General features: G+C 41.4%; 3 protein-coding genes across 4 annotated transcripts; 1 reads left to right on the top strand and 2 right to left on the bottom strand.

The window, feature by feature from the left end:
- The first annotated feature begins 48,772 nt into the window (after positions 1-48,772).
- On the top strand, positions 48,773-94,039 carry dnah9l (dynein, axonemal, heavy polypeptide 9 like). The gene is made up of 91 exons (XM_080907839.1): positions 48,773-48,874; positions 49,267-49,410; positions 49,579-49,769; positions 50,619-50,814; positions 51,617-51,716; positions 52,082-52,293; positions 52,391-52,624; positions 52,793-52,960; positions 53,414-53,530; positions 53,712-53,849; positions 56,577-56,701; positions 57,210-57,405; positions 57,942-58,046; positions 58,153-58,344; positions 58,733-58,933; positions 59,060-59,395; positions 59,497-59,574; positions 59,660-59,715; positions 59,793-59,913; positions 60,017-60,186; positions 60,298-60,520; positions 60,607-60,723; positions 60,902-60,988; positions 61,113-61,271; positions 62,446-62,529; positions 62,648-62,811; positions 63,261-63,378; positions 63,644-63,766; positions 64,019-64,243; positions 64,355-64,573; positions 64,867-65,034; positions 65,162-65,287; positions 65,380-65,487; positions 65,580-65,711; positions 65,793-65,953; positions 66,396-66,552; positions 66,670-66,815; positions 66,894-67,049; positions 67,139-67,277; positions 67,653-67,745; positions 67,882-68,076; positions 68,881-68,958; positions 69,106-69,238; positions 69,567-69,694; positions 69,859-70,007; positions 70,116-70,266; positions 70,378-70,509; positions 70,596-70,769; positions 70,885-71,089; positions 71,478-71,643; positions 71,793-71,895; positions 72,856-72,993; positions 73,101-73,202; positions 73,506-73,667; positions 73,822-73,905; positions 74,255-74,364; positions 74,471-74,633; positions 74,750-74,873; positions 75,121-75,263; positions 75,357-75,518; positions 75,754-75,813; positions 75,909-76,082; positions 76,162-76,308; positions 76,537-76,650; positions 76,811-76,954; positions 77,661-77,843; positions 78,097-78,198; positions 78,318-78,452; positions 79,566-79,739; positions 79,875-80,007; positions 80,127-80,229; positions 80,361-80,483; positions 81,312-81,516; positions 81,877-82,041; positions 82,144-82,284; positions 82,428-82,598; positions 82,669-82,791; positions 82,883-83,076; positions 83,208-83,356; positions 83,523-83,650; positions 83,780-83,917; positions 84,104-84,193; positions 84,282-84,473; positions 84,633-84,752; positions 85,110-85,169; positions 85,333-85,515; positions 85,773-85,955; positions 86,282-86,397; positions 86,631-86,743; positions 86,835-86,975; positions 93,758-94,039. Exons 2-91 carry the CDS (start codon positions 49,381-49,383, stop codon positions 94,003-94,005), a joined length of 13,125 nt encoding a protein of 4,374 aa, XP_080763965.1. The 5' UTR covers positions 48,773-48,874; positions 49,267-49,380; the 3' UTR covers positions 94,006-94,039.
- Positions 94,040-94,100: 61 nt separating this feature from the next.
- LOC308412534 (uncharacterized protein) lies at positions 94,101-108,310 on the bottom strand. Its single transcript, XM_080906963.1, has 11 exons — positions 107,807-108,310; positions 106,507-106,594; positions 104,359-104,460; positions 103,897-103,962; positions 103,727-103,755; positions 103,490-103,627; positions 101,195-101,281; positions 98,854-98,928; positions 98,631-98,737; positions 95,714-95,894; positions 94,101-95,619 (listed from the first exon to the last, which is right to left on the bottom strand). Exons 1-11 carry the CDS (start codon positions 107,963-107,965, stop codon positions 94,645-94,647), a joined length of 2,007 nt encoding a protein of 668 aa, XP_080763089.1. The 5' UTR covers positions 107,966-108,310; the 3' UTR covers positions 94,101-94,644.
- A 1,554-nt stretch (positions 108,311-109,864) lies between these two features.
- Positions 109,865-138,850, bottom strand: LOC308383803 (rap guanine nucleotide exchange factor 4-like). 2 transcript variants are annotated; one of them, XM_080861925.1, is made up of 30 exons: positions 138,712-138,850; positions 130,792-130,934; positions 128,373-128,461; positions 127,394-127,540; positions 122,842-122,914; positions 122,439-122,494; positions 119,985-120,091; positions 119,694-119,815; positions 119,035-119,218; positions 118,657-118,741; positions 118,134-118,194; positions 117,084-117,160; positions 116,492-116,638; positions 116,033-116,127; positions 115,819-115,904; positions 115,362-115,440; positions 114,705-114,855; positions 114,532-114,620; positions 114,419-114,446; positions 114,243-114,318; positions 113,560-113,706; positions 113,314-113,411; positions 112,986-113,111; positions 112,639-112,817; positions 112,419-112,509; positions 112,255-112,305; positions 111,530-111,617; positions 111,373-111,437; positions 111,196-111,250; positions 109,865-111,073 (listed from the first exon to the last, which is right to left on the bottom strand). In XM_080861925.1, exons 1-30 carry the CDS (start codon positions 138,777-138,779, stop codon positions 110,946-110,948), a joined length of 2,991 nt encoding a protein of 996 aa, XP_080718051.1. In that variant the 5' UTR covers positions 138,780-138,850; the 3' UTR covers positions 109,865-110,945. The 2 variants fall into 2 exon arrangements, with proteins under 2 accessions (XP_080718051.1, XP_080718050.1); XM_080861924.1 differs by lacking the exon at positions 138,712-138,850 and adding an exon at positions 133,128-133,949.
- Positions 138,851-144,179: the final 5,329 nt, after the last annotated feature.

Here is a 144,179-nt window from a genome sequence, read left to right as displayed (position 1 = left end):
CTCCGGCCACCGACAGGCCACCGCCGTGGCCTGGAAAGCCTCGATGAAAACCAGCGGGTCCTCCCCATCCCGCATCCGGTGCAACGTCACCGACAGCGGAGGGGCGGGAGCCGGCGCGGCCGCATTCCCCAGCAGCTGCCCCAGAGCCGCGGTCTGCTGCTCCGATTGCAGGCGAAGCAACGCCAACTGTTGGTCCTGCGTGGCAGCCTGACGAGCCGCCATCGCCGCCATGTCCACCATCATCTGGCCCAAGATCTGCAGCGGCTGGGCGGGCGGCGGGGCGGGCGGCAGCGCCGCCGGGGGAGCAGGGGGAGCCGGCAGGGGACCGGACATCACGCCTGGGTTTCGGCACCAGTGTAACGGTGGACCCAAGAAATACCAGCCGGAGCGACTTTGACAATGCAGAACTTTTTATTAAACTCGGGGTTGTACGTGGACACATATGCTCCCGCGCTCTCTTTCTCTGCTGTCACCTCCGTCTCCGTCTGTCACTGCCAACATATAAAGAGACACAATCACTGTCAGATCCCAGCACACCTGTTCACCCCGCCCCTGCGCCGCCCCGGGAGCTCACTGCGTCACTCCTCCTCTGCAGCTGGCCAAGGACCACACCCACGCCACACTGCCATGATCTGACTTGCCGCTTTCCCATGATGCCGTCTGCAGGCGACGCACCGGGACAAAATCTTCCGGACAGCAGCATGAGATCTTAGTATCCTGTACTTCTGCCGTACCTTTGATAGGACATGATTCCTGCCACAATGCCCAAGATCCTCGTGAGTAGATCTGAGAATGAGAGTGGCTATATGCTGATCCTTAGCCAAGATTGCAGGGTGTTCTAACTCCTCTTGCATGCTAGATCTGCTCAATCTGCCACCCACTCTCAGAATGCCATCCTGTACAACTGGCGACAACTGACAAAGAGGGCTATCCTTTGACACTGTCTTTCCTTGTTGCAGCTTGGCAATCTCTTCGCCAAACCGCTGCCCTTGACTGAAGCGCACGATCTCCACTTCTGCCTCAGCCATGTCACTCACAGAAAGTGGCAAGATGGGAAGGTTAGCCTTGAAATGTGTCATTTGCTTCTCCTGCTCCAACCTTCCATCATAGAGATTCGCTTTTAAATCCTTCCTCTTTTGAGCAAGAAGCTTCAGCACACCTTTTAATCTCAAGACCCATGCAACGGCTCTTTTAACCCGACGCCAGCTTGAGTAATGATGAATGAGCTGAGAGGTGGCGTCTGCAGCTTCTTCAACCACAAGAGCATATACCGATGCTTCTTTGACTTCTGGGTCGTTACAGATTGGCTGGCATACACTGTCTGGCATTTCTGGCCACTCCATTTCTGGTTTCAAAATGAAATCTGGACCCGTGATCCATGTCTTTGCCTTGAGAAAGGCACCAACACTGAGCCCTCTGGAAGCAAAGTCTGCAGGATTGGCCGAGGTGTTCACATATCTCCACTGAGAGACAGCTGATCTATCCTTGATGGCAGCAACTCGATTGGCAACAAACGTACGAAACCTCGCTGTTTCATTCTTGAGGTACTTAATCACCGACGTGCTGTCCGTCCAAAAGACAGACTCCTCCAACTCCAACTCCAGTTCGGCTCTTACCATCCTGTCCATCTTTGCTGCCACCACTGCAGCAGTAAGCTCGAGCCGTGGTATGGTCACTGGCTTCAATGGTGTAACCCTGGCTTTACCAATAATGAAAGCACTATGGGGCTGGTTCAGATTGTTTTTTGAAACCAGGTATGTGGCTATGCCATACCCCCTTTCACTTGCGTCGGCAAAGTGATGAAGTCGAGCTGAAGAGATCTTGCCAAGGTTGACTGGTCTCACACATCTGTCTACTTCAAACCTAGCTAAGTGGTGCAAACTGCCGACCCATTGTTGCCACTGCATAGACAGAGCTTCTGGCATGAAATCATCCCATGCATGCTTTGTTCTGCTTAGCTCTTGCAGGATGTGCTTCACTGGCAAGATCAGAGGGGATAAAATTCCAAGTGGGTCATATATAGTGCTTACCATTGAAAGCAGTCCTCTCCTTGTGAGTGGTTTGCTCTCAACCAGAACTCTGAATCTCAGCGTGTCAGACTCCACGCACCACTGAACCCCTAAAGCTCTTTCAATAGGGAGGCAGTCCATTTCAAGATCGAGCTCCTTGACTTCTTTAGCCCTGTCATCCTCAGGTATAGATGCAAGCACCGCTCTGCTGTTGGAAATCCACTTAGTGAGCTTGAAACCTCCTGCAGTGCACAAAGTCCTGAGGTCCCGAATCAGTGAGATTGCCTGCTCTTCAGTGCTGACAGACTTCAGGCAATCATCCACATAAAAGTTCCTCAGAACAGTGTTCGCTGCAATATGGTTGAACCTCGCCTGATTGTCCTCAGCACACCTTTGCAGCGCGTAGCATGCACAGCTTGGTGAAGAAGTTGCGCCGAACAAGTGAACTACCATTCTGTATTCCTTGAGGCCTTTATCAAGATCTCCCTGTGGCCACCACAAGAATCTCAACAGATCAGCATCTTCAGCGGGAACCCTGACTTGATGAAACATGCCTTCAATATCAGACATGAAGGCAACTGGTTCCTGCCTGAACCTCATCAAAACACCTATGAGGGAATTGGTTAAGTCTGGCCCCTGCAACAGCTGTGAGTTCAGTGACATGCCTTGATACGTGGATGCACAGTCAAATACCACTCTCAACTTGTGCTTGGTTGGGTGGTAGACCCCATGATGTGGGAGATACCATATTCTGCTACCACTTTTACAAGTTTCTGCCACAGGAACTTCTTCGGCATAGCCCCTTTCCAGTGTCTCTGTCATAAACTTTGTGTACTCTTGATGAAACTCACTGTCTCTTAACAGCCTCCGTTTCAGGCCTTCTGCTCTTTGTACCGCCACAACACGGTTGTTTGGAAATGCAGCCCCCTTGTTCTTTAAAGGAAGGCCAATGTTGTAGTGACCATGAACCTGCTTCACTGACAGTGACACAGACTCCATAAATTGTCTGTCTCTGGCCGACATTTCCATTTTCTCAGATAACTCATGCTCAGGGAAATCATACCTCATTTGCTGCTGTGAGAGCTCCTCTAGCTTTGTCACCGATATCCTGTTCACCATCACCGGTGGCCACTCAACAGCTCCTTGAGCAATACCCTCTTCTCTTAGCAGAGGTCCATTAATCGTCCAGCCTAGTGCAGTTTTTACAGCATATGGGCCGTTGCCCTCACTGTTGATAACCTTCCAGGGCTCAAGCGCCTTTGGTACATTCGTGCCTATTAACATACCAATATTTCCATCAATCTGCTTGAGCTGAACCTCCTTCAAATAAGGCCATCTGTCCACATCGCTTTGTTGTGGAATGTTCTCCTTTGTTACTGGAATCTCTGCCTGTGTGAAAACCTGGGGAATCTTCAAAAAGTTATCCTCATCCAAACCACTGACCTCGAGACCCTTAACGACATGAGTACTGATTGTCGCTTCCTTTCCCATGGTGCGGAGCAGAATGTTGGACCTTTTTCCTGTGACCTGTAAATCCCTCATCAGCTCATCTGTACAAAAGGTTCCAGTGCTTCCTGGGTCTAAGAACGCGTATGATTCAACTGTTGTGTTGCTCCTTGAACATCTGACCTTCACAGGCACAATTGAAAGTGCACAGACTGCTTCGCCAGCCCCAGTACAACCGCATGTTTCACTGCCTGCTGATGGAGAAAAACTTGCTGCTGGTTCTCTGATACTTTTACTGTCACTATCAGGAGAAGAGTACTGCTCCTTATGCAGAATCGTGGGATGTTTCTGAGAACAAGTCTCACACGTGTGTCTTTGCTGACAGCCTTTGCTCAGATGCCCCTGTGACAGGCAACCAAAACACAAGCTCTTTGATTTGAGGAAATCAAGCCTTTCTCTGTGAGGCTTTTGCTTGAGGAGTCTGCAGGTACTGAGGTTATGTCCTCCCTTATGACAGAAAAGACACTGTCTTCCACCTGTAGAGCCTACATTTTCCCTTTCCCTCTTTGTCTGCTCTGGACTGTTTGACACAGGTGCCGTATTAGTAGCAAAGATGCTTTCCCTCTCCTTGAATTTCAGAGCATTCTCTTTGCACACCTTTGCTTTGCCCTTGTCTCTAGACAAAGTGGTGTCCTGAATGTTACCAAACAATGGGTGAGAAGCGATCTTTGCCTGCTTCTCTACAAAACTGACCAGATCAGCGAATCTAGCTCTCATTGCTGTACGTTCTTGAATGTCACAGGCAAAACCCCTCCACCTTTCCCTTAATTTAAAAGGAAGCTTGGAGATAACTGTTCTCATATTAGTAGGGCTATCCATCTCCTCAATGTACTCCATGCTGTCTACTGTGTTACAGCAACTAGTGAGGAACATAGCAAACTCCATCAGTGCATCACCATCCTCTGGCTTAATTACAGGCCATTTTAGAGCTCTTTCAATGTAGGCTGAGGCAATAGTATATTCATCCCCGAAATGCTTGCGCAGAAGCCTCTTAGCTTCAGCGTAGCCCCTGTCAGGATACATGTGCGAACAGCTACGAACAAGAACCTTGGGTCTCCCTTGGGTGAACTGCTCCAGGAAGCGCAACCTATCTCTATTGCTGTCTGTCCTTTTCTCAATCCCATGCTCGAACGCTTTCATAAAAAACCCAAACTCCAGTGGATCCCCACTGAATACTGGAACATCCAAAGGAGGGAGAGTGGATGCTTTCTGTTGTTTTACTAGGAGCTCTGTAATCTCGTTTTGTCGCTTCATGACATTCAACAAGTCTTTAACATCAGTCATCCTGCCTTGACTAGTAATAGACTGGCTATTATCCTTCTTATTCAATGGACGAGGAAGCCTGCTACTCCTTTCTGAGCCCTGCATTACCTCTGACTCACATCTTCGACCGACATCTTCATGTTCTGGCTGAACCAAACCAAAACTGGCCCCAATACTTTGGCCCGGAGCTCTTTGGCAGGTAGCCATTTTGTTGACCAAGTCAGCAGAAGTGTTATGGGCTGGCTCCTTCACAGTCAGCACCTCAAGCTTTGCGTTAGCTGCAGCAATAGCTGTTTGCAACTCCCATTCCTCCCTTTTTGCCTTAAGAACAGCTTCTTGTCTGTCAATCTCCATCTTTTGCTTTAATGCCTCAGCACGCGCTACCAGAGCAGCCCTCTCTGCCTCAATCTTTAGCCTGGCAGAATATGTGGTCGAAGACACAACAGAAGAGGTTCGACTGCTTCGATGTGCTTTACTGCGTCTGGACGATATTGCTGAAGCACTGTCTGCAGGCTCAACTTCAGCATCAACCATTCTTGCTTCAACTGCTTGCATTTCCACTCCTTTTAACCATCTCTCGACTTCCTCCACAAAACTTCTCAAATAGCTAGCCTTTGGCTCATACCACTGTGTCTGATCATGAAGAAGTTCCGACTCAGTCAAGTGATTTTTAACTGCATCGTTGTTTTCACAAAACTCAATATATATTTTTGAGAAGTCAGTGGCTAATTTAACAGACACTTCCTCAAAATTGCCGTCATCTTCCATAAGCTCCTCAATCTCTTTTATCTTTCTAGTAAGATAACCCAACTTGGTTTTCCTTGTCACTTTAAGATGCTGAAGCTTTTCCTCTTGTGCTTTAAAGGTTGGCTTGGAAACTCTTTTTTCCTGCTGCTCCATATTAATTGCGCTGCCATAAACCTTTCAATGCAATTAATCCTTTACACAGGCCATGTACCATTTAACCATACAGGAATTTTCACAAACCGTAAAGCAGGCACAGCCTCTTACTTTTCAGATGCGGGGTTTTCTTACTGCCGAAAGGATCCGGAAACACGGGAAGACTGAAGCGCATCCTCTTTCACGTCCCGTTTTCCAGTTTTCCCTTGCCGCGCCGCGGGCCGATTAACTCTGTGCGCCGGTGACGCGTGCGTAATCCTCTCACTTTCGGAGCAGTTTTCTGACTATTATAGCGGCAACCTTCGGTCCTTCTTTGCCGCTTCTGCAGAACGTAAAGTTTCTGACTCGTGCTCTTGTTAAGTCTCTTGGATGCCTTCCGGTAGCAAAAAACGAGGCGAAGGAAAAAAGGGGCAAAACATTTATTTTCCTTACAAATCGAAAGGTACAAAACAAATGCCTCTGGTGGGAGCTCCGTTTATATTCCCTTTGTGTTACAACAAAAAATGACATTAAAACGGCGACGGTCAGAAAACTGTTGCTCCACGTCCTGCTTGCTTACCTAACCTTTTACCCACACCCCTCCGCATGCGGGCCAAATACACACCCCCTTTACGACATCTACCAACACTTTACAACAACAACAGACTAACAAAGCAGGATTAATTTATGGAGCACAGCATATTACATTATAATATAAAATGATCAAGATTATAATAAAAACTTAAAGATCATGACAAATGACTGCTACATGACTACTACACCAACTGCTGCACCTCCACCCACCAGTCTGTCAAGCTAATCAAGTTTGCAGATGACACCACCGTTATTGGGCTCATCGCTGACGGGGATGAGTCTGCCTACAGGAGGGAGGTTGAACGTCTGGTGTCCTGGTGCAGCCACAACAACCTGGTGCTGAATGCCCAGAAGACAGTGGAGATTATTGTGGACTTCAGGAAGCACACAGCCCCACTCCCCCCCCATCATCCTGAGTGACACCCCCATCACCTCTGTGGACTCATTCCGCTTCCTGGGTACCACCATCACCCAGGACCTGAAGTGGGAGCCCACCATCACCTCCGTCATCAAGAAAGCCCAGCAGAGGATGTACTTCCTGAGGCAGCTGAAGAAATTCAACCTGCCAACACGGACGATGATGCAGTTCTACACTGCAATCATCGAGTCCATCCTCACCTCCTCCATCACCGTGTGGTACGCTGGAGCCACTATCAGGGACAAACAGAGACTGCAGCGTGTTGTGCGCTCTGCTGAGAAGGTGATTGGCTGCAGACTCCCATCTCTGCAGGACCTGTACACCTCCAGGACATTGCGGCGTGCAGCTCGGATCTCAGCTGACCCTTCTCACCCTGGACACAGTCTGTTTGACCTGCTCCCCTCAGGCAGGAGGCTCCGGTCCATTCGCACCAGAACCTCTCGCCATAAGAACAGTTTCTTCCCCTCTGCTGTTGGACACATGAACAATAACCATATGACTGTTCCCACCACTAACACATGACCCTACGCTGTGTCACTGCATCATTTCATGTTTGGCACTGATCACCACCTGCACTCATGTATATATCTTTCTACGTAGCACTCTTAATTCTTATTCTCATGTATATATCTCATGTATAGCTCATGCACATATCTTTCTACGTAGCACTTTTAATTCTTATCCCTACTTTTATTTTTTCATGTCTATTTAAGTGCTATTTATGACACTATTTAAGTGCTATTTATGACACTATGTTTGCACTGAAGCACCGCAGCAATTTCCTAATGTTGTAAACCTGCTCAACATTTGGCAATAAACCCCTTTCTGATTCTGATTCTGATTCTGAAATACTTAAATATGGCATGATGTAACTGAGTAAAATATTGGCCTGGACTTGGCTCCAACAGCGCCAGTGTCCGGCAGCCTCGCCTCTGTCAGTGTGCCCCAGGGTGGCTGTGGCTACAATGTAGCTTGCCATCACCAGTGTGTGTGAATGGGTGGATGACTGGATATGTAAAGCGCTTTGGAGTCCTTAGGGACTAGTAAAGCGCTATATAAATACAGGCCATTTACCTTCGTATAACATGCAGTTTTAAGGCAGTTCCACACTCATTTAATTTTTCTGACCTGGAAGCTGCATCCATGTTTTATGTACCGAATTTCTGAGTTTTAAAGACAGAAGACAAGTTTGATATTGTAAACCATTATTTTTTAACCAGAACCACTGGACAAAAATATAAAAAAAAAACCATTCACAACCTGCTCTGCTTCAGCAGTTCAATGCAGGATATGCTCTGATATATTAAAATATCAGTTGCAAGTGCCATTTTTTCTCCAGAACACTTAACAGCACCTAGGAGTAGTCTTCCACAGCAAGTCACCTATAATAAGTTATCAGAATAGGTGTAATGACCTCCTACTAGAAAGAGAGAGTTAACATTCAAAGCACCTCCCTGAGGTGTAAGTATGAGCACTGATCTAACCAGGTGACTGCAGGGGAGGCCATTCATATTCAAGTCTTACACAGAACCTTTGCTTCTATCCATAATTCATGAGAGAGTTCCTCCTGCATGCCTCATCCTGGCCTCCTGGTCTAACCTTCTCCGCCTCCTACACTGTATCATACCCAAACTAGCAGTAAAAGCAGTTATTCAGTGAACATTATACTGTAGGGAATGGATGTGGGCTAATGTGATAGGGGAGGGAAGAAGGGAAAGGCGTTCAAGGTTATTAAATATGGAGCCCCATTTTGAGGTGTTCAACTCATGAATCACCCCGAGCAAAGAGAGCAAGAGAGGGATGACCCTGATTTATTTGTCTGATTTCCTCTCCTTCTCGTTTTTTCTCTCTCCCTCTTTCTAGAAACAGATGAAAACTATCATTTCGTTCAGTTTACACACAATTCATCTCTATTAGACTTTTAACACATCTTGTCTCGTTGTGTTTTATTCTCACAAAGACTGAGAAATGTTGACCTTGGCTACAAACAGCATGACAGTCTGCTGGGAGTCTTTTGACCTTATCATCTTCATGTTCCATTTTGAGGGCATGACATGAGTGCAAATGGACACTTGTCCTTGAAAAAGGCATTTTCCAAAGGTGTTTAACGCCTTGGGGGGGAAAAAACCTAGCACACATCATAAGTATTACGCTTTGTATCATCCAGAGGTGGGACCAAGTCATTGTTTTGCAAGTCTCAAGTAAGTCTCAAGTCTTTATCCTCAAGTCTCAAGTCAAGTCTCAAGTAATGTCAGGCAAGTCAGAGTCGAGTCTCAAGTCACTGGTGTAAAAGTCCGAGTCAAGTCACAAGTCTGAAACTTTGAATTTCAAGTCCTTTCGAGTCTTTAAAAAAAAAAAACGAAAAAATAATGTTGCAGTTATGCTAAATGTAAATATTAGACCATGTAATTTTTTAATCTGTGTTTTTCTCAACACATGACAAAATAGTGAACTTAGAAAATATACACAAATTGTGAAATTGCACCTCTTTAAAATGCAGCTCAATTAAACTTAGCTCCAAGAATAATTTTCACCGACAGTTCTGAGATAAGCTGCATGTTATTCTTGGATGCGGTTGTAGGACCGGCTTTAAAATCGCATGACAAAAATATCATACATATTAAAAAAAACTGCATCACCAACGTAGCCTGGAAAACATTTGCTAGTTAGATGAAGTCAGCTATCTCATCGTAGCATATTTATATGCATATTTATAATTATACGGTTCTTGGAGTGAGTGCACACACTCATGAAGTTTAGTAACTTCCGGTCACTGCAACAAGCCCAGGTACAGTTTACCGACGGATGGGTACAGGACCTTGAAATGCACCGTGTAGAACGAAAGACCATCGTACGTATCATAAGTTTACCAGTCTCACAAATCGTCGTCATAAATACACATTCGTTAACCGTTTATTAATAGGACCTTTGAGCTCAACGGTAATTAATTAGTAGTGGAAATAATTTCTGGTACGCGTTACAGAAATGTAGCAGTGACAATAATACTGTATGCTGTAATCGTACTGGACAATTAGTGATACAAAACAACTGTTTTATCCTGTGAATAAAAGTATATGTTTTTGTCAATGTACCATAATAACAGAAGCGAAACGCAATATTGTGTCAGGACAATTCACTATTTATGCACAATAAATAAAGGAGCATAGCGCGACAATTTCTGTTCAGTGCCAGACTTGCTTGTAACCTATATCACCAGTTATGTTATGAAAATGACGTATTAACTACTAAAAAACACTGACCTTCGTGTAAATGCTTGGAGCAGACTAACCTGTGAGCTGGAGTGTTCTGGGACGTTATATTTGATCTTTGAATGGCTGCAATCCAGGCCATCCGTCGCCTCTTTGTTACTTTGGAAACATGGCTCGAACAATTTCTCTTCAACGACGTAATCCGATAACAACTGATCTCTTTACCCGTCGGCTTCCCGTGGCTGTCATGCGACCGGCTATTGCAGTTAATAATACAACAGCTTCTTGACATTTTTGTTTTTCTTTTTATCGCTGTGTGACTGATTTCAATTGAAAGCCTGCGTGCGCTAGTACCGCTTGCCACGAGTTCCCAGAATCCTTTACGGTTCTACCCGTGAATGACGTCACATTTTCAATCTCTATATAATATGCATGTTAAATTTTATATTTGGGGTAAAATATCAAGTCTTTTCAAGTAAACCGGTTCAAGTCCAATTCAAGTCCCAAGTCATTGGTGTAAAAGTCCAAGTCAAGTCACAAGTCTTAGAACATTTTTTCAAGTCAAGTCTAAAGTCATAAAATTAATGACTCGAGTCTGACTCGAGTCCAAGTCATGTGACTCGAGTCCACACCTCTGGTATCATCTACATCAGAAGACTCATTACTTTGTTTGCATGTGTATCAGCTTTTAGGCGTGAACACTGCAACTACAAACACTTCATCAAGTAGGCAGAAAAATACACCAAGGCTCCTTCATCAAGTCCCAACGGATAACGAAGAACACCGATGGTCACTTTATGCAGAAACAGTTCAGTATTAAGCTATCAAAAAAGCACATCACACAAATAAATGCAGGGAGGGCACTCTGATGCACAGCTAATCACGTAGAGCAACAAGGATAATTAGCCAGCATTGATTGTGCTTATCTGGCTCGCCATATACTCAGCTACAAAATGTAATGTGTGTGTGTTTATTACTTGGGAGGACATGTTTGCACAGTTTATACTCAAACTTAATTACGCTTTCTCTTGCCTCTACTTTTAGTTTGAAGATATGGTTTGTTGCTGTAGGGCGAAGGAATGAACGCAAGTAGTATGAGGACAAAAATGATCTAGACAGTACTTGACAGAGGTGCATGTGAAAATCATGCTGGTCTGTCTTTTATTTGCCAGGTCTCTATGAGAAAGCTGATGCCACATCCAGCTGAGAACTCCGGGCAGGTGAATTCACCTGGCATAGTAAGAAAGAGTTAATTTCTGTTTGTTATATGTTATATTGTCTTATTAGAGAGACTATGCACATTCAATTGTCTGAAAAAAAGACCGATTCCAAGCAAACATTTGAAACATTACAAATGGTCTTGAGAAGTTCCTTTTAAGTGCTTTGAAACCTGCTTTTTAGGATTTTTTTGTCCAATCAACTGGACATGCCTATTTTTCTCAACTCAAAAGCATCATCAAGCTCTAAAATTGTCACCAGCTGACAATGAATGCCCCGCCAGCCAATTATATCCTAAGACTAGCCAAGTAAAAGGTGTATTTTCTGCACGTTGCCACCTCCACTGTTTAATTTCTTTTTTGTTCTTTTTCATGAAATAAAGACTTGCAGTGCATTACTGTAAACAACTGCTCATTTTCTGCAGGGGTTTGGCTTAGCTGTACACTAAAAAAACACAACTGTATAAACACAGTAACTTTGGGGTTTTCATTTATGAATCCAAACAAATGGCAAGGGACATTTTTCAGATGCAGTTTAGAGGGTTGTTGCTAAGGATGGGAGTCAAGGGTGAAGTGAATTTGCAAAAACTTAATGGATGTAAGCAAAAGAGCTGTGCAATGTCATGACTTAAACATGAACTAAGAGTGTGAAAACAGTGTGTGTGCATTTTGCTGTACAAGAAGCTATTTCAGCGCTTTTCATTTTGAGCTGAGAAAGAAAGCCGTTACCCATTACAGCAAACTTTTCCCCTAAGAGATCTATCTCCATATCTCACTTCCTAACTGGGTCAGTAGTAGTAGAGTAGTTGGAGCCTCTATTGCTGGTTTCAAATGTAAACACAGAAGAAACACACGTCTCTCTTGGCCAAAACAACCAGCGTCATTCTCTCTAATTCAGTGGTAACAGCAGGAAAATGCATCAAGGCTGTGAGTTAACTCTACACTAATCTAACAGGGAACGGTCTGCATTTCACTGTAAAAAAAAGAAAAAGAAAAAGAAATGTGTAATTATCTTAAGCTGTGGATAAGAGGAAGCACCTCTCTAACTACTGTGTGCTTTCCTGCCCCTGCACAAGGAGGAGCTTAACAAGGTGAATGGTATAGCTTCACCATTATGACATAACTGTGCTGCTAAATATATCTTAAGTACCTAAAGACATCAGGTTAAGAACCTCCAGTGGGACTATTATATGTAGACTGAGGTAGCTAAAGTATAGACCATGATTATATTACACAAAATAAATAATTAATAGCAAGTATAGTTGGGGTGTGATTCTTAGTTTAACCCTGTAATGCCTCTCTAGAATAAAAATAGTGTGAAACCTGGAAAAACACAGCTCTTCACTTCAAGGAGGGATCTGATAAAGAGAGAGAGCCAGAGTTAGAAATAACAAAGAGTATCAAAATAAAATGACAGGAACAAACAAATGCGCCTACATGTCACACTGATGAGAGGAGAGAGGCCGGTTACTGAAAGAGGGCAGGATGGACAGACAAGATGGTAGCGGAGGGAGGGCAGCCAGGTGAGTGGATAAGCCAGGTGTATGAAAAGTGCAGGGGTGAAGTTCTTCTGGAAAGTCAAATACAATTCCACGAATCAGGAGAGAGCAGGGTGACTGAAATATCACAGGAAAAAACAAGGTTAGAACTAGAAACAGAGGCGTTAGAGCAAAGACTAGAGTGATCTAATGTTACCAGGAAGGGTGATACCAAGAATGATTTGGCGAAACTGTATATAGACCACATGAAAACAACAGTTGCTTTAAGGCGCTTTGCATTGTAAGGTACACACCCTACAATAATACAAAGAAAACAGAGAAAACTCCAACAATCATATGAGCAAGCGCTTTGGCGACAGTGGGAAGGAAAAACTTCTTTTTAACAGGAAGAAACTACCGGCAGAACCAGGCTCAGGAAGGGGCCGCCATCTGCCGCAACCCATTCTACTTTGAAATACTCTAGGATAATAAAGAATAACAGTAGCCCAGCCTAAAAGCAATAAACACATGAACTAGTTTTTCAGAATCACTGTGAGAGAGAATGTTTCTAAATTCAAAGATATTGGACTAATGGAAGAAAGCAGTCCGACATATTTGTTCAGTACATGTATTGAAGAACACATCCTGGTCAAAAATGACTCCATGATTCCTCACAATGTTTCTTGGGATCAGGGTAAAGCCATCCAGAGTAAGCATCTGTCGAGATACTGCATTTCTGTTTCTAAAAGCACAGCACTTTCATGAGGGAGATCAGGCACAGCTGAGTGAAACACCTCAGCTGGGCAGCTCGGCCCAAGCACACCTGCTCACAGACAAAAAGAAAAGGGAAAAAACAACAGAACCAGCTCCAGTCCGTCCTGACCCTCACACTCTCTATGAATGCCAATCCTTTTTCACTCATCTTCAGTCCAGTCCTTGCACCTGACCATTTTTGGCTAAATGTTTGGTAAGCCCACTTCACACTGACCTATGAATCATTCAAGGACAAAAGAGATGCCTAACGCAAGCGATGAACCGATGTTCCGTCTACAATTTTAAATTGTATCTTCAGCACTTTGTTACTAAGACTGTCTCAAAAACAGATCATTTGTTTTCATTTTTTTAGTTGAATCTATGAAAAATGCCAAAGATAACAGTTTAACAGGCATAAAATTGTGTTTTTGCACCAACAAGGTGATTCCCAAAAAGCTATTAGCCGACAACTTGTCATTGAATTTCTGTGCGTGTCCTTAAAAATTCAAAGAAACTTGACAAAGACATGGAAACAAAAAACTATCTACAGCAGATGAACAAGATTTTGAAATTAATTTTCTTAAGAAACAGGCAGGCAGAAAGTTAGTAAAGATCTGACACAGGAGCTGAGAGATGCATCTGGCTCTTTAGAATAGAATAGAATAGAATAGAATAGAATAGAATAGAATAGAATAGCTCTTTATTGTCACTGTTACAAGAACAATGAAAGGCAGTTTGGCATCTCTCCATGTGTGTGAAGTACACAATAGCATAAGTATTTACACAATAGCATATACACATTTACATTTACACAAGAAAGAAATTACTTCCATTCATAGCGTTTTCTGTAGAAGAACTTTGAATATCCTTCAACAAGTCTGGCACTGTTTTTGCCTCATTTACTTCCATGCATGTTTGCACATGTTTCGATTAATCACTGCATCTATTTCCCATTTCCCAGAAAATTATGAAGAAGTAAAGGTTGGCTCAAGTCTTTTGCACAGTACTGTATGTATGAAGATATCTTTTTACTCTGCAGGCTGTGTTGTTACATCTTCTCTTTTTATGATGTCCTCATTTGAAGAAATATTTACACTATCCTGCACACACAAACAGACACTAATAGTCATCTGCCACCAGAAGTCAGTCACCATGAGCACCATGGGAATTCGTTGCACAGCTGGCTCAAAGGGCAACATGCATCTATATGCCTCTAAAAATGCTACACTGTACACATTGCTATCCTTCTAGCCTCTCTTTTCAAGACACATACAGCGCATGAATCTTTCCAACCAAGTGAACACATGAAGTGAGGATCTAATTTTCTATGTGGGGAGCCATTTGCAAAACCCTTCATCCTGCATGTGCATTTCTAATGCAGTCACATTGCAAGCTGAAAAACTTAGCAGGGCTACTGTCTCCGCTGCCTTCATCTTGGCACAATTATCATCTAATGTGACAGGTGACATTTTCTACCACGCTGGGCCAGGCTCTTGTTGAGGATTCAAATGCATGATAATAGATTGTAACTGAAAAAGACCATTTATTTCTGTCTCACTCAAAAACACATTATATGTGGACATCTTTTCACCGCCTCCTTGAATGCCATGTATATTTGTATGGAAAATGAGGGAGCAATGGAAGGCACGGTTAAGAAGCAGGAATTATTTTACATGGGTTTGAATGAGGTAATTGAAAAAAGAGAAAAATAAGTTTCTTTAAGAGGACCACCTTCCGTTCATTTGAAAAAAAAAAAAAAGACAACAAAAAATGGAAAACAAAAATAATTTATTTGCTGTAAAGCAAAGTATTATATGCCTATTTTTTCGATACATCACAGATAGGAAGATACCTTAATGTAAATGACTGATCAAAACTTGTCCATTCATGTGTTTCTGTTGTAATAATGTTTTGTCCAACTTTATTCTAAAAAGCTTCTGTACAGCCAGGATTTTTCCATTTTTGCATATTAGTTACACTTAAATGTTTCAGATACTCAAAATTGTAATATTAGGTTAAGATAACCTAAATACAAAATGCAGTTTTCAAAGTATAATCTCATTTATTCAAGGAAAAAAACAAAGGTTATGCAAACCTACCTAACCCTGTGTTAAAAAAGTAAATGTAATAACTGGTTGTGCCACTCTTGGAACCAACCACTGCAACCGAGCATTTCAAGCATCACTCTGGAGGAATTTTGGCCCACTCGTCTTTGCAGAATTGTTTTAATTCAGTCACAATAGAGGGGTTTTGAATGTGAACAGCCTGTTTAAGGTCATGCCTCCAAAACCTTTTTTTTTTTCAAATACTCAGAGGTGGGCTTGCTGGTATTTTTCAGATCGTTGTCCTGCTGCTTAACCCAAATGTGCTTGAGCTTTAGGACACAAACTGATGGCCAGAGATTCTCCATCCATCCATCCATCTTTATCCGCTTTGTCCGGGGCCAGGTCGCGGGGGCAGCAGCCTAAGCAAAGAGGCCCAGACCTCCCTCTCCCCAGCCACCTCCTCCAGCTTATCCGGGGGAATACCAAGGCGTTCCCAGGCCAGCCGAGAGATATAATCTCTCCAGCGTGTCCTGGGTCTGCCCCGGGGCCTCCTCCCGGTGGGACATGCCTGGAACACCTCACCCAGGAGGCGCCCAGGGGGCATCCTTGTCAGATGCCCGAACCACCTCAGCTGGCTCCTTTCGATGTGGAGCAGCAGCTGCTCTACTCTGAGCCCCTCCCGGATGGCCGAACTTCTCACCCTATCTCTAAGGGAGAGGCCAGCCACCCTTCGGAGGAAGCTCATTTCTGCCGCTTGTATCCGCGATCTCGTTCTTTCGGTCACTACCCACAGCTCGTGGCCATAGGTGAGGGTAGGGACGTAGATCGACCGGTAAATTGAGAGTTTCGCTTTTACACTCAGCTCCCTCTTCACCACGACGGACCGGTGCAGCGTCCGCATTACTGCAGCTGCAGCCCCAATCCGTCTGTCGATCTCCGGCTCCCTTCTCCCATCACTCGAGAACAAGACCCCGAGATACTTGAACTCCTCCACTTGGGGCAGGAACTCATCCCCGACCCGGAGTGGGCACTCCACCCTTTTCCGGCTGAGAACCATGGCCTCAGATTTGGAGGTGCTGATCCTCATTCCCGCTGCTTCACACTCGGCTGCGAACCGTTCCAGTGCGAGCTGGAGGCCCTCACCCAATGAAGCCAACAGAACCACATCATCTGCAAAAATCAGAGATGAGATTCTGAGGCCACCAAAGCGAAAGCCCTCCGCCACTTGGCTGCGCCTAGAAATCCTGTCCATAAAAATTATGAACAGAACTGGAGACAAAGGGCAGCCCTGGCGGAGCCCATCACCCACCGGGAATGAGTCCGACTTATTGCTGGCAATGCGAACCAAGCTCTTGCAACGGTTATATAGGGATCGAATGGCCTGTAGCAATGGGCCAGAGATTCTCCTTCAGGATTTTCTGGTACTGAGCAGAATTCATGTCTACATCAGTAACAGCGACCATCACCACACTACCATCAAATGTCAGTTTGATGTTCTTTCCTGAAATGCTGCATTAGTTTTTAGCATTAGCTTCCAAAATGTTCAACTTTTGTCTCGTCAGTCCACAGGAGATTTTCCCCAAAGTCTTGGAGATCATCAAGATGTTTTTTTGATGAGCTTTTGTGTTCTTTTTGATCAGCATTGGTTTCCAACTTGGTACTCTCCCATGGATACCATTTTATCCCAATCTTATTGTTGGACAAAGAGCACTGGTACTGTAGTCCAGGCACTCTTGAGAAGCTTCACCATTGTTCCAGGTTTTCTTCACCTATGGATTATGTCTCTTACTGGAGTCCCAGTTAACTTTGTAACCCTTTAAAGACTGATAGATGTCAATTACTTAGTTTCTCAGCTGCTTCTTTAGATTGTGACATGATGTGTTGTTTAGCCTAAATCAAGTGATTTCTTGATTCAACAAGTCTGGTCAGACTGGCAAGAGAAAAAGTGTGACAAATATCCAAAAAAGTAGAAAATCAGGAAGATGGCCAATACTTGTGTATTGTAAACAGTGTTGGTCAAGTTACTTGAAAAAGTAATCAGTAACTAATTACTGATTACTTCCCTAAAAAAGTAATCCTGTTACTTTACTGATTACTTATTTTCAAAAGTAATTAATTACTTAGTTACTTTTTAAAAACACGATTTACAACCTGAATAGGTGATAAAGCGATAGATCTTTCAGCTCAATTCTACTTTTTCTACATAATCCATCATACAAAATGTAATCAAATGGAAAAGTCTCTTTTTAAAACTTGTTTTATCAGTTTTAATCTTTTAACTTCATGCATCAAGCAAAAATTTAATTATATGCAACATTCACTGACTGGAAGAAATTTGTTTAACATTTAAACTTATTTTCTGCACATTCCAGCACATAAAATATTTTTTGTGTGTGTTTACACTCACTCTTTCAAATAGATGCAAGTAAAACACAGCAGAAAATAAATAACATCAAAGACTAGCGGTCCTGTTGCTCTATTTTCACCTGTAAAGCAGGAGTGGTGTAGGCGGAGGTTTACCCTGGTGCAGGTGTGCCACAGCGGTCAGTGGAAGAATCCAGGAGTTTCTAAAAGAGTTTCCGTCGTTGCGCACTCGGTGCTTGCTTGGAAGTTTAGGGTTTTTTTCGCTTTAAAAACAAGTTTTCTTCCCACGCACAACGGACACTAATGTTTTTGTCACTTTTTATGGAATCAAACTCAAAGTAAGGTCAGTACTTCCACGCTTTAAACGCTGCACGCTCATACTCTCTCCCGCACTCGACATATTATCCATTGTTGATCTGCACACAGCTGTTGTCACGAACGTCGCACTCGCTTACATCACTGCCATGAGACATTCTCGCAAAAAAATCACGGTTTTAGTAACGCAGTAACGCAGCGTTCCTACGGGAAAGTAACGGTAATCTAATTATTGTTTTTGCAATACTAATCCCTTACTTTACTCGTTACCTGAAAAAAGTAATCAGATTACAGTAACGCGTTACAAGTAACGCGTTACTGCCCATCTCTGGTTACTGCCCATCACACTATATACACAAGTATACACATATAAACAGAGAGTCATCTCTAATAAAAATTGTAATAGGCTAATTTCTTGCCGTCCCTCGCATACTCAGTCATGTAAAAATCCACAATGACTTAAAAATACATTTGAGCACAAACCAGTTGAAACCAGGCCTTGAGGTCTCTCTGTTCACATTAACAGGTCACCTCTGGCCCACACACACAACCACGTACACTTGTAATTAATGAAACAGGAGGAAGGCAGATGGAGAGGACAGAATGAGAGAGTGACGACATGCGAGAGAGAGAGAGAGAGAGCAAAAGAAGCAGGGTTAGGAAGGCCTTGCTCTACAAACAAGACACCCTCATTACCACATAATCCCTGACACAAAGTGAAAACAGAGAGAGACAGCTAAGAGACGAGAGTTTTGGGAAGATTTGGTTTGCGCTGACGAAGGGTAAGCGGTGCTCGAGGCTAGTGTTTGAGTCTGCATGTGCGGTTGGGCAGCGGAGAAATGGGAGAAGGGAAGAAGTAACAGAAGGATGAGGCACGAGATTAGAGGTGGAAAGGGGCAGAGAAGGAAGCGACAGACAAGAGTAGAGAGAAAAAGGGCAAAAGGTCTGAAAAACAGTGGTCATTAGCAGGCAGAACAGTAGCCCCGAGAAAGGCACACATGTACACACACAGGGGCTTCTCAGTAGGCCAAGCACATAGTCTTGATAGTGCATCATAATTAATATTTCATAGGCTGTCTCCTGCAGGTGAAAGAAAAAGAAGACTCGATGGAGAGATGAAAATAAGAAAAGAAAAAGAAGAGACAAACAAATTCAAATTGTGTAAATATGTAAATTTCTATGTGCTAACATGCACTACATGTGATTATGTGTACATATCAGAGTGCTTGTGAATAATCTGCAGGATTCACTTCAAGTATTGCTTCTTTTGCTTTTTTAAATAAAGATGGCGTTTCCCAAAACTGCTGAAATTAGTCATATAAAGGATTAAATGCATTGTTTGTTGGGTGAAATCTTCTTGAAGTATGAAATCAAATGCTGACTGACATTATCCAGCAGGACAGCAACACAGTCACTATTTTTTTTACCTCTATTATTATGCAACGTCTTTAGTGCAGGCATTTTGTAGCATTCATTCAGTCAAGTGGAAAACAGCGGTGTAAATAAGCATATAATGAAAAACAAGTTGGCCATGCAGCCCCTTAAGGGTCGGGCCTTTCCTTCTGCTGAGTTTTAAGCCTTTGTTTTAAGCGTATTGTCTGCTGCAGTTCCCCAGCAGCCACTTTCCTCCACCTCCACCTCCATGAAAGACTGACACGGTAGAAACTGCCTGAGTTGCACAAAATCTCTGGGGTTGCTGAGATCAGTGGGTTCCTTTGAGCTTTCCTCCATTTCGAGAAGCACAACAACCAGACAGGGAGGGGATCCCAGATTACCATAGCATTAATAAAACAAACTGTAATCTGAAACAAGAGCAAAAACAAAAGGCTGTATCCTTGTTTTCCCCCAGGAAGACTCTCTGCGACTGTGTGTGCGCCGTTTGTCATGTACACACAAGCTTACCCAACGACACGCGTTTGCAGACGCACATACACATGCATAGTGGGATGCACCCATGCTTGTAATGGCATTGTTCCTCAGAAAGGTTAATTCATCACAGTTCAGCATGCTGTGATGGAGAGAGGGAGGAAAAGAGGTGAAGGAAAGGGCAGAAAAAATGCCCCAAGGAAGTACAGGAATATATACGTTGGGAAGGAAATATATACAGTGCACTATTTGGAAATAAGGTGAAAATAAGGGATAAAGAACACGGAAAGGCAAAACAATACATATAATACAATATATATCACTGGATCACTGCTACACGCCATACAAGCAGGGGTACAAAGCTGCCTCACTCCCGGCTTTTGGGAAGTCTGACCACAATGCCATCTTCCTCATCCCCCAGTATAAACAAAGCATACGGAGGGAAGACGTGACCACGAGAGAGGTAAAACGGTGGACTGCCCAATCAGAAGCTACGCTACAGGACGCACTCAACAACGTCGACTGGGACATGTTCAGAGCATGCACAGCGACATCAACGAGTTTACGGAAGTAGCAGTATGCTTCGTCAATATGCTAGCGGAGGAGATTATCCCCACTGCGAGAGTCACCACATTCCCAAACCAGAAACCGTGGATGGACAGATCGATCCGCACTGCAGTAAACGCCAGGACCGCCTCCTACAACGCGGGTCTCGCCACTGGCGATATGAGCGCCTATAAAGCGGCATCATACGGCGTGCGGCGCGCGGTGAGAGATGCCAAACGCCGGTACCGGGAACGTGTGGAGTCCCACTTCCACCAGGGCGACACACGGAGTATGTGGCACGGACTACGCACCATTACGGACTACAAAGCCAGGGACACTGCGCTGATCAACGCTGACTCTGCATTCACCAACGAGCTGAATCAGTTCTACGCCCGTCTCGAGGTTAGCCAGGCGGCTAATGCTATCTACTGCCTGACTACCGAGGACAGTGACGTCATCAGCGAGAGACCGGTGACCAGCATCGCAGAGCATGACGTCCGAGCGGCACTGAGGAGAGTGAACACAAGGAAAGCGGCGGGGCCAGACGGCATCACCGGCTGTCTGCTGCGCTGCGTAGCTGACCAGCTACCAGGTGTGTTCACTTACATCTTCAACGAGTCCCTGGCGAAGTCTGTGGTCCCCACATGCTTCAAAAGATCCACCATCATCCCTGTGCCCAAGAACAGCAAACCCTCATCCCTGAACGATTACCGGCCAGTTGCACTGGCCTCGGTAGTAATGAAGGTGTTTGAGAGGCTGCTGAAGAACATCTCCTCCTCCATCCCAGACACCACAGATCCGCTGCAGTTCGCCTACAGATCCAACAGATCCACAGAGGATGCCATCGCCCACGTCCTACACACCACTCTCAGCCACATGGACAAGAAACAGGGTAACTATGTGCGAATGCTGTTTGTTGATTACAGTTCAGCGTTTAACACAATAGTGCCCTGCAGACTGTTCACAAAGTTCAGGGATCTGGGACTTAACAGCCGTCTGTGTGCATGGGTGTTGGACTTCCTCACTGGCAGAACTCAGGTGGTGAGGGTGGGCAGGTGCTTCTGCAACAGCATCACCATCAACACAGGAGCACCTCAGGGATGTGTCCTCTCGCCACTGCTCTACTCCCTCTACACTTCAGACTGTGTGGCCACCCATGGCGCCAACACCATTGTGAAGTTTGCTGACGACACAGTGGTGTTGGGTGCAATCTCCAACAACGATGAGGCGGCCTACATGGATGAAGTGAAGAATCTGGCATCGTGGAGCCAGGACAACCACCTCCAGCTGAACGTCGGCAAGACCAAGGAGCTGGTGGTGGACTTCAGAAGGAGTCAGCACAGAGACTACAAGCCCATTATCATCAATGGAGCTCCAGTGGAGAGGGTGCAGTCCTTCAAGTATCTTGGTGTTCACATCTCCTCAGACCTGACATGGGCTGCCCACATTCAGGTCCAGACCAAAAAGGCTAGGCAGCGCCTGTATCACCTACGACAACTGAGGAAGTTCAGGGTCTCTCCAAAGATCCTCAGGATTTTCTATACAGGCGCTGTGGAGAGCATCCTCACACATAACATGACATCGTGGTTTGGGAACAGCTGTGTGAAGGACCAACAAGCTCTCCAGAGAGTGATCCGTACAGCAGAACGCTGCTGCAGGATTGCTCTCCCCCCGCTTCAGGACACCTACACCAGGAGATGCCGGACTAGAGCAGCGCAGATACTGAAGGACGCGTCCCATCCTGGCAACAAACTGTTCCAACTTCTGCAATCTGGTAGAAGGTTCCGCATCTTCCGGGCAAGGACAGAGAGACTCAAGAGGAGCTTCTATCCCCAAGCCATCCGTGCCCTAAGCACACACACCCGCCCTCTCACATCATCTATAATTGACTGAGTCAGGACTCTTCCAGACACTAAACCAAGGCACAATGTACATTTTGTAACCCCTATAGACATGGTTACTAGTATTTTCTTGTTTTTACCTGGTAATATTATTTCCGACACCCCTTGAACACACTTTGATTTTCCGTAGTTCAGTGAATGCAACAAAAGCACGTTGCTGCATTAAGCTAGGCAAAACGGAGCAAGACACCCGAGAGCAATTAACAAGCTACACAGTGAGTCTTTCGGTATAAAATAAGTGTTATAAAGTATTTTCAACAGTCTCTAACTTAAAGTTATGTACTTTTCAGAGGCCTTTATGTGTTTTACTCTCGACCAAAACCAGGCAGAGCGTGTATTTGTTTCTTGGGAATTCCGGTGAGTTACTAGAGATGATAAGTTAGCAGGAAAACTTATGCTAATTGTACATGTGGTAAACACTGCAACAGTGCGAATTCTGTATTGTCTAAAAAAAGCTAAAACCAGTCGGAGTACTTGAATTGTGTGTGAAATGGAATGTCGTATTTTATTTTATTGTCTATTTGATTGGGCATCTTCACAAATGCGCAAAACTAATGCAGGATGCACTTTTCTTTTAGCCATAAATGTTGTGCAGTGCCTTTCCTGCACTTTGTAATTTCAGTTATAGGTTAATACATGTAAATAAGTTATTTAAAACTAGTTACGTTACAAACATTTCATGATGTGATTACATATGCCTTAAAAAGGGGTATATAAATACAATTGATTGTAATGCTGTAAAGCAATACAAATGGAATTCATAGAGACAGAACAATGTTAAAACAACAGTGTACTTGATTTTGAAAACTTTATGAGATCTCATTTTATTTAGAAAAACTGTTAAGAACTATTTTGTTTATTGCTCTGTACTGTATGTGCAGACTGTTTTTTTGTGATCCTGGATCTGAAGTGGTTCTGGATATGGATGGCGAGCCAGACCCTGTGAAAACTCTTGGCGAATCCAAAAGCAGTGTGGCCAGCTGTTCTGGATGCAGGAGTAGAGTTACAGTCTGAATTACTTCGAATCGCAGGATTTCAGATAAGCAAGAACAAAAACTGCTTACTTGATACGGATTGTTTCTCTGGGAAACAGTTGAACTCCCAATATCCTGCTCATCAGGAGTCAGGTCTAAAGAGACTACTTATTTTATTTTATTTTGTTGTTATTTTCAAAAGAGCGCTCTTCTCTGTTGATTTTCTGTTAATTTTCTATGCTGTTTACATTGGGTTATTGCACCACTGTAACATTGTAATAAATCTGCCGGCTGTTCAACACTCAATTCTCTCAAATTTATTTTACTCCTCTCGAATCTAGTCTATAAGTTTAATCCTACTATACTAAGCAGGTGTTACAATTTCAATTCCTTTAATTTTAAATATGTTTATATTGTCTATCCTGTAAAATAGTCAGATGTCTATTCATATTAATGTACAGAATTCACCTGCTTGCTGCTATATATATATATATATATATATATATATATATATATATATATATATATATATATATATACATATATATATACATATATATATACATATACATATCATGTTCTTCCTCTACACCCCCCCCCATTTTTTTGCACATTTCGAGGAGCGTGTCAGGCTACATTTCACTGTGTGTTATACTTGTATAACTATGCATGTGACAAATAAAGAACCTTGAACCTATAGAATGGGATTAGACACATTTTTTATATTCAAGACAACAAAGAACAGAGCACACAAGATGTGATCAGAATCAAGTTATGTTTTCTGGTACTCAAATATCCATTATTAAGAATAGATATAGGAATGCATTGCCATGGTGAAACAGCACTGTTTGAGTGAAGACTTTCTGAAGAACTGAAGAGTCGCCCACCTCCACCCCCACGCCAGCGTACCTTGTACAATCACAGATCTGCAAGTGCACCCACTAAAAAAAAAAAATCTCATTTTTAAGTTTTAGTCCATTTTTCCCTTCCAGATAATCTCTTTGGGCACTTCTGCAATGGTTCCAGCAAAGCTGCTATTTTTAGATCGCTCCCTGGATGTCTCATTCGGACCACTTGTGCTTTTGCGACTGTGACGCCTCCTGGATTTCATACAGAGTCGAAACAGTGACCTTTTAAAGGTCGCTGAGAGAGAAATCTGGTGAGCAGGGCAGAGTGGGGCTGATGAGAGAAAACTGTGTTGGTGTGTCTAAAAAAACATGTGCAATGTGGCCACCACCACGGGGTTAGGTGGTGCGTGCCACCTCTTCACCAGTGATGATCCTTGACGTACACTCAACAAAAATATAAACGCAACACCTTTGTTACTGCTCCCATTCCCCATGGGATGGACGTAGAGACCTAAAATTCATTCCAGATACACAATATAACCATCCCTCCCAAACAGTGGTCACAAATCAGTCCAAATGTGTGGTAGTGGGCACATCTGCTATATTGAGATAATCCATCCCACCTCACAGGTGTGCCACATCAGGATGCTGATCTGACATCATGAGTAGTGCACAGGTGTACCTCAGACTGCCCACAACAAAAGGCCACCCTGGAATGTGCAGTTTTGTCTCACAGCAAAATGCCACAGATGCCACAAGCAATGAGGGAGCGTGCAATTGGCATGCTGACAGCAGGAATGTCAACCAGATCTGTCGCCCGTGCATTGAATGTTCATTTCCCAACCATAAGCCGTCTCCACAGGCGTTTCAGAGAATATGGCAGCACATCCAACCGGCCTCACAACCGCAGACCTCTTGTAACCACACCAGCCCAGGACCTCCACATCCAGCAGGTTCACCTCCAAGATCGTCTGAGACCAGCCACCCAGACAGCTGCTGGAACAATTGGTTTGCACAACCAAACAATTTCTGCACAAACTGTCAGAAACCGTCTCAGGGACGCTCAACTGCATGCCCGTCGTCCTCATCGGGGTCTTGACCTGACTCCAGCTCGTCGCCGTAACAGACTTGTGTGGGCAAATGCTCACATTCGATGGCGTCTGGCACGTTGGAGAGGTGTGCGCTTCACGGATGAATCATGGTTCACATTGTTCAGGGCAGATGGCAGCTGAGAATGTCCCAGTTCTTGCATGGCCAGCATACTCACCGGACATGTCACCCATTGAGCATGTTCGGGATGTGCTTGACCGGCATATACGACAGCGTGTACCAGTTCCCACGAATATCCAACAACCTCGCACAGCCATTGAAGTGGAGTGGACCAACATTCCACAGGCCACAATTGACAATCTGATAGACTCCATGCGACGATGTGTTGCACTGCATGAGGCAAATGGTGGTCACACCAGATACTGACCGGTTCTGGGTCCCCAGACCCCCAATAGCGCAAAAAACTGCACATTCCAGGGTGGCCTTTTGTTGTGGGCAGTCTGAGGTACACCTGTGCACTACTCATGATGTCAGATCAGCATCCTGATGTGGCACACCTGTGAGGTGGGATGGATTATCTCAATATAGCAGATGTGCCCACTACCACACATTTGGACTGATTTGTGACCACTGTTTGGGAGGGATGGTTATATTGTGTATCTGGAATGAATTTTAGGTCTCTACGTCCATCCCATGGGGAATTGGAGCAGTAACAAAGGTGTTGCGTTTATATTTTTGTTGAGTGTATAATAAGGTCACTATGATGCAGTGAAATCGGAGATGACTATGCACTAAGAGGACTTCCAAGGAGTAATCCAAAAAATAGTGTGGGGGGGGCTGGAAGAGGTCAAGAGGGAAATTATCCATATTTGCATCATTAGGAAAGGTTTTTGGTTTTCTATGGGCTGTGTAACAGAACATTATTATCCTACTTTGTGCCTGCCTTCTTTTGAATCATATCATAGTAGGTGGCTTTTTTGTAAGCAGTGCATAATGACTCGAAATATAGTGATTTGCAAAAATCGCTTGCGTCATTCTTGGCTGGTTTTAATAAGGTTTATTATCTCTCACAAAATCTGACAACAATAGTTTGAATTAATTTGGTTTCGTAATAAAATTCCTCTCACGTTATACGATCCCACACTTCAGCGATACCTTCCATAAACAAATCGACATATTCATTAAAACATTACTCAAGTTCGTGGCACAACACGTAACATAATTGCACTTGATCAGCCTTGTTGACCTCCTTGCTGATCAGCACAAGCCCTGATCTACCTTGACAATGACACTGCAGAGGGACTCTCCGCAAACAGCTTCTTCCAATTTGCTGTTCAACAGTGAGTCACTAAAATATGAAAAGAGCACAAATAAAGGCATGTATTGCCTTGCCTCAGGAAAATACTTACTTTTCTGTCATAAAGCTGCATCTTAAGCTACACGCCAGAACGCAAAGTGCCTACGGAGACAGAAGGCAACAAATCTTGTGTGGTCCTGTGCATCCTATGTGAGCAGAAGGCAAATGAGTGCGTCTTCATTGTGATTCAGGGCTGTTGTTGTTTTGTGTAGTTTTCTGGGTTCTTCGCTGTGACTGAAGCATATGTCCCAGCTTAACCAAGCTAACAATTTACCTCTGCCCTTCTCGGTAAACATCACAGATAGAGGCCTCCCATACATCAACATACTAGACAATACAACCGTATTAATAATCGCCCATCCATTCTAAACACAGAAGCAGAGGGTCGGTGGCATTTATTTAACAAACTTGGCAGATATTTACTTCGATCACATAGGGGACTGGTGGAAGGCGAGACAGATGGCGTGTCTAATTGTCTGAGCTGGATTCCTTTTCTTAGTTGACTGTGACTTAATTTTATTTAAGATTTGCATGTGTAACAGTCATAAGTGGGTTTTCCAGAGGAACAGGCATGTGACAGAAATGAAAAAATATTCCAAAGAGACCCTGAAAACATGTAAATTACAGAAGCTCAAACCACTGCGTAGCCACCATCTAAGTCTTTGTCTTCCGCTTTAAAATGGAAATGATGTGCAAATGGGTTTCTGCAAAGTGAATACAACCAATTGGTTTCCAAACAATTGCAGCCTCCTTTCCATTTTTTCTCTCAATTTCTGCTTTTTCTTTTTCTCTTTCTTTCCCTTCTCCGTTTGTCTTTGTGGGTGAGGCGTATGTCCAGCAGACGTTAGATACTCAATGTAGACACATCTCAGTAAGGCATAGCAACCTCTTAGGAGGTATAAATGAATAAAACGGCGTGGAAAACTGGCTTTTCCTTGCGTTGTAAGACACAGAGGAAAAGGGAGAACAAAAAAAAAAGAAAGTGGATGAGCGCAAATGCCAGAAAAATGCGTTGGTCAGGGTGGTGATGGCAGACGGAGAGAGATTTGAGCAGGGGGGATGAGCGCTTGGAAAGGAGGGGGAAATTAATTTAGTCAGGAGTGGGCTGTCAGAAGTGGTAATAATAGCAGGAGGTGAGATGATGATAGCCTGGATGTGGGAGTGCTCACTGTGGCCTGCTCCCATGCACACACACTCCCTGGGACACACACACACGCCCACATATACACGTAGACGAGGTATCTTTGGCTTGAAATATTATAGAACTTACCCAGACAGACTCACACAAGCACACAAATGCACACCTTCAAACGCATTCGCTATATCAGTCCTCACAGATAAGTGAGCCCTGCTGTGATGTCTTTTAGAAAATAGGCTTTTCCACCATTTTACCCATTTCCCAGATGTTATATCTAGTGGCAGATCTAGCAGGCAGCCAGTTTACTTCCAGATGCAGAGGAGCTCACAAAGCCACCGTGGAAGGCTACCTGTGTGTGATGTGCTATGATTAGGAAAGAAGGAGAAGACTGTTACATATGGGTTTTTGCAAAAATACACCTGAAAGGCTGAAGACAATATGGGTTTTCTTTATTTTCTTCTATTTTCATATGCACTTTACACACGTTTAAACACACAAATAAAGACATAAACCCAAGACTTATGTCGAAGGCACATCTCTCTCTCTCTTCTGCCTACAGTTTTCCACTTCTTTCTTTTTTTTGGTTCAAAAGGATTCGGTGAGTGAAGGATGGCAAGTGAAGATATGGTATCTAGTTTTCCACATCATTAGCACCAGGCATGGTGTGGTGTAATGTTGCGTCTCTAATGCCCACAGCCAGTCGTGTTCACTAATGATGTTGAATCACCACCTCGGGGTGCCTGCTACTCACCCTGGTGATGGCAGTGTCAGTGGTCTGTCATGATGTTTGTCATGGGCACATTTAAGGAGAAACACTTAGGTGGTAATTATTGCACTGTCATTGAAGAGTTATACCATCCATGGACAACACAACTGTCACCAGGCACTCTGTGAACATTTCTCTCTCATTCAGCTATTTAGTTTCATTTTTTTCTATATATTTTTTACTTTTAGGGCTAGTGGATGTTTTCTTTTCTGCTGTATATGTTTTTTGTCAGCCTTTGCAACTCTTGCACTTCTTTTTGTCGTGTCTGTTCTGTTCACCGAAGCTTAACAAGTTTGCTATTATCTTATCTGCCTCTCTCTATGTCTCATTTGACCTCACTCCATTTTCTTTGATGCCTGATGTCTGTATGTTTCTCTGTGTTGTCTGTTTCCTCTATGACTCAGTGCTCTTTAAGAGTTCAGGTGCCTTAAAGCTCTCTGACTAATTCCATTAATTCCTCTATCTATCCTGTCCTGCACTTCAGGTTTCAGGCCATCACCATCCCTGGTTCCAGTCTCATATCACTCTATTTTTATTCCTCTTTTACGAGTAACCATTTCTAAGGCTTGTGAGCACAAGAGGCTTTGAAGTGACAATGGTCCGGGTACTGAGAGTAATCTATATTCCAAAACGCCGCTGTTCAAAGTTGGACTTTCATGCTAGCTGAATAGAGGGCACCTTTTAACTCAGAGCCAGTAAAAGTGTCATAAGTTTTTTTACTTAAATCTCTCATTCCCTTTTTAGCACTCTGAAAAAGTGGATATTAAGCTTTGAAGAAACAGCCTTTTAACAACCTGAGACCTTTCAAGGGTTAACTTTTACAAAATGCAGCAACCTCTGCTATTAATAAGAACATTGCACATTACAACGTACAGGAGGAAGACTTTATATGATTGAAATATTTAAGAGCTAAAGGTGAGGGGACAGAGAAAGAAATAAAAAAGCTGCAGTTTTCACTTTGATTTCCTTTAAGAGCCATTCCCCAATAACTTGTCCCATGTTTTTATGGAGAAACATACATTTATTGTTTGGGGTTATTGTTTCCTGTAAAATGGGTTTGCTTCCTTTCAGCCTCACAGAATCTTTATTAGTTTTTAAAAGTGGCAATTACCCTTTAAAGGTCAAACAACCAATCAGGCCACTTCCTTTCACTGGCACTTTTTAATGACCTTGCTGTGGCACACATTAATGCCCCAGGAATCTGTAGAACCCCTGTGAGAGATACTTAATGCTGCATTTACATTCAACCTTTGTACTTCCACGTGAACTACACCCTGCACATTTCTTCTTCCATTTCTTTAGTAACAAATCACATATGCGCAGGTGTGGCATAGCTGGTCTACAACATACTACCTGAGACAACATTACTCGACAGTACTTTTAGAACAAAAGATTGACTTCCTCCTCTTTCCCCTTCTCTTGCTGAGCACCACCTCACACTCACACTGCAATCATAATCAGAGTAAGGGATAGTTGCACACATATACCCATCACAGGTGCCCACACAGATGGGTGAAGGCACATGCATAGACTGAGGAAAGTGTGCTCGCACAAAGGGCATTACACACGGGTAGATGCAAGGCACACGAGTGAGCACACACGCCCACACTCATTCCAATCAGCAAGCTTGTCAGGAATGACAGCTCTGTAATCAGCAGGTAATGATGGGACGCCCATGGTGAGGAGAGGAGAGGAGAGGAGAGGAGAGGAGAGGAGAGGAGAGGAGAGGAGAGGAGAGGAGAGGAGAGGAGAGGAGAGGAGAGGAAATGAGCTGTCACAAGGCCCTTCAAAGCTGCATCAGGGGCTGAACCTGAATCGGATCGCAGAGTCTCAATAGAGCCTGTCAGCACCAGGTGCTTGCTGAATGCCACCCCCACTCCACCTCATACACACTCACGGACGCACGCACAGTTTTGACTCATCTCCCTTAGCACTCACTCACACCACCTGGCCCATGCCATCTAAAGACTGTGGGGTCTCTCCCTCTTCATTTCTCTCTTCCTGAGGATGAGGCAGATTTACAGTTCATCAGGCTCTTTTTCACTTGCATGTGTTCAAGATCTGTCTACAGTGAAATCTCACACTGATTGGAGCGAGGGCCCACGCTGAGCGCACTCGCAGACCAATATAGATATGCAAACACATAGTCTACAATTATGGGCAGGAAACACGAAATGTGGTAATCATAAAATCAGAGGGCCGATGCTGCAGCTGCCTCACTGTACTCTCACGAACTCAGATGAACAAACACTAGAATCAAATGCTAACTGTGGTGCTGGATCGTAACTGCGTATCTAATCCCATTTCTAACTTTCATGCATACTTGTAAGGTATACTTTTAAGTATTCAAATAGTCAGATTACAGATTTGCTAAAATGACACTGATACGTAAAATAAATTTAAAGTCTTTGAGACTGACCTGCCAAAGTATGACATATTTTTCCTGATCGCCATAAAACTTTGGACACATTTTCAGTTCCACACTACATACTTGGACTACCAAAATTCTTTAAATGCATAAGAGTTGATTTTTTTGCTTTGGGACATCTTCACTTAAAGATCTGTTTTCTCATGCACTGTGGGACCTTCAGAAATATCACACATTAGTCATCGATAGGAGCCGTACCTGAAAAGTAACTACTTGACAAAAACTTTTTTTTTATCAAACTAGATCAAACAACAGCATTAATGCCGCCATGTCAGCATTAAATGATTCACTATGAACAAAGTTAATAATTTGATTCCTAGCAGCTCATCCCTACAGGTGTAATTCACATTATATCCTGATACTCTAATGGAAATGCTTCAGAAATACATTCATAGAATTGGGTGACAGTAGTTTTAATGCTGTTGCACTGATAGAATATGTCCACAGAGAGACATTTAAACACCTGCTCTTTTTGGTAGTTTGTGCTCTAGCAGGTCTTACCAGGACCAGATTCTGCCATGACACACCCACAGAGACATTCACATATAAGATTTAAACAATCAGCCTCGCTGTTATATCTGGTAATATTGTTATCTGATAGCACTGATCAAATCAGGCCATTTTGTTACATCTTAACAGTGTTTTGTTCCGGTGTTTTATATACTCGTATAAAAATCAAATTTGTCCTTAAAACTGTTTCATTAAAACTGCTCTCTATTTATGTGTGTGTGTGTGTGTGTGTGTGTGTGTGCGTGCGTGCGTGCGTGCGTGCGTGCATGCGTGCGTGCGTGTGTGTGTGTGTGTGTATCTTCGAGTGTGCACACGCGCTTGGGATTGTGAAATTGATTGTGGCTAGATAGGAGGCAGGCAGGCAGGCGTGTGGTAGTGCCCAAGGGGCAGGACAGTGCTGAGTGAGCAATACTTTACCTGCACTAGACACGCACACAGACACACACAGACAAAACATCTAAACTTTGTCACATATACCAGACCACTGATCTGAGGTAGGACAGTGAGATAGAGAAAGACAGACAGCCTGAGAGACAATTAGAAAAGCAGAGACAGAAAGGTGTTGACATAAAGTCTAACCTTGAAGAAAGAGTTCAAATGGGAGACAGCGAGGTTGAAGTCACCTCAGGGTTTATATTTCCTGCTCAGAAACTGCTCAGAAAATGTCCAGTGTAGGTGATAAGGAATTCTTTCATTCAGAACCCTGATGGTCTACTTTAGCCTATGCTAAATGAGATAAGACATGAAGCACTTAAGTCTCCTTCCTTACCATTTAGAGAATTAAACAGCTCTGATACGGTTAGATACAGTTCATTTCACTTACTAAGAAACATTTCTTGGGAAAATAGTCTACAACTGTAACTACCGTGTGGGGGACTCAGAGTGTAACTGCTACTATGACTCACGAAGGCGCAGAAAGAGGAACACAGCCATGTAAAGTACAAAGTACTGTAAATGTATTGTAAAGAATTCTCTCTCTATCTGTTGTGACAACACATGAAACAAGAGCTCATCAAATGGAAAGAGGCTTCTGTAAATGATATTGCTGTTTGAATGGTAAAGAGCTGCATAAACACACTACACTAGTTTAGAAGTTGCTTGCTTCAGAGATAAAAAGCTTTTTTTTTCTTGTGGTTTTGGATGTGCTTTATCCAAATGTGAAGAAAATTAAGCTGATTGGCTCCATTTCCATAATAAAAGACACCTATATGGTGAGTATTAATAGATTGCAAGCTTATGGCTTCTCAGCTGTATACTGTATACGGTCACCTCTCCTTTGTGACCATATACAGCTTTTCTTCTTTATGCACTTGAAACTGGAGAACTACAGAAGGCTTACTATGACAGAATACTGTATATAAGGAAGCATAGCAGGTTCTTCCACCACACTTCATAACAAAAGACCCGTGATGAATTTAGAGCCCCTTCTGCCAGGTCAGGATGTCTAGGTGGGATGTTGTGACATGGAGAAATATCCGTTTCAACAATTACCCAGGATATCATGGCATGTAGATATATTGGTTTCATCACTTTGGGTTTTTCCACAGCCAAACATATTTAAGTATTTAACAATGTAGACACAGGAAATGCAGTTGTTCATATCACTAGTGGAAGTTCCGTGAGTTCGAGCATGTTCAATGGCACGCTGTGAAAGAAAATGTAAAATCTTAACTGTGGCGTATTTTAACATGTTTAAAAACTGTCATTTGTAGCATTAAAGGTCAAATCCAATGTCAGATTAGAGGTCAAGGGGTCAAATAGAAATAAGACTAACTAACTGCAAAATTAGTGCCTGTCCCCATCTGGGCATTTTTGACAAAATTCAGGGTTTAAATTTTGTATTTTGAGCTTCGAGTAACAACCTTTGGTCTTCATTCATGAAAACTAGAGCCAACCAACAATTTAAAGCATCAGTTTCAGTCCCACTGACTGCATTTATTCCAGAAGCATTCTGGCTGTAGATCAGTGCCAGTTAAATCTTCAGCCAAAGGTGTGGGTTTTTTCTTCTTGTTCGGTGATTACAAAAATAAGCCTTCCACCTCCACTTTCTGCTTTTCCTCCTACCTGTGCAATGTTCTCTGCACCAAAACAGCAGACAGATGAGCAAAGCGAATGCCAAGATTAGGGAAGGACCACTGCTTGTGCAGATTGTTGAGGTGACATGAAAACAGCATGACTTTGTTTTCCCGAATTGAACAAGTAGGGGATGTGAGCCCGCATTTTCAGACAAGCTTTTCTTGACACAAAAGTAGTTTCATGTGTAGAAAGAAAAAACCCTACGCATCTAGTCAATCACTGCATGAAGTGTGCACGTCAGGTTTTTCTTTCCTGAAAGCTGAAAAAATGAAAAATCGTCATCTGACACAGTGTGGGGTGCAGTTCTGCTGTCAGGAAGGTGTAGCGGGAGGAGGTATCAGCTGCTGTTAGACAATCAAACATGCACCGCAACCCTTTCATTTAGGAAGAGTTTTAATATTCTGCAGTCTTTTGGTTAGTTTGAATAGTTACCAAGCTGGCCAAATCAGAAATCAGATATATTTGGAATCAATAACATACAGATAACATAGTGTTAATGAGTTTAATAAATTTAAAGACCAAATATACACAAAAGCAACTTGTAGTACCCGAAGCATTATTAGCACTTTTATGGTACTAAGAGCTCTTGGTCAAGGTTAGAGAAAGGCTGTGGTTTAATTCAGAAAAACTCCACAGTGTCTGGAGTGATTGAACCCACAAACAGAAATGTGATGCCTGTGCAGCACTGCTATCCACCACCACCATACTGTTTTGACTCTGATGCAGTTCAAAAATACAACGCCTCACTCATTTAAATAAAATTTCAAACACCTTTGAGCATAATCCTACCAGGGATTATGCTGCACCCGTGTGTCTGGGAAAATAATTTGGATGTGTAGAAACATGACTTCCGGGAGACAGGGTTGCCCAGCACTATTGCAATGTCACACTGAATCGTATCTAAAGATGCATGTCCTTCACGTAAAATGTACAAGGAGGAGGAAAATATGTTTCTATCCCTTTATGTGAATTAAATATGCATTTTCATATTAGGACTTTGCACTTTTTTTTCCATCTCAGGAGACAAGGCTGTAAAACAGAGTGACAGATTGCCCCTTTTTGCCTCGTAGATGGGTTTTGGCAAAAGGAGCCCTCTAACAGAAAAGCTCATAGTAATAATAATAACCACAATGAAGAGAAGTATTGATAGTTATTTATGGGACAGCTGTCGCATTAAACACTCTCATAGATTAGGTGTAAATGTATCAGGCCTAAATGGTGTAATACTGCATTTCCGCTGTATTGCCTTTTCACAGACTCACTTCGGCCTATAAGGGACAGTAACTCACAGGGAGGGAGGGCTTGTGGGTACAGCTCCTTGTTAAGTAGTTGAGCTCTTTATAAATGTCATATGCATCCTCTTTTAATGAACAACAGGGGTTAAATCCAGTGCACGTGCAACAAACAGTGTGATCCATCGATATTCTATACTGTTACAATAAATATGCATAGAAATAGAGCACCGTGCCGCTTTATGTAACTCTGTGTTGGTAATTTCAGTGAGGAAGAGACTCAACAAGTGTTCTATTGTTGCTCTTGTTTGTTCCCGGAAGGCTTAACAAGAGAGTCTAATACTCGCTTATTGTTCTCTCCAAACGCCACACAGCATGATGAACTTCAAAGCACTTAGCTCCTGACAGTTATGTACACAGTCACACTGCAGCCCACACAGCCACACGCACACACTCACAGTGCCTGACGCAGCCACAAAGGGAACTGCCAACATGTTTAAATCTACTGGTAAAAAAAAGGGGGACAGACTTTGTGTGTAAAAATCCAACTAATGAATCAATATTCTAAGTGAACAGTGGTTCTCCAATACAGCTCAAGGAGAGACTTTTAATGTGATGCTGCCGGGGCATATTTAAAATAAAGTAATATGTTCCTCTCACAAACACACGTTACGGGGGCAGAATGAGGAACTGAGTTAATTATGAAGATGAAAGCTTCTGAGGCCTCTGTCACACCTTGTGAATATTGACTGATCCGCAATAACAGTCTCACAAAGGACGCGGGGGGGGGGGGGGGGGGGGGGGGGGGAGAACACAAGAAGAAGGCAGGGGAAGAGCGAGAAAGGGAAAAATGATGAAATTAGGTAATAAAGAAGAAAATCCGAGGTTTCACGATGCCAACGAACCTGAGAGAGGAGTCAAAAGAAACGAACGGATGCAGATGAGATGCAGAGAAGCATGACATCAGAGAAGGCGATGCAATGGGGAGACAAAGGCATCAAAGGATGAATAATGCTAAATTTATTCCCATCCTTCATCTAGTCCATCTTACCTCTACCCATTCTGCCAGAGTGCAAACAGCACTCCATCAACATGAGATAAGGTATTTGCATTTTCCCCAGGTCACTTAAAACAGATATACTGTTATAGCTTTGTCAATAGAAAAAAGGTGTTTAGATCAAACAAAGCCAAGGCTTGAGTGAGCTTACTCTACCTGAAACTCTCACTAGCTGCTTTATACAAGAACTCATGCATCTGTCTTTCTTCCTTCAATCCTTAATACCAGAGTATCCTTGTTCAGCTCGTAGTGATTGACAAAGATAGGAGTTATTTATTTTACACAAGCCCAAGCCTCCCAGTTAGTCTAACCAGAATAACAACAATAAAGCCATCCATTCTCCCAGCCCTCCCATACAGATGTAAGGATACAATACAGCAGCTTTATGTGCCTAATGATAATGTGACACAACAGTCTTTTCTGTTCCTTGCCATTACATATCCATTCCTATTGCATAGATCCTGATGCATACTTTTTTTCATCCCATATCCAGACATCACAGTCAAAACTATTGTAAATCTTTGTGCATGAAAGAGTTTTGCACTACTCTGAGCTCAAGCCCGATCCTTCTCATTAACGATGACGCATGGGTTTTGCGTCACAGGGGTGTGGTGGCGGTCAGACCAGCTCACACTTTGCAAATGAAACTATTACAATGAAATAAGAGCTCGGTTTGGGGGGAAAAAAAGCTTGAATTGAAATTCCGCCTCTTTCTGCCTCTGCTTTAGACTGTACCAATCATTCTTCTAGTTGAATAACGTTTTGAAAGAAAGAAGACAATGTTCCCGTCTTTTTCCAGAAGAAGATCTGCACATGGAAGAATGGAAGAAAATGTACAAAAGAAAGAACAGGGCTAAATAGCGGGAACAACAAGTAACCTACAAGATGAAATGAGCGCGGCACAAAGAAACTTTGAGGAGATGAAGGTAACAAAGAGAAAAAAATAATAGTTCACAGGAAGATCTATCCATATGGTGAAGTATTGGTTTTTTGGATGCCATGTAAGTAAATGTTATTAAAAAAATGAACATAATGGAAAATCCCAAAAATGGTGACATGAATGAACAGAGCAAAGCCATGCATGCAGCAATGCAACATGTTTATTAAATCTGCGCTGCGTTCATGTGATGATTTTTTTCTCTACTTTTTTGTAGGGAGAATAGCTTCTTCACAGTTGATTCTAGCATAGTGAATTCACAGAGTATTTACAGCGTGTATACACTGCATATACAGAGATAGACTAACATAAACGGAGGGGGGTAGTAAGTGAGAGAGAAGAAGCGAGAGTACCATGCTTCTACAGTAAATCAAGACTGATGGAGTGACCTTTGATAGCCCTAGGCAGAAAAGGTTACATGAGCGGAGGAGAAAATGGGTCTATCTGTCACTTACCTGCTACAGTAGCCGTAAATGATTGTGTATCTCTGGGTGTGTCTGGGTGAATGTGTGTGAAAATCAGGTGGTATGTTTCTTTATTTCTTTCATATTAACAAACGGTTCTTAGCAACAAAAGAAAGGCAGAAAAAGAAGAATTTATTATACCTTTTTAATGCTTTTTGGGTTGGTGCCCATTAGAATAGCTAGCTCTATTACAAAGCTTGTTACCGTATATATTAAAACATTTTTATGCCAGGAGCCCTGGGAGTGGGCGAGGTAATATCTTAGGAACACCTGGAGGGGATTTCTGTAGCATTGGTTTAAATGTTCACTTAGACTCAACGATGAACTGATTTCAATGGTCAAAGTTCAAGGTCGCTGTGACCTCACATCCATTGAAATTCTTGTGAAGAAGCTATAACAGGAATACCTCGAGTGGCTTAAATTACATTAAAAGTTGATAGTGTAACAGAAACAATATTTCACGCATCTATTTAAAAGGATACAACAATAAATGTGACATTTTGAATCAGGGTCTTTATCTCAGAGTATAAAGCACATTGAGTCGACTTGTTGTGATTTGGCGCTGTACAGATAAAACTGAACTGAATTGAGCTAAAGGTCTAAAGATCAAGGCTGCATTAGGCACAGATTTAAGCTGGGGCTTGCAAAACTGTAGTTTTGCGATGTTAAATTGACATATGATCTGCTTTGGAATCTGTCAGACTGCGTCATTAAATAAACAAATGAATCGCACTGCTACCCAGACTTCCCTACACCACACATGAACTACGCAAAAGCAGGATTCATTGTGCCAAAATTAGCCTCTCGCCCTTTGACAGCTGGGATAGGCGCGAGCCACCCCACCCACCTCCACCGCCCCGGGGCCTTGAATTTGATAAGCTGCTGCGAAAATGGATGGCTGGATGGCAATTATAGAGCATTGCTCACTGGACACAGCATGCATTATGGAGGTGTAACTTTTGGTAAACAAGACAGTGTTGCAGCAAGTGAGCCAACTTATAAGAAGCATCAGTGCCCTGGAGATATAAATAAATAAAATATAAATAAATATATATAATTAATCACGTCTGTTTGGATGCTTCAGAATAAAATCAGAGTAAAAAACATTATTCGGAGCTGTATTTGTTGTGCCTAGCCTTGTATTACATGTATTACATTTAAAAAATTCATTGTATAACATTTCGGCCACATGTGCCAAAAACTGTGTGCAAAAAACATACATTGCATTGTGTAAGCATGTTATATGCTAATTAAATGGCAAGATATAGTGCACTGTATGTTACTTACAAATATATAACCACCTACCTTGCCTTTGTGCCTCTCTAAAACATCACTCTGAAAAGAACTACAACCTTTAACCAAATCATCAAAGCCTCTGCAGCATTTTCTGTTTAAACATCCAGTGTCAGGTAGGTCCTTTCCTGAGAGCAGTATACCGAGAAGGTGAATAATTCAACACATTAGCAACGGCAGCAACAGCTGTTTGTTTAGAATAAAAGACTACCATCTGCACAAAGTCTGCTCCCTTAATAGAATAAGTAAGCAAAAAAACTAAAAAAATGTCAGCATTGGTGAGTCTTTTTGATTGCAGTGTGACCTCTGGGAGGTTCAGCACGACCACAGTAGCCACTGACAAGAATTAAAAATAACACAGATCAGCAGCTTTTAAAGCAGTAACAAAAATATGTAGCATTCACAGGGTGGTTCGAGTCGTGGTTACACAATTATATTCACAGTCATCAGCACCTCTCAGGCAGTTTAAAAAGTAAATGCTTATCTGAAGGACAGGATGGCTATGGTCAACTAATTTACATCCCAAGCTATGCCAGTTATTCATGGCCCCGATACTTCCTTAAGTCCCCTATGCCCCTCTAGTGCCAAATGTGCTAAATTAAGCTTACTGTATTTTACAAACCTCAGCGACCCATGCTATCTAATAAACTACTAATGGAGGGAAACATAGGCATCTCATTAGCTGGCTGCCAAAAGGCATGCATGCACACACACACACACAACTTGAGGTAACTTTCCTCTGGCACAGAGCCGGACATTAATGATGTTCCAGCTGGTTTTAACAACTATTTATTTATTGAGGGAGTAATTTTGCAGTGTAGGGAACCTAATGAAGGTGTTTGGGGAATTCTTATGTATTAATCAACCTGCAGTGTTTGTCTTTTTCCAGAGAAAGTGAGAGAGAGAAGATGAGGGGAGAGTCTGGGAAAGCAGAGGAGATCACAGCACGGGAGGGAAAGGGGAGTACTATTCACTTTTGTATGCATGCATGCATGTGCGGACACCTCGCACATTTAGTTGAGTAAATAGAGGAGAAAAGGGCTATTTAAATGGTGACTTGGTGACAATATACTGTGACTGACAGAAGAAGGAGGGAGTAGATGGGAGGATGCTGTCAGCGCCTGATAACAGCTGTCTGCTCCACTTACAGGAGGGTAGACAGAAAGTGAGAGACAGAGAGAGGGAGAGCAGGAGAGACCCATACACACATAAACAGATGCACAGTAATGCACTCTTGCATATATTTCCAATTAAAGTTGTTGGTAGCGTCATTCATAAGTTACGTAATGCATATGGGAAAAAGCAGATTACAGAGTCCAACATGTAAATTTCCATGGGCACAAACAATCCACTGGCACTCTAGATGTCAACTGAGATGCAAAGTCACAAATCCACAACTCATACACACACACAGACACACACTCTTATTAAACATTCACTGGAGTGGGGTAATGAATGGGAGTCAACAATGAATTATGGATCATATTCTAATGGTTGACTTACCCTTCTCATTACTGGCATGCTAATGTGATTGGGAAACAAATGATTATCAGCTTTATTAGAATGGGGAAAAGAGCAGAAGCGCAGGAACTCCCAATACAACCCCGAGTCTTTCACCTGGAGAAAGGTGATGAGGAGGAAAACTGAGAAAACAAGAGAGCAGTGATCATTTCAGTTTGGAAACTGTCCAATGTCCTGGAATAATTCTTTTAATTATCATTTGCATCATTAACATTATTCTCACATCATTAAATCCAGCTAGGACACAAGGACAACAACACATCAGTTAACAATATCACTCCTAATTACCATATTTTAATCATTTCTTCGTGGATTGAGTTCGCTTTAAAGGAAGACGTGTCTTTCTTTGTTGAAACAAAAATTATCGCATAATGAATTCCTCTCTGTACAGAGCCTAAACTTCCAAATGTGATACATTGAAGTGCATGCGTATGCACCTTCGGGCATTTATCATAGCGCTGGTCAAGGTGGAGACATCGCCTACAATTCATCTCTCGGCGTATTGGCACCAAAATACCTGCTTTTATGCTTTGCCCAGAGATTTATGAGCAACTAAAGGCATGAGTGGGTGCGTGTGAGTGTGTTAGGGTATGAATGCATACATTAGCAGTATATGCACACCTCACAGTCTGAAAGGGATCACGCTGATGTGCTTATTGACACATCACCTCCCGCTCACTTTTTCCTGTCCGCATGTCCCTTCTCCCCTCCCTCCATCCATCTATCCCTCAATCCATCACCTTCCTTTAAAAGCCTGTTAGGAAACCCAATACCTTTCATTAGCACAAAAAGATTAGCTTTTTAGCAGGAGGTGTGTGTGTGATTGTGTAGGTGGGGGTGTGTGTGAGCAGAGGAACAGTTGGTGGGAGAATAAATAAAGATAATCAAGGGATGCCTGTGCCAGACAGCCACTTAGTTTAACCTAGGCTGGGATGGTGCAAGTTCAAACACAAGCACATAGTTATAGGCACAGATACAAGACATTAAAAACTTCACAACAGTGATATTGAAAGAATTGGAGCTATCTGAAAAGTTTCATAAAGAAGCTGAGAGAATACAGACTACTCCGAAAGAGAAGCACTTTATGCAATATAATTAAAGTTATGACTCACTGTAATCTGTTTGCGAGTCATTTTAATGATACAATCATTTGAAATGTTAACTGATGAAGCTTAAATAGTATGAAATTGTGACAGAGCAGCATGTAAAAGATTTTTAAAGCCAGTGGTTTAGAAAGAAATCATGTTGCAACCTCTCCCCCCCCCAATGTTCAGGTGGAAATCACCTGAACATTGTATCTAAACAAAGGCAAGACCTCAAATGCTGAAACTTTTTCATACATATGCTAATCTGAAATTTCTAAATTTTCACATTTCAAAACAACAATAAAAAAAAACACCTCGTGGAACATTTCACAGCTAATAAGTGGCAACTTCACAATGACAGAAATGGTTTTGTAAAGAGCCTTTTATAAATAAAAATAGGAAGTGTTTACTGGGCCATGACAACTGGGCCATGACAACTACATCCTTTCATCCATCCTTTAATTTTTTTAAACACTTTTTAAATTCAGGCTCATGGGGGGAACTTGGACTTATCTCAGCTGTCATAGGGTCAGAAGTGAGCTATACTCTGGACAGGTCTCCAGTCCATCACATGGCTAACACAGAGAGATAGACAAACATTCACACTCATATTCAGACCTACAGCCAGTTTAGGATAAGTAATTAACCTAACATGAGTTGGCATGTTGTCAGTGAATGCCTTGGTTGTTTTACAGTGGGCTACAAGCAGCCTGCCTGTACATCAGGAGATCTTGCTTTTTGCTGAATTACTGGTTGTTTAAAGTAAAATTTAATGCATTGTTTTTCCATTTTGTTGTAAGATGCTCATCAAAGTTATCTGAGTAATCAAAGCTGGCTTTTTGTATGTACAAAAACAGCATATACAGTATGTCAGTATATAATATGTCTGATTCAGTTTGTGTACAAAATGTTTAAAAGGCCACTGTAAGAAATTCAATTCTGCTGGAGGCACACTTTTTTTTTTCATGCATAATAAAGTACTAAGCACACAAGAACAAATGCTGTATACACAGATATCCTCTCATTAGGAAGATTTTGAATAATCTTAGGGTCCTTGCAATCAGTAAAAAATGTCCATGTATTTCCCATAGGATAATATAACAGTCCTATTATTCTATAAGACAAACACACACACAGGCAGAAAAAAATCAGTTATTTAGCCAACTGTTCCCTGGAGAGAGGGTCTTTAACAGTAACAAAGCAGCATCCAATCACTTACATGCTTTTCCCTCGTGCCTCCTTTTTCCATACAACACAATCTGAAGAACAAGATTACACACGAGTGAACGTACACACACAAACCTTCAGCTAATACCCATCAGCTTTTGGGACAGGAGAAAATCTATATTTCATCTGAGGAGCTGAAGTGTTTGTGCACACGCTGAGTTTGTTTGTCATTAGGCCTAACCCCTGCAGGTCACCTAATCAGGCTGATGTGTATGTGTGTTTAATTCTGTAAGGGTTGAGAAAAGCAAGAATACAACTGTGTGTCTGCGTGCATGCAAATAGTCATGCTACAGTGAGAGATGTGGGAGACAGAATCATGCAAACACACACTTGAGGCTGAATTAAAGTTATCGATTGGACGTGGCATGCTCTCACACAGAGATCAAAGCTTAACCCTGATCAATGCCTAATCTATTTGCTTGTTTGTGTGCGCACATGTTTTCATGCATCATCTCAATTTCTATCTTTCTGGAAAGACACATTCAACACTGTGAGACTTTCAGTGTTTTGTAACCAGGCTTCATCATCCCCACTGATGTAAGGCTAAGTCCACTAGAATGGTAATGGAATAATTTAAACATTATGTGGCTGGTAGAACTGTCAGATTTTTCCCATAAACCAGAATAATGGACCTTTTTTACTTGGCACTGTAGAAAAAGTGAAGAAATCACCCAAATTAAGTTCAGGACACTCATTTATATACCGAAAAACACTGAAAATATCAGAATCAGAATCAGAATCAGAATCAGAAAGGGTTTTATTGCCAAATGTTGAGCAGGTTTACAACATTAGGAAATTGCTGCGGTGCTTCAGTGCAAACATACTGTCATAAATTGCGCTTAAATAGACATGAAAAAATAAAAGTAAGAATAAGAATTAAAAGTGCTACGTAGAAAGATATATACATGAGTGCAGGTGGTGATCAGTGCCAAAACATGGAATGATGCAGTGAACACAGCGTAGGGTCATGTGTTAGTGGTGGGAACAGTCGTACATTTATATCAGATAATACTCAACATATTATTTCACTGCAAGTCTTCTCACACTTACCAAGCTGCTGGACTGTATAGCCGACCCCCCCAGTTTCCAGTTCCCCACTCCGAATAAAAGTGAGATACCCGGAAAGGTCTCTTGAGTGGAGAAAGAAACTTCCACTCAGAAGGGATGTTACAAAATCCATCATGCAGATTTGTCCTTGAGTAAAATTTGCTTTATTGTCAAACGAGTCCCTCTCAGGTAGTTCAACACAAAAAAATCTTTTTAAAAATGTAATCGAGCAGCAAACCAAACACACCGCAAGCTAGCTGCTGAAGCCTTGGTCTTCTGGCTCTAAGAATAAATCAGTTTCCCGAAGCATTTCAGCACAATGACATCCACTTTGCATACGATAACACTGGAAGAACAAGGTCTGTTTGATAATAATGACAATGGATACCACCACAGTTAACTTACATGCAACATTAAACTGGCCACTGTAACAATTATGAATGAATGGCACCAAAATGACAGACAATCAGACTTGATGGCCCACGATTTTATTCATCAGAGTGAGACCTCACTCTATCATTTCCTCTCCATCTACCGTCATTAGTACATCTACACATGCAACAGCCAAGTACTGTGGCAGCCAATCACACAAAGTAGTATAGTCATTTGGAAGGAGGATAGCTGCAGTTAGTGCATCAGTATGTTCAACTCCCTGCTTTGTCCTCAGATATATTTTAATGGAACCATGGAAACGCTCTTCTCCTTTCACCTCATTTGGCTAAACCACTGAGCATGAAAAAGATATAGGCTACATTATGCCATTACTCTTTATTTAATCGCACAGCAGGACAGTTTTTTAAATAAAGCACATGTCTTAACGTAGAACAACTGCGCTTAAAAGCTTTACTATTGTCATCCTGGTAAACATTAAAGTAACTGTAAGAAATAGAAATTTTACTTCTCCTTCTTTCATCATCTTTCCAGAATTTGTACTCTTAAATGTAATTCTACTGCAGTCTGGAGTCTTGTCATTTGTATTTGCCGAGAGGTTACCCAGGTGTATTTCATTCTTCTTTTATTGTTTTATGGTCTTAATATCTCTGAGGTGAGCAGATGATGATAAATCAATACAAACAATACTTTTTCTCCAAGGCAAATACCAAGGGAACGGTCAGTGTGTGTGTCATAGCTCGAATCTGTGCTGGATATAGGCATGCAGTGCACTTGCCAAATGTAAATCAGCTATTGATATGAAGCATAGGATTATATGCTTCGTATCAATAGCATTATATGAGTAGCCACAAGCAACAAGAAGATAAGACATGGTGGATATTTAGCTTAGACAATCCCGGGGAATTTCTGCCGCACCTCATAGGGAAACAGCCCCATCTGCAGGATTTTAGCATGCGTGGAACCCAACGCCATCCCCTCCCACTTGGCGAAGTTACCATAACTTTAAATTCAAGTGCATCTCTTTGTTTCAGCAAAGCTTAATGAGTCTCCTGAGAGTACCCCCAGGTGAAATCGCTCTAAAATAAAACTCCCCTTCTCTAACACAGAACAATGCTGTTTGGGTTTTGCTGTTTTGTTTTTTTAAATACAGAAAATACTGTATGTGCAGATTTTAGATGGGACACTGCAGCACTTTGCCAGCAAAATAAAGGTGTTCTCTTTCACAGTGTTGACTTGGTGAACAATATCCTGGAAGTGGTCAGCATGGACTCAGCGTTTCTGGACACAAGGTGCTGGGTTCCCCCAGAACTAAAAGCAAAAAAAACACGAGCATCTGCACATGCTCACACTTGATATACTCAGAGGAGCGCAAGCTCAGGGCTTAAATACACACACACACACACACACACACAATGGGAGATTGGCCATGCTCTCTAACCCCTTTCTGTGTACACGGACCTGCCTCTCAAATATCACTGAGTCCAGACAGAGGAGAAAGACCTTTGCAGAACAAAGAAAGGTTCTGATAAGGAAGCGCTTGCTGGTGACACTCTGCCTTTTCTTCTAACTACAAAGAGACCATCTGCCCCTGCTGGCTCGTCCGAATTGTCCTCTTCTCTTGACTCATTTCAGATATGACGAAAACACCAAAGACATTTGGAAAAAAAAACACAGGCGCGAAAGAGGGGGCAGTTTTTGAAGTGGGTTGCATTGGAGTGATGAAAGGGACAATATTGAAGTTGCAGAGTTGAGCGAGCTTGTAACATAGGGTTAGGCTGAAGAGCTCAGAAGGAGTAAGCAAAGTAACCTTGACAAGAGCAGCTACATTTCACCCAGACTTACTCTCTTTTTAGGGTCCCTGAGGTGTCAAAAGGCTGCTTAAATTAATAAAAGAAAAGGAAAAACAAAACTCTACAGTATAACAGTATACATCATTATAGAGTTTGCTGATTCTCGTAAGTAGTGCTTTTGTGTGTCTTCGCTTGTGCGTGCATGTGTGTGTGTCGAAAAGAGCTGGAAGCCATGCAGAGGTATGAGACAGATGTGTGTGCCGGTCATTACTGTAATAGCTCCATTTACTTCATCTACCCTGGGAGGGACATCTGGTCAGCACCATCTGGACACACACAAACCATACATGGCAACCGCCATCCGTGATGGGGTTTCATGGGTAGCCAGCCAGCAACAGGAGGAAAGCTTCAAAATGGTCATTACATATGTGTGTATGTCTGACAGTGCACGCATTAGCCATCTCTGTCACTCTCTCAGTTTCTCTCCCAGTGACTTCCTTCTCACTGAGTTCACGTCTTCCTTTTTTCTCATCTCGAGCCTCCTCTTTCATACATTTCTCAGCCTCCCCTGAGTCCGACTGCTTCTGAAATGAATCCGTCGATTTTGCCCAGAGACTAAAATGCAAAATGAAAAAAGCCACGGTGAGTAGTACCAAAGTGCAATTGTCTGAGACTCCTACAGTGCCGAGGAGATGATGGTCATCATTTTCTAAGTGCGTGTGTGTGTGTGTGTGTGTGTGTGTGTGTGTGTGTGTGTGTGTGTGTGTGTGTGTGTGTGTGTGTGTGTGTGTGTGTGTGTGTGTGTGTGTGTGTGTGCGTGTATGCGCGTGACTGAAAGATACACAAACCTCGAGCTCATCTACATGTAATTTCCTCCTGGGTGAGGACAGGGAAAAGCGTGATGAGGACAGGAGTAGAAGGAGCGGTTGAGAAGCGAGGCAGAGAGTGAGCCCAGCTGAAGCTCAAGAACGGCAGCCTGATTGTCAAGCAACACGTAGCCATGGCAACGACAAATGGGGAGAGCAATGAAAAGAGGTACAGAAACAGTGGAGGGGAAAAAAGAAATGGGGGAGATGCTTCAGGTTAAAACTACATTGCTCAGAGATTTAAAAAGAAAAGAATTTAGCTGCTTTCTTACGCTACACTGGAGACTAATGTTACATCCACTCACAGGTGATATTTCAGTTACAGTCAAGAGCACGGAGATTAAATATTGCCTGGGGATACTTCTTCCATGTGGTCTCACCCTTCCAGTTTAGATTGCTCAGCAGTGTTCAGTAGTACACTTTAATATTTATCCCTAAGTGCGTATCTCTTTTCTGCTGTTGTGCTCTTCTACTTCTTCATCACTCCATTCTCGCTTTCATTTGTATTCTGTGTGCATACTGCCTCTCCTCATTCTCCAGCCCGCCATACACCCTTTTTTCCTCCTTTGTCTCTCCGTTGGTTCCCTCTCCCTTATTGCCCAAAGATCTCTTTTTCTGGCCTCCATCCCCTCCAACCCTGCAGAGAAGAGCTGACATTGGGCATGAGGTCAGAGAGATGGGCAGTCATGCTCCTGCTGTCAGCCAGCTCAAATGGGCTTAGATACAGTGTGTGGAGAGACCTAAGGGACACCCTCACTAGCCTTCGGCGCTGGCTTGGCATATACAGACACACACACACACACACACAAAACCCCTACACATTCAATCACACATACATACGTTAAAACCAACAAAAATGTCACCTTCACTTGTAACAAGGACATTCATTCAAGCTGCACATATAAAATGAGCGTGTGAAAGCCCATACATGAAAGCACACACATGGTTTTACTCACACAAACACAGTGAGACGTGGAATAACAGATTACAGAAAGGACAAATTCCTTTGGAGAGCAGTGGATTATTGGCTGTTAAAAACAGACTTTTGAAAAATAGAGATATAAACCTCCATGTGTCATATGCATGGACTGGATATATGGAATAGGCATATACCAGGAAAAAAATAAAGTAATTAAAGTAAAATATTAATTAAACTTCATTAGATCTTTTCAACTAGCCTTCTGTTCAAAGAACGCTTGTGTCATCTATTGGTGGATATTACATTGCCATAAGTAACTATAAGGTTAGCACCGCACTGAAATGTCAGACTCTCCAGTCAGCTCATTTGAAATTGGGATATGATTACATCTTTGTATTAATGTTAAACTCAGAAATTGCAGGATCTTTAAAAGGGTAATCATTGCTGTGGTATTTTAAGTAACACAGTTAGAGAAATGTCCCATTTTTCCACATTTTTACACAAATGGCATAACATATATAATAGGATGTCATGGCTAGGGTCACTTTGGATTACAGAAAGAAGGATGCTGCCAGCACTGTACCAAACTGCCCCCAGGTGGCAATGATACACATTGCAAAGGTTAGATAAAGAGGACGTAAACAAAGCTGTGTACTTTGATAAATTAGTCGAATGGATATTTTTTCTCTGTATTTTGCTTTATTATTAGAATAAGAAACTCTTTAGGGAAACCTGTACAGTATGTTTTGTTTCCCTAAGACACACCTATAATATAAATTACATCATTTGAGTTTCTTAATAATATTAAGCTCATCACACATCAATATATATGCATATTTAAGGTGAAACATTACCTGCACTGGAGTAGTTGTTGCAGTTGGGCCTCCTCTGAAGGCTCAGGTTACAGGATAGGATTGCAGGGCACACAGGCTACATAAATGGCCACCTCCATTCAGGGTAATGAAGGCAGTCCGTAGTGCTTCGTCACCTGCCCATCAAGAAGTGTATCACTTTTCATACCTGGAGAAGAGAGAAGGAAAAGTTTGTTGAGTAGAAAGAGCTCATCCATGTTATGTGCTGGGAAATACCAGTTTATAGCTTCATAGGTTGTTATAGATATTTGACAAGAAGGACTGGTAAGTACATACCTGTTAGCTCACTGTTGGTGATACTCTTTTCTTATTTCACATTCCTCTACACATTGTTGTGTCCTTCCTGCCCGCTAAGAGCTTCATGGCTGAAGCCACCAGCATGAGAAGCAGCAGTGGAGGTTTAGGCAGCGGAGGGGCTGGGGGAGTGCGTGCCTCCCAGGAGCCCACTCTCAAAGCCGGGGTGGTTTTGTCAGATGAGAGAGTGGACTTCCTCCGGGAGCAGGCCTTCTATGTGCTGAGAGTGAAGACAGATAAGTGGAACCGCTTCATTGGTGCTGATGAGAACCAGAAGATTATACTGGATTTTCTGGACCACATCTGGACTAACAGGCTGCTGCTTTTCACTGGACCTGGAGGGACACTGCATGCAGGGGATGCTCAAGTAAGATAAATGCACAGAAGGACAATGATAAATGTATATGTATACAGATAAAAGTGATGAAAAATTCAGGCAACTGCTTTTATAAATGTTGTTTTCATCTCCCCACCCAGTCTTGAATAAATATTTAATAGAGCATAAACTGTTTATACTAACATCTCTGAGGTAAACATAAGAGGAACAGTTATGATACACATATTTTCACAATCTTTAGTGAATTTAGTTCCTATAAGTGACAAAAGCTGGCATACAGGTACACAGGTGTTTAACAGAAACTCCTGGGTTTGTAATCTGCACTCCATCTAATATACACATTTTTCTGAAATAAGTCGCTACTTATTTCTAGTGCTTTCAATGTTCTTGAAAGCATTCCCACTGTTTTTTCATCTGTGAAGACATCCCCGCCATGGAAGACCAAGCTGCTGTGTGTCCTAAAGAAGGGCGTGAAGAGAATTTCCCGAGAAGGATTCAGACACCAGTTCAGGCTGGGAGAAGTACCTGGATACCCAATGGAGCACCTGCCTGTTGTCATATCTGAGGTTGGGTAGTGTGTTCAGGTGTAGGATGTCTACAAGTGCACATTTTCATATATGTTGACTGTGGATGCAAAATTTTCTGGTTTACAGTTTTTCTGGTAAGTTCTGTGTACGTGTCCTTGTGTAATTTGTGTGCGTGTATAGCTACCTTATGAACACCTCTTCATACAGGTGCTGGTGTGTGTGCTATCCAACGGTCTCAACCACGAGTCCTGGCCGAGGGTGGTGTCTGATGACATCCACAGGCACCTGGAGAAGCTGAGGAGCAAGGTGGTCACTCTGAGAGGCCGAGCCGAGGGGCGAACACTGCTGCCCCTACCCCTGTACGTGGAGAGGGCACGACCTCAGGACATTGTGCTAAGGTCGGTGGTGTCACAATACACAGACAGCCAAATTATAGCTGAGAATGTTGGGAATTTTTAAAGTGTTGCGATGGCTTTGAATGGTGTCTCCGAATTAATCGGTTATTTTTAATTATAATTTATAATTGTAAAAGTTTCATTTGCCGCCCTTTTTTCAGGATGGAAAGGGGCAGGGCATGGGGAGCATTTACCTGGTAAACAGGCTGTTTTCTGGTCAAGTTCGTCAATGAAAATGTTCCGTTTGTCAGACATATTACAAGAAAAGTGGGCGTCCTTGTGTTTTACAAGAAACAAGACAAAAGACGGGATTCAGAAAGTGAAAAAGCAGGGTCAGCTGTCATATTTGTTTTCTCCTTGAGTCAAGTTTAGACAAATTGCTGCACAGTGGCGGAATGTTTTTCTTTCATGTTAGCTAAAGTTTACCTTGAGACCTTGAGGAACTTGGAAAACGCCTTCAACACAGCATCGTCAGTTAAACAGCTAAGTCTGACAAAGTTTAAGCAGTGGAGTTAAGTCATTAGCGCAAAAGTCCTACAGTAACTCGTTTTATTTCTGATATTAGCTTAATAGTGAAGAGTGAGGGTTTACATACTTGGCTATTGTCAGACTTTTGAAGAATGTATGGAGTAAGAGGTAATTGAATAATGTAACAAGAAGTTACATTAGTACTACGCACTAGTTCTTAAAGAACTAGTGCGTAAAGGCACTGGTAAACGCTGGTTGGCATTAACAATGTCCTAGAGAAATAATATACAGTACCTCATTTGTAGCGTTCGTATTGTACGTATAGCTTCAGTAGCTCACTTCTATTTTTATCCAGACTGATTGCTCTCACTCTGTCCCTCTCAGCCACACTGGATGGCCACTGGACCGTGGCTTGTTATACTCTATAGAAACTCTGATTGTGCAGTGGTCCGGACAGATATGGAGTGTGCTGAAGAAAGACTCTGGTATGATGCTGCTTCAGGGAAACCACCCAGGCCCCAGCGTGGAGCTTCAGTTCTGGGCAGCTCAAAGGGAAAACCTGCTGGGCATCCAGTCACAAGTATGACGTTATAAAATAAGTATAAGACTCGTGTTATTCATTAGTTTAAAAAGAACAAAAAAAATGTATGTAATGTATGTTAAATGTATGTTAAATGTTTATTAAATGCGTCCAAAGTTAAATAACAGTAGAGGTATATAAAAGTCGTCCCCGTGAGCCAAAGCTCAGCCTCCAGATTGCTCTGAATAGTGAGTTTCCACTTGTTATTTTCTATTGCTGCAAGGAGCTGACATCAGCTCCTCCTGGATTTCTTTATATAGTCATCTGCTACAGGTACAGCCACCTTTAAAGTACTGACAGCACAGCTCACAAGCAATGGCAGACTTCTGGAGAATGATCATCCAGAAGGGACGTTTAAAGGGAAGGTTAAAGAGTCAGCTTGTTTCAGTCCATTTAAAGAGCTGTGAATGCTGGGGTGCTCTAGTGGAATCACAATATACAGGAAGGAAACCTGACAACTAATGAAATTTTACTTTATATTCATTGTATGCGATGCTTAATGTTGAGATGTGTCCCTGTGTCAAATGGTAAATGGCCTGTATTTATATAGCGCTTTACTAGTCCCTAAGGACCCCAAAGCGCTTTACATATCCAGTCATCCACCCATTCACACACACATTCACACACTGGTGATGGCAAGCTACATTGTAGCCACAGCCACCCTGGGGCGCACTGACACCAATACAGATGAACAGAGAGGGCAGCAATGACGAAAGTTGTCAGTGTAGTACAAAACCTGTACATTTATTATACTCTTGAAATAATAAGTCAGTGCATGTTAATATGAGATCCTTGGTTCCAGATCCGCAGCTCCAAAGTGGAGCAGATCGTGGAGATCCTGAGAAGAGTCAAGAGCAGTTACTACTCTGCCTTCAAGGACGTCTGCGTCAAAGTCAATGAGGGTAGATCAGCATTACTTCTCATTCATCAAGGCTTTAATTTGTTTTGTCATCATGACATGAGTATGACAGCTCCAGCTCCCATTTAGTTTAATTTAAGAAACAGATCAAGCATAAATTTTTCTTTATGCTTACTGAACCCAGAATTTTACAGCATTGTTACCCTAACAGAACCTTTTTTTTCTATACTTTGCCTTTTCATTGCATTTTCTGTGTCATCATGCTCACTTAACAATCATGGGAAGTGCAGATATCATGTTTACACTGGTGCTAAATAAATGTAATCAGAGATCACACCTTTTAGAGCACCATAAATGCCCCATTATGTTCACGTTATCGACTGATACTTGTGGATGTAATTATCACAGCCGTGCTGGAAGCAGAAGACATAGATCTGTATCTACGCCCTCTAAGGAGACTGATTACAAACTTGGAGGAGAAGAGTTTTCCACAGGTGGATGCGCTATTACCTCCTCTTTTTCACACGCTCTGCCTCATCTGGAGTCATTCCCAGTATTACTGCACTCCTCAGCGAATGGTGGTGCTTCTGCAGGAGTTCTGCAACCTGATCATTGAAAAGGTACAGGTGATGCATGTCTGTGCACATGTGATGAAAAGGAGACGAAGGAAGAGGAATTAAAAATTTATCTCTGTAACGACTTTGTGTCTGAATACAGGCCTTTGCCTATTTAATCCCTGAAGAGTTGTTTAAGATGGAGCTTGAGGAAGGGATGGAGAGAGTACAGATAAGCATCTCAGTTCTGCGCACCTTCAAGAAATTGTTTCACACTTACCGCGAGCAGATCCCGAAGTATTACAAACACTCACAGAGCATCAAGCTCTGGGACTTTCCAGTGAAACTTGTGTTTCAACGCTCAGATTGCATCATGGAAAGGCTTCTTATGATCGAGGTCTGTATCTTGGTTTTCCAGGAAAATTGAAAAATCAACATCTCTCACTCCTATAAAGGAGGGAGTATTTTTTTAATCAAGTAAATCTGCATGAAAATGCATATTTTTGAACTTCAGCTCCACGATATTATGCTGATCCATCACTGTCTTTTCTCATTTCACTCGTAGGAACTTTTTGCAACAGCACTGGACTTTCTGAAGCTGGAGAAAATTGAATTAGGTGGATCCAGAGGGAAAATCTTAAGTGAGATGGTCTTCAGCATGAGTGAGGAGTTTCATGACCGCTGGCGGACCCTTAGAGAGAGCAAATATGACCCCTTGGACTGCACTAATGACGTGAGAGCTACTGAGAGAGTTGCCGTTGTTTTTAATATCACGCTGCTCTTTAATTGTGGCATTGGCTGGCACAGGCAAATAATAAAAAATAACAATTATATTTTATTTTTCTGCCCAGCAGTACAATAATTGAAAGGTAGAAAAGCAGAGTAGTTGCTAAGCAACACACAAGAACAAGTGGCAGGAGTCATTATTAGTCAGCGCATCAATATTTAATTTACTGGATATTTTACAATAGTTTTCAGCGTGGCTCAGAACAGGAACTCGATCAGAAATTGATCTGTGTTATAATATATTTCTCTCAAGTATGTGTTAATCCAGTCAATACTGATTAAATGAGCTAAGGAGGAATTTTATGGAATGAAATTGTCTAATAATTTAAATTGAATCAAAGCTTTTTAATCACAAAGGCTTCTCAAAACACCCATCATTTCCCCTCTAATGCCTTCTCAGGATTTTGTGAACCACTATAGGTGTTTCTTGGAGCAGAACAAAGATTTTGACCAAAGGCTGGGAACTGTCCTCAATTTGGCCTTTCAGCACTCCAAAAACCTGAAGTCAGCCTTTAAGGTAGGCCGGTTACTCCTTTAAAAATCATTTAGTAGTTTACTTAAAGTAGCAAGTGTACGACATTTAGCAAGTTAACATAATAGCATCATTTGGTTGTTTTGGGGGATTTCAACTAGTGGTGTGTACATGTTTTGTGCCTTGAGTGTACAAAATGTCACAAAGCTGCTGTTGTTCCATCTAGCTGTTGAAGATTTTTGGCACCCTGCTTGAGAGACCCAGAATCCACCAGCTGTTTTCACCTAATTACAGTGTGCTGTTGGACATGTTTAGCCAGGAAGTAGGCCACTGCCAGTTTATACTTGATCAACACAAAGATGGGGTGAGACAGATTGAAATTATGTTCCTAATTACTCGCACACATTTGCTTCACAATACGCCACGATTCAGCTGCCGTATTTTACGCGTGTGTCTGTGTGTGTTGTGAGTGTTTTATGTGTGTATTAATTAACGGTTTGATCAAGTTTAGCAATTTAAAACACTTCATTTTTGTCTTAGCAGTGTGTTTTATAATGTCTCTGGGTACCTGGGTTTTTCCTGCATACATAATTTGATTTTCAGTTGCCCCAAAGAGATTTTAGACTGAATTTTTTTTTAAAAAATTACAAGGGTTGTAATTAAGATTACAATGCTTGGCTATTATTTTTAATTACTGAAGCACATTAGGCATTTTTTTAATCAAATAACCAGACATCTTTGTTTAAGCACATGTGCACTTATTACATGTTTTCATTTACAGTTATTGTATGTTTATATGTTTACAATGTAGGTTGTCTGACACACAGGAAAAACAAAATGATGAGATTTCATTTGGGATTGTTCTGTGTCTTCAGTTTTTGGACCCAGCACAGTGCTGTGACACACAGGACACTGTGAGAGACATAAAGTTAACACCAGCTGGTATTCACAAAATAAATGGCACTGCTAAGAAATACATTGTGTGTGAGTGTGAGAGTGAATGAATAGTGGCATTGTAAAGCGCTTTGGGTGCCTTGAAAAGCGCTATATAAATCCAATCCATTATTATTATTATTTCCTGTATACTGGGAGCTTAATTTAAATAATATGAATATTATTAAAAATATGTAAACAGAGCCTTTGCCAGAGGTGGGACCAAGTCATTGTTTTGCAAGTCTCAAGTAAGTCTCAAGTCTTTATCCTCAAGTCTCAAGTCAAGTCTCAAGTAATGTCAGGCAAGTCAGAGTCGAGTCTCAAGTCACTGGTGTAAAAGTCCGAGTCAAGTCACAAGTCTGAAACTTTGAATTTCAAGTCCTTTCGAGTCTTTAAAAAAAAAAACGAAAAAATAATGTTGCAGTTATATGCTAAATGTAAATATTAGACCATGTAATTTTAAAATCTGTGTTTTTCTCAACACATGACAAAATAGTGAACTTAGAAAATATACACAAATTGTGAAATTGCACCTCTTTAAAATGCAGCTCAATTAAACCTAGCTCCAAGAATAATTTTCACAGACAGTTCTGAGATAAGCTGCATGTTATTCTTGGATGCGGTTGTAGGACCGGCTTTAAAATCGCATGACAAAAATATCATACACATTAAAAAAAACTGCATCACCAACGTAGCCTGGACAACATTTGCTAGTTAGATGAAGTCAGCTATCTCATTGTAGCATATTTATATGCATATTTATAATCATACGGTTCTTGGAGTGAGTGCATACACTCATGAAGTTTAGTAACTTCAGGTCACTGCAACAAGCCCAGGTACAGTTTACCGACGGATGGGTGCAGGACCTTGAAATGCACCGTGTAGAACGAAAGACCATCGTACGTATCATAAGTTTACCAGTCTCACAAATTGTCGTCATAAATACACATTCCTTAACTGTTTATTAATAGGACCTTTGAGCTCAAGGGTAATTAATTAGTAGTGGAAATAATTTCTGGTAGCATCACAGAAATGTAGCAGTGACAATAATACTGTATGCTGTAATCGTACTGGGCAATTAGTGATACAAAAAACCTGTTTTATCCTGTGAATAAAAGTATATGTTTTTGTCAATGTACCATAATAACAGAAGCGAAACGCAATATTGTGTCAGGACAATTCACTATTTATGCACAATAAATAAAGGAGCATAGCGCGACAATTTCTGTTCAGCGCCAGACTTGCTTGTAACCTATATCACCAATTATGTAATGAAAATGACGTATTAACTACTAAAAAACACTGACCTTCGTGTAAATGCTTGGAGCAGACTAACCTGTGAGCTGGAGTGTTCTGGGACGTTATATTTGATCTTTGAATGGCTGCAATCCAGTCGCGTCTTTGTTACTTCGGAAACATGGCTCGAACAATTTCTCTTCAACGACGTAATCCGATAACAACCGATCTCTTTACCCGTCGGCTTCCCGTGGCTGTCATGCGACCGGCTATTGCAGTTAATAATACAACGGCTTCTTGACATTTTTGTGTTTCTTTTTATCGCTGTATAACTGATTTTAATTGAAAGCCTGCGTGCGCTAGTACCGCTTGCCACGAGTTCCCAGAATCCTTTGCGGTTCTACCCGTGAATGACGTCACATTTTCAATCTCTATATAATATGCATGTTAAATTTTATATTTGGGGTAAAATATCAAGTCTTTTCAAGTAAACCGGTTCAAGTCCAATTCAAGTCCCAAGTCATTGGTGTAAAAGTCCAAGTCAAGTCACAAGTCTTAGAACATTTTTTCAAGTCAAGTCTAAAGTCATAAAATTAATGACTCGAGTCTGACTCGAGTCCAAGTCATGTGACTCGAGTCCACACCTCTGGCCTTTGCACACTTGCATAGAAATGTAAACATCCACAGCTCACTGCTCTTACACCCAGCGAGAACAGTGTCGTTAATTACAGCGGAAACATAGTGCTGTAACAGCTGCTTCATAAATAGTTTGCATGCATTACATGTTAATTGTAGCCACAGCAGAAGATTTGAGATGACACAAATGGCACTGAGGTCCACATACTTCCGCGTGAGAGTGTTAACTCAAAGTGATTTGAAAGATTAAGCTGTCAGCCAAATGGCATGAAACCTTGTGTTTCAGCTGCAGTCAGGTTTTGCGATCCTGGGAAAGAATATGCCTCAAGTGGCCGGTAACCTCAAATGGTCGCAGGAGCTCCGAAGCCGGATTCTGACTCACAGGAGTAACCTCTGCCAGCTGCCCCACATGTAAGAACCTACCTAATAAACACAATAAGGATGATTTTAGAGTATTTTTTGGTGCAAAGCACTTGGTTATTAATCACTAAGGGTATTAAATCAATAAAATGTTACCTTCCTCAGTTGACATACATGGGTTTTGAAACCCAGCAGATCCATTGATGTTATTATTATAATTTGCAGTAACCGAAAAAAGTTTAAAAAATATATATCTTGTGTCCATTGATTATTTAAAGATTTAAAAAGAACATCAAACATTCAAGGCTTTAAGCAGTCAGCTGTAACTAATATTTCAGATTCATGTACCCTGTATTTAATCATCTGACCAACAATGTGCACCTAAAATGTGTATTTTGGTTATAAACACTTTTTCTTTTTGCATTTAGCATATTCATTACAAGAATTTATTTATTTTACTGTTTCTGCCAAATGTTTACAGTATACACATGACTTATACTTCACTTGCTATATAATTCTTTTCCTGCATTATCTCTTTCTTTCTCCGTCTCTCTTTCAGGCCCCTGGATTGTGCAGAGGCACAAGATGTCCTCCAGAGGTGTGAACGCGTTCTTGAGGTTTTGGACCAGCATGATGAGGAGATGTTCTTAGAGTGGACCGAGGGGCTTGAAGAAATCTGTGAAACACACCTCAAGGAGCCACTGTTGGCACTGGATAGTGAAACTGGCTTCTTCCAGGTCAACTTCAGTCCTGGTGTAAGCCCAAAGACGATTGATTTTTGAACAGACTTTAAAAACAGATAAAAGATATTCCATAGAGGCAAGTAAAGGTGAAAATCTAAAAGTCACAGTCATTTTGACTGTATGAGTTCAGAAGTGAAATGACTTGTCAGACTGCTTCTTTAAGCTCTGCAGGAGAGAGATCGAGAGAAATTCAAGGTTTTGTGAAGAAAACCTGCTAGTATCAAATTGAGCTCATAGAGTGTTTTTCTCTGCTAAGTCATTATTCAAACTAGTGCCTCTGTCTGCATTTCTTTCAACTCAAGGTTAATAAAGCCACATTTTTGTCCACTAAACTCACTTTGTGAAACATTCCCCAGAAGTAGCAACAGCAGTTTGATACACAGATGAAGCATATTTTACTAGTATAATTAATCACCATGGGAGGAAACAATGGATACACATAAATATAAAATATGAGAAGGTGTTTGGTAACTGATATCTATTCCAAAATCATGTACTATAATCTATGGAAATCAGATTGTACTTTCTTTTGTTGTTACTCTCCACAGTTAGCATCTGTGCTAAGAGAAGTGAAATATCTGGGCATGCTGAAGACCCAAAACATTCCCCAAGCAGCTCTTCATCTCTATTCTAAACGAGAGAGACTACACATGGTAGGTCATTAACCCTCAAGCAGTTTTCTGGACTTGACAGCTTTCTTTAGAAAGCGTGTTTTTTAGAAATATGTTGGGGGTTTTAATGCTGCATTTTATTATGCAGTACACACAAACACTGACTTTGGTGACCCAGTGGTACAACCAGCTCCACAGCACCATCCTAGCTGTAGAGCTGGGACTGGTCAAAGATGAGATGGATGGGATGAGACGACAGCTGAATCCGGCCCTCCGGGAAGTGACATGGGCTCAGGATGACCTATGGGACTACATTCAGAGTACACGAGACCTGGCACAGGTACTGTAAATATGCAGGAAATGTTGTACTGAACTTAAAGCAAACAAAAAGATGCAAGGCAGTGCCTGCATTAATGGGTGAGTTTCCTGTACATGTGTTGGTTGACACTATTTTGCAGCATATTTAAATGATTTTGCTTTTTTAAGTAGAATAAACACTGTCTCTATCAACATTTGGGCTGATTTATTTTAAAAAAGCCAGCGGTCGCCTGTCTGCATGAAACCCCAGAATCCTCTGTGTGTGGGCCAAGCTAGTTTTCTTAATTATAGCCCTATCTCAGAGCGCTTCAACTCTACAGCAAGCACTTGAAAAACAAAAAGCAACATGATGCCGGAAACATAATTATTGCCTGTAATTGTTGCTCCTTTTTTTTTTTTGCCATCGCCAGAGCATTTCTAGTCGTGTCCAGAAGAGCAAAGCTAATGTGGAAGCAATCCAGGCCTTGATGGGTAAATTCAGCAGCCGGGCTTTCATTACCAGAAAGAGTCGTGATTCTACTCTCCTCGTTTTCGCTGACATTGAAGAGAGTGTTTCCAAACAGCATGCTCTCATTACTAGTACAGGGGAGCAGATACACAAACTACTGCAGGTATATTCATCGTATAATCTCCATGCTGGAGAGATGCTGTGCACACATTGCAAATGTTAACACAACCGATATTCATGTGTATGTTTATTTGGTGTTTAAACTTTTCATTCAACACATAATTTTCAGGAGAACCAGTCTCTCCTCAGTGTGACGGATCTTGACAGCAGTGAGTGGCATGCCTATACTGAGTATGTTGACAGGATGATCCTGGCAGGCTTCACCAGCGCAGTACGCTGCTCTCTGCAGTACCTCATGGACAATACAGATGCAGCTCAGCGTATTACACCTCTGTTTGAAGTCCAGTTGGTTCTCAACAGCAATGAGATGACCTTTGACCCTTCATTAGACTTGAGCCACACTGGTAACTTCTATGATATTGTGGATAAGATGGTGGGCAACATTACAAGCATGGCTTCCCTCATTCCTAGAGTGGCAAGTCACAAACAGCTGAGTAACTACCAGGTACCACACAGATTAGATTATAAATGCATATACATATACATACATATATTTCCATGTAAACAGACCCTTATCATAAGCAATCTTGATTTTCCATCTTGCAGGGTGACATTAATGAAATGGAGGATTTGTCAGACATGTGCCACATAATCCGCTCACGGGCACGTGCATCTGTCGCTAAGGTTAGTGACATTTTTTTATGGTCACATGTGGAAGATTATTTTATGAAGTTTACAGGCGAATAGTTGTGAAAGTGTTTATTTACAGGTCAGGGAGTACCAGGCATCATTTTCTAGCTACCGCTACCTCTGGACTGATGACAGGTCAGCTGTGTGTGGCTGTTTCTGATTTGTTTTGATTGTTAGCAAGTACAGAAATAATTTGTCTCATATGTTCACAGGTCTGAATTTATGAGACAGTTCCTACTTTATGGACATGCATTAAGTACAGAGGAAGCTGAGCTGTATGCCGACTACGAACTAAAGAAGAACCCACCCACCCTGGACAACTTTAAAGAACAAGTGTGTTCAACATTTGTGATCCATTTATGCTGTAACCTTGGTTTATTTCACTCACATTTGGAAAGCAATGCAACAATAATAACTGAATTATTCATTATTTCAGATCAATCTGTTTGAGTCACTGTATGTGCGAGTGAGCAAAATGGAGGACCGAAGGGTGTTTTGTGGTTGGCTACAGCTAGATATCAGACCCTTCAAGCACACACTGATGAATGTCATTAAAAAGTGGAGCTGGATGTTCAAAGAGCACCTTCTTAACCACGTGAACCAGAGGTCAGACACATAAAAGTCAAAATAAATAAAACTTTTTTATCATTTAAAAGACATTTTTTAAAGCCAGTCCTCTGAAACCTCACTTCATCTCCCTTCTTCTCTATTTAACAGTGTGAGGGAATTGTCCCAGTTTGTCCAGGACACAGCATGTGGCCTTTCCACCAAGGTGTCAGATGGCGATTATGCAGGCCTTGTGAAAATCATGGGGCACCTCATGGCCATACGAGACAGACAGATCAGCGACGAACAGCACTTCAAACCGCTCAAGTCTACCGCTGAACTTCTAAAGACCTACGGACAGCAGCTTCCAGAGAGTGTCTGCACACAGCTAGAAGTGTGAACCAATTCAAAAACACACATTTTTTCATTTATCATAGGCGATATGTACAGTTATCAGTGCTTCTTTCCCACACAACACAGGAGCTGCCGGAAAAGTGGAAAAGTGTCCGAAAAATTGCCTTCACGGTCAAACATGAGGTGGCACCACTACAGTCAAATGAGGTTTCAGTTATCCGCAGGAAATGTGTTCGGTTTGAGGTGAGGCTTTGTGTGATTGGGGTAGGATGTCAGTCTGGCAAAGAGCTCAATATCTGACACATAAAACCTCTTTCCTGCATTATATATATGAAACCCACACAGTGTCTGCAAAATGATAGACAGAAAGGTAGAGGCAGATATGCATTAATCCTTAATTTGCTATGATTTCATACTTTAGGTCAAACAGCATGAGTTCAGAGAACAATTTCGTTCAGAGTCAATCTTTAAAATCAGTGTGGAGGAGCCATATAAGCTTATTGATAAGGTGAGCAGGGGGCACATTTCTTTTAGTGTCTGTTAAAAGAGAAATCTTAACAGTACTTCTTTCAAATGTAGTACACAGTGTGTGATTAAAGAAAATTTAAATAACATATCAAAATTGCCTGCAGTGTAATCGAGGCGTAGCTACGATGGAGATGGAAATGAAGAAGTTGCAGGACACAGCTGATCTGTTTGAGGTCAGCTTCCCAGAATACAAGCAGCTGCGGCAGTGTCGCTCTGACATCATACTTGTCAAAGCAGTATGGGATATGGTCGTCTTTGTAAAGGTACGGTTGAACTCCAGAAAGTTGGGATGGTGTGTAATATGTAAATAAAAACAGGCAGTGATTTACAAATTTACAAATATCATTTTATTCTCTGTTGGACACAGAAAACATTTCATGTCATGAACTGAGGTGTGTGGCAGGCAGAGAGTGGACAGCTTTCTTAAATATCACAGCTTTTATTGTGCTGGCAAAAAAACAGAAATCAAAAGCTAAATAATGTGGACAGTGATGGGGCTGTAACAAACTAACTAAAGAGACTGACAGAGACTACACACACCATGAGGGTAGACACGACAAAGAACAGAGAGAGATGCAGAGAGTATATAGACAGAAGGGAATTAAGGCAGATTGAACACACCTGTGAACACAGCTGAACAGAATCTAAATAAAGAGACACAAGAAGCAAAACTGAGACAGAGACAGGAGCTCGATGCAGGGACCAGCGCTAAACATACATGGAAACATAACTGACTGGGGAGACAAAAGGATAAAACAGAAGATTATGGGCAGAGGAAAGCATAAACATGAGGAATAGGAAGGAAGACATATTAACTTGGAACGGAGATTGGGAAACCAGGTAGAACCCAGGAAGACCAGAGAGACATGACCAGGGAGACAGAAAGCGTTGAAAACACTGAGATACTGATGACACGACATGTAGATGAGACTAGGGCAGACCAGGCACAGAAAAGGGTACTCACGTAATCAAGAACCACGAAGTAGAAATATAAATAATGACAACTCATAGGCACTAGGAAATACTGAAGTCAGGACTAATACAGAACTAAAACCCTGAAAATCTTTTAATTCAAAAAGAATGAATCGCAAAACAAAACTCAAAATAGATCACAGCAGCATTTCTGGATCATGCTCACATGTGGCCTCTTCTTTGCATGACAGAGCTTTAACCTGTGTTGGTAGATGGCACAGTGAACTACACTCACAGAAAGGGATTTCCGTGTAATAAACATTATTTCAAGTTGAGGAACATTATTCTGAAAGTGTTGCATAATTTCTAAACACTTTATTTACATTTTACACACCATCCTGCCTTTTTGGAATTGGGGCTGTAAATACAAATATGCTATTTTTTTTAATACAAGGCAGGGTCTCCATAGTGAGTCACTGCATGCAAAATAATCAAATGATGCACTTAATCTCCTGCAAATCCTAGACCAGTATAGAGGATTGGACAAAGACTCCATGGAAAGAGATCAACGTTGAGCAGATGGACATGGAACTCCGGCGGTTTGCTAAAGTACAGTACAGCACTCTTCTCTGGATAGATACTTGAACTTTGATTCAGTTTAACTGTTTCATGTTTGAAACAAGAGTACCTTTTCAATAACTGTGAGTATGTCTGTTGTCTGTTGAAGGAGATGAAAATGCTGGATAAGGAGGTGCGTGTGTGGGATGTCTATATGGGTCTGGAATCAACAGTGAAAAACCTATTGACCTCTCTGAGAGCTGTCAACGAGCTGCAAAACTCAGCTGTCAGGGAGAGACACTGGCAACAGCTTATGAACACCACTGGGGTAGGGTATCTGTGCTGCTGCTGCTGCTGCTACACAGTCTCTCATACCATCTGCTGTGCCATTTTTCATTTTGTTTGTTTGTCTGTGTGTCAATGAGATTATCCAAAAGTTACAAGTCCAAATTTCATTAAACTTGGTGGCGGAGTGGAGAATGTGTATGAGAACAGCCCATTAAATTTTGGTCCTCATACAGTTTTTTTCTTTAAATTTGTTAGCGCTTTGGTCTTGGCAGAGGACTGCCCCAAGTGCTCTTCTTGTTCAGTAACTTTTCATCAGTTTTACTCGTGGTATATTATACTTGCCACTCTGTGGGGGTTAATCCATTCGTTTGGCTGTAGTTTTCATGCAGTGTGCTCTCATTGTTCTGCAGACACTTCTCTGGATTTGATGAACCCAGTTATCTGAAATTTGATCACACCCATAGTCTGCTTTTGTTTTTAAATCTTCAGGTTAGGTTTGTGATGGGTGAGGGCACCACCTTGGGGGACCTGCTGGAATTGCAACTTCATCGTGTGGAGGATGAGGTTAAAAACATAGTAGACAAGGCCGTGAAAGAAATGGCCATTGAGAAGGTAAGACACCAGACCAACCAGTTACTGTGTGATATATCTTGTAGTAGTGGATTATTGATGGATGGAATATTTAATTACTTAAGCACTCACTAGACTTTCATCATATTCTTAGAACAGATATTTATGAGCAGATTCAGAAAGCTGAACTCACAAATAATGACACACAAATAGGAATGAGCCAATGTTAACGAACGCGTTAGCTTGTTTTTTGGTTGTCTTTAAATGACAGGCGTCTTTGTGAAGTATCTGTCTTTGGGTTTTTTAGGTTTTGGCAGAGATAACCCAGACATGGAGCATTATGTCGCTGTCCTATGAGACTCATGCCAGCACAGGAACCCCTCTGCTCAAAGCAGATGAGAATCTGATAGAGACGCTGGAGGACAACCAGGTGTGCCTGCCTGCTGCAGAATGTGATATGCAGTTTGCTTTATTCTTTCAAATTGCAATATTAACACCCCAGCGATCCATAATATAGTTTTAGTATGAACGGCTCGGGTTTATTACTGACTCCTCAAAGACTAGTTATATAAATGCATAGGCAATGGGGAATTTAAAAAATGTTCATGCAATTTCAAGAGCAGCTCATCAGGGCTTCTTTGTACAAATTGCCATTTAAAGTTACTGCTTCATTTCTTTTCAGGTGCAGCTGCAGAATATCCTGATGAGTAAGTACATAGAGTATTTCCAGGCAGAAGTAAGTGGATGGCAGAGGAAGCTGATGGTGGCAGACCTTGTCATCTCATCTTGGATGTCTGTCCAGAGGACCTGGGCCCATCTTAACAGCATCTTCACCAACAGCCATGACATCCGCTGCCAGCTGGCCAATGATGCTGAACGCTTTCAGGGAATACACACTGACTTTCAGGTAAATCATACCTCTGCCTACATATAGTGCCATGCTTGGCTACATATTTTTAGCATGTCTTTTTGCATTTCTCCCTTTATTTCCTTTGATTTGTTTGTTTGTTTTAATCAGAGTTTAATGACTGAGGTGGTCCAGAACAGTAATGTAGTAGATGTGACCAACAAGCCTGGCTTCCTGGAGAGCCTTGAGACCTTACAGCAGAGGCTGTCTCTGTGTGAGAAGGCCCTTGCTGAGTACCTGGAGACCAAGAGACTGACATTCCCCAGATTTTATTTTGTCTCTGCCTCCGATCTACTGGAGATTGTGTCTAAGGGAACACAGCCCAGACAGGTGATAGATTACATTTTAATCATGTTTTTCTAGAAAGAATCTATAAAGAGATTGTTAGCACGTTGTGGTTATCTGTACTTTATATACCAACTATATTTCAGTGTTATGGAGTGGAAAAAGTGAAAATGGAAAAACACAATAATGAAAGGCAAAAGAAATCTTTTTTTCTTTTTGATTTGTTATCAGAGATCAGGGTCTGTTAACGTCAGAGCTTTGTTAACATCATAGCCTATAAAACCAAACTCAAAAATAGTCTGTGTGTCTTTTGAATACACATATATTTTTTTTTCCAGGTGACCCGACACTTGCTGAAGCTGTTTGACAATATAGCAGATCTTCGCTTCAAGGACTCAGACCGGGCCGAAGGACGGGGGGAGGAGGGGGAGGCAGTTGCGATAGGGATGTACAGTCGAGAGGGAGAATATGTTTCGTTCTCTGAGCCCTGTGTCTGCGAAGGACAGGTACTGTGAAAACAAAATGCGGTTTCTGTTTGTGGAAGTACATCAGCACCGTTTTATTTGAAAAATATGATATTGCATGCAATTCATTTTAGAGTTTTTTTCAAACACTTTTATTTTTTTTAATCAGGCAGAGTGTTGGTTAAGTGCTTTAGAAACCACCATGCGCTGTACAGTTCGAAAGGAGATACAGGAAGCTGTAGCTGCCTATGAGGACAAACCCCGAGACCAGTGGCTGTTTGACTACCCAGCCCAGGTCTGTTCATGCAAAGTCTGTAGATTTACAATTTTAACTTTATAAACATGCAAGCTATCTGCTGTACACCTCTGTTTCCCTTCCATCAACAGGTGGGGTTGACTGGTAGTCAGGTGTGGTGGGCGACAGATGTGGGCATTGCTTTTGAGAGGGTGGAGGAAGGATTTGAGACAGCTCTCAAGGACTACAACAAGAAACAGGTACTTCCATAATGTAAGATTTTATTAGGCTGGTAAGTGATCGTAGCATCATTGTATTTGTCAGTGATGTCTGCTGAATTCTGGTTTTCTAGATCACACAGCTCAACTTGCTAATCCACATGCTGCTTGGCGATTTAACCCCTGGAGACAGACAGAAAATTATGACTGTCTGCACTATTGATGTCCATGCTCGAGATGTGGTCGCCAATCTCATTACTCAAAAGGTACTGCGACTATTAGATATTATTTCAAATGAGTTTTGCATTAGTTAGCAGACCATCCTGATGCTGTTGTATGTCTCTAAGGTGACATCAGGACAGGCATTTGCGTGGCTGTCCCAGTTACGGCATCGCTGGGATGAAGAAATGAGACACTGTTACATTAATATCTGTGACGCTCAGTTCCAGTTTAGCTATGAATACCTGGGGAATACAAACAGACTGGTTATCACTCCACTCACTGACAGGTATGTGCACATACATGTTCTCCCGTAAGCCAAACCTTTGCAAAAGTATACAGAATGCATACATTAGTAATGATTTGTATTCTAAAGGGAGAAACTTACAGTAAGGGCACGCATAATTACTAGACTTGCTTTGCAACTAAAAACAAGGCCGCTTTACTTTAGCACTAAACATCTTAATGCTACAGTCAAGCTGTGCAGAACGTGATAGTAGGCACCCATGCAAAATGTAAGTGCAAAGATTGAGATAGTTGTTATTTTAGAATAAAGCACAAATACTAAAATCTTGCATATTTGCTTTTTCTATTCACAATATCCACTATACTCAAATACATTACATTGTTGCTTTAAATCTACATTATTTTCAAATGCACAACTTCATTGAATCGAAATTATCTATTACTTTCTTTCTCCTGTGATTTAAATCTCAACCGTACCATGACAGGTGTTACATAACCCTGACCCAGTCCCTCCATCTGACTATGAGTGGTGCTCCATCAGGCCCAGCTGGCACTGGCAAAACAGAGACTACTAAGGACCTTGGACGCTCCCTGGGTATCATGGTATATGTGTTCAACTGCTCTGAACAGATGGACTACAAGGTAACCTGGACTGCACAGATGTTTCTTCTAGTGCCCGTTAATGTCACATTTATTCTTTTTTTTTATGTTGTTATTGATATTTATTCCACCATTCAGCCATAGCATCTCATCCTCCAGTCTATAGGTAACATCTATAAGGGCCTGGCTCAGACAGGAGTGTGGGGTTGCTTTGATGAATTCAACCGGATCTCGGTGGACGTTCTGTCTGTGGTAGCTGTGCAAGTCAAGACTATACAGGATGCTGTACGCAACAAAAAACAGAGGTATTATGAGGAAATAATGACATGTATGTTGTAGCATCTATACATTTGTCTACTAATCCATTCTATATATTTTCTAAGCATCCATTTAGCAGCATGCATTTGTTGCTGTGTATGTAGGTTTCATTTTCTGGGGGAGGAGATTGAGCTGAAGCCAACAGTAGGAATCTTCATCACTTTGAACCCAGGTTATGCTGGAAGAGCAGAGCTCCCAGAGAACCTCAAGGCTCTATTCAGGTCTGATATGAGACAAAGAGGAGACTTTAGCGTGCAATGAATAGCAGCTATTATATGATTATTTATTGGTTAATTTTCTAAATGCTCAGGCCCTGTGCGATGGTGATCCCAGATTTTGAACTGATCTGTGAGATCATGTTGGTGGCCGAAGGATTCATAGATGCACGGCTACTGGCACGCAAATTCATCAGTCTCTACACTCTTTGTAAAGAGCTGCTATCCAAACAAGTGCGTACATACAAACAATTTGTCTGACTATTTCTTCAGGGGGTTTTCTGATGAGCGGAGGGAAGAAGAGGAATTTAATTTCGCTGTCAATGTTCTTATACGCATCAGAAGTGTGGTCCAGCTTTTATTAAAATGCAAAGTAGTGGTGGTGCTATTCATCAGATTATGGTTTTGTGTTTAGGTGTGAAGATTAGTCACCATAATCTTCCTATTTATATTCCAGTTCCTCTGTGTGTGATGTAGTGAATATAGTAAATAATAAAAATATCAACTATTTTTGCTTATACTGTGTAGAGTACTAGCTCTCAGCTGAAACTGGCTGTTTGTGTCCTTCTATTATAACATCAACAAACACTTAAATGCTTATTTTGTCAGGATCATTATGATTGGGGTTTGCGGGCTATCAAATCAGTGCTGGTTGTGGCTGGATCTCTGAAGAGAGAGGAGCGTAGCAGACCTGAAGAACAGGTGTGTATCTCTTCGCGATCACTAATGAGGGCTGTTCTTTACACTGAAGTGTTTCAGCTCTCATGGTTGTTTCCAGAAATTTGAGGTTGTCAGAAATTGCCTCATCAAAACTGTGCGTCCAATATTGTCTCACCAGGTGTTGATGCGGGCTCTTAGAGACTTCAACCTTCCTAAGATCGTGACGAGTGATGTTCCCATCTTCCTTGGGTTGATCAGTGACCTCTTTCCACAGCTGGATGTGCCCAGGAAGAGAGACCCAAAGCTAGAAAATGCTGTTCGCCAGTCAGTCAGTGAGCTGCGTCTGCAACCAGAGGAAAATTTCATACTTAAGGTTCATCTGTGTTTTTATTATATAGTATAGTTTATTTGGCAACACCTTTCGTTAGTGGTGGTAACGGTGAACAAACGTTAATTTTAGATTTCTCAGAATTGTGGGAAAAAGAAAAACAGTTGTTATGATAAAAATGTCAAAGGATTATTTTCCTTTTTTCCATCATTCTGTGAGCAACCGTGATGTGGTTTTCATACCGTGCATGGCCTGAGTCTGCAGACAGAGCACAGTGAAGGGATCTGTTACCCCGAAGCTGGAGGTGTGGAGTCTGTCACCTGCAGCTCTTCATCTGACAGTTCACTGTGGCTGCTCCTCGTTCCATTTTTCCCTGCAGTATTTCCGTTTTTTGCAGGGAATAAGGAAATACAGACACACAGTTCATAAAGCTTCCAATATATAAACACTAATCAGTTGCCTCCTATTGTGTTCATTCAATTAGTGATTTAATAGACAAAAATCTGTAAAATCTAATAGAAGTATTAAATTAAGTGTTAAACTGCTTCTTTTTCAGTGGCATATGAGCAATGATAGTTAAGGATGATCTGAAATCAACATGCCAGATCACTTTACAAACACATTCATAAAGTTCTGAGCTAATTTTAACTTGGGGGAAATGCATAATTCCCACAGGTCAATAGAGGAACAATATATAAAGCTTTGTGGTTTGTAACATAAACTAATTGTTAATCATTTTGGTTGTATTTTTTTATTGTAAGGTGAGACAGCTCTCTGATTGAACTTGCAGTATTTTAGAGTATTTTTTTTTTCAGAAATCCCACTATTAATGTGATTCCATGTTTGCAGGTGACCCAGCTGGAGGAGCTGCTGGCTGTTAGACATTCTGTATTTGTAGTTGGTGGCCCGGGTACTGGAAAAAGTCAGGTTAACTTAACTAATGAACATTTTTAAAACTGTTTATGTGTTTTTGGGTTTTTTTTAATATCTGTGTGATCCAACTTCTTATACCCAAAATATGCCCAAACATATTAACTAAAACTACTTATATAAATGATCTTGTTTACTTATCAGATCTTGAAGACCCTTCATAGGACTTATGCAAACATGAAGATGAAGCCCTTATGGAATGATATTAACCCTAAAGCTGTTACCACAGATGAGCTGTTTGGATACCTGCACCCTGCTACCAGAGAGTGGAAGGATGGTGAGAAGCAGGAGGATTATACAAAGGATTTAATGTGCAATAAATGATGATCAAGAGAACCAGTTTTTCCTCCAGAATTTGGGTCGCTGTCAAGTCTGATTTATTTTGGTGCCAAGACCATAATTTATTCCAAAGCCTCCTCTCAGAAATAATTAGAAAGTTAATGCACTTTTTCTATTTCACAGCCCACTCCTGTTTAAATAGGTTTCGTGTGCAATATTTTCATTACCAGTTCATTTCACAATTTTGCATTCAATACCTTTTTTGCTGCAGTGATGGTTTAGTATGTAAAAATGGATTTACCATATGTCACTGTTTCCTTTTACAGGTCTGTTCTCCTCTACCATGAGAGAGCTGGCCTCGGTGGGCCATGATGGACCCAAATGGATTGTTCTGGATGGGGATATTGACCCTATGTGGATTGAGTCACTCAACACAGTTATGGATGACAACAAGGTAAAAGATCATCACATGTTTTTTTGTCTTTCATCCAGGAGTTTGAATATGTCTCCAAATAAGTAATCAATTTCTGCCAATGCCAGTCATTAAGTTAGTGCATACTTTATATTTTTGAACCAGTGCTTGAGCTCCACTCCTTCTGCTTTTCCCTCCACATCCAGGTTCTGACACTTGCCAGTAACGAGAGGATCGGCTTGTCCTCGTCCATGCGTCTTCTCTTTGAGATCTCTCATCTGAAGGCTGCTACTCCAGCTACAGTGTCAAGGGCAGGAATACTCTATGTCAACCCACAGGACTTGGGTTGGAGCTCGTAAGACACACACAATGCTTAAATGCACGCATAAAATCACAGTCTTCTGTTTCTTTGATTTTCTTAAGGTTATCTTGGTTAGCAGAGCTGCCTTTACTGTGTTTTCAGTTATGTGACAAGTTGGATCGACACACGGCAAGCCCAGTCAGAGCGAGCCAACCTCACTATTTTGTTTGATAAGTACGTGCCATACTGTCTGGAACAAGTTCGCTGCAACCTGAAAACCATCACACCCATTCCAGAAAACAGCATGGTGCAGGTACATGTAGGGTTTTATGGATATCAAATGCAGCCTGCAGAGCCATAATATTATATTTTTCTGTTGTTATTGTTCAGTCACATGCAGCATTTCTGTGTTTTGCTCAATCAGACATTGTGCTCGTTGTTGGACTGCTTGCTGATTGAGGACAACACTCCAGCCGATTCTCCCAGAGAACTCTATGAGATCTACTTTGTCTTTGCCTGCGTCTGGGCTTTTGGAGGCGCTCTCTTTCAAGATCATGTGTGCAGTGACTAACTGTTCCTTCTAATCGTATCAGATAATTCACATTATTATACCATATAATGACAGTGTTTTTACCTTTATAGCTCAATGACTACCGTGCTGAATTTAGCCGCTGGTGGTCCAAAGAGATGAGAGCCGTAAAGTTTCCCTCACAAGGGACAGTCTTTGACTATTTCATTGACCCTGAGACTAAAAAGTTTACTCCGTGGAGTGAGAAGATGGTGCCATTTGAGCTGGAGCCTGATATTCCGTTACAGGTATGTTATTAGACTAATGAATGCGTGTGGTTGTCTACAGCAGGCCAGAGTGTCCTGTATAATTATAACATGTTGATTTAGATCTCTCAGCACGCTCATCCACTGTCTGTTTCAGACGGTGCTTGTCCACACTCCAGAGACCATCTGTCTCACCTACTTCATGGACCTTCTGCTTCAGAGAGGCAAACCTATCATGTTAGTGGGCAATGCAGGAGTGGGAAAAACTATTCTGGTGTCTGATAAAGTCGCTAAGCTGAAGGAGGATTACATAGTAGCAAAAGTTCCCTTCAACTACTACACTACATCTGCCATGCTGCAGCGTAAGAGTCTCTGAAATGAGCATACACAAACAGATTTTTTCACATGTGTATTTTTTATTAATTTAACAAATTGTATAATACATATAATAATCTAATAATTAGGGAAATATAATAAGACAAATCTAATAATCTGAAAAAAGGCTTCTAATGAGATATGTGTGCTTCCTGTCTATGCATTATGTTATTGTGGTAGTACTGTATCTAATTGTGTTTGCCTATTCATACTGATTGAATGGCACAGGCTTCATAAAAAAAAAATTCTGAGTTTCCCTGTATCTTCAATTCTTTTTTCCTTCAAATTTCAGTTCAGATTTTCAGTCAGTGAGTTTCTGTGAAGACTGTTGTCACTTTGTCATTTTCCTAAACTTGTGTATTAAATGTACTCCAGGCATCTTGGAGAAACCTCTAGAGAAGAAAGCTGGTCGTAAATTTGGCCCTCCCACCGCCAAGAGACTTATCTACTTCATAGATGACCTCAACATGCCTGAGGTGGATGTTTATGGGACTGTCCAGCCACACACCCTCATCCGCCAGCACCTTGATTACAGCCACTGGTAGGATAAGACGCACGTGATGGACTCGCATATTTATACTGCTTTCATACTGCCAAAGTGTACAAATACACATATATACCCTGTACACAACTGTTACACAGAGTTTAGTGCTTAGTGTGAATTTTAACCAACAGGTCTTTGTACTGTAGGTATGACAGACAGCGGCTGGTTTTGAAAGAAATCCATAACTGCCAGTATATCACCTGTATGAACCCAACAGCTGGAAGCTTCTCTATCAACCCCAGACTGCAGGTACTGCCACACATTTGCAAGTTCTTTATGCGTAAATTGTATTTGTTCATAAATGTTATTATCAAAATTCTCCTATCTACTGAAACTATACTCGATCACTATGGCTTTGTACATAATTTCATTGAATACTTATTTAGAAAAATTTGTTTCAAAGAAAAACAGCCAAAGACAGGCAGAAACCTTTTTTTGGCTAATAAGAAAAATTTAAAGGTAGTTCAGAATGCAGCTTTCTGTCAGGGTCTGCGGAGGCAGACCGTGCGGAAACGTGTGTGGTGGACCCAGGTGCGAACACAGGCGAGGATGCAGGAGTGGATTTAAACAAAAGCGAGCCGTTTATTATGGCTGATGAAAAGGAACAGAACAGAGTGAAGGCAGCATAAGAGTAACCGTTCAAACGAAAACCTAAACTGGAAATAAACTAAGGAAAAGCTATGGCTTGGAATACGGAACACAGAGGTGGTAACACAGACGACGCGACACAGACTGTATGAAACACAGAGACTAAATACACATGAGGGATGATCAGGGGAAGTGGATGCACACGGGGAACACAGGTGACACTGATAATCATAACAAGACACGGCAGGAGTGAACGTAACACTGATGGGAGATGGGCAAAGTAAAACAGGAAGTACACAGAGGTTCAAACAGGAGGGGAGAGAGCACGGGGAGAACGCAGACATAACGGGCTGGGGAAAACATAGAATAAAACAAAGAGAGACGAGGGCTCATAAATACACAGAGGGGCACACAGGGGGTGAGAGTCACGAAGGGAAAACACATAAGGAACAACGTAACAGATCAACCCAGGAAGCATGGCCTAAATAAAGAACAAAATACAAAAATACATGAAAACTAAGAATACTGGGCCCACATGGCCCAGGACCATGACACTTTCTCAGTTTAAGTGGGTCCAGCCACAGATTACTGTTGGTAAAATCTTTACTGCCTCCATTTCAGAGGCATTTCTCAGTGTTTGCAGTGCATTTCCCCGGTGCTGATGCATTAGCTACCATCTTCTCCAGCATCTTGTCGGCTCACTTTCTTCAGGGAGGGTTTAGCTACGGGGTCTCTCGCTCAGTTGGAACTCTCATTCAGGTACTGTACACTTACACTGCCAGTGCAGCATTCATTTCTATTAAAACTTGACTTGAGACAACATTTATCTGTTTCTGTGTCACTATCTTTTGATTCTCCTCAAACAGGCAGCTATCTGCCTGCACCAGAAAATTAGCCAGAACTTTCTTCCTACAGCCATACGCTTCCACTATATCTTCAATCTGCGAGACCTTTCCAACATATTTCAGGTAACACACTTTGCTCAGTCATCCAGAAAAAAATAAAAACATAAAAATATAACTGAAATAATACTTACTTCTGTTGAAGATCTTTTCCTTGAACTGCTTAAAAGGATGCTGTTGACTCCTTTTTTTCACTCGTGGCAGCAAATACGAAAACGTCATATGAATCCATTTGCAAAACTGTCATTGGTGGCAACTTGCTTTAGATTTGACTTTTGTAGGAATGTTAATCCTGAAAAACTGAAAATTCTGGTGTCAAAAGTTCTCTCATGGAATAGTTATGTGTTTATTAATACGATTTCTGTATAGGGCATCCTGTTTGCCTTGCCAGAAAGCATCCGTTACCCCATGGACCTGGTCCACCTGTGGCTGCATGAGAGCTCCAGGGTCTACTCAGACAAACTGATGGAAGAAAAAGATGTAGAACTCTTTGATAAAATCCTGTTGGACACTGGAAAGAGATATTTTGAAGTAAGACATGGGCGATTCAAATTGCAACCTTAATCTTAAAAATCTTTCAAAATGTAAGAGGTATTGCAGAAGTGATGCTTTTGGTATTTAGTATTAAAGCCAGCTATGGCATGTTCAGTATTTTCTTGTTTGTTTGTCCTGCCAAACTCTCCAGGGAATAGATGAGTCCATCTTTATCCACCAGCCTTTGGTGTACTGCCACTTTGCCCAGGGAGTGGGAGAGCCTCGCTATCACCAGGTCTGACACATTCACACACACACAAGCTAGTCTGCACTCCAAGTTCTTTATGGAGATTAAAATAAGAATTAAGAGTGTAGTCAAATACGTTATGGGAGTTTAATTGTTTATTACTTGAATCTGTACTATAGCATACTTATTTAGTGGCCTCCAGATGTGTCGTATCTGCTCTGACAGAAACCAGAAATGAGGATAACTGTATTGTCGCTAGCAAAAAGATTGCCTGTCTTTGATATGTGTGTGGCAACTTAGTTTCATTGTATATGGAATTTACCACGTAGACACGGGTTAGTGCTGGCTTTCCTCAAGAGAGACAAGTTTATTTGTTTTATTTCTCCTTTCTTGTCAGGCTTCAGACTGGGAGAAGCTCCAGAAGACATTGGCTGATGCTCTAGAGCACTATAATGAGTTGCACGCTGTCATGGACTTGGTACTGTTTGAAGAAGCGATCCAGCATGTGTAAGAGACACACACAGACACAAACTAACATGCACAAAGAAGAATTTACAAAGCAAATGTAAACCACAGGCAAGAAACACACCATCAGTTCTGTGTTTGTACCCAGGTGTCGCATCAGTCGTATACTGGAGGCCCCCTATGGTAATGCCCTGCTGGTTGGAGTTGGTGGGAGTGGGAAGCAGAGCCTGTGTCGACTGGCTGCTTTCCTCAGCATGCTGGAGGTTTTCCAGATCACGCTGCGTAAAGGTTATGGAATCAATGACCTCAAAGTAAATATGCACTTCCACATGCAAAACACGGTTGTATATCATAACACATCTGTTTTGAATGATTTGGGATGTTTTTTTTTTCCCTGCTTTGTGTTTGCTGCAACCCTTGTCTGCAGAGTGACATAGCTGCATTGTATATAAAGGTGGGGGTGAAGAATATTGGGACAGTGTTTCTTCACACAGATGCCCAGATTCCAGATGAGCGCTTCCTGGTGCTGATCAACGACATGCTGGCCTCAGGTTTGGATACACAGACCGGAACTGAGATAACTGAGATTTCTGCTTTAATAGCTGTCAGATCTAAGAAATGAATGTCATTTCTGCAAAAACTATTTTTGGATGGTGTCAGTGGCTTTGAGAGCATAGAGTTGTGCATTTGAATAGATAGCAAAGAAGGCTCATTTGGTCACATAGACCTGCTCCAAGTAAGAGTGACTATATAAGAAAGAACAAATACACAGTGAGCTCGCATTCTTTGCATTTGTAGGGGATATTCCTGACCTTTTTAGTGATGAAGAAGCAGATATGATTGTTTCATCAATCCGTATGGAGCTGAGGGGATTAGGACTCATAGATACCAGAGACAACTGCTGGAGCTTTTTCATCGAAAGGATACGAAGACAGCTCAAGGTCTATAATGCAAACCATGTAGAAACCATGATGTAATGATTAGTGTTGATAGTCATCTCACCTTCTCCTTTTGTCACCCTTTCTGCCCTCCAGGTCGTCTTATGTTTCTCTCCAGTTGGATTCACGTTAAGGACACGTGCACGGAAGTTTCCAGCCCTAGTAAACTGCACAGCCATAAACTGGTTCCACTCTTGGCCTCAGCTTGCTCTGCAGTCCGTCAGCTCTACTTTCATAGAGAAAATACCTGGACTGGAGGTGCTTCTTGTTTAAATTCTGTGATACAATCTAAAGCTGCTTTTAAAAGTACTAACTCTGATGCTGATTATGCAAGTGTTTCAAATAGTAGATACCTAATAAGCATAAATAGGAACTAAAATAACTATTAACGTAGACACATGTCTATAGCTACTTTTATGTGAATTAATCAAATAAGAAGGTTCTTCTTACTCTCTCAGTGAAGTGAGTCAATGTGTGTGTTCATACTGTGCAGCCAAATGTGAGAGCATCTATCAGTGAGTTCATCTCCTACGCTCACACGAGTGTCAATGAGGTAAGAGCTGCTGCACAGCACTGCGAGCGATGACCTCTCTTGATGTCTTCTTTGATACGATTTCTTGGTTTCCTTGTTGTGAATTCACCTCACAGGTGAGTGTCAAATACCAGCAGAATGAGAAGCACTTCAACTATACCACGCCAAAGAGTTTCCTAGAGTTTATGAAGTTGTACGACAACCTGTTGAGAAAGAAACGCACAGAGCTGACTCAGAAGATGGAAAGATTAGAGAATGGACTTCAAAAACTGCTGACTACCGCGTCACAGGTCAGGGGGGAAAAAACACCACATTGCACCAGTGTATACAAAAGTTTGTGTTTCTTGTTCTTACTTATTTTTTCTTTAGGTGGAGGACCTCAAAGCCAAGTTAGCAGTGCAGGAGGTAGAGCTGTGGCAGAGAAACACAGATATCGAAGCCCTCATTGCTAAAATAGGACAACAGACAGACAAGCTCAACCAAGAGAGAGCTGTAGCTGATGCTGAGGAGCAGAGGGTAAGAGTGTGATTCTAGGGCCTCTCGAGCAGCAAAATGACAGACTTAACGCCATGTATTTTCAGAATTACTGCACATTTTGAGGTTCATTTTAAACCACTTTGTCAATGAGAGGGCCATTAGAGAAGAGAGGGCAGAGAAGTAATAACATAGGTCTGAAACAAGCCAAACTTTCAGCAATCCATTCACAGCATACACACACACGCGTGTTGTATTTTTGTGATTCAGGTGGCAGCAATCCAAGCTAAAGTGACCAAACAGCAACAGGAGACTGAAGAGGACTTGGCGAAGGCTGAACCTGCCCTACAGGCAGCCAACACAGCTCTCAATACACTCAACAGAGTAAAACACTTGCACACACATAAAGTTTTACTTCATTTCATTCGATTTATTTTATGAGTCCATTGCAAGCATAAAAGAAATCTAATAAAGTTGTCCTGAGCTCAGGCCCCTGATTAAAAATGTGGGCGTTTGTGCATTCGTGTGCATCTGTTTGATCTAGTTAAACCTGACAGAGCTGAGGACGTTTCCCAACCCTCCAGCCATCGTCACCAACGTCTCAGCAGCTGTTCTAGTGCTACTGGCTCCTCAAGGCCGAATCCCCAAAGATCGCAGCTGGAAAGCTTCCAAGGTGGTCATGAGCAAGGTGATACGATTTTTAGGTTTTAGTTTTCCTTCATTTAATGGCTTGAGACCGCCAAAGTAAATCCATTTTAGGTTAATGTTATGGTAGATCTGGCGACCTGTCCGTGTACTGTATGTAACCTTTCATATGAAAGTTAGGATAGGCTCCAGTCCCCCTGCAAACCCGAACTGGATACACTATTAGAAAAATAAATGGATGAATGAAAACCAAAAAACGAATACAGAACCAAAAAAAAATCTCTCTAATCATCTGAGATAAAAAAATATTTAACATTTAAAACACGACCTTCTCTTTTAGTCTTCATCCTTGCACAACTCTAATTTAATATTGATTGCGACTGCAGTTATTTTGTTGTGTGACTGTTGGCACTTTTCAATCTGATATACTTTATACTTTGATGAACCCATTCATATTTAATTTTTGTAATATAGGTTCTTTCATATTGTTAATATCTCCTGTGTTGTTGATACCGCCTTGCCTCAAAAACTCTTTTTTTTAAAGAGAGGTTTAACCTGTGAGGAACTATGCTGGTTGAAAAAAGTAACAACTAAATCAATGTTCACACTCTGTAGATCAGATATGGTTTTTTTTAGTTAATTCTACTTTTTGACTCAGGATTTAGAATTCAAAAATGTTGAAAAATATTTTGTTAATTTGAAACCCTTTGATCTAACGCGCACCCGTTTGCACACAAATGCTTGTGCAGGTGGATGACTTCCTGCAGGCTCTGGTAAACTTTGACAAAGAGAACATCCCTGAGGCCACGGTGAGGTGTGTGAGAGATGAGTACCTCAGTGACCCAGAGTTCAACCCTGACTTTGTAAAACAGAAATCCTCTGCTGCTGCGGGCCTTTGTGCATGGGTGATCAACATCATCCGCTTCCACGAGGTACACATCTAAACCATCTGCCACATATATTTAGTGTCATCCAAGCTAATCCATTTGCTATATTTTTTTCTGTGTAAAACACTTTGAGTTTGTTGTTTGATTTGTTTTTTTGCCTTTTTCCCCAAAACTTGTGCTGCCTTGGATAGATTTTTGTAAGTTCATCTCTTCTCTTATTTCTTTATTATAGGATGTTCCTTATAACAAAGGTTATACTGTACTTTAGTTTCAGCTGTAAGGATGTTCTTGTTTCCAGGTGCTCTGCGAGGTAGAGATGAAGAGAATGTGTCTGACTCAGGCTAACGCTGATTTGGCTGAGGCTGCTGAGAAGCTAGACGCCCTGCGGAAAAAACTAGCTGTACGTCTGTTTAAATTGGACAGATTGGATTATTTGGTGCTTGACAACAAAATTAATTAGTTATTTGCAAATGCCAGCATTCATAATATTTTCATCTGTTCCTTTTTCTCCTTTCTCAGGAGCTGGATAGCAGTCTGGAAACTCTGAAAATAGCTTTTGAGAAGGCAACATCAGAGAAACTTCGCTTTCAGGAAGAGGTCAACCGCACAAACAAGACAATAGAGCTAGCTAATCGGCTGGTCAAAGGACTAGAGGTAAGTATACAATGCTGTGCAAAAGACTTAAGCCACCTCTCATTTCTTTATATTCTGCTGGGGGAAAAGGGAAATGGATTCAGTGATTTACTTAAAAATGTTCTGACCTACATGGAAATACAGTATAGGCAAAAACAGACTTTGCCTGCTATGACTACCTTTATTGTGCAACACAGCCTAAACTCTCTCAAGAAGCTCCAGTAGTCTTCAGGAAAAGCTCTCCAGGCAGCTTGAAGGACATTGAAAGCTCTTCTTTGGATGTTGGCTGACTATTGTTCTGTTGTGTCCAGATGATCCCACACTGCTTCAATAATGTTGATGTCCAGGCTCTGATAGTGTTAATTGTGCGTTTTTCTATCCATTTATGCTTTTACTGCATATGAAGTGCATTGAGGATTCTTGTCATGCTGAGGAATTAAGTAATCATTTGAACCACAAATGTGACATTTGTATTCATGACTCCATCAGACCTGTTGTCACTGATTTTCAGTCCAGTTCTTGTGTATTTGTACACAAGTATTTGTATGTCTTTTCAGTCTTTTCCCCCAGTTTCCCCTCTTTAATAAGGGGAACCTCTTAGTCTCAGCGACCCCTCCACTGAGACTATTTCTGAATACGCTTCAAGGAACAGTTCATTTAAGGGCTAGATGCATCTCTCGGATCCTGTGTCATTGTTTCTGTGTTTTGTGTCTTTGTTAAATTTTTTCTTATTTCTTGAGGACACTGTTCAGATACTGTTCATGTGCTTTAGATTGTTTTTTAATGCCTGCCACTTCTTTTGCCCTCCACTTGCCAGGTTTCCCTCAATTTTTTTAGGGACACACTACACACCATGCTGCTGCCAGTTTTTGGGGCTAATAGCTCTAATACTATTTTATTCCTGTCAAACTGTGTTATCTTTGCATTTTTGGTAGATTTAACTGAAGAGATAAAAACAAATTATGTGTTTTTGTAGGCTGCTAGTAACAATAAACCTAAGGATTCAAAAGCAGCCAATATCCAAAGAAAAAATATGAAAGACCTTCAGAAATCTTGGGTTACTATTGCTCAAGACCATTTTAAAAAGCTGTCTGAGTGTTACACAGAGCAGCTGTGTCTGTGTGTGTTTTTCAGAGTGAGAACGTGCGCTGGGCTCACTCAGTGGCTCAGTACCATGAGCAGGAGGAAACACTTTGTGGGGACGTCCTTCTAACCGCAGCCTTCATCTCTTATGCCGGATCCTTCTCAAAGAAGTACAGGAAAGAGCTGCTGGACAACCTCTGGATGCCGTTCCTACACAGCCAGAAGGTTTAAAATCTTAAAACACTGAGATATTTCTTTTAGTTTTCTTCTGCAAATGCAGTTATTCCCTCCAGTATCTTTGCCGTTCCACAACAGATTGTGTCTTATTTCTCTATGAACACACACCACTGTTTCTATCAGATGTCCATTCCCATGACGGAGGGCTTAGATCCAGTGTTGATGTTGACTGATGATGCAATGGTTGCCCAGTGGAACAATGAAGGCTTACCAGGAGACAAAATGTCTACCCAGAATGCCACCATACTTACTAACTGTGAGTGGAGTTTTTCACTTAGTGTAACTGGCTTTTTATAACAAACATTACAAACGCTACGGTACTAGGTTTTCTTCTTAGCACATCTCTGTGTATAAATAAGGAGTTTATTGTTGCAGGTGAGCGCTGGCCTCTCCTTATCGACCCTCAGCTGCAGGGCATCAAATGGATTAAGAGTCGCTATGGTAACAGCCTCAAGGTTGTCAGTCTGGGGCAGAGAGGGTGAGCGTTTCCTTTGTTGATGCTTGCTTGAGGCCTCGAGGATGTGTAAATTTGTTTAGTAGCAATTCAGAAATAATAACAGTGCTACAATTTCTACAGTTTTTATAAATTAATCTTAAATGTTGTTCCAGATATGTAGATGTTATTGAACAGGCTGTAGTGGCAGGGGACACTGTCCTCATCGAGAACCTCGAGGAGACCATTGACCCCGTTATTGACCCACTTCTGGGTCGACACACAATCAAGAAGGGCAGGTAACACACAGAATTGCTGTGATCGAGTTTTTCTCCTTTCTGCAGATGCTTTAAGAACTGGACTAAATTTGTAGATGCAGTTATTTTGGGTTCAGGGTAACAACATTTCCACACAGATATTAGTGAATGAAGCCCAATTTAAGGGAAAGCTTTTTCCTTGAAGAATTACTGCATTACTTGGTTAAGTACTCACCTAGCCATCAGGGCAGATAGTAGCAGATAAGGACACAGAAAAACAAAAGCCCCGTAAAAACAAAATCTGCCAGTAAAGTACAAAAAAAGATGTTGTTATAGATTAAACGTGACCTAGAAAAGAAACTGTAAGACTCCAGGAGAATTCAATCAATTTTCACATATTTATTAAAAAATGAACACATGAACAGAGCTGATGTGTTTCATCAGAAATATATTGATCTATGTTCAGTCCTGTCTGTAGGGTTTTGTGAACCTTTCAATACATGTTTACACGTTGAAAGCAGACAAGGTGGTATAAGGGTTATGGATCAGAAGGAAGAAGAAGTGGGTAAATTCAGAAGGAGAAAATGGTTAGGAGGCTGGTGGGGGTGGGATGGTAGAGAGTGGGTAAAGAGAGAGGATAATTGGAAGGGTGGGTGGGGGGTCTAAGGAGGTATGGGGAAAAGTGGGTAACGTAGAAAGGAGGGAAAGGGGTAGGGGTGGGGTATAAGGAAGTAAGGATCTTATCACTTATCCACAACTTGCTCATCAATGCCACTTTTCCATGTATCGAAGATCATTCATATTACACTGGGTTCATTCATTTTATCATGCTCTACTCTCTTCCTCTTCCTTGCTACTACGCTGCTACAGTTGTATAAAGGTTGGAGACAAAGAGTGTTTCTTCCACCCAGCCTTCAGACTGATTCTCCACACTAAGCTGGCTAGTCCTCACTATAAGCCAGAGATTCAAGCCCAGACCACCCTCATTAATTTCACAGTGACCAGAGATGGATTGGAGGACCAGCTCCTGGCCCAGGTGGTGAATCAAGAGAGGCCAGACCTTGAGCAGCTTAAGGTAGAGTGGAACAGTTGATGGAGTTCTCTGTTGATCAGTCTGTCCTTTTTGTACTGCCTGTCCGGGTCCGGCAGTCTAAGAGTTTAAGAAACGTTAAGGCCTTCCTCTCGCCAACCACTGCCTTTTGCTTCACATGGGGGCAGCATGCAATCTCCCACTTAATGCCTTCCTCTCTTGTGTACAAGACCCGGGTTACCTGAACTCGATTTGCTGTTTGGTATTTAGCTGTCCCAGTGCATGTTGGAGTTCATCGTTTAATGAGGCCAGCTGGCATTATTTCATCTCTGTTGCAGGTTTTGGTTTTCATCATTCTGGTTCCATTTATGCTTCTTTTTATATATTTGCATCGTCTTCCTACAGAGTGAACTGACAAAGCAGCAGAACATGTTTAAGATTGAGCTGAAGCTTCTGGAGGACGAGCTGCTAACCCGGCTGTCTGCTGCAGAGAGTAACTTCCTTGGTGACAATGTGCTGGTGGAGAAGCTTGAGACGACAAAGCACACTGCTGCTGAGATTGAGATGAAGGTATCAGGTTACATGTCTGCGTTGTTGCAGTAAAATGAATGGTTAACCTACTTTTTACTCCCTTTCATATTTTTTCTTTTTTCTGTCATCTCTCATTCGCAGGTTCTGGAAGCAAAAGTTAACGAAGTAAAGATAAACGAGGCCAGAGAGCACTATCGCCCTGTTGCTGTCAGAGCTTCTCTGCTCTACTTTATCATGAATGATCTTAACAAGATCAACCCCATGTACCAGTTCAGCCTCAAGGTAACCAGAAGCAAATATAGGACCTGACCACAACCTAGGAACCAACAACTGAATTTAACATAAGATGTAAAATATCCAAATTTATGTGAAATTATGCAGCAAACAAATACATCCTACGAATTGATTTGTCCTTTTGTTCTCAGGCCTTTAACGTTGTTTTCCACAAAGCAGTGGAGCTAGCAGAAGCCTGTGACGACGTAAACAGCAGAGTAAACACTCTCATAGACTGTGTTACATACTCCACCTTCAACTACATCAGCAGGGGACTATTTGAGAGAGACAAGCTCACCTTTACGGCACAGCTGGCCTTCCAGGTGTGTGTGTGTTTGTGGAAGGGTTAGACAAAGACTGTGTTTGTCCCTGACTGTGTTCTCCCTATTTCAGTTGCTCCTGATGAGTAAGGAGATAGTTGTGAGAGAGTTGGACTTCTTGCTGCGTTTTAACATTGACCACAGCTACATCAGCCCCCTTGACTTTCTTTCCAACTCGGCCTGGAGCGCCATCAAGGTTCACAGGCACATACACGCAGCATTTATTTTTGTTGGCATTTGAATTGCAATGCAAATCAAAAACTGCTCTCTCTCTTGTATCGGTCCAGGTTATGAGTTTCACTGATGAGTTTCGTGGTCTGGATCGGGATATTGAAGGTTCACCCAAGCGCTGGAAGAAGCTGGTGGAGTCAGAGTGTCCTGAGAAGGAGAAGTTTCCTCAGGAGTGGAAGGGAAAAAGCTCGCTGCAGAAACTGATCATGATGAGAGCCCTGAGGCCTGACCGAATGACCTATGCTCTAAGGTGATGAGGATTTGTTTTCCTGCTTGTTTAACTGTGTTTTTGTCTTTTCTATTTTTTAAGTGTATTTCCATATAAGGACTATTAAAAGCAGTGTTTGTTCATTCGTTTATGTCAATATAACCCGACTCTAGGAACTTTGTTGAAGAGAAGCTCGGTGTGAAGTATACAGAGGGACGAAAGACTGAATTTGCAAAGTCCTTTAGAGAAAGTGGTCCTTCCTCCCCTATTTTCTTCATCCTCTCCCCAGGAGTGGACCCACTTAAAGATGTCGAATCGCTGGGTACTGTTCAGAAAGCTGCATGCATCCAAACACAACTGCCTGATCGCACACTGTAATGTGTTGATTTATTAATAATTTAAGTGTCCAGCCATTTCTTTACAATTCAGTGACAACCTAAAAGAGTGTTAAGGTTAGCACATAAAAAATCAGTCCTTTGTTTTCCCAGGAAGGAAGCTGGGTTTCACTATTGACCTTGGGAAGCTTCACAATGTCTCCCTGGGTCAAGGACAGGAAACTGTGGCTGAACTCGCCATGGAAAAGGCCGCTAAGGAGGGTCACTGGGTTATATTGCAGGTCCAGTTAAAAGAAACACATTTTCTTATGTTAGAATGGGGAGAATCTGAAAAAGAAATCAGCATGACAGTGCCTGTGGAGTATGCTACAGTTATTGAGCTTTGATTATGTGTTTCCATTTCCCTGCAGAACATCCATCTGGTTGCTCGCTGGCTGGGTGCGCTTGAGAAGCTCCTGGAGCGCTGCTGTGAAGACAGCCATCCGGACTACAGAGTGTTTATGAGCGCTGAGCCGGCATCTACGGCCCAAGAACACATTATCCCACAGGTAAAGATTCAGCAAGCATGCAAGAAAAGTCACACTTTGTCTCACTTTAACACTTTAATGTAACATCTACATAAGGAATTTATTCTCCCAGCTGTCTTAACCTATACCAGCATTGCATTCATTGAATTACAGTTGAACACTTTAATAGTGACATGAAATTTTTATTTTTTTATTTTTTTTACTCAGGGAATTCTGGAAAATGCTATAAAGATCACCAATGAACCTCCTACAGGCATGCATGCTAATCTACATGCTGCTCTGGATAACTTTGACCAGGTGATTTTTTTTTTTTCTTTCCTTGTGTTCTTTGTGCATTTGTTTTGATTTATTTATCAATTCACTTATTGCTTTGCCCTCTCTCCAGGACATCCTGGATCAGTGCAGCCGTGAGCAGGAGTTTAAGACCATCCTGTTTTCTCTCTGTTACTTTCACGCCTGTGTGGCGGAGAGGAGGAAGTTTGGGCCCCAGGGTTGGAACAGAAAGTATCCATTCAGCACTGGAGATCTGACTATATCAGTTAATGTCCTTTACAATTACCTGGAGGCTAATGCACAGGTGGGTTTTGTTGTTGTTGTGGATAGGAAGCATGGTGTATAACTGGATGACCGAAACACTGATGTATGAGGTTGTCAGTGGTGCTGCGAGTGACGGTGCCACAGGCGAATTAGGGTTGTGATTGCCTTGGCAGTGATTTTTATAATTATGATGACACAGGTGCCATGGGAGGACCTGAGGTATTTGTTTGGGGAAATCATGTATGGAGGACACATCACTGATGACTGGGACAGACGCCTCTGCAGAACTTATCTGGAAGAATACATGCAGCCCAATCAGGTTTGTGTGTGTGACAGTAAAAGAAAACATGGACGTAGTGTGCCAGCAAACCTGGCTGTGTTCTGCAGAAAAAGAACAGGCTTCTCCGCAGGCATTATATGGTAGCCAAATGTAACTGCTCTTCTTGTGCAGACTTGGGCCATTTTGGGTTGAAAATCAGCTCCAGTTAGAGCAGATTGACTACTTTTTTACTATAGACTGTCCATAAAAGCTAAAAAAAATACTGGCATGAGTTCCTGGCAACCAGTTGCACCAGACCGAGGGAATTTTGCCGTCTGGGTTTGGAATAATTTTATGTTTTGTACAGTATGTGAGTCCCACAGCTAACAATACTTCTCTCTGTTTTGTGTCTCCTAGTTTGACCGGAAGCTTGCATTGGCACCGGGATTTGTCATTCCCTCCAACCTGGATTATCAGGTAAATTAAATCCAGTAGTTTTTTATTAAAGTTTACTTTACACTATTGTACCTTAAACCCTGAAAAAATATTGTCATGTAAATGAATATTAAAGGCCAGTTTTCATACTAAATAATTCTGACTGTACAGCTCATTAAATGAAAATGTTACTCTGCATCTCCAGGGCTACCATGATTTCATAGATGAGATGCTGCCCCATGAGAGCCCAGTGCACTATGGGTTGCATCCCAATGCAGAAATTGAGTTCCTGACAGTGACATCAGATAACCTTTTTCACACTCTGCTGGAGCTGCAGTCCCCTGATGTTGTGATTGGAGAGGGAGCCTCACAAACACTAGAAGAGAAGGTACAGTAGATGTACAGGGTTTTTTTTTCTTGGAAGGTATAAAAAGACAATTATAGATCAAAACCAGTGACCAGTGAAGTCATAAAACAGATAAAAAGTACAGAAACAGATACATTCACTCCTCTAATGTTTAAATTATTCACAGTAGGAACACAGTTAGCCCGCTTCTCTAATTCTAGGAGAACCAAGATAGAAATGAGCAAACCAGTAAATCCAACATCTTGGACTGACTATATACTTGCTCTACACACATCCAGGTGAAATCAATTTTAGATGAAGTTATGGAAAAGCTGCCAGAGGTGTACAACATGACCGACATCACTTCCAAGACAGCTGAACGATCGCCATACATCCTGGTGTGCTTCCAGGAATGTGAGCGCATGAACACACTCATTTATGAGATACGCCGCTCGCTGAAGGAGCTTGACCTTGGACTCAAGGTATGCTTGACACCTTTGTGTGTTTGAATGGGTATTTACAGTAGAAGTAGAAAACTAGTCTGGATAATATATAAACACAGAAGCCATCACAGCACAGACTGTCATCACAGCAGAGTGTGTGTCAAACAAATGATGTAAGGATGAAAAGAAGCCTGCATCAGGAGAAATCAGAGAAGCTTTTGCTCTTTATGCAAAAATGTGTTCAGCTGAGTTTCTGACAGTATTTACACTGCTGCTTTAGAGGTCACGTGTTAATGTCTCACTGATGTTAAATTACTACATGCATAAATTCTGATCTGTGCGGTTATACTGTTGCTCTCTCAAAGGGTGAACTGGCCATGTCCTCTGAGATGGAGAAGCTACAGGCAGCCTTGTTCTTTGACAACGTCCCAGATAGCTGGACCAAGCTTGCCTACCCCTCAACTTACAGCCTGGCAATATGGTGTGTTTTTCTTTCTCCAGGGGATGGATTTCCCAAATCTTATATAAGACTCTGCATTTAATTTCAGCTGATGCAATTTTGCATAATGTGCAAGGGAATCAAATAAGCCAAGGTATTGTACTGTTATACATTTCATATAGTGAAGAGTTGAGTTACAGTGCCCTATATAGTTTCCACATGACTGACATCATCCAAACAGCTGTCTCGGTCTATTTCCTTTCATTTGATGTCAGGTATAACGACGTGATGCAGCGTTGCAAAGAACTTGACAGCTGGACTCAGGACCTGTCTCTGCCCAGTGTTGTCTGGCTGTCTGGGCTGTTCAACCCACAGTCCTTTCTCACTGGTAAAATTCATTTACAGCATATAGAAAATTTGTACTAATACATTGACTTCTAACCAATTCTTAGTTATTTCATCGTGTCCTTGCATTCCAGCTGTGATGCAGTCTCTGGCACGTAAGAATGAGTGGCCTCTTGATAAAGTGAATCTGACAGTGGATGTGACCAAGAAGTTTAAAGAAGAGTTCAACCAACCGGCCAGGGAGGGTGCATATGTGTATGGACTTTATATGGAAGGTAGAAACACTGCCACTTATTTTCTGCTTATTGTGGTGCAGCTTGCAGAACCACAGGCCACTTCTTTGTGCATAATTCTCCTTGTCTGTGTTTTAGTTCAAATAAAATCATACATTTAACTGTGTATATGTACCTTTGCACTGGGGACAGTTTTCCAGTTGTCTGTCTGTCCTGTTGTCACAATATCTCAAAGTAGCTTGAGGGAATTTCATTAAGTTTAGCGTAAACCTATGAGGTGCCGTAAGGGACATTATTACTGAAACGCTCTCACACACACTACTGAAACGCTCTCACACACTACTGAAATTTTAGCTCTCACACACACTACTGAAACGCTCTCACACACACTACTGAAATGCTCTCACACACACAACTGAAACGCTCTCACACACACTACTGAAACGCTCTCACACACACTACTGAAATTTTAGCTCTCACACACACTACTGAAACGCTCTCACACACACTACTGAAACGCTCTCACACACACTACTGAAATTTTAGCTCTCACACACACTACTGAAACGCTCTCACACACACAACTGAAACGCTCTCACACACACTACTGAAACGCTCTCACACACACTACTGAAATTTTAGCTCTCACACACACTACTGAAATGCTCTCACACACACAACTGAAACGCTCTCACACACACTACTGAAATTTTAGCTCTCACACACACTACTGAAATTTTAGCTCTCACACACACTACTGAAACGCTCTCACACACACTACTGAAACGCTCTCACACACACTACTGAAATTTTAGCTCTCACACACACTACTGAAACGCTCTCACACACACAACTGAAACGCTCTCACACACACTACTGAAATGCTCTCACACACACAACTGAAACGCTCTCACACACACTACTGAAATTTTAGCTCTCACACACACTACTGAAACGCTCTCACACACACTACTGAAATTTTAGCTCTCACACACACTACTGAAACGCTCTCACACACACAACTGAAACGCTCTCACACACACTACTGAAACGCTCTCACACACACTACTGAAATTTTAGCTCTCACACACACTACTGAAATGCTCTCACACACACAACTGAAACGCTCTCACACACACTACTGAAATTTTAGCTCTCACACACACTACTGAAATTTTAGCTCTCACACACACTACTGAAACGCTCTCACACACACTACTGAAACGCTCTCACACACACTACTGAAATTTTAGCTCTCACACACACTACTGAAACGCTCTCACACACACAACTGAAACGCTCTCACACACACTACTGAAATGCTCTCACACACACAACTGAAACGCTCTCACACACACTACTGAAATTTTAGCTCTCACACACACTACTGAAATTTTAGCTCTCACACACACTACTGAAACGCTCTCACACACACTACTGAAACGCTCTCACACACACAACTGAAACGCTCTCACACACACTACTGAAACGCTCTCACACACACAACTGAAACGCTCTCACACACACTACTGAGACGCTCTCACACACACTACTGAAACGCTCTCACACACACTACTGAAACGCTCTCTCACACACTACTGAAATTTTAGCTCTCACACACACTACTGAAACGCTCTCTCACACACTACTGAAATTTTAGCTCTCACACACACTACTGAAACGCTCTCTCACACACTACTGAAATTTTAGCTCTCACACACACAACTGAAACGCTCTCACACACACAACTGAAATTTTAGCTCTCACACACACAACTGAAACGCTCTCACACACACTACTGAAACGCTCTCACACACACTACTGAAATTTTAGTTCTCACACACACAACTGAAATGCTCTCACACACACAACTGAAATTTTAGCTCTCACACACACAACTGAAACGCTCTCACACACACTACTGAAATTTTAGCTCTCACACACACTACTGAAACGCTCTCACACACACTACTGAAAAACCAAGGCATTTCAGTTAAACAGGAAGGCGTTTCAGTGGAACAGGAAGGCGTTTCAGTGGAACAGGAAGGCATTTCAGTTAAACAGGAAGGTGTTTCAGTCGAACAGGAAGGCGTTTCAGTTGAACAGGAAGGCATTTCAGTTAAACAGGAAGTTAATTCTTGACAAGGAAACTGAAGGGAAAAGTGTTAGATTTCAAACAAACCACTACACAGATGTCTACTCAGCAACCTGTTAGTTAGGGGTGGGTTTTTATAATCGATTTATTGATTAAAATCGATTCTGGCTTGGATAACGTGAAATCGATTCATTAAAATCCTGAATCGATTTTTTAATATAAATTTATTTTACCCGAAATCCCAGAATCTCTGGTGAAACCTCACAAAATTTCAACAACCACCAAACAGCTAAGACAGTAAATGAGAGCAGGTACGGCTTCTGCACAAAGACGTAAACACACAGCGCGGACCCGCGGATCAGAATCAGTGAGATGTCGCCTTTCTCACCCGACAGCACGGACACGGTCGGGGCTGAAAGCCGACAGCTCGCTGACTCTGATCTGTCGGCAGGTCCGCGCTTTGTTTTCACCCCGTTTTTGCGCCGATTCTAAAGCTGTTAGTTTTATCTCTCTCCAAACAATATTGACTGAACCAGCAGCAAAAGAAGATCCAAACTGCGCTTCACATAAACATCGTCATGAATTCCCTCACTGTTTTGCTTCCACCACGATAAAATCGCACGTCATGCACAGCCCTCTCTTTCTCTCTCTCTGTACTTCAAGAACAGTTTCCCGTCTAAAAATCAGTTTTCTGCATTATTCGCTTGCTTGTTAGGCACAAGTCTACTGTTGTTTACAGCGCAGTCGGCCGCTGTTTTTTTTTTTTTTTTTTTCATTTTACATACTTCCGAAAAGAAAACCTAATTTCTGCCGTTCAATACTGAATAAATTTAAACTTTTTAAAATTATGCAAAATGCAAAACGTTAGCCGTGTCTCTAATAAAACCGCTGTAACGTCAGAGGTAACGTTCATATGTTGATTAATGGTTTTCTTTCGTTTTTGATGTACTGCAGAATATTTTTTATAAAATCCCAGGCCAGGAAAACCACCTTCATGTTTTTATGTGTTTTATCTTCAGCTACTTTGACACAAAGGCATCTGCTGTGATGCTCACACCTTTGATAAAGTCTTGCGTGTGTCAGCTTCCTTTTTTTAAATACAAAAATATGTAAATGTACTGATCTGAATTATAATATTTCTGACTGTCAAAATTCCCCATAATCAAATCGAATTGAATTGAATCGAATCGTGGAACAAATCGATTCTGGACCTTAGTGAGACAGCTGCATTACTTAACAATATATTAGCCTCAGCATAAGTCAAAATTTAGAATAGCGGGAGACGTGCATTATCCTGGTTATTTTTTTGGCATATGTGCTTTTTGTCTTTTTTTAGCAAAGAAAAATATCTTAAAATCATCAATAAAACCAGGGAGAGAAGGCTTAGCGTTCCTCCATTTAGCACAATGGATATGATATTTACTCAAAAGTATTGTTAAGATATTCATTGTGTGTACTCATGTTGTACAGTGTTTAACTGCATTATGGTTACTGTGGTTTAACAGAGACAGTATTTTAGTTGCCACCACAAGGAGGCACTGTTTCATTGTAAGAGCACGGATGCTGCGTCATCACGCCCCTAAGGAAAAAAAAAAGTATACCACAACGAAAATGGCACCCATGAGAAAAGTTTTGCCGCATGTTGATGAGGAATAAAGTTCCCAAAAATATTAAGGACATTTTTGCCTCCGTCGTCATTTTCCTTCGAGTTGATCGCTGTCGATGCTGCAATACTCAACAAGTATGATGATGTTAATAATGTCTGAGACATCCAATGCTAGATGATCCATATAAAAAAAATTATGATGTAATTCAAACAGTGGCACATCATTAATATTTAGGGAAATCCAATTTTTTAAGTTGCACCAAATACATTGTGTGATAGGGCATAGGAAAAAAAAAAGATGTTCTAGGGTTTCATTTTCATCAGTACAAAAAGAACACTGATCCACCTCAAAGCCAAATCTCTTTTTTTAGAAATTCTGCCACAGTATTAGTTTTGTTTAAAGTGTGTTTCTTTAACTTTAGGTAGAATAGGCTATTTCATAAATTTTTAGTATGCTTTATCCAGTGTATATGAAATAACTAAATTAGAACCATGCCATGTAACCATTCTGTTGTAACTATGAAATATTTTGTCTTTGAAGAAACTACTAACAAATTTCTTATTGCATTTTTATCAAACAGCTGACATTGCCCTAGCAATAAATTTGGGAGCACTGATGAGAAATTATTGTATATCATAAAAATTTTAATCAAATGAAGCAGAGGCAGTGGGACCAGTTCACAAAATTTGTTATATTCTCTTTGAGAACAGTTTAGACAATATTTTTCTGAAAAGTCTGTGTAACTTAGAATGACACCGTTATCATCCAACAAATCTGTTATGAATATAATATTTTTGTTCAAACCAGTCACTCTTGAAAATTGATTTTTGATTAAGTGTTATTACCCTATTATTCCATAAGGTTGAATTATGGGGAGAAGTTGAAAATCTCATTTTCCCAAAAATGCAACGTCTGTTTTGGAAAGTTTGATATCTTTATGGGGATTTTATTTGCCGCAAAATCACATTTCAAAATAAAGTCTAATCCTGTATACTATTTTATTAAACAAGAATCATGGGATGTGGAGCTAAGTAGAGTCTGGCTGTGACAGACAAGATTTTAACCATTTAATTCTAAGGGTGCCAACCATAAATTCCAATTCTGGAGTTTTGATACCACCTTTATTGTATCCCTTCACAAGCTGAGATCTTTCTATGTAATGGGTTTTATTCCTCCACAAAAATTCGAACACATTTCTATTTATGGTTTTCATGGTATTTATCGTTTTTTTATTTTTATATCATTTACGTGGCGCAAAAAAGGTTGGGGACTGCTGTACTAGCAGGTTGCTGAGTAGAAATCCTTGTAGTGTTTTGAAATATACCACTTTTTCCATCAGTTTCCTTGTCAGGAAACAACTTCCTGTTCAGCAGAAATGCCTCTGGTTTCAGTGGTGTGTGTGAGAGCGTTTCAGTAGTGTGTGTGAGAGCGTTTCGGTAGTGTGTGTGAGAGCTAAAATTTCAGTAGTGTGTGTGAGAGCTAAAATTTCAGTAGTGTGTGTGAGAGCGTTTCAGTAGTGTGTGTGAGAACTAAAATTTCAGTAGTGTGTGTGAGAGCTAAAATTTCAGTAGTGTGTGTGAGAGCGTTTCAGTAGTGTGTGTGAGAGCGTTTCAGTAGTGTGTGTGAGAGCGTTTCAGTAGTGTGTGTGAGAGCGTTTCAGTAGTGTGTGTGAGAGCTAAAATTTCAGTTGTGTGTGTGAGAGCTAAAATTTCAGTTGTGTGTGTGAGAGCGTTTCAGTAGTGTGTGTGAGAGCTAAAATTTCAGTTGTGTGTGTGAGAGCTAAAATTTCAGTTGTGTGTGTGAGAGCGTTTCAGTAGTGTGTGTGAGAGCGTTTCAGTAGTGTGTGTGAGAGCTAAAATTTCAGTAGTGTGTGAGAGAGCGTTTCAGTAGTGTGTGTGAGAGCATTTCAGTAGTGTGTGTGAGAGCTAAAATTTCAGTAGTGTGTGTGAGAGCTAAAATTTCAGTAGTGTGTGTGAGAGCGTTTCAGTTGTGTGTGTGTGAGAGCGTTTCAGTGGTGTGTGTGAGAGCTAAAATTTCAGTAGTGTGTGTGTGAGAGCGTTTCAGTAGTGTGTGTGAGAGCATTTCAGTTGTGTGTGTGAGAGCTAAAATTTCAGTAGTGTGTGTGAGAGCGTTTCAGTTGTGTGTGTGAGAGCTAAAATTTCAGTAGTGTGTGTGTGAGAGCGTTTCAGTTGTGTGTGTGAGAGCTAAAATTTCAGTTGTGTGTGTGAGAGCTAAAATTTCAGTAGTGTGTGTGAGAGCGTTTCAGTTGTGTGTGTGAGAGCTAAAATTTCAGTAGTGTGTGTGAGAGCGTTTCAGTTGTGTGTGTGTGAGAGCGTTTCAGTGGTGTGTGTGAGAGCTAAAATTTCAGTAGTGTGTGTGAGAGCGTTTCAGTTGTGTGTGTGAGAGCTAAAATTTCAGTAGTGTGTGTGTGAGAGCGTTTCAGTGGTGTGTGTGAGAGCTAAAATTTCAGTAGTGTGTGTGAGAGCGTTTCAGTTGTGTGTGTGTGAGAGCGTTTCAGTGGTGTGTGTGAGAGCTAAAATTTCAGTAGTGTGTGTGAGAGCGTTTCAGTTGTGTGTGTGTGAGAGCGTTTCAGTGGTGTGTGTGAGAGCTAAAATTTCAGTAGTGTGTGTGTGAGAGCGTTTCAGTTGTGTGTGAGAGCTAAAATTTCAGTAGTGTGTGTGAGAGCTAAAATTTCAGTTGTGTGTGTGAGAGCTAAAATTTCAGTAGTGTGTGTGAGAGCGTTTCAGTGGTGTGTGTGAGAGCTAAAATTTCAGTAGTGTGTGTGAGAGCGTTTCATTAATAATGTCCCTTACGGCACCTCATATAAACCGTTCACTTGGGCTCAAGATTTAATGATTGGAATTTGATGATCAGAGATCACTGGGACTCTATAAAGCAATTTTGTGCTTATAACTTCTAGATAGAATAAGCATATAATGATTAATTGACACATTTAAGTGAAAACTTCACTGCAACATCATGATACTCTGCAAAAAACAGACTTACTTCTCAGGATGAGCAGCAGATATGGCCTTGAACAGCAGCTAGGAGAGTTAATGGGGCATAAAAATCCCCAAAAGTGCTTTAAGTCTTCTCTCTTCTTCACCTACGCCCGACTACAGGTGCAAGATGGGACACTCAGACCGGAGTGATAACTGAGGCTCGTTTAAAGGAACTGACCCCAACCATGCCTGTTATCTCAGTTCGAGCTGTACCCAGTGACCGTCAGGAAACCAGGAATATCTACGAGTGTCCCCTCTACAAGACCAAGATCAGAGGACCCACGTATGTTTGGACTTTCAGTCTAAAAACCAGGGAGCGACCTGCCAAATGGGTCCTGGCCGGAGTGGCTCTTCTACTCAGTGTGTGAAAAGTGTAAGAGTTCTCAGTGAAGATGCAGTGTGTCCTCAGTGCTCCTGATGTCCCTTTTGAACTTATTAGTAGCGCAAAGTGACTGGAATATAATAAGATTTCTTTTCTTTTTATTGAAAAATGATAAAATGTACAGAGAAAAATGCCAATACTTCACACACTAGATCACAGTTAGAACTGAAAGTCAAAGCATGTTTGGAACAAATCAAATCTATAAACTACAAGATATAAGCAGGAGAAGAAAAAAAAAAAGAAAACAAAGACAGTGCTGCCTCGTTAGAGCGGCGTTCAAGTGTCTTATTTTGTTACACTTGTACCTCTTACAGTATGTTATGCATCAGTTTTAATAGCACATTAAATTACACAGGTGAAGCCAATCTGACAACATGACAGTACAACCTCAAACTGCCTTTTCCTTCCTTCCCTCTTCACAGTACACATGGGTGTAGTATTCGTCCATTTAATTAAAAAACAAATTAACAAAAAATGTGTGTATACCAGCTCTTTTTTTTAACAGGAGATCGCACATACTGTAGCTCAGATACTGCATGTGCTTACAAGTCAAAATCTTTCTAGTTTGGCCTCGGTGTGTATTTCTGTGTGTGTATTTCTGTGCATGTTTCTGCTAAGGTGTCATCTAATCACTGTCAGACCAGTCGAGCTCCATCATGTCCATGGCTGCTGTTGCCATGTTGATCTTGGTTCCGTGCCGCATGCTGCAGCTCTTAACAGAGTTCTGATTAGACGATGCCCGCATGCTCACCTGCACCCCAGAGTGACCGACGACACCCACTTCACCCCTGATCTTTTGGCTGATGGCCTCGCTGACGTCTCCTCTAACATCCTGGACTACAACTCCCATGTCATTCCTGCGACCCCTGACCCCCAGCTCACTTCTGACGCCGTGACCAATGACTTTCATCACTCCCAGGTCGCCCATGTTCATGTCCATGTCACCCAGTCTCTCCATCTCCCCCATCTCATCCATATCTAAAGACAGCATGTCCCCAAAGCCCCCCATGCTCCCATGGAGACCTTTGAACATCGTTGGGAGCCTCCCTCCTTCGAGACCACCCTCCATCCCTCTCTCTTCCAGCGTGTCGCCGAGTTTTTCTATCTCCCATCCTCCCTCTCTATCCCTCTCTCCTTCCGCCTCCCCAAATCCCCCCGAGTACCCTCGGACAATAGTAGTCACCCTGCTTCTTTGCATTCCTCCTCTCTCCCTGTCCCCTTCCTCCCATGTCCTCTCCTCCCTTTCCACTACGCCACCGGGGAAACTCCTGAGTGTCACCTGCACCCTTCCTCCCTCCAGACTCCCACTGTCATCTCTGTCTCTCTGTCCCCAGCTTTTCTCCTCTAGGGTACCCTCCTCTTCCTCGTCCTCCTCCCCTAACCTCCCCTGCAACCCTCGGAACATGGCGTGCAGCCTCGTGCTGTCGAGCGAGCCCATCCCTCTCTCCAGCACCACACTGCTCCCCCTCTCTGTGTCTCCGTTGCTTAGTGTGCGAAGGAGAGAGCTGACACCAGCACTGCTGACCCCAGCGCTATTGGAGTCCTGAGAGTGTGAGCGGAAGAACGAGCCCGAGGAGCTGATGGACATCGGTGTGAAGAACTGGTAGAGACAAGGGCAAGATTAAGAAAAAGGTATCAGTTAATTTTGTTTATGGCAGTTTGAGATAAATTATATACAGGCAAGTTTTGCGTACCGGTGAGATGTTTGAGCGCTCCATGAGTAGGGAGGTGGGGCTAGGAGTCATGTTGGACCTCTCCATTAGCCTCTCTTCCCACAGTCTGAGCCTCCTCTCTCTCTCCTCTAGCTCCTTCTCCTTGGAGTAAAGTTCCCTCTCTAGCTTCCGGAGGCGCTCTAATGTTGACTCAATTTCACACCTAAAGTATTTGTACACATGAAAACATTAGTGGTCAGTGATTAACTCCAGGTTTTAAAGGAGAAATGACTATATTCAGAATGAGAATATAATAATTAATATGTAGTCTGCTAAAAACAGCTACCAGTGCATCTAAAAAAACTGTATATAATGAAAAGGTTTTATTTTTAATTTATGTCATATATCATATATTCAATACACATAATGTGAATTATTTGAAATCTTTTTGTTTTAACATTGATGCTAATGACCAGGGGTCCCCAATTGCAGTCCACGAGGGCCGGTGTCCCTGCAGGTTTTAGATCTCACCCTGGGTCAACACACCTGAATCACATGATTAGTTCATTACCAGGCCTCTGTTGAACTTCAAGACACGTTGAGAAGGTAATTTATCCATTTACATCAGCTGTGGTGGATCAAGGACATATCTAAAACCTGCAGGGACACCGGCCCTCGTGGACTGGGATTGGGGACCCCTGCTAATGACTTACAGGTCATGAAAATCAGAAATCCAGTACCCCAGATTATTTGAAAGCTTTCATTTTAAGTAAATTGCTATGCCAACTCTCGATCTAGTTCAGTACACACAACTACAATCATGGAGATGACTGCTGACTTGGCAGTCATTTCTATGATGGTCACTGACACTTTCCACAAAGAGGGTAAGAAGGCGTTTGATGAAAAGCCTGGCCTTTCAGAGTGTTGTATCAAAGCTTATTAATGGGATTAACTGAAAGGGAACACTGTAGTAGGAAAAGGTGCACATGCAACACGAATGATCGCACCCTTTAAAAAATTGTCAAAAACTTAAGAAAGATTCAGAGTGGACTGATCCTGGTTTCTGTGCATCCAAAGCCACCACAGAGGTCTCCAGGAAAGGAGAGACAACACCAAAAGAGTCTTAACTGGGCTAAGAACAAAAAGAACTCAGTGAAAGTCCTCTTTTCAGATGAAACTCAATTTTGCATTTTAGTTGGACATCATGTTCCTAGAGTCTGTCAGAAGAATGGAGAGGAGCCAAGAATCCAAGGTGTTTGAAGTAGTCTGTGACGATTTGGGGCGCCATGTCATCTGCTGGTGTCGGTGACATTGTTTGGTCCACCATGTTAATCCAAAGTCAACATGAGACAATCAGAAAGAGATTTTAGAGCACTTCATGCGTCCACCTGCTGACAAACTTTATGGAGAGAGCGGTTCGTTTCCAGAAGGACCTCTAGCAGCACCCAGCCATAGTGCCAAAACTACGACTGAATGGTATGCTGACCGTGTTATTACAGTGTTATTATTACTGTTATTGTTTGTAACCGGCCAACTTGTCTGGCCTGAACCTCATCAAGCACCTGGAATATTGAAAAAAGGAAGTCAAGAAACACCAGACCCAAAAATACAAACAGCAACCTGGGCCTCAATAACACCACAGCAGAGCCAACACTTGATTGAATCCGTGCTAAGACACTGATGCAAAATATTGAGGGCCTAAATAAGCATATTATTCAAAAGCTGGTCATTTCTGTATCGTAAACGTCATTATAATTAATATTTTAATGATTTAAGATACTGGATTTGTGATTTTCATAAGCTGCAAGACATTTTTCACTTTATGTATATTGAATATGCAAAATGTGAAAGTTTACATTTTTTGAATTTTGCAGTGACCTCTGAGGCATACTCACTGGAAACTACAATTCATTTTCATTTCTTTCATGAATTTTATTTCACATTCACTTGATACTTTCATTTTTTTATAACATTAAAATATTTTATGTTCATGAGGAAGTAGTTTGCAGTTGTGAGTAGTTAACTTTTTACAGCAGAACACAACATTGTTTTATAGTCGTCTTTTGATGCAGTACTCTCCTTTGCCACAAGAGGTCACTATTGGATTGGCTGTCGATGAGCCTGCATTCACAAACACAATCATCTCTCAGGGCAACTAAATATAGACATGTGCAGAGTCATACCTCCTCCTGTATTCCTTCCATACTTCCCCTTTCATTCATCCCACCCCTTCACCTCTCCTCCCAGCTTGTCCAAGTTTTTCCACCCATACCTAAAACTTCACTCAGAATTGATTGCCTTCCTGTACTCATGTTAAATATGCACAGAATTTTGCACCTTCTCTCCTCCTGCTGTTCCATTGGCCACCTCTCTCTCCCTTTTTCCCTGCACCCCCCAACCTCCCCTCATCTGTCCACTCTTGTTTTTCTCTATCCTTGCTGTTTGTGTCTCGCTCAGTGTTTTAGATTTCACACTCACACAATACATTTCTGTTCCTCCCTGAACCTCTCCTCCTCCTCCTCCTCCTCCTCTTCAACTCTTCAGTTTGATTTCTCCTCAACCACCCCACACCACCTCCAACCCCACCCCTTGTCTCTTTCTCCCCATGTCGGAGTGAGGGCAGAGTGGAGGAGTAGAGGAATCTCTTCCATGGCTACTTTCCAGTGAGCTTAATATAGACTGAAGTAGAGTACAGGGTCACACATTCAGCTTCTCCCTTGAGCTTCAGTGTCCACAGAGTTGTGTATGTATACATGTATGTGAGCGAGGGTACATGCTGATGCGTGTGTGGATTTGTGATCTACCGTGTGCACACGCATTCAAGAGGGTGGATTTGTCAGCCTCATAAGAGAACAACACTTTATAGCATGCACTTAAAAACGTCAGGAGATCCCTCTGACACAGTGCAGTTACACTCTTATTTTGGATGTCTACAAGACTGTGTTTTTTGTGTGTGTACCTCCACTGGTCCTTGTTGTGTAGGAAGGAGTTACACTGGTCCGGTAGCCTGCTATCGTTAGCCATGGCCTCCAGGGTTGCCAGCACCTGCTTAAACTGTGGACGCTCCTGTAAATACATTTGTACACACAGGATATGATCGTGTATCTTTGAAAGCATTCGGTGCGCTATATGAAACTTTTTTCCGCACATTAATCATTGTGTCCTGAGTCTGTTTAGCTTACCTTTGGGTCTGCTTGCCAACATTTTCTCATCAGCTCTGCAAAACTTGCTGGACAGCTGGTGGGAATGGTCAGCCTCTGGATAGCCAAACACAATAACACAGACACATATAAAAATAATTACTATACAAATGAAACCACCCCGTTTTGTTTTTTTCTTAACTCACCAGAGTGTTTTCATTTAGTCAACCATCCATTCATGCAAATAGCTATCTGGTGATCAGGTCAAAGTGACCGCAAAACACACACTTTTGGCCCAAACTCAAGATTTTTTACACTAATTAACATGAAACTTTACACAGTTGTATAATAGAGGAAAATAATGAAGTGATCACATTTTTTATCATAATGTTGTGCAAAAACACTTTTTGGATATAAACTGCACCTTGAATTTTTAAAAACTAGGCAAACAAAATTGAATAAGTTTCCTGCGCAGCCAACCCGTTTGACTACTTCAGCGTCAACAACTTCAGAATGAGAGTCTGCAGTCTTATATTTGGCTCTGTGAGCATGTACAAAAGGATGGAGCTTTGCAATTTGATGCCTTCCCCATAATGACAATGCATGGTAATAACAGCATGTTAGGATGCTTCCATTTGCTAAGTAGAAATGCACAGCATTTAACCAAAAGCTGATCTGATCTGAGGTGATATCAGAATTGGCATTACATTTCATTCTAAATCAAGTCAGAAAAATAGCTTTCAAACACCAGAGACTTTGCAGATCTTGTCTCGGTTCCAAATTCTTTTTACTCCAACACTCTGCGAAAACTTTACTGTATTATTCCTCTTTAAAGACCTCCACCTGCTCCTTTGACATAGTAAAGTAAACTCTGGGGACCATTAGCCCTCACCTTTAACCAGCATTGTTCACCCTTCCTTCAAATGTGCAATAGTCCTGCCTCTTCTGAAAACCAGAAAACGGCATTTTAGAAAAATCTAACTAGGTAACAGACTAAATTGTAACCTTTTCCACTTTAGCTCTCTTTATACATTTGTCCAGCTCTTCATCATCCTCAACCTCTTATATACTTTTACTGCTCCAGTGTTCTGCAGTTTCCTGTTGAGTAGCATTATTCAGAAAACGCAGAAAATGTTTCCTTTAACTTTTATGTGGATGACACAGATTTGGAGTAACTTTAACAAACTTGGCTCTGGTGGCTATAGAATTAAATTTAGAATCCTGTCATTTGGCTACTATGTGTTAAAATGTGTCGCTCGTTTCTCCATATTATACGCTGAGAGATTAGAAATCGTTTAAATAAAGAATATACCAAGATCCAGGACTAAGTGCTCGGGGGAAGAGACTGTGCCAAAACCTTCACCCTTATACTGAAATTTTTAACACAGCTGAAATGAGTAATGAGCGAACAGAGATGTCTTAACTTTAGCAGAAATCTGTGTGTATTATGTTGAAAAAGCTAAAAAGCTGACCAAGGAAAAACATGTTCATGTCCTTTGAAATTAGGACTAATCTCAGAAGAAACTAGTTTATAGGTTCACAATATTAGGTTTATAATTCCAAGTTTCAGCAAATTACAATCCATCACAGTGTTTATGAGCTAAATGGTGGGGAGGGGGGTTCATGTATATCTTTCTTTTGTACTGTGTAAACTGCAGTTACAAAACCAATCCCTTTGAACATCATAGGCCCAGACATCTCCATAGTACAATGCGGTAAATGGAAACGGTTTCCCTGGGGATTAATCCTAAAATATCACCAACTCAGAGTGGAGAGAGGGCGAACTAAAGGGTCAGGAAGAGAGGTGTAGCAATGGAAAGGGAAAATCAGACGGAGACTGGGAAAGAGGAAGAGAGAGAGAGTTATTTAGGGAGAGTATTTGGAGACGAGCCAGCAGCTCCGAAGGAATCATGTTCTCTGTGTTGTTTTGTTGTGTGCGTGCGTGCGTGCGTGCGTGCGTGCGTGCGTGCGTGCGTGCGTGCGTGTGTGTGTTTCTCTTACAGGGGCTTCGGTCACTTTAGTAACTGAAACACAGATGCAGCATAACCATCATCCCCTACCACTCATAAACCCAAAGAATCGACCCTCCCACCGCTGCAATCTTCTCTTCTTTCCCCCCCTCTCTCTCTTTTACTCTGTCTGCCTCTCTCACTCGTAAAGGCTTTAACCAGGGGGAGTCTGGCCAAGCTCCACTGCTGTGTATCCAGGCCTTACAAGAGCAGAGAACTGACATCAGGCCTAAAAATACTCTGCCTTAGCCTCACCAGCTCACAGTGGAAACCATGAGAGCATCACATTGTGCCTCCAGTTGCTTCAAACTCTGGTGGGTCTAAATGCTTTTAGTATGTTCAAAAAAGTGCACATGTATGTACGTGTAGGTTACCTCTTGCTTTTCCACCACCAGCCATGCGACCTGCAGCCCTTCGAAACCTTTGAATGGAACCTCCCGAGTCAGCATCTCCCATAGCACCTGGCCACAGAACAGACGGTGTTGGTTCGCTTAATGCAGTGAAACAGCGTACAGTTACTAGTGACAACTACATGGCCTCAGTACTGTTGATACGTGAGGTGAGAAACTATTGGAATGAGTATAAAAACTGTTAGCGTTCAGGCCAGTATGCTCTACTTAAGTTTTACAGTTTTTCTGCATTATTTTAATCTGACCTTTGCATTTGCCAGAAATTTTTATGTTATCACCGGATTACTTGCAACTTTATCATGTTACCATTTACCCAAACTTCTTAGCTACTCCATTTAGCCGTGACTCATTGTTTAAGAGGAGATCCCAATCTTTTATCCATACTACTAGCTACAGCTGCAAATGGTATAACTTAATAACCATGCTTTAAGTTAGTACTGTGCAAAAGTCTCGAAAGTCCATAAAGTCAGGCTTTCATGTAATTTTGGAGCAGTAGTTTTTCAGGCTGTCTAAAGAGCTTTTCTTTGGCTACTTTTCCCTTTTCATTAATTTTCAGTCCATTCCTTGTACCTGATTGTTCTCAGATACATTTTTTTTTGGTTGGTTGGTTAAGCCTCTTAATGCTGACCTATGAATCATTCGTAAAAAAGGTATCAAACTCAAGGGATGAACCAGTACACATAACAACAGGGCAAAGAACCAATTTTAAATAGTATCTTCAGCGTCTTTGTTACTAGCACCCTGTCACAAAAAAACACATAACTAAAGAAATTAGAAGAAATTGAGTCTATGAAAAATAGCAAAGAAAATACAGTTTGACAGACATGAAATGTTTGACTCCCAGAGAGCTATTAGCCAAAAACTTGCCACGTCTCGGTATAGTGTACATGTATCCTTTAAAAAAAACAAAAAAACATGTTGCAATACTGGACAAGTGGTGGACAAAGGAAGTAGTAGGCCTAAAAACTATCTACAGCAGATGAACAGTAACTAAAAGTCATGTCCTTAAAAAAAAAAAAAGTTAAATCCAGCAAAGCCCTAAAACAGGATTTGAGAGGTATATCTGGCCCCTTCAATTGATCCATCTGCTGTTCCTCCTCAGAAATGGACTCCGTGGAAGAGTGGCTGTCAAAAAGACATTGTAAAGGAAAGGAAGCGGTGAAAAAAGGCCAAGGTATGCCAAATTACACAAGAACTGGGATAAAAAACATGGGAATTGGGTCTTATGGACTGATTAATCCACATTTGATATTTTGGGTTCCAACTGTATGTAGAGATTCGGTCAGCATAGAGGTACAACAGTGAGCATAAACATGTTTAACACACAGTGAAGTCTCTGTCATGGTTTGGGCATTTTAGCCAGTGGGATCTTGTAAAAACTGATGGAATTATAACTGCAGAAAAGCACAGTCAGATTTTCACCCACCACACAATACCATCTGGAAAGTGTCTGCTTAGCAACGGTTTCATTTTTCAGTATGACAATGATCCCAAATATACTGCCAATGCAATAAAAGCATACCTGGTGGATAGAAAAACACAGTGAAACACTATCAGTCATGGTTTGTCCTCCCAAGAGCCCGGACCTCAACATTATTCAAGCTTTGTGGGATCATGTTGACAGGGAACAGAACAAAAGGCAGAAACAACCAAAGAAGAGCTTTGAATGTCCTTGAAGAAGCCTGGAGAACTATTCCTGAAGACTACTTAAAGAAATGACAAAAGAGCTGCCTAACAGAGTTCAGGCTGTGTTGAAGAATAAATGTGGCCATACCAAACATTGACTTTCAAGCTCATCATAACTCAGTTTCTGCCGGTACATACTCTATCAATAAATCACTGCACCCATTTCTCATTTTCCAAGAAAAAACAAAGAAAGAAAGAAATGAACTGGTTTGAGGCTTTTGCACAGTACTGCATTTCAGTTATTTATTCTCTTATTTATACTTATTTAACCACTTATCTAGTTTAATCATTTATGAGTCCCTCTCGGTGGTTTATTACTATCAATTAACTATTAACTTTACTGCTTAAACCTGCTCTGGTCTGCACATTTCTTTAATTAAATTGTAATTTCTGTTTCTTAGGATTAGTAGCACTCATCCGTCAATATGCCCCGTGACTACCGCAAAAGTACCCCCTGAGGTACTTCTACTCCTACTTGTAATTCACTAAATTACAGCACTAGCACTGACTGCTACTTCTTAGACTTATTCCTGATCTTAAAATACTGATATTCCTACAGTACTGCCAACTCACCACACCATAGGAGTAGGTGTCACAGGTCTCAGAGACAGGCAGGCTCTGAATGACCTCTGGAGCCATCCAGGGAAAAGTGCCCACTACTGTCATATGGGTGGTATGGGAAAGAAACTTAGACGCTCCAAAGTCACAAATCTGAAATATCAAAGGAAAAACGCTATTAAAAAGATGCGCAAAAATGCACAAGATGTATGTCTTTTTTGTTTTGTTTATAAATACATTATAGGTACAAACCTTAAGCACTTTATCTGCTGTCATTACCACTGAAAAACAGACCACATTATACAGTCCAGTTAATGGTGCACAACACTGAAAATACCTGACATTCAGGACTCGTGATTGGGCACATCTACCAAAAGCAAGTTAGAAAAACTAATCAGAATGGGGTTTAAATTATGTGTTACCATTTCGGGACTTGAGGTCTCTGTGAATCACTTTGACTGGAGCTTCTGCATGCAGGTAATGCATCCCTATGAGGAAACCAATCATTAATAACGTTGTATCAAAAACAAACAACCAACTACAGCACTTTGATTGGTTTTTGTGGAATTATCTAACAATACTCAATGTTTGGCTTTCAATTCCATTTGTTTTTGATCAGTTTCAGTTAATGCAGAAATCTATTATGAACTGACGTTAAAACGTTAAGTGAGACAAGAACTTCAGCAAAAAATCAGCTAAAATAAGGGCAAAATACTAAAATGGTTTATAAAATTAAATAAAAATTAATGTTTAAAGTTTTTTTCTCTAAAAATGTGTGACAGACTTTATTACATCATTGGGTGTGTTAGAGACTGTAGATTCTCTCTTATATAACCTGTTATATCCATATCCAGTTTTTAATCATCTTTATTTTTCCTTATTACCCTTGGCTATCTGGATGGCCCATGTCATGATCTGGTTCATGTCCATCTCTTCACTCTGCTCACTGGCGAGGTACTCATACAGAGACCCTGCGCTAGCATATTCTGCAAGTACAGCACAGACAGACACAAACAATTTTCATTATGACAAACAAGAAAAATCATGCGCACCAATGCATCGTGTAAAATGAGTCAACAAGTATACTGATTAACAGGAAAAATTATATAAAAAAGGACCGTTTTTATATTAGTCTGTCACTCTGAGTTTGACCTTTGACCTGAAAAACAATTATATAACACACATGTATACTTTTTTTTTTTTCATAAAGCAATAAAAAATCCTATTTTATTATTGGATGAATTAGTTTCTCTTTTTGTCACCCTAATAAAGCCAAACATTCAATCTAATAGTTACATTGCCAGTACCACGTTGGATCTCAGAGCTGCCTTGCATAAAACATATAAAAATTCCTTAGAGATTCTGGGCCATATTGACATGATGGCTTCATGCAGCTGCTAAGGATTAGCCGCAGAGTTATTCTGTGTTAAATCTATGCCGTAGGTACTTTGTAACTACAAATCCCTCTGAAACCCAACAATGTAACCTATGCTGTAAACTGATGTGCGCCTCTGTAGAAGTGTAGCTACACATCACATCGAGAGCCCGCAACCTTCCGCCTCTTAAGTCAGAAGTCATTAACTATTTCCAGATCCAAACACTTCTTCACTTCCCAAACTCAAACAAACACCGTGGTATCACTGAGAGTTCAAAATGACCCAGATTATCTCATCTTCAATAAAATGAAACTTCAGATCAAACACAACACAAAAGCATGAATGTTGGTAACGGCAACATTTATTTATCTTCGTTATATTTGTAGACTGGACAAAGATTCACCACAGAAATATAAATCCAGTTCATCCTATAACCGTGTGCCTCATTCACAGTGTGTCGTGGAGTTTAACTCAGAAATGGCTGCCTGGACCTTCCTCGTTCAAATGTCTAATATAATAATATTAATATATAAATGTATTTAAAAATTAATTAATACCTAAATACCTACCACACACTATGCTTGGCTTATATATTTACTGAGGTCTTTATTTGTTAAATAATCAATTATTTCCTTATTTTTGTTAAAGTATCTTGAAAAGAGCCACAAGAGTTATTAGTAAGAAAGATTATAGCTCTGCACCAGTGTAAAACAGAGCCTCCATTAATCTCATCAGCAACAACCACTATTTTAAATAATAAAGTCTACAGTAGTGTATATTACAGCATCTTCAAAACCATCCACTGCTATTTAAACAAGTGAAACAAACTTGGTACTTGAAGTTTTACGTTACAATGTGTGAGAGCTACAGCCCACTGTTAAGCAGTGCACAAATCATACACGGTGAGAAGCTGCCTCAAATCATCGGAAACACCTTCAACCTTCACATCCTGCCCTGACTTTTAAATCCAAAATATGTGAGAATTTTTCCATTTTGCTACTTAATGTCAGATCAAAGACAGAAAGTAGAGCACAAGCCTTTGTAGCCTTGTGAAAATAGAAATGAATGCCTGAATGTTTTCATCTGCACACAGAGACCAAAATGTGCTGATACCTGCTTTACTTTTGATATATCAGTAAGCATTAGGCATCAAGAAACATTGCTGGTGGTGTTTCAGTGCTTTATCTATACCATATAAACCCAGCCGGGATTACAACCACATCCAAACATGCTGGTCTCAGTTACAAATGTCCTGCCAGGAATCACCGCAAGAACCAGTGTTCAAAGTATGTTCTGATATTTCACCATACACACATAAACACTTGCCGGCCATCAGAGAATGTGTTAACGCGCGTGTAACTTTCTCCGCCTCGGATCAAATACGCACCAATTAAACCAATATACACACACACGCATACACGTGCAGGTTTAGATGGCACCACAGTGTGCCCTGACTGTATTCTGTAGCTTTTACGACTTACCTCAGACCTTGACCTGATAATGACTTCATACTTATATTACACCTGAACCCCAAGGATAGTCACACACATTTCATTTTGTGCATCTCGTCTAAATTTAAGCATTAAACTACACTGACAAAAACATCTGAAAGTGTATATTTCAAAAACACACTCATACACACACTCCGAGTCTGACCTGTGACAATGCCATAGTTGGGAGATTCCAGCACGGCTCCATAAAACTGAATGATGTTCTTATGACTCAGTACACTGAGAATCTCAGCCTGGATGAGGGGTCAAGAAAAAGAGAAGCAGAGAAGTATGATCACCTTCATTAACTTAAGTTTTACAGTAGAGGACTCTTTTAATCTTTTAATAACTCTTTTAATAATCATTAATCACAGAATGTTAGGCTAACTTAAATGTTAAAACCAATTTTAAAGTTAATCCTGATTGCGTCTCCGGGATTCCTGAGCTTATTCCATTCCACAAGTTATCCAAACAAAAACTCTCCACCCTGCAGCAGTAAACAGGCCATAAATCTGAAATAACATCTCAATCATCATCTTTGCATGTGTGGAATATGTAACTTTTGCCAAGCAACATAATAAACTAACAGTGAAATGGATTTACACATAAACTCCAATCGAGCATTGAGCAAAATATTTTCTCTCTAAATATTTTTTTTTCCAAAGAGAAATTCATCATTCTGGGTTTACTCTCATCTATTGTTGTAAGGCTATCAGTTTGTGCAGGAAAACAATGCATGAAGGCTCCACATGAAGCTGCACTTCTCACATTATCCATCAACTTGTATTTACACATGAACTATGCAGACAGCTTTATGCATGCATGCCCACCCTCTGTGTATTTTTGTGTGTCAGAGAAGTCGCTCAACCGACAAAATTTCTTCCCTGTGTAATCTTATGAAGTTGGCCCACTTGTGACACCACCTTTTATTTCTCTATAATGCATGTGTGCACTTGCTTTTGTATTATATAAAATCTGACACTGTGAATGAATACACCCACAGGCCCCAACTTCAGCTTCCGGACACAGACCCATTAGCCTTTACCAGCACGGGATCATTAACATGGAAGGAAATCATGCAGCCCGCCTCATACTCGTGGAGACTCACACCCAGGCCTGAACTGAAGTGAATTAAGCCTCGAGGTACTACTCACCTCACCCTAACATACAATGGGAGGAACAGGGGAGTCCAGGCATAAATAAAACTGCTATATCTACAAAGAGTGGGAGGAGGAGGAGGGGGCATGAGAAGCGGTATGTTTAAGATAAACACATGTACAATGGCAGACAACAAGGGAGGGGGAGGTGGGGGAATGAGGGGGCTTTGGATCCAAATCTGGGTATTGAGTGGAAAGTAACCGTTTTTGAAGTTTTGAGCAGTAACGTCCCACGAAGGAGAGGAAATACCTAATGACTACTGTACATTATGTGTGATTGGTCTACGTCTGTGCGTGTCTCCACTTTACCTCTTTGTCGATCTTCAGAAGCTTCTTCACAGCCACTTCCTTGTCCTGGGATATCCAGAGAGCTCTGTAGACGCTCCCAAAGCTGCCTCCACCACAGTTCTCGTAGAAGAGCAAGTCCTCATGCTTTATCTGCACAAACGACGAGCCAGGGGACGACATGGCATACTGACTGACTCCCGCGCACTCAAACACACACACACACGCGCGCAGCAATAAAGTGTGACTGCCCAACTACCTAACCGCTATCCCGAAGGTATACAAGTCACGGATGAGCTGAGAGCAAGTGAAGGAGAACAACACAAAAGAGAAGGGAAGTAGTTTCCTCCACAGGGCCAGAGTGGATGTTGTCGGTCAGCAGAGCAGATTGTCAGGGAGAAGAAACCAGAAAGTGCTGGAAAGAGAGAGCGAGAGAGAGAGAAGTTTGCTCCCTGTGAGTGAGGAAAAGTCAACTGTCACTACCAGACAAGGTATTACATTGCCTGATAGTGGTGATCCAGTGTAACTACAACACAGAGCACACAAACACACACACACACACACACACACACACACACATACACAAGCTTGAAGATGAGGGAGAAGTGAGCGTTGACTGTGTGCAAGTTACGGTTTGCAGTCAGTGTGTGCCGTCTGTCTGCAGCAGACACACAGTTCAAATATGGTCATTGGCATCCCGGGCATTCCTTCTTCCTGGATAACTGTGGCTATATAAAGCGCTGAATGCACACACACATACAGCTCTGGCTTATAAGCGCGTCTGACATAGTGTAAATCATTTAGCAACAAGGTTGTTGCTGCCACATATGCACCTAAATCTATCCGCTCACACTCTCTGCAGTTAAAAACACACACTCACCAGAGAAGCCAGGCAAGGCCGGCGTGTTACTCAACCAGACAGGAATGACCCACTGACATCAACAAGCAGGATAGCTGTGCTGACATCACCGTGCAGGGACAGGTGAGATCAGCCATGGGAAGTTAGGGACACTTGTCACTTGTTGACTGTAATCGAGTACAAATGTGGACTTCGTGGTGATTCACTGAATAAATAAAACACGACAAACACTGCCAGCGGCTCTTAGAAGCCGTAGTGAATCATGACAACATGTAGTACAAATGCACTGTATAAAATAAACAACATCCCGAGAGACCGGCTGCTTAAAGAGATACAAATTTACAGCTAAAAATGAGTTTACAAATACAGATGGCGAATGGAAATTGTGATGCAAACGTTATTCGCCGCCATGCAGTTTCAGTGTAGAAACTTAAAGACACAGTATTTCATTGGAGTTCATTTTTGGATGAAAGGTTGGTGAATATAAAAAGTCTGGGATCCATAAGAATCCCTGTTACTGCTCATTCAATACTGTGCTCAGCGCTGCTTGTTTTCTGTTTCTAATATTCAGAAATGACCCATTCAAGGGGAAACGTTTAAAGCTATAACCCACTGTACACAGGCCTCAACAGAATTTACAGCAACGACATTCAAAAAGACAAAGTCCTGCAACATCCCGGTGTCAGAGTACCCTCCTGTCTGGCAACTCAGTTTGCAGTTTTAGTGTAGAGAAAAGCTCAGTGGTACAAATCAAAATGCACTGGCCTGGCAATAACATTGTCCTCTATCCTACAAGTGTTGCAAGTGTTTTGACCTCTTCACCTTTTCCTCTCCTCTATCATTCCTAGGAAGTGGATGAAATCTCCACTCTTTACACTACAGTTTATCTCATTTGTAGTATTCCTAGGATCAGCTCTTTTCAAGTCCAGACAACACTGAGCAGTTCCCACTCTAGTGCCTCCCACTTCCTGTCTTTCACAGAGGTCACATGTAAGCAAATGCCAGTCTTTGTCACATTTTAGTTTTTCAGGCCTCATGTGTTGCCGTACCTGCCTTCAGACGTCAACTGAAGTCAAAAAGCTCGGCGGCGGGCTTCTCCAGTGGCGGCTGAAATATTTTTGATTTTTCCTGGATATTCTTTGCACAACAGATTTTCCAACGTCATCCCTTCAGCTCCACCACACGCACTGAAATATCACAGTCTCAAGAAGGTTACCAAACCATTAGAACTGTTAAATTAGCTATTTTTATTTACAAGGCAGACTACACAGAGTACAGTTAGAGGCTGCTTTGGGAAAAGGCAGCCTCGCTGCAGTTCTCAACACACACCAGCACAGCAAAAGCTCCTGAGATCAAAGCAAAATTAATGACACTTGTAAAGAACGCACTCAAAATCTACACGCACATATACAAAAATAAAATTACATGGATTGAACACAACTGGTAGAGATGACAAGATTTTCCCCTCAAAGTGTAAGTTAGACTCTGTAGCTGCAGTCAGTCCAAATCTAAGACATTGCAACTGACAGCAGAACATATCCGGGATGGTTTATACGCTTGGCTGCACCCTAATTCCAAATAAAACTCACAATAAATACTACAGTGACCCATTTGAACACTGCCGGTAATACCATTAAGGATTTAATCTGACTAATACTCTGTTAAGTAGGTTTAAAGTGTCTAACTAATTAATGGACACTGATATTTACCTAAAGGACATCAAATCCTACAGATTTTCAAAGGTCCTTATAGACTTATTTAGATTATAAAGTAAGTATGCTCTTTGAGATTTAATATTGACCAGGGTAAACAAAGAGTCTCGATCACTACAATTTGTGGGGTTTCCTGTTTTGCGTCTATGAGTGGGATCATCAGGATAGAACGATTTGCTCTACAGGCAGGTACAGTACTTTATTGTAAACTAGGGCTCATTTGGGGTAGCACGACATTACAGGACACTCTGATAGAAATCCACTGTATAGAACACAAGGTCTACGAATTTCAGTCATGCAGGATATTGATTCAAGTTCTATACATTACAGTTCTATCTAACAGGTCCCAAACAGTAATAATTAGTACGATATGAACCCTCAGCCTGTTGACTGAGACACAGCGACAAGAGAGCAGCTGAACAGCTTCTGTTTGTCCAGGGAGAAGAGGCTTTTCACGGCACAGTCCTTAATAGTCCATAATAACACTAAAGTCACTGAATGCTGCGATTTGCTACTGTTGTGTTGATTTATTTTATATCGTTTTTTTTATGCTAACATCACAGAGAAGGCGTCGTGGTGGAGGATCTGGAGCTCATGTCCGCCGAGGCTCCAGCCGGTAGGAGAGCTGCGTCAGCGCCCTCTGGTTGTCAATCACGCAGAGCTTCCTAACGTAAGCCCGGACCTCCGCTTGATTCTTGTTCGGCTGGCAAATGTCAGGATCTAACATTAGGCAGAGATAAAGCAGACAAAAAAAATTTGACGGGAAAGATTGTTTACAGTCTGTCTGCAAGGCCAACAGATTAGAGGATAAAAGTGTGCTCATGAATAATAAGCAGACTTACTGAATGGCTGGCTTCTACAGTGTCTCACTTGTCGAATTGTGTTTGCTATAATACGCTGATGGAACAAACAGAAAACGGCTTTAGATACTGTGCAAACATGAATGAAGAACAACAAGGCACTGAGAAAACTGCATGCATAAAACATGCTCTCTCTTCTTTCTGTGAAAAGGAACTCACCATTTTCTCAAAATTGACCATGTTGTCAATGAATGTCTTGTTGCCCTCATGTGTAAATGTCATATCTGTAAAGAAATAGGTTAAAATGAAGCACAACCCAAATCGTCCATCTTCAAGTACTTCCTAAAGCCCTGTAAAGCCCTGTACTGAGTCATACCTTTTAGAAGAAGTGGCACAAAGGGGATAATCGGTGGTTCCAGTTTGGTAACAGTAAGTCGGTAGGACCGGTGGTTCCTTGATGGGTCCTATTGCCAAACAAGTTTCTGGTGTTAGATACATTTATAGATCAAGTTTTTTTCTTTAAAACACATACTGTTATGCCACCAGCCACTTATTAGGTATGCCTTTTAACTGCCCATTGAAGCAAATATCTGATTGGTCAATCACATGGCAGCAACTTCATGCATTTAGGCATGATAACATGGTCAAGACCACTTGCTGAAATTGAAACCAAGAATCAGAATGAGGAAGAAGGGTCATATCAACATGGACCCAAATCTCTGAGGAATGTTTTCAGCATCTTGTTGAATCTGTGGCAAAAAGAATGAAAGCCTTTCTGAAGGCAAAAGGTTGTCCAACCTGGTATTAGTAAGGTGTACCTAATGAAATGGCTGGTGAGTGAACAGCCATGCAGTTGATTTTCCCTCCATTATTTTGTGCATCTGTCACCAAGACAACAGGTTTGAACCTAATTTTGTTTGTAATACTCATCACTGAAAACCAGATACATTTACAAAGAAAAAAAATATTTCCAGAAGAAGGATCTGTTTTACTCTGAGGAGACAGCAGACTTATACAACCAAAGCGGCAGTATTAGCATGGTTGAATACAACTAAAAGTTTATCCATAATGAATTTCAAAAGACTTGAAAATGAAACTCACCATCATGTTCTCAAACTCAGCATAGAACTTCTTAAACTTGGTGGGAAGTTTCTGTCAGGAAAAGCAGATGGCATCTCAGTGAATCGAGGATTTAAGCAACAGCAACATGCAGATCTGGTTCACAGCATAACTGTCCACGGATTATTAAAAAAAATAAAGTTTACCTCCCACGTCTGGCTCAGTCTGCTCACAGCAGGGTTGCTCATCCCCATGATGATGGCAAAGAATGAATTGAGGTTCTTAAATTCTCGACAGCTGCAGACAGACACACACAAGCAGAAACCAAAGTGAAAACCAACAACACCCAGCTCAGCTTCCTCTACTGTTAGCTAGAAATACTTCACTTAGTGATGTGCGTCCCATTAACAGTCACATCCTACTCACTGTGCCGCTATCTTGATGAACTTCTTGAGGAGCTGGACTCTCTTGCTGAGCTGTCCGCAGAGGCAGACTTCAGTGACGACCCACAACTGGACCTGGTTGAACCTCCTCAGGAACAAGTCTAGATTAGCCGTAGTTCGTTTAAAACTTTGGCAGCCAAACGTGTGGTAGAGCAGCTCGTGCTGTGGAAGAAGACAGGGGAAACAAGAAGAAGAGCAGGTTGAGAGGTGAGAGATCCTGCCGGTTTAACAACAGTCTGTGAAAAAACAAAACTGCTGAAAATGAATTGACTCTGACTCTAAAACAAAAGTCTTTGCAACACTTAATGTGGACAAAGGTGAGCAGGATACCTCATGAACACAGCTGAAGAGCTCCCAGTCAAACATCGTCATTTGATAAGCCAAGTCCTTGGAGCTCATCAGCTCAAAAGTTGACATGGAGCCTGCAGTGGGCCCTTCCTGGTCTGGAAGAGGAGTCTTGAAGTGCACAAAAACAAAAACCAACACAGTTTCTTTGTTTTCCCTCAGCATATAAAACTAATATCTTCTTGCTTCGAGGCCACTTTTTACTAAATACTAAGTGTATTTCTCGTATCTTCTATATATATTTGCAAAAAGATTTAATTCTAGGTGGTAATGCAGTTTAATAACAGCATAGTTCATAACATTACTCTCTTACTAGACTGTTGAGCTGCTCTCGAGGACAGGCAAATAATCTCCCATTGATGCTCAAAGTAGAAAACACCGATACATCATTTGGCTTCAAGATTTGTTTTTCTGTAACAAAAATCGGGACAGATTCGCTTTCACAGCCACATAAGACACTATCATGTGCAAATTCTTAAAAAGGTACACAAGATAATCTACGAGTAGATGATGCTGCAAGTTAATGCCTCTCCACGTTTAAGATGATCTGTTTTCTTACCACCCGCAGAGCTGAGGTGGACCAGCAGGAGCTCATCGGTAGTGCCGAGCTTGTCCGTCACGGCACTGATCACTTCTCGTCCCGTCGCCGCCACGGGAATCCTGATTGTAGTGTAGGTGTGATCGCTGCAGTACACCTTCAATAGGACTGCACACGCACACGTGAAATTAATACAGTGATATGGTATGTGACAGCTCCTGATCTGTGATGACAAAGAGCTGCTTCCAACATGAAGAAGCAGGAAGCTCACAAAGCTCACTGAAGGTTTTGCCTTTTTGTAGTCACAGACTGAATCATTCAAATATGAAAGCCGGCTCATTTCAATCAAATCAAAAGTTTATATTTTTTTAAAGTTAGCCCTTGGATCTCTGTTAGAGTGATGACTGGGGTCTTTCTCTGCCTCAGCCAGCTGTCACACACATGAATGACCGGAAAATAATCGTGTTGTGGATCTATGTTGCCAACCTATCCGTAAGATTTTGTCACACCTTTTGTGCAAACACAAGTGACAGGATGACAGGCAGGGTAAGGGAACATTCTTATCTAATCTGTCTTATGAAAATGGGAAAATCCACTTTAAATAGCACATTCCAAGGCAAACTGCTGTCAAAATGTCTTTTTCCTTCAGGTTCAATATGAGTAAGAAGAAAAATACATAAATCACACAAATGCACAGAACTTACTGTCATCTTGATTTCTAATTGGCTGTTTCTTCTGCAGCCTTTCCTCTCCGTTGCTGAACTGTCGTATTAGGGTCTTCTGTTGAATAAATTATATGACAGCATCCAGATAACTACAGATGAAGCCGACATGTGAAGTGGACTGTAAAATTTTATCGAAAGTTATATAACAGATGTACCTTTTTTGTTGCTTTGGCCTCTTCGGAGCTAAAGAAAAAAAATTAAAGTGATACAACGAATTTGTCGTGTGCATAAAGCAATGACAATAAATGTTCAGCCCACAGAAACATACTGCAATTTGACGACTTTCTCCAGGTCAGGTACCAAATCTTTCAAAGCTCTCAGCATACGGGAGTCATTGGATAGACTTCCATACAACTCCTACAGAGACAAAGAGGAAGAACCACTCAGACTATGCAGAGGATCTGTGTGATTTCCTACATTTAAAAGGCTCAATGTGCTCACCTCCAGGAAAAAGATCGCAGCAGGTTCCTCTTGTAGCAGGTAGGTATGTGCGTTTGCCCAGCGCAGGGTCATAATCAGGGCCCTCCTTTTACTGTTGAGTGCATACTCCAACCTCTCCTGTTCAGAGCCAGGCGGCGATGTCACATGGTACGTGCGCACAAGGTTAAAGGTAAATAGAAAAGCGTTGACCCATTAAAGTAAATAAACACAGGTATATGGATACCTACATCTATGTCTCTATTTATCCTCAATTAAAAATGTACCTTTCAAGCAGCTTTAGTTAAAATAAAGTGAGTTTTGAGATCATTCATTATGTTAAAAAAATAGAATAAAGCATGGGATGTATTGCGTTAACTGCACAGTGCTAAACTTACATTACAACAGCTTAGGGAAGAAATACCTGTGCAACTGGGATTACAACTTGTTACTAAGGTGTGAAGGGAACAGCTGCTCAACTGCTGCTTCAGCACTTCCACAAGCAGAAACTGATGTTTCACAATCTAAAAATGGCGCCGGAAGTGTTGTTACATTACGCAGCAAACCGTGAAGAAAACCAGGGTTATGCACCCGACATGAGACCTGTTTGTTTTTATTTTTTTGAAACGCAGTTTAGATACAGCAGGAAGGAAATAAGGAATTTAAAGACAAAAAGGATATTGTGACAGGAGCAGAGGGCACAGCTGGCTGTTGGGCATGAAGACACAGTGCATGAGGACAAAATCATCCACTGCTGGGTCTGACACACGAGAAGAAGCAGAGTCAGTAGCAAGAAACGAGCAGATATTTCATCTTTAATGCATTCATCCTGTCAAGAGATAGTACTAATCCAGAGTCTAACCCAGACTCATGTAAACCCCTGAAATTTGTTTTAATGCTGTTTTTCTGCAGCAAACCTTTTCAAACCACAGCAGAATATCCTATTTAATATCGTGTTTTACAGTAAAGAAAATACTGAATTATCAATTTCTTGTTTTAAAGTTCACATTAGTAACATTTTTTAATAAAAGACACTCTTCAATAATTCATAATTTATGCTATAGCTTATGAGTATCCTGCAATTTACTATCCTGACAGCATACGATCCCAAATTAATCTGATGATTCAGCTCTGCTACCTGGGTCACTGTGATGTATGTCCATCCTCATCGTCTCCAAGAAGTGCTCAAGAATCTTCTCTGGAGTTCCTGATATCACAGTGTACCTGCCAAGGTCACCAAGGATCACATAAAAACCCAAACATTTTTAATAAAATAGAGAGAAATACACATATACTGCAAACACAGTTTTAAAGTACTTTTAGGTACAGTGTGCATACACCCAAACACATACTTTATGTTTCCCAGTGTGGAGGCTCGAGGACTCTTTTCTAACACCAGCACAGGGTGATCGTGCTCTTTCAAACGCACCGTGTTAGCTTCCACATCCTGCGGAATAGAATAGTTCAAAATGAGTGCAGTACCATTCATCTGTCAGAGGAGGGAGACAAACATCACAGGGGCGGCGGCGTCATGAGCGATTAAAGTATTATGTGACATTATTGCTTTACACAGCTTCAGAGGATGATGCATATTTTCCCTCCCCTATTTTCAGATCCTGATAATACAGACACAGTTTTAAACAAAGGGTTACTATGTGAAATAAGTACACATGTGTACCACTGCCTTGCATCAGTTCTTTATTTATAGTCATTGGGAAGGAGGAAAGCAGATGCTGGCTTTAAAAACTAAATGTTTCCACCATTTTTTCTTCACTGATCTTCGATCAGATCAGGGATAACTGTCTGCCTACCCTGAGTATCCTGTTGAAGTCTTCCTTATCCACACGCAGGAAGTGACAGTTGTCCTCTCTCAGGACGATGGATGCAGCCCGAGGTGAATCTGTAACCAGGGCCAACTTTCCAAAGTCATCACCCTCGTGAAGTGTACACACCACACCCTGACACACACAGATGAACACACAACTTGCTCAGACACATGTTCAGTTTACAAGCTTAAGATCTGAAGAAAAATATCAGGAAGGACGAGTAACTTTCTGAATCATCTTTGTATTCTGTACATGCGTGATCAATCCACGTGCAGCGTATTTGCCTGTACACTGGTTGTGTGGTGTATGAGTACAATCCCCTAAGCCAGTTAATCACAGTGATGAGTCACGATGAGCTATGCACAGTTTGCCAAACTCACTGCTGGTGTTTCCCCAGACCTACAGGGAGCACAAAACGGCTCGGCTCTTTGCAGATCTGATGAGCTACATATTTTGCTCCATTACATTCAGACTGAATATCATCAAATGAAGCAGAAAACTAGAACAACGCTAAAGTATCAAACTAAAGAACATAAGCAGGTAGATGGATGGAAGCCTTTCAAGCGCACCCACACACCTTTCCATAGATAACCACATTAACGGAGCCCTTCAGGATGATGTACCATGATGTGCCTTCTTCTCCTTGGTTAAACACTGAAAGGTAATGAAAACAAACACATATTAGTCCTAGCACACACATTCTGTACACCTGAAGTTTTTCAAATTGTGAGGCATGTTTCTCCTCTTAGAGTCAGAACTCAAGTCACAAACACAATTGTTAAATCTAGACGTCCCTTTTAGAATATATAATTTTCTCTACATGGGTGTAGCACAGGGTGATGCTAATGGGTTAGCTATCATGAAGGTAGCTCTCTTTTTATGTGGTTAGATCACCGTGGTAACATCTGCTGAACACATAACCTGGTCAGGAGTAGGTTATATTTAGCTTCAGTTTAAAATTGGCTGCAAGCACCACATTATCACTGACTCTTTATTCACAATAAAAAGAAAAGAAAAAAATCTCTGTGTTCTCTATACATGCAAACTGTCGAGCAGTACCTTATTAACACCGCAGAACAAAACAGCAAGATAGCTGTAAATTACTGTAAGTAATATTAACACAATTTTAAGAACAACTACTCATGCACTACATAAAGTTACTTATACATTACTTAAATTTAATTACAGTATATTTATTTCTCACCTCCTTAGTAAACCTACCTTTAAGTATCTGTAAGTAAATTTAATTATATTGTGATTTCAAATAAAATGCATCGAAATTCCATTTAATTACAGGACAATTAGTCACAGGCCGAATTATAAAGTGTTACTGAGTAATCCACTGATGGCTGTTTCTATAAGCATGCTCCAGCTGCTAAAAGATAGATACACATTAAGACTGCACTGCAATCAATAGCACTAATGGAAATTTAAAAACTGATCTATGCAACTTTTTCTGCGCTGTTCTATAAATACTTTGTCTGGAGTAATCTTAGATCTCCTTTTTAAAATGGATGGTTCAGTTCAGTTGCCTCAACTTGTCCTCACAGGGGACCAGCACTGTCTGACAGGCTGAAAGACCTTTTTACAGAAGGAAAAATGTATTCTGTAACAGAAGAAGACTCACACACAGTTCCAGCTTTTGCATGTGACTCAAAGATCACCACACTCGCCAGTTCCCTCTTCACCTGCAAACCAAAACAAACTGCTTCAAAACTCTTGGATTTTGCTGCCCTGCAGACAAAAATGGAAACTAAACAAGAAGATGCCCAGATCAAGGTTTTTAAAGGTTATAAAAAGTGACCTGAAAGTAGGTAAATTACTGTTGCCAATATAATCTCTGTAGTTATTACAGACCTATTAATGGTATAATACACATTTCCACATGGCAGTAATGTGATTGCATAAACGAAAAAAAAGAACAACAAAAGTACTTCTGGAGCCTGTACACATTTAATTAATTCTGCGCATGGAAAACGCCTGCAAGCACAGGACAGACTGAGCACCACACTGTCGAGATAAATAGTATAACAGCTTCTTCTTCTTCCATTTTTAAACATAAAAAGATTGTGATCTGGGGTTCTGATGTATTAACAATGTTCTTGGCATCTTGTACTGTATGTAAAAGAGTGGCACACCAGCTAACTCACAGTGTTGGAGAGGTGAGCTAAGGCCTTGATGTGAAGCAACTCGTCATAGATGATCTCTAGGTCATCGCCTGTTCTCTGACCAGGCCTGCAGACACAAAGGAGCGAGTCACAATGCAGTCACCATAAACACTTCATGCATGCACATCAATAAAGTTTCTTATGACAGATGATCTCTGCCTATTCTTTCACATGCTTAGTACTTTATATGAAGAATGTTGGTATGACTGGATATGACTGGGTTCAATTAGCGAACACTTCAGCACTCTGGTATCGGAGGGGAATGTTAATTATTGGATAAAAAGCAACAATATATTGCCAGATGTTGTTGCTTTTAATGTATTTTGAATCTGTATTTCAAGAGTAAATGATAATACTGACGATTTCCTGAGGATCATGCGCAGCAGTGCATCGGGGCCAATCTGGGCAAGAAAGAGGATGGTCTCCGGCAACTCTTCCTCACTTTCCCTCTTCTCCTCCTCACTAGGTAACGGTGTGTCCTCCTCCTCATCGTCAAGAAAACGGTAGAAGAGGTATTTGTCATAGAAACCGAGCTCCTGGTCCACTGGAGAGCAGAGAAGCACACACAGTCAAAGCATCAGTATAAACGAGCGTGCATGCAGATGAACTGTTTTCTCATCTCAGAACATTTCAGCCTTGTTCTTTGAAGTGAAGGACTTTGAGATTGGATTCAATTTATATGTTATATTCATGCTTGGAAACTCATTAATTCTTACTCTAGCATTCAAAGAGAAAGCCTCCCTGATGATTGATGTTTAGATTCAAAACTCACATTCCAGCGCAGAGCCAAATGGAGACACACTGGCTCTAGTCTAAAACTAATTTGCAATTCAAAGTTTCAATAACACTTTATTCTAATTTACGCTCTAAACGATAAGTTACGCATGGAGTGTGAATAACGTCTCCCAGCTTTTCAGCTGCTTTGAGGTTTGGGAATTGACTTAGTAGGTTAAGATGACTCACGGAAAGAAATGAACCCAAAGATATGCATGATGAGAAACATCAGACTTAAGTATTACCATGATTTAGCACCCCTTCTTCTAGTAGTGCCTGCCACATCCCGACAGCATGGGAGCGAGTGAGCACACAGGCGCTCTGCAGCACCAGCCAGTCCACCAGCTCTGTGCCTACACAGCACTGTCTGCAATACACATGTAAACACACTGTTTACTGTATATTTACTGTGGGGAGGTTTAAAAATACTTAATGTAATTTTCTGTAAATCAACACCACATCCACAGAAAGCTTCCCCAAGCACTTGCAAGCACATAATTTTTCAGAAATACAAACAGAACTGCAGACCCACATACCTGTATGTCTTCAGGTGATACTTCCTGTCTCGAATCATGTGAGGGGCTCTGGACAGGATGGCGTTGCGGAGAACCTTTCCAGCTCTCTGCAGCTTCTCTGAGGGGATCTGCAGACCACAGGGACATCGGCTTAGGTGACTTCATCTAGTCCATCTAAATCTCTGACTGACTAGATTGAGATTTTTTTGTAAAATAGGCTGTGATAGAATCCATCATTTGATTGTTAATTTGGTTGGTCAAGCTTTAAGTGGTGTGTGTTGGCAAGAAGAAGTTTGGGAACCATTATTTATCCAGGATTGTGGTCCGATCGCAATCTGACTCAAGTAAGAATCCACAGTTGTTTCTTTATTGGATACACTAAGTAGTCACTCACAGTGCACGCCAGGAAATGAAATGAATTTAGTAACTTGTTTAGCAGCAACAATAACCATCTGATGTTTCCTGTAGCTTCTGCACGGTGATGAAGAGTCATTTTGGAGCCTCGCGCCCATAAAACTGCTCTTGCTCATCGATATTTATGGGACATTTTGGTTAAACAGCCACAAAATCTCAGTTTGCTTAAGATCAGAACACGAGCATTCCAACAGATAAATTCTCCTCTTGTTAAAGCACTCTGATGTTGACTTACCTTTGTATTTTGGTACATTGTATTGATGCAGTACTCAACCTTAAAGTTAGAGTGTTTAAAATATCACCAATAGATGTCCACAGATTTCTGTTAACTGACTTCTGGTTTCTTACCCCTCCCTATTTAAATACATAATCATACACAACTCTATGACACAACACCTACGACTTCTCTTTTCCTCTACCTTTGTTGTGCTACATATGTATATGTATATGTATATGTATATGTATATGTATATGTGTATAAAATGCAATTATTCAGGATGGCGATGTCCATCCTGGCCACTGTATTCAGGACAGCTGGGCAACATGGCGGCTTCCACAAACCATTGCCCACCTTTATGTATTTTTAATGATTTAATTCTAATTTTATGACAATGCATCTGTTTTTTGGACATAATCACACACTGATCAAATATATTTATGAGTACAATGTTCTTTTTTCTATTAAATAAAAGAAATTTAAAAATGGTTGACTGCACATTGTAGTGTCATGTCATGGCCTACCGCCCTCACATTCTCGTGTAAAACTTTTAGTAATAACATTTTTAATTCCTTCTTGTTCCCCTCAATGCCGGCAAGCCGACCAAGCGTTCAGCTAGCAAATTAGGCCCTAACATGATGCTCCCTCCGCCATGCTTCACAGTTAAAATCTCATTAATTGAGAATGTGATTTTGAGTAGCACAGAACAAGTAGCACTTAGAATTCAGTAGCCTTGTTGTGTGTGCAAAAAATGCCTGACATCAGTTTGCTTATATTGCGTGTCTATAATCATGATTTAGACAAAGATCAGCTCAGGTTTTATGTTTAATCAATGCAAAAAATTCCAAATAATTCACAATTTTTTTCTTACAGCGATATGTGAATGTGTACATGGGCAGATTCTGAATGCTGCTCATGTAAACTATGGATCACTCAAACAGTAAAACTGTATCAAAACACACAGGACATACAAGCAGACACATCCTTTATAGGCCGCACCTGCATAGACAGCAGGGGAAATGACAGATGTGTGTACACACACACATACACATACACATCTGCTTCTGAAAACAACAAAGGAAGGCATTTTAATTGGGCAGATGGGATCTTTCTTCTGTGTGCATGCATTATCTAACATTAGCATAACTACAGAGCATCACAGCTGTGAGTCATCATCGGTCTCTTCTCAGAAAATACACGCACTTCCAAAATTCATTCTGGCACTCTGGTTCATTCACAAACATGAAAGTATGCAGCGTTAAAAACAGCTCGATTTTATGACCCCCGTGGCCCGGTTTACCACACGTTTCCAAGAAATATTCAAGTTACTTTCAGTTTCGGATGTTAACAAAAACAAAACATTGAGCTGATGTAATGATTACTTATTTTTACTTATTTTACTTACGTATTTGAATTAACTGCATCTTTTTAATTTCAATTATGATCACTATCAGGTTTTTATGTATCTACCCTTCAAGTTGCAAACAGTGGCTCGAAAACTGGGAAAATGGAAAAACAAGAGTCTTAACTGCACATTTAAATGTATAAAGGTTTTAACCTGAAAAATATTTAAGTTCAAAATGCATTAATAGCATTGCTTCAAACATTAAAAAATACACAACTACTGCTCAGCTGTTCTAAATTTGTCTAGAAACTTCTGCTTAGAGATATTTTGACAAGCAGTGACAAAAGTGGGTTTTTTAGTCAGGTTATGATGGTCTAGAGTTTTGTTAAGTCATGCTTTCTGTAACTTAAGGCCGGGTCTGTTTCTCATTATTTAGTTACAGTAAACTAATCTAAGAACTTCATTTAGGTTGAAAATGTAATCCAGAGGAAACATTTACCTTGTTGTGAGCTTTGTTTGCAGAGTCTGAATTCATGTTGTCTTTGTCTGTGAGTCCTGAGGAGAAAAACACATTAATGCTAAAGCACAACAGGATGCTCTGCTTCCCAAAAGCAAAAAAGCACTGTATATCAACTAGAAAAAAAGAAACATAACAATTTTATATTTACATATACACAATATAGACTCATCCATCCTTTTAACAGGCTGGGAAGGAAAAGACCTGCTTCCTGTTTTTAGTCATCATACAGAAGTCTCCATCTTTTTTTGTGCATCTCCTGCACATTTCCAATTTATTACTTGCAATATGTTTGTACGCGTAAAAACGTTCATTGAATAAACATTTAAGCAACACCCAGAGTGTCTTTTTCTATTCCCGTGTCTCCACTTGTGCATCTACTCACTGTCATTGTTGGATCCACTCTCCATGGCTCCATAAGGAGGGGCCAACAGTGCAGCCAGGCTCTGACGATACTTCTAAAAAGCAACACACATCAGAGGCCACATCAGCCTTGGAAACACCTCTAGCAGGGTATCATCTTTAAAGCACCAACATCTTTTAAACATCAAAACCCATTCCTGTTCCATCTCTCTCTCGCTAAAGCGCACAATGTTGCTTGAACACAAAAGCGCCCCTCAAAACAAAGCCCTTTGTACAACCAAGATCATTTACATGCAGAACAACATTATATAATACACACACACACACACACACACACACACACACACACACACACACACAGCATGTAAACAAGGGTTAGACTGCTTTGATGTGTGCAGATGCTGTTCTTACAGTTGTACATTTCTGTAGCAAAGACTATGAAACACACAGAGCCAGAGCTTTTGTGTCTGAATGTGCCACTGCTCTTCTGCAAGGTCATTATCAAGCAACCCATGCTTTCTGACAACTGCCAGGAATACACACACTGGAAGAGAAACAGAGACAGCATCTGTTTGACCTAAAGACACAAACGCTCCCCTATCCGTGTTTTTCTTGCACACACTCGATCCAGAAGCTAGTGAAGCTAGAACACTTCATGTCAATACTAAAAAATGCACAAACGTGATTCCAGAGAGTTTCATTCTGTAAAAAGACAACAACAGAAAAAAAAACATACAAGCAAAGATTATGCACACTACATACTAGACACAGTTAAAGTCAAGGAGTCCGACTCACCTGAGTTAACACACTCAGCTGCTTAAGACTGAAGGGACTGAAACCCCAGAGAGCTGCCCTCTGCTCCTTTACAACTCACGCACACGCCACCGGATAGCATCCTGCTCAAAACAAGCTGCTCTTTTCCTTTTTTTCTCCCCTCTCTCTTCCTCCCTTCCACTCACACAGTCGCCCCACTGTCTGCCTCCGTCTCACTCACCCTCTCTCACTGCGATCACACCAGGAACCAAGCCACTTTCTCTCACAGGTTACCAGGGTGATTCGAGTCTCTGTATTACTGAGCTACTCTAGTGTAGGAAAAGGGGTTAGTAGTCAGAAAAGGGAAAGGCAGAAGTAGTGTTGAAGAGGAGGAGGAAAGGAAGGAGGCTAACAAAAGAAACGTGGCCAATAGAAGAGAGGGGAAGCTGGCATTAGAAATGTAGAGCAGGTGAAAAGGGGCACAGGAATAAATCAGAAAAGAGAAATGAAGTAACCACAGTCCAGACAAACTAATTATTAGCAGTAATTGTTACATATAAAAACATGTCTGTAGGCTATTTCCCATTCAAACACTTTTTTGATCTCGATTTTACTAGAATTATGGAGCAGCGCTTTTTTTCTTTCATCCTTTCATCAAACACATCCTGTAGCTTTTTAGTCTCCACCACAAGCACACGTACACAAATTAGTCCTTGCACACGGGCACACACATAAAACACAGAGAGCCATATTTTGGAGATAAGATTAGGAAAAAAACAAAACAAACAAAAGACAACAACCTCAGGCCATGTTTTCTGTTTTATGTCCACTGTCCTTAAAATAGACAGTCGAGAGGGAGACAGAGTGCACTTAGTCAAAAACACACGCACACACACTCTACGAGCTGAATAATACGATGGCACACATCACTTTAATAACCAATTATTGTCTTATCTAGGTCTCATGTGTTCCTGTAGCACAAAATGGAGGAATCACATTTGAGTAAATTGAATTTCAATTCATCCACGGTCACACGGGGAAAAGTCTTTTTTATTTTTTTAGACCAGATAAATCAAAACAATGTGATCGATAAAATTGTTTGTGAGAGGGGTCATAAAATCTGATTTAAAAGCCAAAAAACACCAGACAGAAAATAGTTATTTTTTATAACCAAACTGTCAATTACCTGCAATTTCATTAAAAATAAGAACCATCAAAAAAAAACTACTGTTTTCTCACAATCACTGTATGGAGATGAGAACCATAGTGTGGGTCGGAAAGATTCTGGATTCTGCAATACAAAATAACCACCTGTCAGACCAAACAGCAGCTCAGACCACACAGCCTTTCATTGTGAGGTTACAGTGAAGTGCTGCCCAGCTCTGCCACGACTTCCTCTCTGAGAGAGAAACAGTGAATGGAGCTTGTAACTCCAACAAGGAGGCCCACGGAGAGGCATCTACTACAAAGCCAAATCTCTCGGGGCAAGGCTGTGTGAGTGTTCGTACTAGTAGGTTGTGCGATATAGTAACTCTTTGCAACTGACTGTGAGCTTTTACATCATTTGTTATCAAATCATATTTTTATTTTATTTATAAAGCACACAAAGCTGACGCAGGAGGGTCACACAATAAAATGCCACACACACACACACATCAAACAACAAACCATCACTTTCAGTACTTTTTGTTCATCTTTACGCTAAAGATACTTGATAATGACTTCGGCTGTCTGTTTGGGGTCGTCGTTCTGCTGCAGAATACATTTGGGGCCAATAAACAACCATTCATATTTCTGAAAGCATTCTTTGTTTACAGCTTTTTTTTCCCACACTTGCCTAAAACTTTCGCACAGTACTATAATGAGATCAAAGCTCAATATCTGGTATTACCAAATCTATTACTTGCTATTGCTGTTGCATTGAAATCTGATGATTCTTTTCAGTTTTAATAATTCCATCAGTGCTGACAAGATCCCCACACCACTGGCTGAAATGCAGCCCCAAAACAATGCCAGAGCCTCCACCATGTTCTTCTGTAAGTTGGCATACTTCAGCTTAATTTTCCTGTTTCCCTTCCTGAAGAATAACTTCTTGACTTACCTTCTCCTTCTCTTAGATCATTTCTGATGAAGCTGCAGATAACTCAGCTGAAGGGTCTGAAGCATCTCTCTGGTCCTGCGCCAAGTTTTTGACATATTTGTTCTTAAGGACATGACTTTCCTATAATATAACATATCTATAGTTTAAGCCTTCCACTTCTTCTTTAGTCCTCCACTTGTCCAGTTTCCTCAAAATTTCTTAAGGACAAATTTCCCACCAGGCTAAGATCTACCAAGATTTCAGCTAATACCTCATGGGAGTCACTTTATTGGTGCAAAAATGCTAATGCTAATTTTTGCTATTTGCCCAAACATAGCATTTAAAATAGATTCTTTGCTAAGTTGTATTTTGACACAGCACTGATTCATTCATTGAGTTCGCTGCTTTTTTAATACTTCATGTATTTGATTCTTATTCTTAACAAACAAAGAAAAAAACATGGAAATAGTAAAAGGACTGGACTGAGAGTGAATTTAAAAAAAAAAGCAGCCAATAGCCAAAGAAAAAACATTGAAAGAACTTCAGAAAGTCTCAATTTAACAACTGGAAAATAATCTGGCTCCTTACATAACTAAATAAATAAGGGGTGGCTCAAGACTTTTGCACAGTAATATCAATATTATTTCCCTTGCCTAGTGTATAGCCTCTTGTGTATGATCTTTTCATGTTTAAATATCTTTATGAATACTCAGCTTAGATGAGAGTGTAAAATAAGATTGCATATATTATCACATTACCACTCATTATTTAGTTACTGAATATACAGTATATGGTATTATGGCTACAGCCTATCCTAGCTGTCACTTTGCAAAAGAAGGAGAAACACCCTGGACCAAGACACAAAGACAGACAACCACACTCACATTCACATCCCTCGACCTCCTGTGCATGTAATGTGCTGTGGTAGGAAGCCAGCATGTCAGGAGAGAATCCATGCAGTACACAAGGAGAGCATGCAAACTCCACACAAGCTGCGTAAATCACTTTTTAAGGGAAAACATACTCTGAAAACTTCGTAAGCATCTTCTGGTTTCTTAAAAGAATTGTCCTTGGGCTTTTTGTTTTGATGGCTGCCTCACTGGAGAAATGTGACAGTTCATCCAAGGCAGAAAACTGTATTTCAGACATGCAGATACAGATCACTGAATTACAGTATGTCCTTTTGTTTGTGGCCTTGTTATTGCAGGAATCTGTGTAACCTGCCTAAACAGAAAATGTAATGGCATTTTTGGGACTTTATAGTTAGTTTTACATAGTTTTATAGTTTTTTAGTTTAAGAAACCAAAACTATTATGCATATACATTAAAAAATTGTACCAATTCAAACAGATTAACCTCTCTACAGCAGCTTAACAACATTTAAAATGTCCTTAAAATCATCGTTTTAATAATTCTCAGAATTAAAATATTTTGTTATTAATTTATAGGCTAAAGGAAATCTGAGAATACCTTTATTTTTCCAAGTAGGAAATGTGAATCCAATTAAAAGAAATAAAAAAGGAATCATTTAACTAATCGTGTTTAGATTTTTCTCACTGTTCTCACTTTAAATAAATCACTGTCAAGTTACCCGAAGTGTGCAATAGATGTGCAAAAAGGCACCGTAATGGTGGACAGCCCTCTTGTGGTTAAAAGCACAATTACAATAAAAGTCTCAAAAGCAAAGCTCTTTCCACAATGGAGTTCATGCAGAATCATGAAGTTTCATCTCATGTCACACCTCCCAGAGAGTCTTAAACTCCCTCTGTTCGATCCGGAGCAGCTCGCTGGTCTCTCTGCTGACAATGGTAGCGTGGCGCGGCGTGTTGTCCAGGATCGACTCCCCAAAGGCTGTCCCAATCCCCAGCGTGCAGATTGTGACTGCATCCTGCACACAGACATGACAACTTTTAGTTACTGTGTTTCTATAACAGACGAGCATTTGTTATTGAGCAAACATGCTTTGTAGCAGCATTCACTATGCTGCTACAAAGCAGTGAAATTATACAGCAGTAGCTACAAGCAATGTGTATTAGGTTATTTTAATGAACTCGGACAGACATGGAAAGCAGACGGATTAATATGTGCAAATGAATGCAAATAAATCCAAATATGAGCAACTGCTGTTTACTGTAAGACAAACGTCTCTTGGTGCTGTATATAATTGGGTAGGCTAGAGGGAAGCAATGGACGCATATTCACTGCTTAGTGGTTCAAACAAATACACTGCTTGCTATGGAAACCTTTTCAGCTGTCCAAACTGACATTTCAAATATAGCCATAGAAAGTAGGCCACCAATTTCACTTTAGGGCTACATACATGAAAAGGACGTCTCACAATAGAGGAGCTTCTTATCGCCGTCTTTCTTTCGAAGCAAATCCTCTCTCCTTCTCCTCCCACGTGTCATTCTTCCCCACTACATGTATAGTATAACTCTATTTCCACGCTCTCACAGCGAGGGTTTAAAGTAAGGAGGAAGCCAAATTTCTCAGTGGCAATTTCTCTCTGGTATATTTAGGAAGGGAGGCACAAATGGAGGCTAAAGAGTCAAACAAATTCAGCTCTCAAACATACAGGACAGAGTAGAAGCCCCTTAAAAAGGATCTTGTTTGATAGAAAATATATGAGAGCACTAGGAAATATCAACCATGAAAGTAACATCACCAATCCAAAAGCATCCAAGTCATTATTCATGTATGTTTCTCAATGTGACTCTCACCTGGTGGTTAGCGGTTTCTGACACTTTGACATCCAGGGAGCCAGAAAGGACTGCATACCAGCTGGTGCCAATGTCTCCCTGTCGAAACACTGCGTGCAGTAAAATACATTAAACCACATTAAGAGCTGATGAAAAACGTCACTAAGACAAAAGCACTCATAAAAACATGCCCTGCCATCTGATGATAAACCACAATCACTGCTGAAAGAGACATCAGCCAAAAAGGTTTTGATACAATGATAAATTGATAATAAATATATTTGCAATAAACTGAAATGTGATTGAAAAGGTTATAAATGCACCTAAAAAGGAAAGCGTTTTAAATATTTTTATCTTTAACTGAAAATCAATTGACTTGAGCTCAAATAAGCAAAATGCTGACAAAACGCTGGTGTTAAAGTAGCTACATTAAATATTGTCTTGATTTTGTGATCATTAAATTACACTACTATAAGTAGTATACTGGATATAGGTCCACAATTTGTTGGACAAAGACATAATTTTTGCAGTTTTGCTTCTCTACGTCACTGCAGTGAATCTTAAATCAATCAATCGTGGTATGACTGAAGTGCAGACTCTCAGCTTTAATTTGCATTAACGGTAAAAAGACAGTTTTATTTATAATCCCCCAATTTCATAGACTTATATAGAATTAATTGGACAAACTAACAGGATTTTAAACCCAAGGATTGTTTTTAACACTTGGATTAAAATCCTTTGCAGTCAGTGACTGTGTGGAGTCTACAATCCATAGATGTCCCTTCAATGCTCTGCTTAGGTCTTTGCTGCAACCACCTTCTGTTGCTGCTTGTTTGTGGCTCTCTCTATGACTTAAAAGTCTCCAGCAACTGTAAAGCATGCGCTGTTGTGTTGAGATCATGTGACTAACCTGGCCCGTGAAGAATATCCAGTTTCTTTGCATTGAGAAACTCTTGGGTTGCTTCTGCAGTATGCTTTGTTTCATTATCTATTTGCACTGTCGGGTCAGTTTTGCAGCATTTTTCTAAATCTGAGCAGAGAGTACAGCCATGTACACTTCACAGGTCATCCTCCATCCATCATCATCTATCATCTATCAGCAGTCTCACCATCAATAAACACTATAATGACCCAGTTCCACTGTCAGCCTTATGTACCCATGCCCTAACATTTTTTAGATGATACACCTATTCCTCAGGAGTGTCCTTGACTTGGCTAGAAGTTGTTTTTCATAAGCCTTGATTATAATCCATTGTGAATACAGACACAGGCAGCTGGAGACCCAGTCACAAAAAACAGGCAGGATGCATACACGGACCCTTGCGCTCATCTTCTGATGATGAAATTTGCTTAAATCACTTGGACTCTCTCAGACTCATGGATGCAGGAAGTATAACAGAAGCTTTAACCATAGAAATACTTCTATCATAATCCATTTTAATTGCCCTCTGTGGTCTTTTAGGCCTCTCGGTATCCTGAGCTGGTCGTTGCAGTCCTCCTTTTTAAGAATACACCACATTAATACTTTGGCTACCCCTAAAGTTTTTTCTATCACTCTGACAGACAAAGCAAAACAAAATAAAGCTAATGATGGCCTCCCTCACTGGCACTGACATCTCTTTGGGCTTCATATTTAAAATGAATGTGAAAAGCTATAAAATGCAAATTCAAGACTTTTAATCAAATCCAGATATTATGTCTGTTTAATTTGTCATGAAATTACATGAACAGGCCCTACTTGGCCATGAAACTGCTTTTCGGTGAACTGTCCAATTAATTTTGAGCCTCTGAAAACGGGGGACTGTGAATAAAAAACGTCTGTAATTCCTAAACAGCTGACATAATATTTTTGTTAAACCCACTGAATTAAAGCAGTGCTTCAATCACATATTGGCTGATTGATTTAAAATCCACTGCTTGCAGAAAAATCAAAAAGACAAAGCATGAAGTCCAAAAGGAAAACATATAAAACAGACTGGATCCAGGAAACAGTAGGGCAAGAGGAACAGAGTATTGGGAGGATGCCACTGTATATACTTACTCCTGTAAGTATATCGTATACTTATAGTATACTTATACTTATATAGTGGTATCAGGGAAGTGGAGAGAGCTAGGGAAAATGATACACAGTTGAACTAAATCACAGAGGATGAGGCAACATAAGCAAAAGTAAAAGCAAATACAAGGAACAATTAATAATATTAATATTAGTATTGCACAAATTAGTTAAAAACAGGCATTGAAGAAGGTTAGGCACATTTTTGCATTCCAGTGCATCGTAAGTCTTACTGCGCTCTCTCCTTAGGAGACAAAAAGGTATATTATATACTGTATGATGATTTCCTCCAATCCTTTAGAGCCTGACTAAACTCAACAGCATCAAAGACATCCTTTTACATTCCTGTCAGTATTGTGGGTTTGTGAGCGTGCGTGTACGTACACGTGATGCCTTTCTCCAGGCATTCATAAAAGGCACAGGCACAGATCTGCAGTAGGAGCGGAGGTGGGAACCTCTGGAAGGCTTTGACCTCTCTTAGTCGGGTCAGAATAATATCCACGTCCTCTCCCGAGCGCTCCGCAGGCCTGCGCAGAGGAAGAGCCACCATTAAACCCACACGAGGCATTAAAAAGGTGTATAAGGGGTTATGCAAGAAACAATTGGCATGATGTAACTTGTTCAGTGTGATGGATTATCTATCTTATTCAGGTCTATTTCAGCCTGAACTATAGCAAATCAATCAAAACCCTGCAGTATGCTTTCACTAGCAGTCATGTTAGACAGTTGCAATTATCAGTCAATGGACTAAACTGTGAGAAAGCAGCGATATTGCCCTTTAAGTAAGAAGGCTGCTCTATTGTTATAATATTATCTATGAATATTTGTGCGAGAGCACGCTGTCATTGTTCTGCCTGGTGTCTTAGTGATAACAGTGAAGAGCTGCAGGCACAGTTTCTCTCAGCTCAGGCCCCCCACAGGCTGTTGATGTAAGATCTCATTTGTACTGCTGCTTTTTCTAATGCGCTTAAATCTGAGCACACACACACACACAACTAAGTCATTGTTGGACATCTAAGCAAGCACACACAAGAGACTGCACGCACGCGCACACACAGAAGTTTGATCTGCGAGCTTAAACAGTCTGTTCTGAGACGTGGTGGTGCAAAAATACCAAGCCAAAATGTCTCAGAGTAACACACTGCACTTAGCACCATTCATTCACTTATTTTCCCCTTCTTTCCTGATAGTGACTCATCTTTGCACGTGTGTGTGTAAGTGTCTGTGTGTGCATATATGTGTGTGTTCATACAGAATAGCTAATGCACTGTGGGCTCTTCCTTCACAGATGAGAGCCTCTCAGTCCCCTCTTCTGCTTCATCTCCTTCCTCTTCCCTCACTCCCAGCCCTCGCTCCTTTCTGTCTGCTTCTTCTAAACCTTTCTCTAATCTCCATCTACTTTTCTCTTCTTCCTCTTTCAAGACTTGCCAGTTTTTAGAACATGATAGCCAAGACTGAAAGGGACAAATGCAACCCATTTTTCTCCTTTTCACTAGAAGCACAGATTCCTGGTGCATTTAGTGCCACCACTTACACATACCAAACGCCCTATTTATCCCTTTACGTCTGCTCCGCAAGCTCAAAGGCAAGAGTGACTCCCACTTTACTCACATGTAGGTACGTATGGTAATAAACGCCGAGCACGTGTGTCACGAAGCAATGAAATGTACCTGTACCGTGTACCTTGAAGGGTTTGCCACAATAAAAACAGATCAAAGGCTGCGTTGCACAGCCCATCTTCTATTCCCATATCAGCCACGAGCTCAGAGCTTTGAAAGGTGGGTCTTTTTTTCCCTCTCACATTCTTTCTTTCTTTTTTTTTTGGTCTCTGACTCATCCACCTAAAGCTCATGTATTGGCCCTTGGTGCTTCAACAGGGTGTCATATCCCAGAGTAGGCTGGGTTAATGGTTGAGACAGGTGGGCTCCCACACACTACGACAGACAGGGAGAGACAGGGAGGTGAACTCTGCAGGGTTGAATGGGTAATACAAACACCACCCTTCACATATGCGTCTATAGTAAAACTGTTGGGCTGTGTCAGTTATCGTCCCCTGGTTAAGTCTTCACCCTTTCCCTTTTGTCCATTAACCTGTGCTTGCTCACTCACTTCCTGTCGGGAGGAATCTGCCTCCCCCGCTGGTGAGAGAAGAATATGACCTGAGAGTTGTTCACCTTCTATCACTGTCCCTTCATGTCTCCTCTCTTCCTCGACCTCTTCCTTTTGTCAGCCTTCCCCTCTCCCTCCCCCACTATTCGTGTCAGCAGAGATCTCAGCTTTCAAGCACAAATTATGGCGTGTGCGAATACGCACACACACAAACAAAGGATTAACAAATCGACCAGCGTGACACACTGAAGACAAAAACCAAGAGACAGCAGAAGGTCATGCAGATTGTTTCTTGAAACAACCATCTGGAAAAATTCACTGTTCACAGACAAATAAATCAGAGGTTGATTTGTGGCCGCCTGTCAAAGTGCCACACAGATTCAAAACAAACAGATTTATTCGCCTGGTGGATTAATACATTACTGCAACACAGATTATGTGCCACTGGCGCCGGTGAGGTCGGCTGCCGTCACGACTGCTCCGACCACTTTTTCTTTGTCTTTGTTTTTTAAGTTAGTTTTCAGCGTTTCTAAATCGGCAAAATCATCACCATTGGGTACATTAGGTATGACAGTGACACTCTTGTTTCTATTGGTATACAATGTACTCACAATTCGAAGTTTTTAACTCCGGATCCGAGCTGGCCGAGTGAGATCTCGAGGGAGAACAAAGGGAAGCGGCGGCGGCCTAGAGGGAAGCGAGCCGGCGTCAGGAACAGGCTGAGAGCTCGTGCACACCGCACACCTCTGCCTAGCATCCTGCTCGCCAACGTCCAGTCACTGGAGAACAAGCTTGACGACCTCAGGGCCAGGATAAAGTTCCAGAGAGACATTCGGGACTGCAATCTCCTCTGCTTCACCGAGACATGGCTGAACCCAGCGGTGCCGGACCACGCCATCCAGCCGGCCGAGTTCTTCTCGGTTCACCGCATGGACAGGACACGGGACTCGGGGAAGTCAAGGGGAGGCGGCGTGTGTTTAATGGTGAACAACTGGTGCAACAGTGCGAACGTTGTTCCTCTCACACGCTCCTGCACACCAAATCTGGAACTACTGTCCATCATGTGTCGTCCTTTTTATCTACCTCGGGAATTTACATCGGTCATTGTAAGTGCCGTTTATATTCCACCACAAGCGGACACGGTCACCGCCTTATGCGAGCTGCATGAGGCACTCACACAGCACCAGACACAACACCGGGACGCTGCGCTTATTGTGACGGGGGACTTTAATAGCGCCAACCTCAAACGCGCAGCGCCGAACTTTTATCAACACATCACCTGCCCCACCAGGGGTGAAAGGACACTGGACCACTGCTACACTACGGTCAAGGACGGCTACAAGGCACAATCCCGCCCCCCGTTTGGCAAATCTGATCACGCCGCCATCTTCCTCATCCCAAAATACAAACAAAGGCTGAAACAGGAAGTTCCGGTTCAGAGGAAGGTCGCACGCTGGACGGATCAATCGGTGGCCGCGTTACAGGACGCACTCGATGACGCAGACTGGGGCATGTTCAGAAACAGCTCCGACGATGACGTCAACGTGTTTACGGAAGCGGTTGTGGGATTCATCGGGAAACTAGCGGATGATACCGTGGAGACAAAGACTATCACAACGTTTCCCAACCAGAAGCCGTGGGTGGATAAAACCATCCGCGACGCTCTGAGATCCCGCACCGCTGCCTACAACACGGGACTCATGACGGGGGACATGGACCCGTACAAAGCCGCGTCATATAACGTGCGGAGGGCGGTGAAAGAGGCGAAGCAGCGCTACGGGAGGAAACTAGAGTCACAACTCCAACAGAGTGACTCTAGGAGCCTGTGGCGGGGACTAAGGACAATAACGGACTATAAAGCACCAACAACCGGTATGACGAACGCGGCCGTGACTCTGGCAGACGAGCTGAACACTTTCTATGCTCGCTTCGAGGCTGCAGCTAAGGTCTCCAACAATGCTAGTGTTAGCGGCGCTAACGGCTGCAGACAGGAAGATACTGCCAGCACCGGAAACGTGCTCGTCATCTCCGAGCATGAAGTAAGGAGAGCCTTCAAGAGAGTGAACACCAGGAAAGCAGCAGGACCAGACGGCATCCCAGGTCGTATCCTAAGAGACTGCGCATACCAGCTAGCTCCTGTGTTCACTGAGATATTCAACATCTCTTTATCTCAGTCGGTGATCCCCACATGCTTCAAAGAGTCCATCATTGTTCCTGTCCCGAAGAAACCCCACCCTGCTTCTCTCAATGACTATCGCCCTGTAGCCCTCACCTCAGTAGTGATGAAGTGCTTTGAACGCCTGGTCAGAGACTTCATCATTTCTTCACTACCAGACACACTGGACCCACTACAGTTCGCTTACCGTCCAAATCGTTCCACAGACGATGCCATCTCTCATCTCCTCCACACATCACTCACTCACTTGGACACTAGAAGGGGGAATTATGTTAAAATGCTCTTCATAGACTACAGCTCTGCATTTAACACCATAATTCCCTCCACACTCACCACCAAGCTGGAGCATCTGGGACTCAGCTCATCTATGTGTCAGTGGATCTCCAACTTCCTAACTGGCAGACCACAGGCAGTAAGGATGGGCGGACATGTCTCAGCCTCCACCACTCTCAGCACTGGAGCCCCCCAGGGGTGTGTTCTGAGCCCCCTGCTGTACTCTTTGTACACATATGACTGTGTGGCCACTACCAGCTCCACCACCATCATCAAGTTTGCTGACGACACCGTCGTGGTGGGCCTGATCTCTGATAACAACGAGACGGCCTACCTGAAGGAGATTAGGAATCTGGAGAACTGGTGCCAGAGGAACAACCTCCTTCTAAACGTCAGTAAGACAAAGGAGCTGTAGTGGACTTCAGCACTAAGCAGGAGAGGAACTACCAGACCCCCGTCATCAACGAGTGCCCAGTGGAGAGAGTGGACAGCTTCAAATACCTCGGAGTTCACATCACGCAGGACCTGTCATGGTCCTGTCACATCAACACCGTGGTGAAAAAGGCCCGACAGCGTCTCTACCACCTCAGACGCTTGAGAGACTTCCAACTGCCCTCCAAGGTGCTCAGGAACTTTTACTCGTGCACCATAGAGAGCATCCTGACGGGAAACATCTTAACCTGGTTCGGGAACAGCACCATGCAGGACAGACGAGCTCTACAGAGGGTTGTGCGGTCAGCTGAGCGCACCATCCGCTCCGAGCTCCCTGACCTGCACTCAATCTACAGCAGGCGGTGCTGGACCAAGGCCAGGAAGATCGTGAAGGACCTCAGCCATCCCAACAACAGACTGTTCTCTCTGCTGAGGTCAGGAAAGCGATTCCGCTCCCTGAAGACCAACACAGAGAGACTGAGGAGGAGCTTCTTCCCGCAGGCGATACGGTCTCTCAATCACACCACCACACAGTACTGACCCACACATACAGTTCTTACACACACACTGGACTTTCTGGACTTTGGTTTTGCACAACACTGGTCACTATATTCTTCATTTCCGGTTAATACTTGTACAGCTGCTGTTATTGTGTATATATTTATTTATATTTAGATTTCTTCATACATTCTTATATAGTTCTATATTGTGTATTTTGTTGTACAGTTATTTTATTTTCAACTTTAATTTATATATTTATCTTTATCTTATTCTTCCCAGTTAAATTTACCCTTCATTCTAATTTGTGTTGTACAGTTATTTCATTTTTAACCTTAATTTATATTCTATTCCTTCCTAGTTAAATTTACCCTTTTTAATTTTTCATATTTATTTCCTATCTTATTCATAGCCTTTTCCTTTTTTGTTTTCTTTAGGTCACGAGCAGTTGTCCAAGCATTTCACTACATATCGTACTGTGTATGACTGTGTACGTGACAAATAAAATTTGAATTTGAATTTGAATTTGTATGCAAGAACCTCTTCTGACACTCATCTGCATCACCACTAACAACCAGAGATGGTGTTAAATCACTGAGCAGCATAAACCCTGCTCACTTTGCATTCAAATGACCAATTAGAGTTAGAAATGACTCATCAAGTTTTGCAAGATTTGCAAATTAACCTACATAATACGCACACTTATACTTTTCACCTATGAGGAATTGCTTTTGCTAAGACTTACTACTTTGATATGTCACCCTAGTACTAGACAAAAATATTTTCCTGCAATAAAAAAGGCATTAAATATAAACTTGGATCTGGCTTGGTGCTGTGTGTACGTTGAGTGCACCATCTATTTAACTCCTGGTACAACAGAAAACAAAGCAAATAAGATCTTATCCCACATACTTCACAGCCACTGGCAATAAATGTCTTCGGACAGATATATTACAGACAGTCGTATCTTAACCTCTGTCTTTCTTTCACCTTCCTCCCCTCTCTGCCTCTCACTCCTCACTTGCTCACATCAACAGTTAGCATAGATGAAAGCTCCCAAACACACATACACACACTCCTGGATATTGATTGAATAAGAGGTGGATAGCTTAAAAGCACTGAGTGCTCTACAGTAAGATCCTGCACAGTCTTTATGAACATCCAGCTAATACTGCATACTGGTGACTTTAAGTTTCCAACATAATTATTCTAGCCTTAATTTCAGTAGATGTTTTCAGCACTGACTTAAACAGAAAAAAACAACAACATTTTGCACGTTTATTTTATGAGATATGTGAGCAGGAGAAGGACACACTCAATCAAAACTGCAAACAGAACACAATCGTTAAACTTGGGAAACCAAATTTATTTGCAGTGTTTCTGTGCTAGACCACCAAGCTAATGGCTTATGCCAAAGAGAAGCCCTCTTAAATAGGGAGTGGCTGTAAGTCTGCAACCAATCACATTCCCCATTTGCTCACCAGACCACAGCAAAGATCACAACACCCTTTGAATTTTTACAAAAGCATAAGCTACTTTGAGCAAATTGTTCAAAATATGTGCAACTAAAACTGAAGCAATCTGGAACTTAAACAATTTCTAAATTATTACAGATTGTAAAATATATTTAAAGGCGCCAGCATCTCGAGTTGACTATTGGTGGTAATGTGTCTTTTATGGTAACAACTCATTGATTTTTACACTGTAAATCTGAAGATGCCAACTGGGCTTCTGGAAAGCTACGAGGCCTTTCTCACTAATTTCTGACAATTTATATTCAGATCAATTACTCGCCAAAATAACCCAAGGACTAATTAATAGTTAAACTGGTTAAAAAGTATAATGCCGTGTTGTCAGTACCCTTATCAGTGACTAATAGTTGCATTTATCCACTCAGTTTTATTCCAGGTGAGGATTAGGAGACAAGATGGTTGCTTCAGGTTGCCATTGGTAATGTGAGGATGTGTCAGATAGGTGTGTGTGTGTGTGTGTGTGTGTGTGTGTGTGTGTGTGTGTGTGTGTGTGTGTGTGTGTGTGTGTGTGTGAGCTGTGCATGTCATATATGTCACTGCCTATGATCTAGAGTAATTACTGTAGTGCTGCTCTTCATCATGTTTATTTATTCGAGCCCTCTCCCTGAGCTTTTTCAGCACAGTAAGGGAGCTTTGCTGTTAATTGGGCAGGCACAGTGTGGACTAAACGATTTTCTAATCGCTGCAGCTTTTGAATTGTTGAGCTGTTGATAGACAAACTGTGAATTGGATGTTCGGTTATTCTAATCTGTTCAGTCAGCCCAGACTAACGTAGCCTCATGCAGCACTGTGAGATAAACGGGAGGAGGAGAAAAAAATACACTGCCTGCGCTGGCTGGCCTCTAGTATTTTATTCAAATCACGCCACAGTTGTATTTTAAAAATGTATGGCTATTTGATTCAAGCAGGCAGAGATAAACCATGTGCGTCTCGTCATCAGCCATGCAGTGCAGAGACACCACAGTGAACCTCGAAGCCACCAACGCCTTTTTGACCGGAGATACAAAAACAGGAATTTTTTTTTAAAAATCGGTGTGTATTGTTATGCACTGCAGTCTGTACAACTGGGCGGCAAGTGGTGTCAATTTAATAACAGCGATAATATACTAAAACAAAATGAGGCGTATCACGTTATTATTGCACAGTCACACACTGCACACGCAGCGATCACCGGTTCCGATTAATCACGTTGACGCGGATGAATGAAAGAGGGCAGAGACGACACAATCGTTGCTGCGTGGGGATGCGCGGCGTGGCACTGGGTCATGTAGTGCTTTCACCCACCTTTTATCCAGGCAGCAGATCCACTCCGCCGATGGGGACGAATTAGGGGACGTCTGCACCGCGACCATCTTCCCCGGCTGTGTGTGTGCGTGTGTGTGTGTCACTAGACACTGTGATGCTTACCGGAGGAGGGTTCCCGGTTGTCGGTGGTCGTTAATGGTTGTGAGCTCTGACTCCCCCTCCCCGCCCCTCTGCCTCACACAACTACGGGATGTGTGTTCATATATATATACATATTTCTTTTTAAAAACAACACATACACACACACACACACACACACACACACACACACACACACAGATATATATATATATATATATATATATATATATATATATATATATATATATAGACACATATATATAGACACATATATACACAAACTTCAGTCTTTAATTAGCTCAGGTCTCTTCAAATGTCACTGCGTGTCAGCATGGGGTGGACCCCAATCTGGGAACCCATTTATTAGTCTGTTAGTCTCCTGCAGAAACCTGTGTATGAAGACAGAAAGGTAATATTGATAAGATATGATAAGGTAAGTTAGCCTTTATTGGTACCAGAAATGGAAATGTCAAGTTGTTAAAGCTGCAAAGTATACAGGGCAGGAATAAATAAACAGATGCAGCATATATAACAACAATAATACTATGCAAAAAAAATATTTCATAGTGCAGTGGTTGTGTACTGATCAAAACAGATTTTTTTAATTGGGCTGGGGGCATTAACTTTTAATTTTTCCAGCGTAGTGCATGTTTATAGACTTTATACATTGTAGAGCGTTGTTTGTCTCCAAAGCCATTCATAGTTGGTTTTCTTCTTACATCACTGACCTGCTCCAGATTCAAATTTTGCGTGTTTGTCCCCAAACTGTGGAGCAGCAATACCCCCACAATCAGATTTGTTCCTTCTTCTAAGTCTTTTAAAACTACACTTAAAACGAATTTGTATTCATTGGAATTTGTGATTTATGAATACATTCATGTAGTGCTTAGATTTTAAATTAAACATCCAGTAGTGTTAACAGTTGATCTCAGACATTACAGCTATTTTCTTATAACACAGGATAATGCTGGAACAAATATCAAGCATATTCATCAGTTAAACAATCCTCCCAGAAAGCATGATTTAAGAGCAGAGGCTGACATTGTTATTGGGAATTCTTCAGACTCATCATACCCACACAGTGTATCATTTTCATCTCTGATCCCTATTGTGAAAACCCACCCAGGATCATGTATGATTTCATACAAGGAAATCTATGTATTTAGTTTCAAGGGAGTTTGTCATCAAGCAAAGATTTGTGAGACAGCAGGCAGCATGAAATTCACCAGTAATATGAGAAAACGTGATCTTAAAAAAAAGTTATGTTAAAGATTGAAAGCATTTAGAGGAATTTAGGGAATTTCTCCATTTTCACTGACTGCACTGAAAAACCACAGCAGGTCAGACAGAAGGAGGAAGGCGAGAGAGTTACGATCCCATGATGGGCCCTCTTTTATCCCCTCATTCTGGCAACTGATAATATTAACTCTATTGCATCAGGTTAATTACAACGTCTGAATGTGTGCACCTGTTGAAAGTGTGTGTGTGTGAGTGTGCGCATGTGTGTGCGCGCAATTGTTTACGCTTGCCTTAATGCATCTGTTTAAAATGGCACTTCAACACGCATGAGAGTAATACTGGAGGGTGAAGGAAATTTTCACCAGACTGTGTGTGTGTGTGTGTGTGTGTGTGTGTGTGTGTGTGTGTGTGTGTGTGTGTGTGTGTGTGCCAGTTGTCTCACAAAGGGTAGTGCTCTTTTTTAAATATTTCTTATTTAAAAAAAATGTCTGGAGATTAAAGTTGAATTACAGCTACATAGAGTACATGGAGACCTATTAAGTATTATAGTAGTAGTGGTATTATAACACCTATCACAACCCTATTAAGCATAAGGTATGCTATTTTATGGACAGAGATGTACAATATAACACATTTTATCATAATATCATCTTTATTGAGATTGATACTTTTAAAATAAAACACTGTTGGCAAACACACAGCTGACAGTTTTGTACTGTAAAGCTTATACTCTGGGAAGCACGGTTCAGGATTATTGTTATTGTAGTTTACAATAAATTGCTGGTACATTGGCGGTATCTTTTATGATCTTTCATGTTTGATCTAATGACATCTAAAGGCTTAACTCTGCCATTTATGCTCTTCATACTCATCAGCACAGGATTAGATCTCTATTACTTGTGTTTTTAAAATGAGACATCTGCAGTGTGCACATGCAATACAACAGTATCACTGTGCATATTTATACGCTCACAAGCTGATCTATAAAAACTGCCACCTGAGGGACACGTGAGACTATGTCCCAGCACGGTGTAAAGGGATTCTGCAGTGCAGCGGCACAGCTACATCGTGCTTTGCTCATTTAAATTGACAACTTGTGCGTTCATCCCAGATATGAGTTGAGTGGAGAGAATGTGTGTGTCTGCATTTAAATGCTCAGAGGATAGAAGGCAATTCCCTCATGAAACTGGGAATCTTTAAATATGGCTGACTGAACAGACAACCATATGGGGCAAGGCTGTGTGCGAAATGCAGCCTACACAACAACACACTCAGTCACATGCACACAAACACACAGTCGATACAGTCAACTATTATAGTAAAACCATCTGCCAGTCACTTCTAATTTGTTTAAATAACGATGACGTTGCTGTTTACTAAAGCAGTACTCAATGCTAGGTGTTTCAGAGATAACCAGGGTTTATAAATTTGCAACCCCAATTCCAAAAGAGCTGGGATGTTGTGTAAAACATAAATAAAACCTCAATGCAAATATTTGCAAATCTAGATCTTGATAAACACATATTTTATTCACAATATACCACAGAAAACTTCCATCTTCTTATCCACATCAGGGTCATGGCTGGGCTGGAGTCGATCCCAGTAGTCATAAGGGAAAGAGCAGACTACACCCTGGAGAGGTTGCCAGTCTATTGCAGGCCTAACACAGAGAGACAGACCACCATTCATGCTCACATTCACAGCTACAAATTTAGAATCATCACGTATGTCTTTGGACCATGGCAGGAAGCCAAAGTACCTGCAGTAAGTAACCCACACAGACACAGTGAAAACATGCAAACTCATCTACATCTGCATACCTCACGTGTCTTCACTTAGTTATTTTTGTACTTAGTTATTTATCTTTCATTAATTTTTATCCTTATTTTTATCTTTATTTATCTTAATATCTTGTCTTATATTTATCCTTATTTACCTTGTTCCTTTAACCCTTACCACACAGAGAAATGCTGTTTCTTTTGTACACATGACAACAAACACTTTGAATCTTGAATCTTGAAACTCCACTGATGGATTTGAATCCAGGACCTTTTTATGGTGAGGGAATGTTGCTAACCATCGCACCACCATGCTGCCCCATTGAAAACATATCAAATGCTTAAACTAAGGGAAAAACATTTAAGAAAAAAAATGATATCAGATTCTAGCTGCTCAATGGTCCTGGGTCTTCTTTGTACTTTTTGTTTCATGATGTTTTGAACTGGGGAAAGGTCTGGACTTTTGGCTCAGAAAAGATGGCGGCATTTCTGGATCCTGCTTACATATGGCTTCTTGTACTACATGTACTGCAGATGATAAGATTTTCTAACGTCTTCACGATTTTACATTACAGAACATTATTCTGAAATTGTTCAACACTTTATATATACATTTGTTTTGCAGATTGGTGAACCTCTGCCAAAATTTACTTCTGAGAAACTCAATGCTCTTTTCATACCCAGTCATGTTACTGACCTGCTCCCAGTTAACCTCCTTAGCTGTAAAATATTCCTCCACCTGTTGTTTTTATTTATATTTTAGTACCACTTGCTTTTCTAGTATTTTTCCCCCATCACAACTTGTTTGTGACATGTTAGTGCCATCATTATGATGTAGTGAAATTTGTCAGTTTAAATATTTAACATGTTTTTTATATTCTAGTGTGAATACAATATAGGAGCATGAGACCTATAAATGATGCATTTTGCTTTTGTTTACATTTTACACAACGTACCAACTTTTCTGGATTTGGGGTAAGTCAGAGGGTTAGGGTTAGTTTAGACTTTTTTTTTTAATAAATTGGCTAATATTTTTTTTAAAAATGGATGAATGGATATATAGTTAAAATATGTGCAATAATCCCTACATGATTTTGAAAGGACTATATTCACTGAGGTCATGAAATAAAGCCGTCAGTGCTCTCTGGTGGACTAACAACAGAACAGCTGTACTAATGGTAAATATATGTCCACATCCAATTTCTGTGCTGCAGTTTCATGCTGCATATCCGCTGAAATGTTGGGATACATACTGAAACATACAATCTGTGATAAAGCAACAAAACAGGTGAAATTGAAATAAAAGCTCAATAAGAACAACAAAGAAAATGTGCTGGTGTGTGACAAATCTGTTCTCCAGGGACACTGACAGCAATTGTTTAGCTCCATTTTCCACACTAGCAGCACACTCGCCGTACAGTAGCACTGTCCACAAACCCACAAACACAATAGTACTGCTGCAAAGAGAACCTATGCGTTGGCACAAGTACTGACGGGTCTATTATTGTGTCTAAATTGTAACCGTCTCTTTTTTATGTCAATCTGAGGAGAGAAAGACAGAAACTCCTGTACAAGTCAAGGTGACCTGAGAGCTATCAGCACAAACAGGGCTCTGTATTTCTCATCTTACTTGCGATCAATCCGAAATACTGCTGAGTAAAACAGAGGGGGCTTGCTGTCACTTCACAGCATTTATCATTCCTACAATTTGCTGTTTTCTCTACTCTTCAGTCCTTTACATTTCTACTGCTTCTCACATTCCAGGTTAGATTTTCTGCCTCCATTCTTTGTCTTCATTTACTCTGCCTCGCTCACTTTTCTACCTCTCAAAATTGACTTTCTCGCCCACCGCGACATCACTCCCTCAATTTCCATCTTCCCTTCATTTTCCCTCCCTCTCTTGGTTAGCCTCATTCAGAAGAAGGCTTTTGTGATTGGCCAGTATTTATATCAACTAGGTCCCAGTGCCACCTGGGACAATAGTCTCCTGTCAGATCCAGGTCATAGCAAGCAGAACCACTCTTCGGCTCTGCACGGTTCAGTCCAGTCCATTGAAATCCAGTCCAGCCCATCTGCCACACAAGCCAACCTCTCAGACAGACATAGGTACTGCACCTACTCACCCGCTGGCATCACACAGACACACAAGGCAGGAGCACACACAGGTGCTGCATCACTGCTCCCATTTTGCCTCACACACACACACACACACACACAGGTAGACAGTGGGAGATCTGGCTGACTGCACAAACCTGCATCATGCACACAGGTGAATATTCACACCAAGCCTGCCTCTGAGCCCAATAGAGGCTCTGCTAGTGACATTTTTTCTTTACTACAGACAGCAAC

The sequence above is a fragment of the Rhamphochromis sp. 'chilingali' genome (assembly GCF_963969265.1).
Source record: "Rhamphochromis sp. 'chilingali' genome assembly, chromosome: 16".
NCBI lineage: Eukaryota > Metazoa > Chordata > Actinopteri > Cichliformes > Cichlidae > Rhamphochromis > Rhamphochromis sp. 'chilingali'.
Note: the sequence above shows the minus strand (reverse complement) of the source record. Positions and strands in the feature narration are given on the sequence as shown.

Coding starts and splice junctions, on each gene's coding strand:
- dnah9l (XM_080907839.1), top strand. CDS start 49,381: ATGGAGCACCTGCCTGTTGTCATATCTGAG. Junction 49,770..50,618: donor CCTCAGGACATTGTGCTAAG/GTCGGTGGTGTC, acceptor TGTCCCTCTCAG/CCACACTGGATGGCCACTGG. Junction 52,625..52,792: donor AAAGGCTTCTTATGATCGAG/GTCTGTATCTTG, acceptor TTTCACTCGTAG/GAACTTTTTGCAACAGCACT.
- LOC308412534 (XM_080906963.1), bottom strand. CDS start 107,965: ATGTCGTCCCCTGGCTCGTCGTTTGTGCAGATAAAGCATGAGGACTTG. Junction 103,628..103,726: donor CAGCAGATAAAGTGCTTAAG/GTTTGTACCTAT, acceptor TTGATATTTCAG/ATTTGTGACTTTGGAGCGTC. Junction 95,620..95,713: donor AGCGCTCAAACATCTCACCG/GTACGCAAAACT, acceptor TGTCTCTACCAG/TTCTTCACACCGATGTCCAT.
- LOC308383803 (XM_080861924.1), bottom strand. CDS start 133,414: ATGGCGTGGTCCGGCACCGCTGGGTTCAGCCATGTCTCGGTGAAGCAG. Junction 122,915..127,393: donor AGTTTAAGACTCTCTGGGAG/GTGTGACATGAG, acceptor GTTGCTTTTTAG/AAGTATCGTCAGAGCCTGGC. Junction 111,438..111,529: donor TGTGCCACTTCTTCTAAAAG/GTATGACTCAGT, acceptor ATTTCTTTACAG/ATATGACATTTACACATGAG.